Source organism: Arvicanthis niloticus, chromosome 28, assembly GCF_011762505.2.
Source record: "Arvicanthis niloticus isolate mArvNil1 chromosome 28, mArvNil1.pat.X, whole genome shotgun sequence".
In the NCBI taxonomy this organism is placed as follows: Eukaryota; Metazoa; Chordata; class Mammalia; order Rodentia; family Muridae; genus Arvicanthis; species Arvicanthis niloticus.
The window spans coordinates 1730733-1864489 of NC_133436.1; the positions used below are offsets into that span (position 1 = coordinate 1730733).

General features: G+C 41.8%; 4 protein-coding genes and 1 long non-coding RNA gene across 7 annotated transcripts; 3 read left to right on the forward strand and 2 right to left on the reverse strand.

Annotated features, from left to right (window-relative positions):
* The first annotated feature begins 19010 nt into the window (after nt 1–19010).
* Prdm9 (PR/SET domain 9) lies at nt 19011–38313 on the forward strand. The gene is made up of 11 exons (XM_076926543.1): nt 19011–19358; nt 20260–20370; nt 20665–20788; nt 21040–21147; nt 23882–23931; nt 25570–25726; nt 26620–26721; nt 26933–27204; nt 27541–27608; nt 29257–29450; nt 36121–38313. Exons 2-11 carry the CDS (start codon nt 20290–20292, stop codon nt 37356–37358), a joined length of 2394 nt encoding a protein of 797 aa, XP_076782658.1. The 5' UTR covers nt 19011–19358; nt 20260–20289; the 3' UTR covers nt 37359–38313.
* LOC143439996 (uncharacterized) lies at nt 27853–58768 on the reverse strand. Of its 2 annotated transcripts, XR_013107932.1 has the most exons (5): nt 58648–58768; nt 57007–57160; nt 56452–56630; nt 52297–52457; nt 27853–30464 (listed from the first exon to the last, which is right to left on the reverse strand). It is a non-coding gene; the product is annotated as an uncharacterized LOC143439996 (long non-coding RNA). The 2 variants fall into 2 exon arrangements; XR_013107933.1 differs by lacking the exons at nt 27853–30464; nt 52297–52457 and adding an exon at nt 54858–55108.
* A 50-nt stretch (nt 58769–58818) lies between these two features.
* Nucleotides 58819–65708, forward strand: Pdcd2 (programmed cell death 2). Of its 2 annotated transcripts, none has more exons than XM_076926544.1 (6): nt 58819–59151; nt 59545–59784; nt 61560–61691; nt 64268–64371; nt 65199–65312; nt 65445–65708. In XM_076926544.1, exons 1-6 carry the CDS (start codon nt 58869–58871, stop codon nt 65601–65603), a joined length of 1032 nt encoding a protein of 343 aa, XP_076782659.1. In that variant the 5' UTR covers nt 58819–58868; the 3' UTR covers nt 65604–65708. The 2 variants fall into 2 exon arrangements, with proteins under 2 accessions (XP_076782659.1, XP_076782660.1); XM_076926545.1 differs by having other exon boundaries at nt 59109–59249.
* A 3747-nt stretch (nt 65709–69455) lies between these two features.
* Tbp (TATA-box binding protein) lies at nt 69456–84326 on the reverse strand. Its single transcript, XM_076926546.1, has 8 exons — nt 84184–84326; nt 81112–81275; nt 79233–79612; nt 76379–76466; nt 73018–73109; nt 72247–72414; nt 70993–71087; nt 69456–70173 (listed from the first exon to the last, which is right to left on the reverse strand). The coding sequence occupies exons 2-8, from the start codon at nt 81163–81165 to the stop codon at nt 70094–70096; spliced, it is 957 nt and encodes a 318-aa protein (XP_076782661.1). The 5' UTR covers nt 81166–81275; nt 84184–84326; the 3' UTR covers nt 69456–70093.
* Nucleotides 84327–86929: 2603 nt separating this feature from the next.
* On the forward strand, nt 86930–105950 carry Psmb1 (proteasome 20S subunit beta 1). The gene is made up of 6 exons (XM_076926547.1): nt 86930–87109; nt 91122–91229; nt 91985–92066; nt 94416–94545; nt 104009–104115; nt 105455–105950. Exons 1-6 carry the CDS (start codon nt 87000–87002, stop codon nt 105638–105640), a joined length of 723 nt encoding a protein of 240 aa, XP_076782662.1. The 5' UTR covers nt 86930–86999; the 3' UTR covers nt 105641–105950.
* Nucleotides 105951–133757: the final 27807 nt, after the last annotated feature.

Below are 133757 nucleotides of genomic sequence, written 5' to 3' on the forward strand. Positions count from 1 at the left end.
TTGGATTACAATAGCCTACAACAACTGAGCACACTCTGATAACATCTTGCTTTGGATACCCAGGACTTTCCTTGGGTGTGTGAGATTAAAGGTGTGTGAGATTAAAGGTATGTGACTTAAGAGCGTGACTTAGAGATCAGATTTAGAGATAAGACCTAAGGGCATGGCTTAGAAGTGAGACATATAAAGGCGAGAGGCAGACAGAAGAGAGATGAGAGAGAATCAGACACTTTAGAGTACAACTTAGAGAACAATTTGGAGTAACAGAGATTCAGACACTAGGAGTAGGAGTAGACATTAGACACTCGGAAGAGAAGAAATTGAGTACAACTAGGAACTAGGAACTCAAGACTTGGGACTTAGACACTTGGAAGAGAGACTGAAGAATAAACGGGATTGAATCACACTGTCTAGTCTCCTCCATTCTTCGAGTCCATCCTCACTCTCTCTCTTGCTGAACCCCGACCCGCCGACCTGCGGACTGGAGCGGCAGCTTGGGCAGGGAAACAGTGGCCCAGCTTGGGCAGGGAAACAGTGGCCGCCAAGCGTGGAGTGGAGAGGCCCCAACATTTTTGGCGCCCGAACGTGGGACTACTGCGGTTCTCAACACACTGGCTTCTTTGACAACCAAAAGCAGATAGGATATAGAGGCCTGGATTTTCTCAGGATTCTTGATCAGCTGGACCCCAACACATTCCCACCGGCAGAATTTGACTGTTTGGTTCAATCTTCTTTCCTCTCTTCCCTGTTCCTTTCCTCTCCTCCTCTTCCTGGAATTGAACCTAAGGCTTCATGCATGCTAGGCAAACACTCCATCACTGGGTTATATCTTCAGCCCAATTCCTGCATTTTCTAGCACATTTATCCTTCCACAGAGAGCGTGGGGCCTCCGAGGCTGTGGCTAAAAGGTTGCCGTGTTGCTCACTGTGGAACTGTGATCCCATCTGTGACTTCAGAACACGGTCATCCTACCAGCACCTGGGGGAAGGAGGAAATGGGCAGAGGTAAATTCTCTATGTTCTGTGTTAGAACCAAGCCCTGGTTCAATCTTCTTCCGTCTGATAAGGTTTTCATCTCCCAGTTCTTAACTGATTAATTTTGGCATGAAGCATCATAAGATTCACCTTCTATAGATGAGTAGGATATGACACGTGGTGTGTTAATCAAGGGCGATGGGTAATTTGTTTTCAACTTGGTTTGGCCACGGAATCTAGGTAGTATGTCTTAAAATAATATTTTTATTATTTTTTGATAATTTAATATGTGCATACTGTGTATTTTTATTATCTTCACCCTCTACTCCTCACTCTAACTCCCCACTCTCATGCCTCTTCCTACCTTATGTCCTCTCTTTTTAATAGTCCATGGGTCCCACTTCTGATACTCAAGGGGGTGGGGCCATCCACTGGAACATGGTTGACATACCAGGGCCACACTTTTAAAGAAAACTGACTTTCCTTCCCCCAGAAACCACCAACTATCAATAGCTCCTCAGCTACACAAACCAGGCTTATTGTTTCTTTTGCAGATATTTGAAATGTGATTAGTTTTTGTTTTTGTTATTGTTTTGAGATGGGACCTTGCTGTGTCAACTAAGTTAGATTTAAACTCAAGATCCCCCGGCCTCAGCCTCCTGAGTTCTGGTATCATCGGGCACACCATCTTATCAGCAAGATTCAGTTTTGGTTTTGATATAGACTCAGGGTGCACAGTGTAATCTGACCTCAAACTCTTGGTGATCCTTCTGTTTCAGCCTCCCAAATGCTGAAAATATTATTATAAATGGCTCAAAGATGCATTTCCAAAAGCCTTTCTTCTACTGGGATGATTGACAATAACCTCAATATATTGAACTGACTGCAACTCACAGAAACAATCCCCCATAAAGTCCAAAATAAATGTATCTTTGAGTTAACTCTTTCTTACTAGATTCTGAAACTGCCATAGCTACTCCCGTGTCACTCTCCTGGAAGAGATATGCAAGTAATGCCATTATACAGTATGTGCAAGTTATATAGATAGAGAAAAATTCTGAATGGAAAGAGGTCTTAAGATAAAATATATTGGCCAGGCAGGGGTGGTGCACGCCTTTAATCCCTGCACTTGGAAGGCAGAGGCAGGTGGATTTCTGGGTTCAAGGCCAGCTTGATCTACAGAGTGAGTTCCAGGACAGCCAAGGGCTACACAGAGAAATCCTGTCTCAAAAACAAAACAACAGCAAAAAAAAAAAAAAAAAAAAAAAAAAAGATAAAATATATTAAGTTTTTGGATTGGATAAAATAGTCTTGTCATATGAAAATGGCTTTGGAAAAGTCTTGGGTAAATAAGAAACCCCTAACTGACTTCCACAACGATATAACATCTTTCCCTTGGCCCACTTAAAAAATTATTAAAAATTGTTTTAGGGAGCTAGAAAGATATCTCCGTGGTTTAGAGTACTTGAGCTCTTTCAGAGGACTCAGGTTCAATCCCAGTACACACATGACGACTTACAACCATCCATAACCACAGTTTCTAGGCATCAGGCACCCTCTCTAAGACTCTGAGGGCACAGGGCTTGCAACTGGTGCGTCTATTTACATGCAGGAAAAATATTCATAAAATAAAAACAGATAAATCTTTTAAAATAACTTTGTAACTTTTACTACAAATATAAATTTATTAATGTATTTTCATACTAATATAGTCAATTATGAGAATTTCCAAAATTAACTGTAAATATTTATATTGGGAGCTGTCCATGACTTACGACAAAGACTTCAGAGTGGTGTAATTGAACATTGCATATAATTTGGTTGTCATACAATGATAGCTCTTCATTTCAAAATGATCCTTCTTTTTCATCTCAAGAATGGCAGGTGAAAGCGACAGAAAAATGGAGACTGGACTTGGTGGTGTGCACCTTTAATCCCCGCACCCACAAGGCAGAAGCAAGAGGATATCTTGTGAGTTTGAGGCCAGTTTGGACTACATAGTGAGTTTCAGGCTAGTTGAGGATTCAGGGTGAGATTCTGTCTGAAAAGATAAAAAGTAAAGCTGCATATGGATCTCCTCAAAAGAATTCGCTTCAGAAAACAAATACACAGAATTGAGTCATTCGTAGTTAGAACTGGTCTCAAAGTAAAGTTACCATTGACTTCCAGGTGGCAATTTCATGGATAAAATGCCAATAAAATGTGATTAGCATGCACTTGTCCCAGTGACAGTGACAGTGACGCTGCCTGTGTGTTGTCAAAGGAATGATCATCTTAATCTATGACTCCGTTTCCTAGGGCTTCGAGGTTGATTGAAATGGGTACTTCTGAGATCAGGGTTTATCTATGCTTCCTTTGCTCATTAAAATGGCTACCATTGTTTCTAAACTCTCACTGTAAGACAGGGCCGGGCACGGCTGACGCGGCATGGGACCCACAAGGATAACAAGTCAGGTTCCACTCTGCTTTCGTTGTTCCTTTAGGAACAACGAAACAGTTCCGGTGGGACTAAAGATGCCCCCTACTGAGCCAGTTCTTTGGCACCATCTTACTTGTTCTAGAGAAGGTTTATACATGGCTATGAATCGGTGCCTGCAGCAGGCTGATGTGTTCTGCTGCTCCCAAACTTTGCCTCTCAATATTAATTTCTCTACAATGATGGGATTGGTCATGTGGTAAGCAAGGCCTCTCAAGGGCTTACACATCCAAGGTACTTTTCTTGAAAACCTCCATATGGAAATCCAGAAATCACACTGTTAAAAAGTTCTGGATCCTATTGCTTGAGAGAAAATCCCTGTAGAACAGCTTGTGGTGTGAAAAATTGTATGAAGAGGGAGGTCACATGGAAGATAAAAAGTGTGCCAGTCAGTTTCTCCTTGTGAATGCATCCTTGTTGTTGCAGCCCTCTCCACTCCACGCTTGACGGCCACTGTTTCCCAGCCCAAGCTGCTGCTCTGGTCTGCGGGTCAGGGGAGAGAGAGAGAGAGAGAGAGAGAGAGAGAGAGAGAGAGAGAGAGAGAGAGAGAATATAAAGGGGAAGAGACTCGAAGAATGGAGACAGGACAGAGGTTCTGATTAAGTCTCAAGTCTCTTTATTGTGTGTCTCTCTCTTTTATTGTCTCTCTCATTGTCTCCCGTATTCTTCCTTGTCTCTGTATTGAAGGGAAATCTGGGGTATTTATAGGCTTTTGCCACGTGCCTGTAGGCTCGTGGATATCACGTGCCTTGCAGGTGTGGATATGACTTAAGCCTTACAGGCGTGTATAGTGTGGACAGCACGTGCACTGTGTGCCTTGCAGGCATGGATACCACGTGCCTTGCAGCTGGGGGCAGTAAACAGCAACACAAAATATGTGGGATATCAGAGTGTGCTTCAGCTGTTGTAGGCTGTTGAAAAACAAGTCTCACGTCAGGGTATATGGCTCGAGATGGCTGCAAAGCTGATAGCCGCTTTCTGCTAAAAGTCGGCTCCCAACACTTGTGAGCAATCCCACTTAAGACTACCTGGAAAAGAACCATCCAGTCGAACAGGAAAGTAAAAAAGTAACATGTCAATGTATTTTCAACCCAAAGCTTTAGTTATGCCAGTGAGAGGCCAAATCTTTTAAGTTTAGACTCCATTTTAGAGAACCTGACCTAAGTTTAAATTCAGGTAAAACTAACAGGCTGGTACCCGCGCCTATCTCCAGTCTCTAGGCTAATCCCCAACAAGACCAGTGTCTCCAGGTTATTCAGGTTATCCAACAAACCTGCACCCCCAGGTTACAAGCCCACCCTCTGCCTAACGACAACCAATGCAGAGGGGAGCAGAAATTACGTTTATGATATGACTCCAGCACCAACCAATTATGTTAAAGGCCACAGTAGCTTTCCAATTAGATGCTTGCACACACACACACACACACACACACACACACCTGCTGCTTACTATAAAACCTTGCCCTGATAGATATTTGGGGCTCCACCACCATCAAAACTGTTCTTTGTGATGGTGGTGTGTTGGGGGGAGGGGGGAGGTGAGCTAACTCAAATAGAATAAAAACCCTGCTGTGAGTTGCATCAGATTGGCTCCTGTCTGTGTTTTTTGGAAATCACTCACAGTTCCCTGGTACTACACAAGGTTCCAATAGATTATGGAAAGAGAAACACATTCATCACACCTTTCTTACCTCTACTGGTTGATAAATGCCATTTTCAAGACAGTTTTTTTTTTTTTTTTTTTTTTTTTTTTTTTTTCTGACAGGATTTCACTATGTAGCCCTGGCTGGACTTCAACTCACAGATAGCCACCTGCTTTTGCCTCCCAAATACTAGGATTAAAGGCATGTACTGATAGAGTGTCTCTCCTGTTAAGCTGGTTTCCTACAAGATTACAGACAATCTGAAATGTATGCTACAGTTGCAGCCACTTCTACCCCATAAAAGGTCACGGCCATTTCTTTCCACGGGTAGTCTCAAACAGCAAGGTGTGTCTTCATAGACTGAGTCGGGTCTATCAAAGATCAGGCCGCTGTCTCTTTTTCTGTCTTCTGTCTCTTTAAACTGCCTTAGAAATCTAATGTATGGTACCAAGACACAGGAAGGAAATTTGAACCCACTAGTCACCTACTTCTCTGGCTCTCATATGCTTGAGGATCCTGGGACAAGTGGGCTAGTAGGGCCACCATTTCTCTGAGGCAGCCATGTCTCTTTATTTTCCATTTCTTTCCAACTCTCACTTACCTCTGTAGAGTGAAAAATTATAAAGACCATTTTGTGAAAAATATGCAGGCTTTTTCTTTGTCCTTAGACCTGAGCAGAACGAGTGCAAGTTCCAGAACTCGGAACTGAAAATAGGATTTCAGGCCTTCAATGCCCCAGGACACATTCCAGGTGGAGGACATTATCCCTGAATCAGAGGACTCTTGCTGGATTACATTCCTCAAGCCTCAGGGAGTAGACCCACCTGTGGGTGGGAAAAGCCCAAAGCAGGAAGACACATTCCTGACCACAAAAAAGATACAAGTCATCTGGGTGGGGCTGTGACTGGAGAAAGTGAAAAATATTTAACCTGAAATAGTTGGTAATGACAGGGTAGGGCACAGTGACATGGTAAAACTACATTTTTTAGAAGAATGAGTGTGCAGAGTGATTTTCACGTGGCTCTAAATCATTTAGGGTGGGTTCCTCTAAAATGTTCCAATGTTCTTGGTTACCACCCCCCTTGAGGTTTTCCCAGTGTTACAGCCTACTGATGTTCAAAATTTGTAAAACAACCAATCATGTGTAACTGCGTGAAAATGCAATCAATCATGTGTAACTTCGAAAAAATTCCTTCCTTTCCCCACCCCATGCTATAAAAAAACAACAACAACAAAAAAAAAAAAAAAAAAAAAAAAAAAAAAAAAAACCAAAAAAAAACCTCAGCTTGGCTTGCTGGCCTTTTGTCAAAATTCTGTTCCTTCGTGGATGAGCAGTTTTGACCGTTGACTAGCCAACTCTCCCCAATAAACCTCTGCTGATTGCATCCAGGTATGGTTTCTTGTGATTTTTGGGTGGTCGTGATTTCCTGAGACTTGAGGAAGGGTCTCCCAAGTCTGGGGGGTCTTCACCTCAGTATAGCTCTGACACAGTCTGACCTTCTATGTGGGAGGCCACACTTCATTTCGCAGACCATGCATGCAACATAGTGAAAACACCAGGACAAGGTGACTGTACTGGCTGGTTCTGTGTGTTGACGAAAGCTGGAGTTACTGCAAAGAACGGAGACTCCTTTGAGGAAATGCCTCCATAAGATCCAGCTGTAAGGCATTTTCTCAATTAGTCATTGATGGGGAGGGCCCAGCTCATTGTTGGTGGTGCCATCCATGGGCTGGTGGTCATGTGTTCTATAAGAAAGCAAGCTGAGCAAGCCATGAGAAGCAAGCCAGTAAGCAGCACCCTCCATGGCCTCTGCATCAGCTCCCTGCTTCCTGCCCTGCATGAGTTCCAGTCCTGACTTCCTTTGGTGATGAACAACAATGTCTTGAGATTCAATGACATTCCAGTTCTGGTTTACAACCACACCCAGAACTAGAATGCCTGCTAAGTCTGGATAATTTTGCTCATCTCTTTACAATTCTTAACCAAGATAGGATAGGACTCTAAGCTTAAGCCTGAACACCAAGCCTGTACAGATCCAGGACATATCTTTATAAAGGAGGAGGATAAAAAAAAAAAAACCTGTACCACCAAGCCTGAACAGATCCAGGACATATCTTTATAAAGGAGGAGGATAAAAAAAAAAAAAAAAAAAAAAAAAAAAGCTTGTTCAGCTTTTCAAGTTGTCTACCCCTATCTGAAGACACACATGTAGGGAGACTCTCTTATGCACTGTGTAAGAACATCACCTATCAATAAAGAGCTGCATGGCTACAGCAAGGCAGGTGACAGTAAGCGTGGAACATCCACCAGAATTAGGAACTCTGGGATAGAGACATGTGGGAATATTCACCACCAACATGTGGAGGAAGTTTGTTGTATAAAACTGAGGAGAGGTAACCTCGTGGCAGACATAGAATAGTAAATGGTATTAAGGCCTAGGAATTAATTCATAAATAAATGTGCCTATGTGTCATTATTTAGGAACTGGGTTGAATATAGAAAAGCCCAAATAGTTAAACATACACACAAACTGGTTATAGATCATTGGATTTAGTCTTACAGAGATTCAAATGTATTCTGGGTATGGATAATAAACAAAACTTATACTGTCTGGTTTTGTGTCATCACAGAGAAAGGATCAGTTGAAGAAATGCCTTCATGAGACCCAGAAGTAAGGCATTTTCTCAATTAGTGATGGGGGTAGGGAGGACATCCCTTTGGAGGTGTGCCATCCCTGGGCTGGTAGTCCTGTGTTCTATAAGTAAACAGAATAAGAAAGCCTGGGAAAGCAAGCCAATAACCAGCCACCCCACCGCCCTTCCATGGCCTCTACATCAGCTCCTGCTTCCAGGTTGCTACCCTGCTTGAGTTCTAGTGAACAGCAATGTGGAAGTGTAAGCTGAATATACCCTTCCTCCCCAACTTGCTTATGGTCATAGTGTTTCATTGCAGCCATAGAAACCCTAACTAAGATGACCTTTTTAGGAAAATAGATGTTTTAAAAAGGGGTAGGGGGATGGGTGTGACTGATGGGCTCACTTTAAGAAAATTTCCATCTTGGCTGCTGACTTCATCAGAATGGAAGCAACCATGTGGTTAGCTGCCATATTTGCAGAAGAAGGTAAATGCCATGTGACTTCACTGCCATCTTAGTTAATGTGACCATATGGCATAAACCAATTTATAGTAGCAACTATAGAACTTCCTAGTCCTACTGACCCATCTGGTTATCATTCTCTCTCTCTCTCTCTCTCTCTCTCTCTCTCTCTCTCTCTCTCTCTCTCTCGTTATACTAAGGCCTCCTCCAAGATAGTTTATTTACCAAGCCTATATTTTCAATAATAATTTTTATATGATATTTTTTATATGATGGTTTTTGTCCAAAAGTGAAAAAAAAAATCTATACGGGCAAAACCATGAACAAGGTTTAAGGAAAATAGGATTTATGGATGACATATGCTTGCTGATTACGGTTTATAAATTCCTAAGGTTTTAAAGGTCTGTTCAAGGCTAACAGAAACTGACTTAAAGATGTCTATCTAAATGCTTATTTCTTTGTTAACTTTAGCTATTTGGATAAAATGAATCATATAAAAAACCACGATATCTTGTAAAAGTACACCATAAAAAGGTCAGGAAAATGAAGTTCCCAGTCTCTCTGTGGACTGTATTTATAGTTTAAAATTTATTTTTATACCAAAGCATCTTCAACTCAAAAAAATACCATTTTAAGCCTTAAACTTAACAGGGGTAAAATTATAACAGGGTAAGACAGTGCAAAAGTTCCTTGGTCTTGTATTTTTGCTGAGGCCATTTAAGGTTTAACTAGAATTTTATATCCTTGATAGAAAGTCCCATAGAAAGTTACCCAACTCTGTTCTAGGAACCCAAGGTCAGGATGTCCTAGCTAACTTCTGTCAAATTGCTTGCTTACAGGACGTGCCCCTCACCCTTCCTCAAAGCTACAGAACAAGATGCCAAGGTGTGGTTTCTGCCTTTAAAAACCCCTGTGTTCTGAATACTTGGGGCTACACCTAGGTCCCTGAATGCCTAGATGTAGTTACAACCAGATGGACTTACAACTGGCTAAAAATTCTGAGTGGTCATCTCTGGAAGATTCCTTATAGCAAAATCAAATCCTAATTTTATAGAAGTTAGTAACCTGCTAATTGGTGGTGGCACATTCCTTTAATCCTAATACTCAGGAGGCAGAAGCAGAAGAATCTCTGAGTTCTAGGCCAGGCTGGTCTACAGAATTCTGGGACAGTCAAGACTATACAGAGAAACCCTGTCTTAACCACCGCCGCCGCCACCACCACCACCACCACCCACAAAAAAAAAAAAAAAAAATCGGTTCAGCCATATCCACTGGAATCAGGGAGAGTCCTGAAGCCAGCACCACTGTTTGATACTCTTACACCAAGCTGAGTCAAAAGCTGCAATCACTGTCTTTCTGTCTCTCATTTTGGGGTTTCAGTCTCTGTGTGTTGCACTCCTGGGGATATTCTGCATTATGATTAGTTTTAATGTCTTTTCCTGAGAAAATTATGTCTGAGTCTTTCTAGGAAAATCCTAAAATTAACTTTATCTGGGCCTATTTGGAGTCTTCCTTATGCCCTGGAGAACCTTAAGCACAGAGCTAGGTGAGGCCATTACTCCAGGAATCTTGGGGCATCTGTCCCTGAGCTAACTCAAACAGTATACTTGGTGAAGGGTAAGCAGAGACAACTGACAAACTCTGACTGGTCAGGAGAATAGGTTACAGATTCAGGGCCTCCTTTTATTATATACTTAGACATCTCTGAAAATGTAGTTTAAAGAAAGGCAGTCGTACAGGGTACACCCCTGGAGGAATAGAATTCGGGAAATATGATAGATTGACTGAAATAAACTTTTCCTACTTTATTGCATAGGTGATGAAACATATAGCAAAAGACATTACATTAAAAAAAAGTTAGGTATTAGTATTTGCTATTCATAGAAAATTTGGTTCAGATATTTTCTGTTTGTCTGGAGTGCTTTCAAACTACAAACACTGCCAACCTAAAAGCAGGCTGTCATAAATGTGTTTGCTTTGGAGGAAACATTCTTTAGATTCTTTAAATTGGAGTTATAGGACTGATAATAAAAATAAAATCAGGTGCCTGGAGGTGGTGGTGCATGCCTTTAGTTCTAGCACATGGGAGGCAGAGGCAGGTGGATTTCTGACTTCGAGGCCAGCCTGGTCTACAGAGTGAGTTCCAGGACAGCCAGGGCTACACAGAGAAACCCTGTCTCGAAAAAACCAAAATAAATAAATAAATATAAAATAAAATCTGTTCTATTTGTAATTTCTAATTGTAACTGAACTTGTAACCCTGAACATATAATGTAAAATCAAACACATAATCTGTACTTCATGGATAATCATTAGTCTGTCTTTGTTTTGTGAAATCTGTATAAACAAAGAAGCACTTGATTGCCAGTCAGTCAGAGCTGGGAGATTGCCCAAATCACCTATTCCCTGCCGGACTCATTCCCTCCCCTGGCTGACTCATCTTTTTTAGGGGGAACCTGTTGATAAACAGCTAGAAATGGGGTTACTAACTTATTATAATCTGTTAAAGATAACTAAGACGTACAAGTTAATGGTTAGTCACCTTACAAATGATCAAATTCTTTAATGTGCTCAGAACTGTTTGTAGGCATGGTAAGTACTAATGAGCCATGAGCTATCCAACTCTTCCCCCCCCCCGTCCTTCTCCCCAGGAATGTAGGTCAACAATAGTATGATTCATCACAGCCAATCAAGTTAAAACTCTCCACCTGCTAAGTGGCCAGAGGACCCCTCTTCCACTGACCCAGAACTACCCACCTCCAGCAATGACATTCCTCAACAGGAAGCAGCTACAGAAGAATCTCCAACCCTGCCCCCAATTCCCTGTTCTTTTTATATCCCCTTAAGTTTGGAATAATGTAGTGTCTCCCCTATAAAACAGGGTTCCTACAAGATTACAAATAGTCTTGTTATCTGCTAAGACACCTGTCTAACCGCCAGCGGCTATGGATAACCAGGTTCACCTGAAAGGGAGGCTGGGAATGAAAAGGGAATGGAGGGCGAGAGAAAACATGGGGCCAAGACAACATATTCTGACCAAAGCCGGAAGTTTAATATTCTGCTTTCAAATATAAAGGGGAAACCCCACCCCCACCACCAGAATGCCTTCCCACTTCAGCTGGTGTGGGTGAGGGGATTGCAGCTCAGAGGTATCTCAAGGCAAGCTCAGCAGGCGGTCTACTCTTCTTAGCTCCTGTGGTAGACTGCAGGCCACCAAGCCTCCTGGGTCCTATAGTTTTGGTCTACCTTGGTAAACAACTCTTTCAGGCCTGCTCAACACTGGGGGAAGGGCATATCTAGACTTTGGCAACTCCAGAAGAGAGGGACTACAGGAAGACATGTAAGCAACAAGCTACAATCTTTTCCACCCCATTATTGATGCTGGCCATCTTTTTTGAAGGCTATCTCAATCTCCCACCACTCACTATATGTGCCAATAAACATGGTCCTGTCTATGGAAGACCATGCTGCTGTCTCTTTTTGCTGTCTTCCATCTCTTTAAGCTGCCTCAGATGGTGCACGTTATCTAACATGCACCATCACAAGAGTATTCCTGAGCCACACATGAGCCACACCCGAGTATTCCAATATAATTTAGGTTTAATGGAGTTAATTCCATCAGCATGACCTTGCTTCCAAATTAAAGTCACACCTAGCTTTGGGAAGGGAGACTGAAACTCAGAAAACACTTAGAATTTTGTCATAGCATTTACATATGGTATGCAGTTTATGAGGTAGCTGTCAATAATCCTCACTTCCTGGTTCTACCCCCTTTATGGGCTAAATTTGTGTACTAGATCTATGGGCTTTTCTCTGGGCATGAGATTTAGCAAAAGAGCTAAGATTACTTTGTCATAACCGTCTGTGATATCTACCTTCTGTTATTCAGGCGCCAAAAATGTTGTGGCCCTCTCCACTTCACGCTTGGCGGCAACTGTTTCCTGGCCCAAGCTGCCGCTCCGGTCTGCGGGTCAGGGTCTAGCAAGAGACAGAGAGAGAGAGAGAGAGAGAGAGAGAGAGAGAGAGAGAGAGAGAGAGGGGGGGGGATTAAGGGGAAGAGACAAGAAGAGGTTCTGATCAAGTCTCAAGTCTCATTTATTGAAGGGAAGTCTGGGGTATTTATATGCTTTTGCCACCTGCCTTGTAGGCGTGTGGATACCACGCGCCTTACAGGTGTTGATATGACGTAAGCCTTACAGGCGTCTATAGCGTGGATAGCACGTGCACCTTATAGGCATGTATGGTGTGGAGAGTACGTGAACTGCATGCCTTGCAGGCTTGGATACCACGTGCGCCTTGCAGCTGGGGGCAGTAAACAGCAAAACAAGATATGTGGGATATCAGAGTGTGCTTCAGCTGTTGTAGGCTGTTGAAAAACAAGTCTCACATCAGGGTATATGGCTCAAGATGGCTGCAAAGCTGATAGCCACTTTCTGCTAAAAGTCGGCTCCCAACATTCTGTGACATTTTTGGCTCTCCTTACTCTCTTGCTGTGATAAAGCAAGCTGTTTGGTTGTGAGCTACTCAGTGGTCATGATGGTACAATGTGGCTACTGGTCAGTGGAGCTCTGAGCCTTCATATCAAAAGCCTGCAAAGGACTAGATCCTGTCAGAAGTCACCAGAGTGAAATAACATGGGCTAAGAAGGAATCCTTATCCTCAGGTTACTTTTCTTTGACTTCGTTATCTGGAGACCTGTACTTTTCCATTAATTGTTCCATGTCTCTTACCACGTAGATGGGCAAGGGCACTTCTACAGACTATAAAACTGAAGAATGAAAACTTATAAAAATCATTTTTATAGAATATATACATATATAGATGCTTTTTAAAGTTCTTTTAGGGACATGGAAACTTTTCTCTGAAACAAGCCAGGCCAGTTTCAGGAACTGGCTGTAAAGAATGAAAGTCATTGGGGTGGTAAAACCACAATGACAGGGCTGTGGCTCTACGGCTGGAGCTAGTGAGAAATAGTTAATAAATAGTTGACAGGGTAGGGCAGTGATATGGTAAAACCACATTTTTGAGAAAAATGATTGTGCTGAGTAATTTCCATGGCTATTAACCTTTCAGGGTGGGTTTCTCTGTAATCTTTTGCTATTCTTATGTTATGTATCCTTGGCAACCCTACTCGAACTCTACTCCTGCGCGAGTATGTAGTCAGCCCGCTGGCTGCCTGCTCTCTTTCCTAAAAAACCTCTGCTGATTGCATCCAGGTATGGTTTCTTGTGATCTTTGGATGGTTGTGATTTCCTGAGACTTGAGGAAGGGTCTCCCGAGTATGGGAGTCTTCAAAACATGCCTCTTTGTTCCAAGACTTCTGGGCAGAAGTTATTTCTTGCCACCCTTAACTTTAAAAATAACTTCAGGGGCCTAGGGAGATGGCTCTGAGGTTAAGAGCACAGATTGCTCTTCCAAAGGTCTTGAGTTCAATTCCCAGCAACCATATGGTAGCTCACAACCATCTGTAATGGGATCCGATGCCCTCTTCTGGTGTGCCTGAAAACAGTGACAGTGTACTCACATAAACTAAATAATTCTTTTTTGTTTGTTTGTTTGTTTGTTTGTTTGTTTGTTTTTTGAGACAGGGTTTCTCTGTGTAGCCCTGGCTGTCCTGGAACTTACTCTGTAGACCAGGCTGGCCTCGAACTCAGAAATTCACCTGCCTCTGCCTCCCAAGTGCTGGGACTAAAGGCATGCACCTCCACTGCCTGGCAACTAAATAATTCTTTAAAAAAAAAAAAAAAAGAGTAGCTTTAGGCTTATCATTTCCCATATTGGGAAGCCAAAATGATAAAGTACCTGTGTCATTGTGATCCTGGTGTTAAGAATGAATAAAGATGATTCTCCCACTGAGCTGTTGAGTCAAAGGGTTTTTATAATGAACCAACCAACAAACAAACTTGGATGTGAATTGTGTTTTGTGTGAAATCTAGACTTCAATTCTGTTTTAGTTAGTGTTTTATTGCTGTGAAGAGTCACCATGATGAGGGCAACTCTTCTAAAGGAAAACATTTGGGGCTGACTTACAGTTTCAGAGGTTTAGTCCATCATCATCATGGCAGACATGGTGCTGGAGCAGGTGCTGAGAGTTCTTAGTCTTTAGGCAGCAGCAGGCAACTGTGTGCCACACTGGGTGTAGCTTGAGTATATAAGACCTCGAAGCTCACCCCATAGTGACACACTTCCTCCAACAAGGCCACATACAAACATTCCTTCTAATGCTGTGCTATTATAAACATTACAGCAATCTCACGTAAACAACCTTCTCACCAAATGGGAAGATGTTTGGTAGGGAATGCTATAGGCCACCATTGGGAAGCCTCTCTGGTGAATGTGCCTCAGGACCTAACCTGCATCTTCAGGGAAGTCCTTTGGCTGTGGCACGTGTTCCAGAAGATCCTTGAGAGTCTTGTGTGAGCTCTGACAAAGCAGGCATGTGTGAACTCAGCAGTGGTGCTGAGACCTCTAAAACTTTTGAGATGAAAGAGTTTCAGTTTCCCAGGGAAGCAAACAAGACTCCTCCGGAGAATCACAGACAATGGGTCTTTAATAAAGGATGGCCCTGACATTTGGCTGAAGGGGAGGAGAAACCCAGAGCTAAGTCCTGGAATTTCTTTAAGGTCTCACCAAAATGATAAAACTAGTATGTAAAACTAAGATAGCAACCAATCAGAAATGTGCTAACATAACTGCTGCTTACCTAGACAATCATGTTAGAGATTGCCCAACTCTTTCAGAAAATTTCCCTTCCTCTGAATAAAATGAATTTGCAAGCTCCTCTTGAGGTTGCCATTTTGTATAAATGGTTGATTCCCAGATAGTGTTCTTTCTGCAAAATAAACGCTCTTCACTTTTGCATACTATTTGAGACTGAGGGTCTTCCTTCAGCAATTCTTACACCTTTGCAGTGCCAGAAACTAAATGGTCATCAGAACCAGAGTCACAAAGTGGCCAGTCTCAGAGTTCCTTTGCCCTTGGAAATAAGCCAAGAGTTTGAGATGGAATGTTTTGGGAGCACAGCAGTGAGATCCTGGGGACAGCACCAAAGTTGGAGTTTTTGTATTGTTCCAGTAGGCATTCACATTGCACTATCAGGGCTCTCTGTCGCTACCCACGTCCGACCCTTGGAATAAGGCAACAGCAACCGTGTTCTTCTTCGAGCAGTTTATTCAGCTTGCTTCCTCTCTCTCTTCTCCTCCCTGTGCATCCCCTTAAAACCTTTTCCTTGTTCCAATCGGCGATTGCCACGATGTCACTACTAATTGGCCACTCTCAATGACTCGAGGTAAGGTGATCAGGTAACCACACCTCTCAGCACATACAACTCCATATATGGAGTTGTCTTTTCTCTCCAGAAATGCCTATGCCAAGCACCACCTTGTAACGGCGAGAGCGGAGCCGCTTCCCACAGTTCTCAGCTTAGGGTTGATTCATTAACGTATCACAACCTGCCTTAGGCTTGGCTCTTATAGGAGCTACCCTGTGATTGGCTCCTTATCACATCTTAGAAGCATTATATTATTCCAAGTCACACAAAATGACTTCATCTATCCTAACAACTTGGAACTCTTAGGGACAAGGAAAGCTCCTTAATGATGCTTGTCCATTGGCTAATGCTCAAGGCAGATGTGACCTTGAATAGAATGCTTTACTAACATATAAATAACTTAGGTGTTTGCATTTTACATATGTTGTCATCCTTAAGTTTCAGACAGTTGGGCTGGAGAGATGGCTCGGTGGTTAAGAGCACTGACTGCTCTTTCAGAGGCCCTGAGTTCAATTCCCAGCAACCACATGGTGGCTCACAACCATCTGTAATGGGATCTGATGCCCTCTTCTGGTATGTTTGAAGACAGCTATAATTGTATTCATATACATAAATAAAGAAATAAATCTTTTTTTAAAAAGTTTCAGACAGTTTACATTGTGAACAATTTGAATGGAGACAGGAGAACTCAAGTCTGGCCACTCGGGCAGATGGAAAATTTACACAGCTAAAATATTGTCAGGATTATTTCTTAAGTATATCAGTATTGTTCTTTTTCAAATAGTTGTTACCCAGGGTCATCTTGCTCACATAGCAGAATTATGTTTTTCTTAATAAGAGCATAGAGGACTTACTAGCAGACCAGAATGTAATGATGACTGTGAACCTTGAGCTGCCTGTTAGAACAGGTTCTTTGGGGGTGGGCCTAGTAGCTGGCAATCTTGGTGAACAAACATTCTAGCATTGTTAATTTTGTTTATCTTTAACACACCTGGATAGTGTTACTTATCTTTGGGTTGTTTTATTACCTCTCACTTTTGGGGGGGGGGAGTTTTTTGTTTTGTTTTGTTTTTGTGTTTATGTTTTCTAGACAGGGTTTCTCTGTATAGCCCTGGCTGTCCTGGAACTCACTCTGTAGACCAGGCTGGCCTCAAGCTCAGAAATCCGCCTGCCTCTACCTCCCAAGTGCTGGGATTAAAGGCATGTGCCAACACTGGCCGGCTAGTTCTCACTTTTTAAATCAGAAAAAGTAGAACTTTTTCTGATTTAATATCTCCTAAGCAAATCTATTAACAATTGCTTCATAAAATCAATTCTATTACATTGAGTTTCTTCTACACCAGTATGTGCTGATAGTTGTGTCTTTATGAGAGCAAGATTAATATGTATGGCATTAACTGAGGAATATTTTGGGGATCAACATGAAAAATGGGACGGCACAGATGAATTCTCCTGCTATGATGAATTCTCAGTGAATACTTTGGCTAACTCTACTTTCCAACCAGAACCTTAGTATACCTTTTCTTAGGATAGTAGACCTATTTCAGCAGAGAGTCCAATTTACTAGGATTTAGCTCTTTGTGTGTGTGGTACTAGGGATTGAACGTAGAGCTCCATGCATACTACCAACCCCTCTACCACTTAGCTACATTTCCAGCCTTCTTTCATTTTGAGACAGTCTCATTAAGTGGTACATAATGCCCTTGTATTTTCAAGCCCCTCCTTCTCTGACCTCCCAAGAAGCTGGCAGTACAGATATATACCACCAGTCCCAGCTGACCTTGCCTGTTTTGTTTTTTAAGATTTATTTATTATATATAATATTCTGCCTACATGTATACCTGCATGCCAGAAGAGGGCACCAGATCTCATTAATAGATGGTTATGAGCCACCATGTGGTTGCTGGGAATTGAGCTCAGGATCTCTGGAAGAGCAGTCAGTGCTCTTAACCTCTGAGCCATCTCTCTAACCCCTTGTCTACCCTAAAATGAATTTCAGAGCCCTATCTGTAGATTTGTCTCTCCACCGAAGGAAATCAGTCCTTCAAGTTTGCTTTTATTAACAATCTAACAATCAGTCTCAGATTTCTGTCTTTTGTGGGGCTTTATTTGAGTTTTAGGATTGCCTAGTTCCTGTTTATCTATCTGAACAGGCATTTACAAATTGTTAATCTGCTTCTTTCCGTTGCTATTCTCAGTTCATTGCCTGCTATGTTTTGGTAGAGAACGTGTGTGTGTGTGTGTGTGTGTGTGTGTGTGTTCTCCTGCATGCCACAGTGTGTATCTGGAGGTCAGAGGACAACTTTGTGCAGTCCACTTTCTCCTGTCACCATTATGTAGGTCATCAAGCTCCTAATTAGTTTAGATTTTACATCTACCATTATAGTTCTTTAAATAGATTTATCCCAGAGTCTCTGCAAATTTTAGACCAACAAATTATTGAGAGATGAACTAAGAAGTCAGTCATACATTTAAGCTGATGGTGTCTACATATTTCAAACTTATGGCAGCCAATACAGTGCATTCATAGCACTATCAAAAGTTCTTAAATCCCATGAACTATATATATTTTTAAAAGTCTAATATTGCTGAGGTAGCAGAATTAAAGGGAAAGTCAAACTAGAGCTGGGGAGTTGTACCCTGTGCTTGTTTATTTTTGCTCTAGCAGTGAGTAGTTCGTATTCTTATCATTAGAAATTTTAAATTAATTTCTTTTTAAAAGATCTACTTATTTCTGTGTATTTTCGTAGGTCTGAGTGTATGCAAGTGCACCACGTAAGTGTGGGTAGCTAAAAAGTGATGAAAAAGGCATCGGACCCCATGGAATTGGAGTTATGGGGAGAGGATTGTGAGCTGCCCCACGATGGTGCTGGAAAATTCCATGTCCTTTGCAAAAGCCGCAAGTACTCTTAACCACTGCTCCATCTCTCCACCCCTCTTGTAAACTAATTTTTTTTGTTTTGTTTTGTTTTGTTTGTTTGTTTGGTTGGGGTTTTTTTGGTTTTTTGAGACAAGGTTTCTCTGTGTATCCCTGGCTGTCCTGGAACTCACTCTGTAGACCAGGCTGGCCTCGAACTCAGAAATCCGCCTGCCTCTGCCTCCCAAGTGCTGGGATTAAAGGCGTGCGCCACCACCGCCCGGCTAAACTAATTTAACTAATAACGATTTATATTAATCAAGGCGCTCTTAGCACGTCACAAAAATTTTAGTAAACCTATGTGCCTATTTATTAAAGTTATTGTTAAATTAGAGGCTCTATAAATATTTTTAAAAACCCTTTCATAGCCTGATTTTTAGGTTCTTTTCCAGAGACCCATATTTGCTTTGATTTTGTCTATATATTTGATCTAGCTACTTATCTCAGGCTGGACTTGAGCTGGACTTCCGGTCCCATCCTCACCCCTCGGCTTCCCAGTGTCCAGCTCCAACTGGAGATTGAGTGAAACCCCACTCTAGAGCAGACCTAAGCACTTAAGGCTCTGCTCCATGGTTTTAAGACCTTTTGTAGACAGAACACAGGTCAGGGACAACAACCTGACAAAGGTAAAAAACGAGGAGCCCGGAGAAAAGGACGCCGCGCAGAGCACACGTGTGCGCCTGCGCGCTAGCCACCACCTGATTCGTGCGATGTCCTGGCCATCCCAGCGAGGGGAGGGGCAGCCTGAAGAAAGCCAGGGGCAGGAATTACACCGTGATTGACAGGCAGAGCTCCGCCCTCCGCCTTTCTTGTTCCCGCCCCTCTGCCAGCTGTCTGTCAATTGGTGGATTCTCCGGTCAGTCAGCCTCGGAGCTCCTCAGAGGGACGGACGGCGGCGGTGGCGCCAGAACCACAAGATTCTGGAGCATGAGTACAGCCGAGACTCTCAAGACCAGCGAGACTTTCTAGGCTCAGCCCGTGAGACCCCATATCCCCTAAATTAGATTCGAACCCCCTCAGCGTGACACACGCGCGCTCACACGCACACACCGCGTCACCTCAGCTTCTCGGGAACTCCAAATGCCTTTTGGCTTAGGTCCCAAAGGCACCAGTGCGGAATCAACCCACCCTCTGCCTGAGGAACCTTGGTCGCTCGCCTCAGGTTTCCACACAGGAAACCTGGACTGTCAGCGTAGAGACTCTCCTAAGCCCCAGAGACCCCAATCGCCCTCAGTCTCGAGGACCTGTCACTACTCCTTACGATAGGCTTCCAAGGTCCTAAATGCTCTCTCATCCGTCAGGACCCTAAATACTTTCGATGTGACAAACCCCAAATCTTGACACAATCGTCAAATCTCGTCAGTCTGCAAGTCTCCAAACCTTATTTCACAGCCTGAAAGACTTCTCTAGCCTACAAACCCAATTACCTCAATCTGACGAACTCCAATCCTCAGCCCGAGGTTCCCTAAATTAAAATCTCAGCCAGAGGGTCCCCAAATTTTCACCAGTGGAGCTTCAATCCCTTGTACTCAGGATTCCCAAATCAGTTTACCTGAAAACATCTCTCAGACCTAAGTGTTCTGCCCTGAGTGACTCCTTGGTCCAGAGGTAGAGCAAGTGGGGGCGGTGGAGGGGGGGAGTGGCGGGCGACCCCACTTGGCGGGACGAATCTTCCTTCACTTGCTGTCACAGGCCCTGACCCGGATGTGGGGTCAGTGCCTAGGTTTAGTGTTCAGTCCAGAATCATTGCGCCTGCCTAGTGTACTAGACCACGGAAGAAGCCGCTGTGTTGGCTGCATGGATTCCCAGCCTCCAGCTCCTTCCCATGTGCGGGTGGCATCCATGTTCGCTTATGACTTAGTTACTTATTCATCCATAGGACCATAGGACCCTGGATCTTTCCAGGGAAATGTCCTGCACCATGAACACCAACAAACCGGAAGAGAATAGTCCTGAAGGAGATGCAGGGAAACTCGAGTGGAAACACAAGGTAGAACAAAGTTATCCTAGAGTTAGGAGGATCGTGGGGTGGGCAGAGGCAGACAGCCTTGAGTTCCATAGACTCTTGGTCTATACTACCATATTGATCTTCCTATGACAAGATGGTGGGTCCGGCTATGTGAGAGAGGAAAGACTTATTAGCAAAGGCTTACTGCTCCGACAGCATGAACATCCAGTGTTTGCTTAAAGAGGCTTCTGGGAATGGGAGGAAAACCTTGGTCACTGAGACCACACTCGAGGGTCCCAAGCCCTGCCCAGCATGTTCCATTTTTTTTCCCTCCAGGTCAAAGATGAATTCAAAGACATTTCCATATACTTCTCCAAAGAAGAATGGGCAGAGATGGGAGAGTGGGAGAAAATTCGCTATAGAAATGTGAAAAGGAACTATAAAATGCTAATTTCCATAGGTAACAACAAGTCTTGGGTTGAACTAGCCTAGATAAAACACAAGTCTACAATTCCCATGTTATGTTAGTGTTCTCCCAGGTATCTAGAGTGATACGATTTCCAATGGAGACAAGTTTAGAGGAAACGTGTGTGTGTGTGTGTGTGTGTGTGTGTGTGTGTGTGTGTCTACCCAGCCTTGTGATACTTTGGTTCTGTCCTCTTGAGCCTTGAGCCTGCTTCCTTTTTAAGGGAACATTTTGCTTCTTTTCAGGTCTCAGAGCCCCTAGACCAGCTTTCATGTGTTACCAAAGGCAAGCAATCAAGCCCCAGATAAATGACAGTGAGGATTCTGATGAAGAATGGACACCTAAGCAACAAGGTGAGGAGGGGCTAGGAGAGTTTAGAAGCAAATCGAGGGGTCAGGAGGATCTAGAAGTACCCATCTGAAACCAACTCAGATTTAGGTTTTGAAAATGTCTCAGAATTAACTTCTGGAAACTGTTATTTTTTTTTCACCTAAGAATCAAAGGTCAGCAAACAAACAAGATGCAATGCAAAATACAGTAAGAAGCTATTCCTGTACATTTAAAAATATGTGAAAACTATATAATATTATAAATACAATAAATATGATATATACAAATCTGGGCATGAACAAGAAATATCAAACTCAAAGTAGTTAGCATAAGTGCCTTACCTAGTCTGTAGTCTGCTTGCTTATTATTAATAATGTAAATATGACCATGGATGTGCAAATGTCTTTTCAAGATCTTATTTTCACTTTTTATATGTACATAAAGAAATCTGAATCATAAAGTAATTCTATTTTAACTTTTGAGGGACTTACTATTTCTGGTAGCTGTACTATTTTATATTTTCACCAAAGGAGGTGGTCATTCAAGCATTCCAATTTGTTCTCATTCTTGTCATACTTCTTGTTATATATATATATATATATATATATATATATATATATATATATATATGATAATTAAATTTATCAAGCACCTTTCTCTATGCTTGTTGCTCACTTTAATATCAGAAGAAATGTGTGCTTATTGTATTAGATAGCTGAAGAGCTGTCAACAAAATATCAAACTATCAACAAAATATGTGCTAAGTTTGTAAGCAGAAATATATTTTTTACAATTCTGGAGGCTAGAAATCCAAGATGGGGGTGCTACCTTGTCAGGTTTCAACAATGGCTTCTTTGTGTGTTCACATGAATTATGTGTGTTCATGTGTAGAACGCACAGAGGTGTGTGTTCATTGGATCTCTACTTATGAAAGAACTAATTCAATTATGGGGCCACATTATTCAGGTGTTATCATGTCATAATTACCTTCCAATAACTTCATCTCCAAATATGTTAGGAAATAGGACTTGAATACAAACATATAAGTTGATTTGATAAAAAACACACTTGAGTCTAATCACCTATTTTTGACCTACTTTGTATTGATGTCGTGGTTGTTGAGTATTCTAGATACCAACCCCTTATTCTATATACACTTTGCAGATACTTTCTTCTGTTCTTTAGGTTACCCTTTTCATTCCGTTGTTTCATTTGATGTTTTTAGGATTAATGTAATCCTACTTCTCCGTTTTTGCTTAATTTTTTCATGTTATACCAAGAAAATTAATTATGTTTCCAATATTATGCAGATTTTAGTCTAGCTTTTGTCTAATGGTTTCATAGTTTCATGCCTTGGATGTAGTTCCTTAAAGCATGTTATCTTAGGCTTTTTCAAGGCTTTGTTCTTATTTCCTTAGGATCCCATATTAATCTTGATTTTTTTTTAATTCAGCAAAACACCACATTGGCATTTTGATAGGGAATAAATTTAATCTACAGGTCATTTGAGGTAATAAAACTTTTATAACATTGTCTTATAAACCATGAACACCAGCTATTTTTCCTTTCTTTGAGTCTTAACATTACTGAAAGAAGTATTGAAATTTTTGATGTTCAAATCTTTTGCATCCTTTACTTTCCTACTAAATATTTTATTATTTTAATCATTGCAGATGTGATTTTTTAACATTTCCTTCCTAGATTATTTATTGTGGTTGTATAAAAACACAACTGATTTTTAAACGCTCATTTTATATCCTGAAATTTTTAGTGGAATCTTAAGGGATTTCTGTATATAAGACAATGTAATTTGTAAAAAGAGATAATTTATTTCTTTATTTCCAAGTTAGATGACTTTTATATCTTTTTTGGCCTACTTATTCTAACCAGGACTTCTGGTATTATATTGAGTAGAAAGGGTAATAATGGGAATCCTTGCATGCCTGTTGTAATCCTAGAGGAAAGAATTCCAATTTTTCAATATTAAGACTGATATTTAAAATGACATTTTAGCTGGGCAGTGGTGGTGCACGCCTTTAATCCCAGCACTTGGGAGGCAGAGGCGGTGGATTTCTGAGTTCAAGGCCAGCCTGGTCTATAGAGTGAGTTCCAGGACAGCCAGGGGTACACAGAGAAACCCTGTCTCGAAAAGCCAAAAAAAAAAAAAAAAAAAAAAAAAAAAATCCCCAAAAAAACAAAACAGAAAAAACCCGACATTTTATCAAATGACCTTTTTGTGTGTATGTAATCTCTCCTTGTTCCTGGTTTATTCAGTTTTTTTCCTTGTCACAGGCTGACTGACTTAAAAGTAAATGCATTGGATATCTTATGAAAATGAATCAAAGAGAAGATGAGTTTTGTCTAATTGAATAAGTTTAAATAAAAACACCAATGCCCCCAATAGAATAATAGGATTAATAATATTTTAGAAATAATTTCTTTTTGTTTTTTGCGTTTGTTTGTTTGTTTGTTTGTTTGTTTTCTTGAGACAGGGTTTCTCTGTGTAGCCCTGGCTGTCCTGGAACTCACTCTGTAGACCAGGCTGGCCTTGAACTCAGAAATCCACCTTGCCTCTGCCTCCCAAGTGCTGGGATGAAAGGCGTGTACCACCACTGCTCAGCATGAAATAATTTTCATATCACCTTTGGGTAATCCTTGAAGTCTTCACTCAGTTATTCAGAAATCTCTGTTCCTGGTGAGAATCCCAAGTGTAAAACTATATACCAACTCAAACCCTGATTTCCCATGCCTTTTCAGTCAGTCCTCCTTGGGTGCCTTTCCGAGTGAAGCACAGTAAACAACAGAAGGTAAGTGTTTTCCAAATCCTACAGTCAAGGAAACCTTCACAAAGACTCCAAACACAGGTAAGGAAAGGAGAAGACTTGGAGTATCCTGGGACTGCTACCTTCCCAGTCTCTTCCACACAGTGTCTCTCATCCTCTCTGTCATTTGAATGAATAAGAATATCACTCACTTGCACTCAGTTTTTTCCTGCTATGTCACAGTGAGAAATACACTAATGTACTCTAAGGATACTTTATGAATTACAGAGGATTTTTACTTTGGATGGCACAGATAAAGGAGATATGATCCTCTGCCTCATAAAGACTCATTCTGATAAAAACAGCAGCCCTCATCCCTAAGCAGATTCAAATTTGATAGCAAGGGATCCACAAATGAGAAAACACCTTAATGAGGCATGGTAGTGCTTGCCTGTAATTACCTGGCAAGCAGAGTCCCAAGGAATACTGTGAGTTCAAGGCCAGCCTAGTCCACTTAAGGAGTTCCAGGTCTGCCATAGGTATACGACGATATAGTGAGTTTTGGAATGGGAAAGAGAGGATGTAAGATTTCATATAGGCAAACAATTTCCATTGAAAGATCATCTGTGGAAGAGTCTATGAGAGAAGCTAGTAATCTCACATTAATATTATATTCAATTGCACATGTTCTATTCAGTATCACAAAAAGTATTATGTGAGGGTGGTTGTAGAGAGGGCTCAGTGGTTAATAGCACTTCTTGTTCTTCCAGAGGTCCTGAGTTTGGTTTCTAGGTGTACAGTTCAAAACTGCCCTTTAACTCCAACTCCAAGAGATTGAATGCCCTTGTCTGACCCTGACAAAACATGTGCACCTCTCTCTCTCTCTCTCTCTCTCTCTCTCTCTCTCTCTCTCTCTCTCTCTCTCTCACACACACACACACACACACACACACACACACACACACAGAGAGAGAGAGAGAGAGAGAGAGAGAGAGAAATAAAAATAAATCTTTTAAAAATGAACAATTAGCATGTATATAAACTTATGAATGAAAAAATTAGTGAATTTTCTGAAAAATTAGTACAAGAATTAGTTAATCTAATTCCAGAATCATCCTAACCATTATGCTCAGATCTGTAATTCGAGTAGTTGAAGGGCTGAGGTAGGAGAAAACCTGTGAGTTCTAGGCCAGCCTCTATAATAAGACTCCATCTCAAATAAGCAACCTAATTCTAGAATCAACTATTTCCAAATTTACAATTTTATCGTCACTTTGTTAGTTGTAGAGGTATATTTCTGCCACCATCTCTTTATTTTTTGTCCCAGAGATACTGCTCTGCTCTCACTTCCTTTTACAGATGTGTTTTATCAACTTTGTTTTCTGCATTTCTCATCTGATCAATATTTCCTAGTTTATGGATATGTCCTCTTATCTTCTTCATTGCAAACTTTGTTGGCCTTCCAGTTAGCCTTCCCAAATATCCCTCCCTCAAGCCTGCAAGAAGTCTGAAGGGAGAAAGCCTAGCACATGGCCTTTGCCCTGGACTCATTTAAGTCCTTATTTGTCTTTTCTTTATTCAGACACTCTACACATTAACTAAAATCACAGGTGAAATTTTATAAAAAGGCTTAAAGAACTACAGAAATACCTATTGTCTTTTTATATGTGACTCTAAATAAAGGAATCACCTAGAATGCCATTGAGTGGCGAATCTAACGTGAAGAAAGCATCTGGAATAGAAAATTTGCTGAATCCAAGTGGCTCAGAACATGCCCAGAAACCAGTGTCTTCCCCTGAAGAAGGAAATACCTCTGAACAGCACTCTGGAAAAAAACTGAGTAAGAGTAAATAATTTGGGAACTTTAATTCCTCTAGGAATATTGATGAGAATGGTCTGGAATGGTCAGAACTTGATCTTGTCTAAGCTGTGGCATTGACAGTGGGCATGCTATTAAGCAGTATGCCAGAACACTGATTTTAAAGGCACACACTTGGATTGTTATTCACATGGAGATACTGGGACTTTGACAATCTTAAAAACTCTGTGACCTTGTGAACATTAATATGTGAGGATAAGGATATGGTAGCTCTTATGTTGCTTTCAAACAGCAAGTGAAGCATAAAGTAACTGATCCAATACATCTCTGTGGCAGTAGGAACCAAATACTCTCAATGCTGTTTGTCCAGGCTTTTGTTCAATGCCTAATTGCAGTGTACCCTTAACTAATATTTTATAAATGACTCAACAGGGGAATGAACCATTTTTAAATAGAAAATGTGGGCAAGTAGAAATTAAACCTGCAGAGTCAGAAATTAAAGTTAGATTAGACATCTGTTGTCAGTTGAATATGAGATCTTAGCTTCTTTAAACAAAAAAGTTAAAGGGGAGCATGTGGCAGTAAATTTCACATTTTCTTTTAAAACATTTTAAAATGAATTTAAGTTTTTTAAAGATTTATTTTTATATGCATATGAATGTCTGTCTCCATATATGTATGTGTACCATGTCTGCAGAGATGGGATGAGAGTATTTGATTACCTAGAACTGGAGTTACAGATGTTTGTAAGCCATGATGTGAGTGTTGGGAACCAAACCCAGATCTTCTATAAGAACAGCATGTGCTTTAACTGCTGAGCTATCTTCTCAGGCCCAGATTTTAGATTTTATGAAGAAACAGGGATACATGCTTGAGATTCATACACTTTAAGTCACCTTTGTTCTCTAATACAGAACTCAGGAAAAAGAATGTTGAAGTGAAGATGTACAGGCTGCGAGAGAGAAAGGGCCTTGCATATGAAGAGGTCAGCGAGCCCCAGGATGATGACTACCTCTGTAAGTGTCCACCAGGCCATCTTATGTAGAAGGCAGTTATGTCCTAGTCTAGTGATTCATCTGGTTACGTGGAGCTCAGACTATATCTATTCTAGTGACTTTGGGTGCAGATTGTGAGAGTGACAGGAGTGCTGTGCTCTTTCTGAAGACCTTTTGATCTGAGTGTGTTCACACATCTGGGGATGTCCAATCCCTGCTGTTCTTACCTTAGATTGTGAGAAGTGCCAGAATTTCTTCATCGACAGTTGTCCCAACCATGGGCCTCCTTTATTTGTAAAAGATAGTGTGGTCGACAGGGGGCATCCCAACCACTCAGTCCTCAGTTTGCCCCCTGGGCTGAGAATTGGTCCATCGGGCATCCCTGAAGCTGGACTTGGAGTATGGAATGAAGCATCTGATCTACCAGTGGGTCTGCACTTTGGCCCCTATGAAGGCCAGATCACAGAGGATGAAGAGTCAGCTAACAGTGGATACTCCTGGCTGGTGAGAAATGTCTCCTTTCCCTTCATCCTCTCCCCACATCCTTCCTGTGTTTCTGGTGTGACAAACTAGGATATGGACAGGGACAACATGACTAAATTTGTGTACTGAATGGTCTTTGTTCAACACGGAAATCCTGCTTCATGATCTGAAGGTGAGTAGGGGCGGAGTGGTAGAGAGACAAAGAAAACACATGTGTACATGATGCCTCAGAAGCCTCACGTGTGGTCACTGTGAGTGGCTGAGTCCAAAGCTCAGGGAGCACTGGTGACTGTGAGGTGACATGATTTCATTATTGTCATCCTGAAGCTTTAATGTATTTTTTTTTCTGAAACTCAGATTACCAAAGGAAGAAACTGCTATGAGTATGTGGATGGACAGGATGAGTCCCAGGCCAACTGGATGAGGTAAGGCTATTAGGTATCTGGGTTCTGAGAAAGACTGTCACTCATAAGACTTGTTCCTTCCTTTCTCATCATGACTCCTTCAATGGTTCCCATATAAAAGTACTTCTTTTATATTGTGGACATTAAGGAAAAATAAATTAATATTATCATTAACTTTTATCAAAGCACAAATCTACTCAGAAAAATTGGAATATTGAGGAAAACCTTAAGGAGCCTATATTCACTGAAAACACTGGGCTTACAATTTATTCAATATTTATGAAACATTTATTTTGAGTTCTAGTTCAGAAAATAGATTTCATTACTTGAGCAGGTCAGACAACTTGTGTCCTTACAAGAGGCATGTTACAAATGTTTTATTAAAAGAAATTCTTGTATATTTTGAGAAGTACAATGATGAAACAATCTACAACAGAGGACCTTTAGTCTGTGAGGGTAGGAAATTTCCTTAGCTTCAGAGACAATCATACTGGGTTCTGGAAGGATGTAAGTTTAGATGCTATGCACTCTAGCCATTTTCTGTGAGGATTAATGTCCTGTCCAGCAGGGCATTAAACAGGGGACTGGGGAGATCACTTGAAAGAGAAAGTGAGGGAAAAACAGGGTGACGCAAAGAATGGCGATCTGTCTATAGGCTGATCAAATGGCCAATTTTACTTTTTCACACTCAGGTTGTATACACAAAAAGGCAGGATGTGGGGGAAGGGGATGACGCAGGAGCGTAAGTGTTTTTAGGGGGAATACAGATATCTTCCAGAACAGAGTATCAGCTGGGTGAAGCTTCAGGGGACAGGTCACTCCGACTCCACCTATGATTCACTTGTCCCTATCTAAGTTAGGGATAATAATAACAATAATAATCCATCGAGGTTACTTATCTACAAGGTCTATGACTAGAGCCTGGTAACTGTCCACCAAAGCTGCTTGTTTACAATAGCTTCTAGCCGTCTGTTTCAAGGTTTTTACACAGAGACCCAAGACTTTGTGGTAGCAGGCTGACTATGGCTAGAAGGCTGATTCCAGGCCTTCAGTGCACAAGCAGAGATGCCCCTGCCAGATTAATTTAAATTTCTAATCCTCCTGATGTCATTTGTTGATTATAGGCGTGCACCACACCCAGTATTACATGGTGCTGGGGATGGAGCCCAGGCTTCTGCATATGTAGACGAGGTGCTCCAACGGAGCTATATCTTCAGCCCTATTTTCTGTGTTATCTTGCTAAGAAATCTCTTATGCTTTTCTGGTAGCCTGGGTAGGTAGTGAGGAGAACTTTCAAACAGATTTGGGATCAGTGTAGGATGAATCTAGAAGCAGAGTGTATGAAAAGTCCCAAGCTCTAAGGTATACATGGGAAGATTTAGAGTTTACTGAAGCAAGAAGTCATTGTTTTGTCACTAGTAGAGATAGATGGCTGAAGTAGAGCTTCAAAAACTGGGCTCCTGGGGAAAGGAAGGCCTCTGGGACAGATGAACAGGGCTTGGAGCTAGGATTCATGTAACATCAAAGGGATAGATGAGAACAGAAGGTTCTTTGAAATGTGGGAGGGGGTTGGAAACATCATAGCATAGGGGCACTGGACACCAGTAAGGAGCTAGTGCAAACATGGAGCTACCTACCCGATATTTGCCTCTCTTTCCTTCCACTCTAGGTATGTGAACTGTGCCCGGGACGATGAAGAGCAGAACCTGGTAGCCTTTCAATATCACAGGAAAATCTTCTATCGAACCTGCCGTGTTATCAGACCAGGTTGTGAGCTTCTGGTCTGGTATGGGGATGAGTACGGCCAGGAGCTGGGCATTAAGTGGGGAAGCAGAATGAAGAAAGGACTCGTAGAAGGAAGAGGTAGGTACTACTATGATTCTTCAAAAAAGAAAGAGCTCCTTGCGAATTTTCGTTTTCTAACTCCTTTTTAAAAATGATTTATGGTAAATAAAAATGTTTAAATTCATTAGGGAAAAATGAAAATTACAAGCGTTCCTATAGGAGGTACAGTGTCAAGTGCTAAAAGCTTACCATAAACCAACTGCATAAAAAACAGCAACTAGAACATTCAGAAATCACAATATTAATAGGGAAAAGAAAGAAAAATGAGAGTGGGGTTGAAGCAAGAAAATGAAGTGTGAGTGGGAACCCTCAAAGGCATTTTTAGAGATAGGATTTCACACCAAGGAACAGACACAATACTGGCCAGGAATGAGACCCTGGATGCAACAGAAAGCTACTCAGAAGTTGAGTAAATGAAAAACAAATCAAAACCTTAGATTGCTTAATCCAGATACTACTGCCCTCCCCATCCCACTCCAGATTTAGAATGAAGTGTGAGTCAAACACAGGTAAGAACTGTTGTGGTGGCTATTATTGGTTGTCAACTTGACTGTATCTGGAACAAACTACAATCCAGAAATGCAGGGCACATCTGTGAGATTTTTCTGCTTGGTTTGAAGTGAGTGAATTCACTTCTAATGCAGAAGTTTGAGTTAGAAAGATACAAACCTTTGATCCAGATCTCAAGGCTGGAAGACACAGGCCTTTAATTTGGATGTTGACATAGGAAGACATGTGTATGCCTTTAATCCAAATCTTGTAGAGGGAAGACATATCTTTAATATGGATGATATTTTTTGCTGGAAGTCTATGTAAGAACATAGAAGAAGGACGATTTTGTTCTTTGCTTCCTTGCTTGCTTGCTTGCTTGCACCTTGCTAGAACATTCATTCCCTCATTGGCATTGGAGTCAACTTCTTTAGGATTCTAGCATATACAGAAGACCAGCTGAGACACCCAGGCTTGTGGGGACTGAACAACTTCTAGATTCTTGAACTTTCCACTCACAGCCAGCCATTGTTGGATTGCAGCCTGTAAGTCATTCCAATAAATTCATATATGCATATGAATACATATAAATATACATACATATTTGTATAGGAGAGAGAGAAATTTATCCCATAAGTTCTGTGACTCTAGAGAAACCTGACTAATACAACTGAAGACTTTTAGAACTGTTTACCCTGGAAAGCCAATGTCAGGAAAATATTATTTTGTTCATATAATAGGCCTGTTGATATTAAAAGTAGTGTGTCAAAAGAGACCTTATGAAAGGTATATTTTCAAATGATCAGCAGAATTTCAGACTTCACAGCTTCCATGTGTTCTGACTTGGGGCAATTCTACCCAGAGGTTGTCAAGCTGCCCTGTTCTGTTCCTAACAATAAAACTGGTAGTTCTCTCAGTGCCTCTTTCTACAAATCTTAATGCTACAAACACTTCTGGGAAGATTCATTGAAAAATCTTCTTCCTTAAAAACCATTTAAAAGAAGAGATTCTGTCCATTCACAGTGAGAACATGTAGGACAGACAGGGTGAGTTGCCAGTGTGTGCAAGATCAGGTGGTGCCCTTCCTACTCTGCCTTGACTACCTCAGCATCAAGAGTTGCATCTCTACTTAGTGTGATGGTCTTTATGTAGGATGTGGTGAAAATGTGGATCAAGCAATCTCCAACTTTTGTCTACCCACCAACATAAAAACTTTATAAAGATATTAAAACTGGGTGAATTCAAGGCCAATCTGGCTAATTTAGCAAGACCGGCTCAAAATAAATTCAGGGTTAGGAGTATAGCTCAGTTGCCTGGCATGTGCAAGGCCCCCAGCCCTTACTCACAAAGAAAGAAAAAAAAATACAACTGGGCCAGAGATATAGTTCTGTGGTAGATAACTGCCTAGTATGTACAAGACCCTGACTTCCAGAATCACAAATTAAAGGGAAGACAAGAGAAAGAGAGGGAAAGATGAAAGTGGAAAGGAAATGGGGAGGGGATTCAGTGCTTACATATTTTAATAATATGTAAAGCCCAGAAAGATTTACCACAAACATATTGATTCTAGTCTATTGAACGGATGTTTAAAATTTTTCTAAACTGATAAGACCTTCTAAGAAATGGTGATATTAAAATAAGTTACACCAATCCACACAAATAAACACAAATACACTATAGATGAAAATCAGGCTGAGCAAGCCAAGGATAGTAAGCTATAAGCAACACTCTTCCTGATAGTCTCTGCATCAGCTCCTGCCTCTAGGTCCCTACCCTGACTTCCTTCAGTGATGGACTGTTACCTGGAAGTTTAAGTTGACATAAACTGTTTCCTCTCCAAGTTGTATGGAGAAGAGTTTCATCACAGTAACAGTAACCCTAACTAGGATACATGGTCAATCAAAAACCATGGACCACTTCTAAGTGAAAACTTCTTTGTAGTTCTCAGTGTGGAACCCTGTACCTCATGTATGGTTCATGAAGACTGAAGACTTTACCACTGAACCCCATCCTTCCTCTAGAGAACAACAACAAATTTTAAAAGCAGTTTAGGCATCAAAATGAATTCCTAATCCAGCATCAATTGCTTTATTTTGCATTCAAAGGGGTGTGTGTGTGAATGGTTATATTTATCCATAGGAATGTGAAAGATCAAACATACTCTAGAGGCTGGGTTCTCACAAACCATACTTGTTCAGCTTAAAATGTTCACCTGTCATGACATTAAGCTGTCAAGAGGAAGAAATTCAAAGACTGGTTACATAGCTGATAAGCCAGGGGGAAAGAGTCATCCCGATTCTGCCCTGCCAAACCCTTTCTGGACAACAATGAAACAGATCTTCATAGATGATGGATTGTACATAAAAGTACTGATCAGAATTAGGTTTGACATGGTAAATTAAAAGATTAATGATATCCTGTTAAAATTAGTGCTGGAAGTTAATACAGCAGCAATCACTCCTTAACCAACTTTTCCCAAAATAACCACACAGAGACCCATTAATATTTTAAAGCCTTAGGCCTTAGCTGGGTAGACTCTCAACTAGCTCATATAAGTTAACCCCATCCAGCCACCTGGCTAGCTACAGCTATACCTTACAAGTCCGCAGTCATGTTTGTCTTCTCTCATATCTCCTAGCAAAAGCTTTTCTCCTTCTTCTTTTCAGAGTTCCTTTCTCCGTCCCAGGAAGTCCCACCTTCCAGCTAATTGGCCATCAGATTTTTATTAAAGCTAGAGAATGCCTTAGGTAGGTGAGGAAGGACAGAGGCACAGTTTCACACAGCATACACCAACAGCTTACTATAAAGTTGGGCCATACTGTCCAATTGCCTGTTTATCTTGAAGTCTAGGAGCCAAGCTAGAATGTAACACCTCCTGTTCCAACACAGTCACTTGTACAATCGTTATGGAAGATGTGTTCTAAATGCATGGGCTCCTTCAGAATTTTAGAGCAGTGGGAGCAGTAGCGCAAGTGCTGCGTGGATATGGACCTAGGGCCTCTAGGTAGCCAGCTCCATGGCTGACCTGCTCCCAGAGGCTTTTTCCTCAAGCAGACCCTGGGCTGAACAATCCCCTTCGAGGACAGGTATGCTCAGGTAGTAGAACACCATTGTGTAGAGTTTCAGAGCCCTATAGACATCTTGTGTTTCAATTCTTATTTTTTTTTGGGGGGAGGGGGGTTCAAGACAGGGTTTCTCTGTGTAGTTCTGGCTGTCTTGGAACTCACTCTGTAGACCAGGCTGGCCTCGAACTCAGAAATCCGCCTACCTCTGCCTCCCAAGTGCTGGGATTAAAGACGTGCGCCACCACCGCCCGGCTTGTGTTTCAATTCTTTTTTTTTTTTTTTTTTTTTTTTTTTTTTTTTTTTTTTTCTGTGTAGTCCTGGCTATCCTGGAACTCACTCTGTAGACCAGGCTGGCCTCGAACTCTGAAATCCACCTGCCTCTGCCTCCCAAGTGCTGGGAGTATTTCAATTCTTAAGCTAAGTGAAATAGGCGGGCGGCGGTGGTGCACGCCTTTAATCCCAGCACTTGGGAGGCAGAGGTAGGCGGATTTCTGAGTTCCAGACCAGCCTGGTCTACAGAGTGAGTTCCAGGACAGCCAGGTCTACACAGAGAAACCCTGTCTTGAACCCCACCCCCCACCCCCCAAAAAGCTAAGTGAAATAAAATATAAACTCAGTACATTTTCAATAACTTCTGAAATTAAAGATCATTTTATGTGCTTTTAAGTGTTATAAAATTTTTATGTTTTTAAATATTCTAATTTTTAAAAGGATTGTTGTATTTATTTTGTATGTATGATTGTTTGCTTGCATGCATATATGTGTGTGCAGTGCCTGCTGAAGCCAGAAGACAGTGATGGATTTTCTGAAACTGGAGTTCCATGGAACTACCATGGTACCATGAGCTGCCATGTAGGTGCCAAAATCAAACCCAGGTCCTCTGTAAGAACAGCAAATACTCTTAACATCTGAACCATCTCTCTAGCCCTAAATTTATTTCAAGTACTTTATAAACAAAATATATAACAACATATAGTGCTATAAAGTTAGAGGCCAGAAAAAAAAAAAAAAAAAAAGAAAAAGAAAAAAAGTTTTCAAGTACCCATCAACTTTTTTACCAAAGTAGTTTACTCTGGTCCTTCCTTTTCTGGTTTCTTTTTAATTTCCTTCATATTTATAAATAATATAAATATGTCATCATGCATTATGTCAGTTAGTTGTCAGGTAGATTATAGCTCTGTGCCAGGAGAGGAAAATATATATATAAAATAAACAAAAATATTGAAATGCTTGCTCTTTAGCTGACTCATGGGCTAGGGAAGCATGCATACTTGTACAGACCTGTGCAGAGTCAGGAAGTGACTCTGGCTTTGAAAAAACTCAAAAAAAAAAAAAAAAAGTGTTTAGAGACCTGTGGAGTAGGAGTGAATATAAAGAATGTTGAAGGAAGCCGGGCAGTGGTGGCACACGCCTTTAATCCCAGTAATTGTGAGGCAGAGGCAGGCAGATTTCTGAGTTCGAGGCCAGCCTGGTCTACAGAGTGAGTTCCAGGATAGCCAGAGCTACACAGAGAAACCCTGTCTTGAAACACCCCCCCCCAAAAAAAAAAAAAAACGTAAAAAAAGAATGTTGAAGGAAGATAACATTTGAGAGGGGCAGACAGGTAGTTGAAGGGTCTTAGATAGAGGAAGTAGCTGTTGTAACTGTTTCAAGGCATGAAAGGTCTGCACCTTTGAGAACAGGTTGAAGTCATTTTATGGAAGGAAGCAGATGCCAGAGAAGTGCACGTGAGCCTGTGACTAGTCCCAGGACAGTGGAGAGTGAGGCAATTGTGGGGTTTCAGTTCTTTGTTCTACAATGATGCTTTGTCTAATTTTCAAAAATATAACGCAGTGTGCAACCCTGCTTCAGTTTCCAGAGGAAAGGATTGCATGCAGTGGACTAGGGGTCACAGAAAGAAGACATCTGATTAAGGATATGTTTTGAAACAGGATTTTTCTGTTATATTTGAAATGGGATAAATAAGAAATAAGCATGAATACTTGGTATGAAGAGAAAAACTTTCATTTTACAATTTGTGGATCATTGAGAAAGATATTTATTGCCAAGGTGTGGCCGCAGAAGCCAGGGACTTTTAGTCAGTAGGACACAGAACATCCTGCCTTCTTTAACCTAAAGGAGAACCCCCAACTGAATATGTCTTTTAGAATGAGAAGACAATTTCAAACTCATATATGCTGCTTTTATCTACAACTCTACCCAGGTACTCATAGTTGTTGATCTTCTAGCTAGATGGACTCCAGTTACATTTAACTTTCCGGTTTTTTTGTTTTTTTTTTTTTTTAGAAAAAGCCAATAAGGGAAATTCCACCTAAAGAAGTGTTGTTATGTCTCAATAGTATCAAATAGGTGCAGAGAGTGCATAGGAAAAGGTGATCAGGCATCTGAGTAAGTGGAACTGGGTGAGACAGGGTTGCTGGGTAAGGTAGGATATAAAAACCAAGAAGATACTTATAGTTGTAGAGCATGCTCACTATTGCACTGTTTACACCAGGAATAAGGTTTCCCCTGATCCTACCTGGAGGACTGGAATCTGGCTGCTATGTAGAAAAGGCCCCTAATGTAAGCTTTTATAGATTTTTGTAAAAGATGTAGTTAAATAAAAATAGAATAAAAACATTTGAAATGTAAATGAAGAAAATAGTCAATAGAAAATAGAATAGAATAATAAAAATTAAAGGTAGTGCACACCTTTAATTCCAGCACTTGGGAGGCAGAGGCAGAAGGATCTCTGTGAGTTCAAGGCCACTCTAGTCTACAAATCAAGTTCCAGGATAGCCAGGAATACACACAGAAACCATATCTCAAAAACAAAATGAAACAAAACAAAATAAAAACAAAACCCCAAACAAACGAAAATAACAACAATTAAAAAAAAAAAGGAGTGAGGGAATGCACTCACTGCACTTGACGGGAGACAGACAACTAGTGTTGGCTATTGCTTGTCTTGAGACAGAGTCTTAAGACAGAATCTTACCCCATTGACCAGATTGTTGTCCTTGAACCATCAAACCTAGATGAGTTCGTGTTAACTCATGAAGACTGAGTAGTGGGGTAGGCCTGACCACATAGAACATCCAATGCCTAGGCAATTTATTATATTCCATTTCACCAAAAACTTTATCTTTCCACAGAACTAAGGACAGAGATTCATCCTTGTCTTTTGTGCTCTTTGGCCTTCTCAAGTCAGAAATTCCTCACTCAACATGTGCAATGGAATCATCGTACTGAAATCTTCCCAGGAGCATCTGCAAGAATAAATCCCAAACCAGGAGATTCCTGTCCAGATCAGCTTCAGGAACAACATTTTGATTCACAGAACAAAAATGACAAGGCCAGCAATGAAATCAAAAGAAAATCCAAACCCAGGCATAAATGGACAAGACAGAGGATTTCAACAACCTTTCCCAGCACACTCAAAGAGCAAATGAGATCTGAGGAAAGTAAGAAAACTGTGGAAGAGGAACTCAGAACAAGCCAGACAACAAATATAAAGGACACAGTCAAATCATTTATTGCATCAGAAATCTCAAAAATTGAAAGACAATGTGGGCAATGTTTCAGTGATAAGTCAAATGTCAGTGAGCACCAGAGGACACACACAGGGGAGAAGCCCTATGTTTGCAGGGAGTGTGGGCGGGGCTTTACAGTGAAGTCAAACCTCATCCAGCACCAGAGGACACACACAGGGGAGAAGCCCTATGTTTGCAGGGAGTGTGGGCGGGGCTTTACACAGAAGTCAACCCTCATCCTGCACCAGAGGACACACACAGGGGAGAAGCCCTATGTTTGCAGGGAGTGTGGGCGGGGCTTTACAGTGAAGTCAACCCTCATCCAGCACCAGAGGACACACACAGGGGAGAAGCCCTATGTTTGCAGGGAGTGTGGGCGGGGCTTTACAGTGAAGTCAAACCTCATCCAGCACCAGAGGACACACACAGGGGAGAAGCCCTATGTTTGCAGGGAGTGTGGGCGGGGCTTTACACAGAAGTCAACCCTCATCCTGCACCAGAGGACACACACAGGGGAGAAGCCCTATGTTTGCAGGGAGTGTGGGCGGGGCTTTACACAGAAGTCAACCCTCATCCTGCACCAGAGGACACACACAGGGGAGAAGCCCTATGTTTGCAGGGAGTGTGGGCGGGGCTTTACACAGAAGTCAAAGCTCATCCTGCACCAGAGGACACACACAGGGGAGAAGCCCTATGTTTGCAGGGAGTGTGGGCGGGGCTTTACACAGAAGTCAACCCTCATCCTGCACCAGAGGACACACACAGGGGAGAAGCCCTATGTTTGCAGGGAGTGTGGGCGGGGCTTTACAGTGAAGTCAACCCTCATCCAGCACCAGAGGACACACACAGGGGAGAAGTAATATCTTTTCAAAAAAAATGAGAAAGCCGATAGCAATAAAACCACATCTCAACAATTACAGGAAGACAAATGTAGCTACTAAACATCTTCCCACCTGTTCTACTAAAACTTCTGAGGAGTCTACTGATTTTCAAAACTAGAGTATAGCGGGGCAGTGGTGGCGCACACCTTTAATCCCAGCACTTGGGAGGCAGAGGCAGGTGGATTTCTGAGTTCAAGGCCAGCCTGCTCTACAGAGTGAGTTCCAGGACAGCCAGAACTACACAGAAAAACCCTGTCTCGACAAACCAAAGGGAAAAAAAAAACCCAAAATCAAGATTAGAGTATAAAATGATTAGAAAAGGGAATTAAATTCCCTTCTTTCTCATTTCTTTTCCTTTTTTTAGATTTATTTATATTATGTATATGAATACACTGTAGCTATCTTCAGAAACATTAGAAGAGGGCATCAGATCCCATTACAGATGTTTGTGAGCCACCATGTGGTTGCTGGGACTTGAACTCAGGAACGCTGGAAGAGCAGTCAGTGCTCTTAACCACTGAGCCATCTCTCCAGCCCTCTTTTTCTTTTCTTTTTCATTTTTTAAAGACAGATTTCTCTGTGCAGCCTGGTTTTCCTGGCTGGCCTCAAAATCAGAATTGCTAGCTTCTGCCTCCGCAGTACTAGGAGTAAAATTGTGTGCTGAACGCCCCATTACAAAGTCTCATTTTCATGTGAGACCAGTCAGAAAACAAAAGAAACAACCACCCCAAAACAAAAACAAAACAAACAAAAGCAAACAAACAAAACAGAAGATGGTTCCTTGGGTACGCAAGGACATCTCTCAGATCTTTCTCCTACAAATCCCCTCTGTGCTTTTGTATTTATTTATTTATTTATTTAGCTTCATTATCTGAAAAGTTTGTCTCCTTATAAATCTGAAGCCCAGCCACTTCATTCTGCATTAATCACTTGAAGAGAGAAAATCAGGAGGCCCTTATAGAACTCATATTCTGAGCTCAGGTCTTTGTGGAATTTCAGTCCCTGGAAAGGTATAAATCTGAGGTCACTACAGTGAATAAAGTAGTAGCGACTCATAGCCAGACATGGTGATGCATACCTTTAAATGCAGCCGATGGGAGGCAGCAGAAGTAGGTGGATTTCTGTGAATTCAAGTTGAGCTTGTACGACATAGTGAACATCTAAGACATCTAGAGCTACATAGAACCGATTAAAAAAAAAAGAAAGAAAGAAAGAAAGAAAGAACAAGTCTGGAATCTCTGGAGAACTATCTGAGATTTAAGGCATAATTGGGTGTCTTAGTTATGGTTTCTATTGTGTGATAAGACACCATGACCAAAAGCAACTTGGCAAGAAAAGGGTTTATTTTATCATACACTTCCAGGTTATAGCCCATCATCGAAGGAAGTGATAGCAGAAACTCAAGCAGGGCAGGAATTTGAGAGTAGGAAGTAATTCAGAGGCCATAGAGAGTACTGCTTTACTGATTTGTTCCACATGGCTTACACAACCTGCTTTCTTAAAGCACCCAAGACCACCAGCCCAGATGTGGTACTACCCACAATGAGCTGGAACCTCCCACATTAATCCTTACTTGAGAAAATCACCATAGGCAAATCTAATGGGACATTTTATCAGTTGAGAGACCCTCTTCTAAAGGGACTGAAGTGCTTATAAAAAGATAAAGAGAGTATGTTCTGTGGGTGTGGAGAGAGGTATGGGGAAGGGGATGTCTCAGCGGGCCCACGCAGAGGCATCTCTTCCCCCTGAGGGACCAGTCACACACCGGTATAGTATAGAATAGAGTTTATTCAGGGCATGGGGAGGGGGGCCAGGAGGGCACTAGAGGCAGAGAGAGAGAGAGAGAGAGAGAGAGAGAGAGAGAGAGAGAGACCGGCTATGACCACAAGGAGAGGGGGGAAGGGAAGGAGGGAGGGGTGAGGGAACAGAGAAGCTAGAGGCAAGAGAGCAAGAGATTAAGTGAGTGTAAGAGAGAAAGAGGAGGGGGCAAGCAGCCCCTTTTATAGTGGGCCAGGCTTACCTGGCTGTTGCCAGGTAACTGTGGGGAGGAGTTTAGACAGAATACTAACAGGGGCTCTAGCTTCTATAAGTTTGACATAAAACTAGCCAGCACACTAGACCAGGGAAGAGAATTTCATAGTTACCCATTCTTTTCTCTATTCTCCTGCCAGTCTCCTTGGCTCTTGGCGTCTTCCAACCTCTGAAGACTCAGAGATGAAATCCAGACTGGGTTGTGCGTGCATATATATGAGTACATGTGTGGTTGTGTCTTATGTACCTTACATGCATGTATGAAAATGTTTATAAATGTGGCCTAGGTATGTGCATTATTGTGTGTCTGACAGTTATGTAGGGACACCTACACATATGTGTATACTTTATTTGTATGTGCATGTGTGGATGTGTTTATTTGGGGCTGCTAATCAGAGAAACAATGTATTCCATCCCTCTAGAGTAATCCTAGAGCCTCATCCATGTGTTTGTGTATGTGTGTGTATGTGTGTGTGCATAGACAAGTAGACTATAGATACATACACACATACATGCATGCATAAATAGATACATACAGAGAGAAAGAGAGAGAGAGATAATAGATAATTACTTAGCCATTAAGAACAGATGAACATCATTTCCAAGAAAACTGATACAATTAGATATGTTTAGCAAAATATACTAGACTCAGAAACACAAGTATGGGGGGCGGGGTGCTGGAGAGATGGCTCAGTGGTTAAGAGCACTGACTGCTCTTCCAGAGGTCCTGAGTTCGATTCCTAGCAACCACATAGTGGCTCACAACCATCTGTAATGGGATCTGACGCCCTCTTCTGGTGTGTCTGAAGACAGCTACAGTGTACATACAATAAATAAATTTTTTTAAAAAAGAAACACAAGTATTATAGGTTATCTCTCATTTGTGGAAATCTAAACAAACAAAAGACATAAATGTAGAAGGAGATCTATTGTAGAATAGGATTAGGGAATTAGTGAGCTGGAATGTGTGGATAATAGGGAAGATAAATACCTTACATAAAGGTGTGAAAATGTCACAATGCAACCCATTACATACACTAAGGTAGAAAAATACCACCTTTAGAAAAGACTATTGAAGCCAGGTGGCAGTAGCACATGCCTTCAATCTCAGCACACAGGAGGCAGATGCAGGTGGATCTCTATGAGTTTGAGGCCGGCCTGATCTACAAAGTGAGTTCCAGGACAGCCAGGACTCTTACACAGAGAAAGTCTGTCTCAGAAAAATGAATAAACAAAAAAGATTATTGAGGCACTGCCTCTACCACCCATACCTAGACTTCCCACATCATCCTCTAGGGTTCGGCCTGGTGACTTTCCACTACTCCTCCAACCCATGCAACTGGCCAGATCTAGCCTGGGTCCCACAGCCAGTGCTCCAGTCTAGGTTGGCCACCTGCATTTGCAGCAGCTGACCTCTGGGCTTCCTCAAGGTCCCATATGCTGTGTCTCCATGAGAGGACAGAGCTAGCCAGAACCAGGCTGACTCCATGACAGGCTGCAAACCAGCAGTTTAGGAGACTAGGCCTAAATTTACATTTCCCAGAACTGGAAAAGTCCAAAACGGTCAATTCCAGAAAGAAGCACCCCTCACAGGCAGCCAATCAGGAAGCTGCCCCACCACCTGGCCTGAGCCAACGTCATGGGGAGCCAATCAGGAGATGTAGAAGCTGCCTACCATATCTAGCTTGAGCCAAGATAGTTAATCAGCAAAATCCTCCAAATCCCCCAGAGCTTTAACCAATCACAAAGGCACCTATACCCCTGAGATAGAACCAACCAATCAAGGGAAAGAAAGGTAAAAGTCACCCACTGCTACCCTAGGACAGGCTTTACATTGACCCTGCAAAGTCCACACCTCTGTCTTTTATCCCAATCTATGGTGGACTCCTGCATGCAGGTTCTCTGCAGAACAAACACTTTTGCTGTTGCATACTCTTTGAGTCAGGGGTGTCATTCTGAGCAAATCACAGACCCTTACACCCAGACCTAGTCCCACCACCTCCTCCTAAGCCAGAGCCAACCTCTATGCATCTTCCAGGACAACCTTAAGTGCATCCAGCCACCAGACATTGTTCACTGCCTCCACCGGCCAACTCTATACCCAAATTTCTCACATCTTCCTCCAGAGTATAACCTGATGCATATCTCTGACTACCTCATTCGTGCCTTTTCCATAATCTACCAGATTTAGCTTGGGGTCCACAACCAGTGCTCCAGCCTAGTCTGACCTTTCTTGCTTACATTATGGAGGAACTATATAGGCTTGGGCCAGTAACCTCCCTACCTAGTCACCAAACTGCAGGGCTCTCCATATCATATCCAACCTACCTACTCAGAACAAAATCCCTTTGCCCACATGACTTTATTCCACTCAATATATTCTCAATTCCTAGACCTAACCCACCCCCACATCTTCTCCTTCCATTTAATCCATCCTCAACAAACTTTTAAGTAACAAAGGAAGTCCACATGGCCAAATCTCATTATAGAAATACCAACAATATGAAAGATCAAGCCAGTATCTTCTCTCTAAAATCTACCAGTTCTGTAGAAATGTTTGCCAATGAAAATCACCTAGATGAATTCCACAACACAGAAGTTAAAAGAACAATCACAAATCTCCTTAAAGAATTCAAGGAGTTTAAAAAAGACAGAAAGAAACAGCTCAACAAAATAAAGGAGAAAGAGCTTAAGGAGAATAAATGCCTGAACAATGCCAAGACAGCACAAACAGAAGGCTGATGGAAATGACAAAGACAGTCCAAGACCTGGAATGGAATTCAACAAAGAGATCAAAATATTGAAGAGTCAAGCTGAAATGAAAATGGGGTTGAAACCCAGTAACCCAATTAGGAAAGTCAAAAAAAAAAAAAAAAAATCCTTACAAGTAAAATGAATCAAGCAGGTCTCCAAGACCTCAAGCAGGTCTACATCAATTAACAAGGAAAATGAAGAGAATTTAAAATACAGGAAAGGAACACACAGGAAATGTGATACACCATAAAAAGTAAACCAAACTATGAAAGAAAATTTCCCCAAACTAAGGAAAGGCACGCCCATATAAATACAAGAAGCATACAGAACAGGAAATCGACAAGACTAGAAATGAAAATCTCTACAGTCTATCAAAGTTAAAACCCTAAGTATATGTTTAAGAGATACTATATTGAAAGTTTCAAGAGAAAAACTGTAACTTACATATGAGGAAAACCTGTTAGACTAATGGCTGAATTTTCAGTGGAAAATTTGAAAGCCAGAAGAGCCTGGAGCAGTGCATTTCAAGTCCCAAAGACTATAACAGCCAACCTAAAATAGTATATTCAACAAAACCATCTGCCATGATTGAAAGAGAAAGGGAAAAAAATTCCTTGACAAACAGCCTAGAAAAATTTAAATCCAACAAACCAAAACCTAAGAAAAATACAGGAAACATTTTTTTTAAGAGAGGAAAGAACATGGCAGAGAGACCATGGAAGGAAATATAAAGCCATAACTATTAAAACACAAAATTCTACTGAGAAAAACAATAACAACAAAAATCCACAAAATAATGATTACAACACACATATCTCAATAATTTTAACTATCAATAGCCTCAATTCTCTAATCAAAAGGCATGCACTGACTGAATGGCCCAAGAAACAAAAACCCATCTACCTGCTGCTTACCAGAAATACATATTAGTTTTAAAGATAGGCACTGCCTTAGAGTAAAAGGATAAACAAATGTTTATCCAGTCAAATAAGACCAGGAAGCAAGCAAGTGTCACTATCTGAATACCTGACAAAGTAATCTTCAATCTAAAACTACTGGAATTAAAAACACAGATTAACATCGATCCACTAATAGCAAGTGATTTGAAAACCTCACTTTCTCCAATAGACAGTTCATCTGGACAAAATTAAACAGGGAAACGTCAGAATTAATTGACATCATACATTAAATGTATTGAACAGATATATAAAGAACATTCTATCCAAACACCAAAGAATACGCATTCTACTTAGAACTATACAGAAGCTTTTCTAAAACAGGCCACATCTTGGTATATTAAATAAAATCTTTAAAAATTCAAAAAGATGGAAATTACTCCTTATGTCCTATCTGACCACAATGTAATTTAACAAAATTGACAGCAAAAAACACCTCTAGTAAATACGAAAACTTATGGAGATTAAACAACTCATTACTGAATAATGAATGAATCAAAAAAAAAAAAGAAATTAAAAAAAAAAACAAACTCCCTGGAACTAAATTAAGTGGAAAATACAACAAAACTCCTAAGACACACTGAAAGCATTCCTACTGGAGAAATCTATTGCTCTAACTGTCTACATTGAAAATCAGAAAGAGCTCAAATAAGTGGCTTATGATGCAACTCAAAAAGTTGGGAAAACAAGAACAAAACAAATCCAAAGCCAGCCAACTGCAAGAAATAATAAAAATAAGAGCAGAAAGAGGGCAATGAAATAGATACAAAGAAAACAATACAAAGAATCAACATATCTGCCACTTGATTATTTGTTTGAGAAGGTAAACAAAATTGACAGACCCTTGTACCAGTTAACCAAAAGAAACAAAGAAAGAAAGAAAGTAAGGAAGAAAGAAAGAAAGAAAAAACAGAGACCAAATTAACAGATTCAGAAATGAACAGGGAAACATTACAACAGACACCAAATAAGCTCAGAATATTATAAGGTATATTTTAAAAACCTACTCTCTATTAGGCTGGAAAATCTAAAAGAAATGGAAAGAAAAAACTCCACGAGAGGACCCCAGCCTGGTGCCACACAGCCCAGGCTGGGTGTAGCACATCCAAGATGTGTCCTAAACTTTGCCATATGGCCCTGGTGGGTACAACAAGACTGAGACTACCCCTGTCTGGTACAATACTCCATGGGTGAGGCATAGCATTGGGGGTGAGGACTTGAGATGACCCTAGACATCCAGAGTCCCCAGGTGCCACTAAGATGAGCAAGTTAGTGGTAAAGAAATAGAAGGGAAAGAGGAGCAGAATGGTGTTTACATAATGAAGAGAGGCAGAACTGGACACCAGAGAGTAATGAGGAACAGCCTAATGTGAGTAGACAATGATGTCACCTAAGGCTATAGTGAGGTCCTAGCCCATGATGCTGCCAAGGTGCAAGTCTGGCTTCATGGCCCTGCAGCAATAGGGTGGGGGGGGGCATAGGAGGGGACACCATTCAGATGTCCCTGGTCTGTCACTTGGAGTCATGTTGATGTCTGAGGGCTGTGCAGAGCTGGCCCCATCCCTCACCAGCTGCAGCACTTGGGAGAGTTGGCCCTCCCTTGGCTTTGTGGTAGAGAGCATGAAAGCTGGAGAGCTGTCCCTGGCCCTCTCAGGCTTCAGCACTCTGGAGAGTACCCCTAAACCCTGCCCTGGCAACACAGTAGAGCTGGCCTGCCAGTGTGAACATTGGAGAGCTAGCACTGGAGAGCTAGCACTGCCCAGTCACTGGGTGTGTGTAGGAGGGAGTGGTTCTGATGCTTTGATTGAGAATCTGTGTTACTGACACAGAAAGTCCTAACCCCCAACTGGTTTTTAATCTATCAATAAAGATTCCATTGGCCAATGGCTGGGTAGAAAGAAAGAGTCAGGACTTCCAGGTTTCTGAAGGCTAAAAGAGAGGGAGAGAAACAGAACAGACTAGGAGCTACAGGGGAGATAAACAGATCAGATAAACAGGAGCTGCAGGGGAGATCTTCCAAAATGTAGGTAGAAAGGGAAAGTGGCCTATGGGCTTCACAGAAGGTAACTGGCCAACTAAGCTGAGGGCAGATAAATGGGACTAGGGAACATGATGTGAAATTCACAAAGAATCAATAAATAGCTTTAAAAAAAAAGTCTGGGCTAGACTCACAACAGAATTTTACCAGATATTCAAAGATCAACATCCAGTCATTCTTAAGCTATTAAAAAAAAAAAAAAAATAGAAACAGGTGAAGCACCTCCCAAACTACTCCTATGAAGACAATGTCATTCTAATACCCAAATCTTATAAAGACACAACAACAACAACAAAACTACAGGCCAATATCCCTGATGAACACAGATTCAAAAATACTCAATAAAATACTTGCAAACAAAATAGAGATATACATCAAAAAGATTAAGCACCAAGACCAAGTTGGCTTTATCCCTGAAATGGAAAGATGGTTCAACATATGCAAGTCAATAAATGTAATAAACCACACAAATTAACAAAAACCACATGATTATCTGAATAGATTCAGGAAAAGAAAGCCTTTAAAAAAATTCAACATGCCTTCATGACCAGTCTTAGAAAACCTAGGGTTAGAAGGAACACATATCAACATAATAAAAGCTATATGCAGTCAATACTCAACCAACACCATCCTAAATGGAGAAAAGCTTGAAGCAAGAACACTGAAGTCAGGAATGAGCCAGGGATGTCCATTTTCCATACTCCTTTCCAAAACTGTGCTCAAAGTACTCACTGGGGCAATAAGACAAGAGAAGGAAATTAAAGAGATACAAGTAGAGAATGAAGAAGTCAAACTATTCCTATTTGAAATGATACAATACTAGACATTAGAGATCTCCAAAACGCAACTAGATATCCTTTATCTATAAAGAATTAAAAATTTAGTAGTGTGGCATGATTCAGAATCAACTTAATCGCTGGGCAGTGGTGGCGCACGCCTTTAATCCCAGCACTTGGGAGGCAGGGGCAGGCGGATTTCTGAGTTCAAGGCCAGCCTGGTCTACAGAGTGAGTTCCAGGACAGCTAGGACTACACAGAGAAACCCTGTCTTGAAAAACGAAAAGCAAAAAACAAAAAACAAAAACAGAATCAACTTAATCAATCAATAGCTTTTCTATATACTAACAAGCTAGACATACAAACAAGGGGATCATGGACACACTTCCATTCACAATAACCTTAAATAAAATAAAGTATCTAGGAATAAATCTAACTAAGGGAGTGAGGACCTCTACAATGAAAAGTTTAAACCTCTGAGAGACAAAGACACTAGAAAATGAAAAGACACCGGGCGGTGGTGGCTCACACCTTTAATCCCAGCACATGGGAGGCAGAGGCAGGCAGATTTCTGAGTTCAAGGCTAGCCTGGTCTACAGAGTGAGTATTAGGACAGCCAGGACTACACAGAAAAACCCTGTCTTGGAAAAAAAAAAAAAAAGACACCATGGATCGGTAGAGTTAACATTGTGACCATTTTATCAAAAGCTATTTATAGATTCAATATAATCCCAATGAAAATCACCATTCCATTTTCCCCATAAGTAGAAAAAAACTATCCTACAATTCATACGGAACCACAAAAGGCTTCAGATAGCCAAAACAATCCTAAGAGGGGTGGGGTTGGACAATGCTGGATGGATTACAAGTCCAGATCTTAAGATATATTACAGAGCCATAGTGATAAAAACAATATGCTGTTGGCATAAAAAGACACATGTATAACAATAGAGCAAGATTGAAGACCAAAACATGAGCACACATGACTTCAGCCTCTTAACAGTTGACAAATGCCAAAATTATAAGCTGCAAAAAGAAAGCATTTTCAACAAACTGTGATGGGAATAGATGTTCACATGCAGATGAATTAAATTAGACCTGTATCTATCTCCTTGCACAAAATGAACTCCTGGAATATTGAAACTTAGAAGAAAATATAGGCAATTGTCTTAGTTAGGATTTGCATTGCTGTGAACAGACACCATGACCAAGGGAACTTTTATAAGGACAACATTTAATTGGCACTGGCTTACAGGTTCAGAGATTCAGTCCATTATCATCAAAGTGGGAACATGGCAGCATCCAGGCAGGCATGGTGCAGAAAGGGCTGAGAGTTCTATATTTTCATCTGAAGGCTGCTAGGAGAAAACTGACTACCATGTGGTTAGGAAGAGGGTCTCATTGCCTGCCCTCACAATGACACACTTCCTCCAACAAGGCCACACTTCCTCCAACAAGGCCACACCTTCTAATAGTGCATTCCTGGGTTAAGCATATTCAAACCACCACAACAGTATTCTCTTTATATGATGTACATGTAGGAAAGGACTTCATGAATTGGATTCAATTTGCCCAAGAATTAAGGCTAACAATTGACAAGTGGGAATTCATGAAACTAAAATTTTCTGCACAGCTAAAGAAACAGTCAACCAGGCGAATAGAAAGCCCACAGAATAGGAGAGATTTTTGCTGGCTATACATCTGAAAGAGGTTAAATATCCAGAATATACAAAAAATTAAAACAACAAAGAGTAAAAAAAAAAACCGAAAACTAGACTTGGGACCTGTTCTTTTGAGAGTTCTAAAAACAACAACAATAATGTCTAAGAAATGTCTCAAAATGTTCATCATACCTAGGGCTGATGTAAATCATTAGGAAATGCAAATCAAGACAACTTTTAAATTTACTCATGTCCTCATGGCAAAGATCAATAGCACAACCGACAATAAATGCTGGAGGGGGTACATGGGGAAAGGGAACCATCATTCATTGTTGGTGAGATTGTAAACTCGTGTAGCCACTATAGAAATCAGTGTGAAGAATTTTCAAAAAGCTAAAATTAAATCAACCATATGATCTAATGAAGAGGTCAGCTCAGGGCCTTTGGAAAATTCCACCAGCCCTCCCCCCCTCCCTTCCTGGAAATGAGAGGTCGTTGGAGGACATAGGCACTCATCCCTTCCAGGAGGGAGAGGCCGAGTACAATCCTCAGAAAAATTGCAGGGCTGACTGACTGTTGGCCACTGACAGATATGGAAAGCCCTTACTACCTCATTCCCTAAGGACCAATCAGTTTAAAAGTTACACTGTTCCACCAATCATATTGTGCCTAGTTGCCATTGCTCTATTCTACCCTTGGAAACTATATAAAAACTTGCCGGCATACGAGCTGCCCTGGGTCGCCTCTCCTTTGAATGCAAGATGACCCTAGTGCGCTGGAACAATAAACTCCTCTTGCTTTTGCATTGATCTCTGGCTCCATGTAGTTCACTTGGGGTGGGGGTATGGGTGGGGGTGGGCGTGTCCCTAGTAGCTAAGGCTCATTGGAGTGTTACACCAGCCATACTCTCTTTGGTGTGTGGCCAGGGGATCCCACAAAATACGCAGCCAGGTTTATTGCTGTTCTATTCATGCACAATAACAAGGAAATAGAAAGAACTTCAATGTCCTTTAATCAACGAATACATAATGAAAATGTGGTTACATCTACACGATGGAATACAAGACAGTGTGTGGAGAGCTTTTGGGGCTGCATCTAGAAACTTGGCAGGAATTCAACATTGGGCCAGGACAGGGAAGTAACTTAGGCAGGAATCTGACTTTGAGCTAGAACAAAGAATCGGGCTTTGAGTAGAAATTTGACTTTGGGCTAGGACTCAGAAGTAGGCTCAAGATGAATACAGCTGAGGAATGTGTTCTTTGTTTCTTGATGGGTCTTGTTAATACCCTGAATACAATAATCATGGGACCCTTCTGTCTATGCTTTGTTTGTTCCTTGACTACTCTGCTTATGACTTAGGACTGACCATATTCTTTGTATATACCTAGTATGATATAAAAGCAGACTGGAGAAAAGTAAACCTGCTGGGGTCATGCTACAGTGTTGTCTAATTGTCTTTTTTCTTTTTAATCTTCCCTTACTCCCTTCCTCCTTCCCTCCCTCCCTCCCTCCATCCATCCCTCCCTGGAGAACCCATTGACTGACTAAGCTGGCTTGGTCATCAGTGGTAAAGAAAAATGAAACCATGAACTTTGCAGGTAAATACATGGGAGCTAAAAAAAAAAATCATATTGCATGAGATAACCAGAAAGACAACTGTCGCACGTTCTCTCTCATTTGAGGTTCCTAGTTCTGAATCTTCAGATGCAAGTACATAGTCTATAGTAACTACAAAAACCAGGAAAGCAAAATGAACCATTGCCAGATTAGGGGGGTAGGGGGCAATAGATGGGGGGGAAATAGCAAGGTACAAGTAGTCTGATCAGGAAAATGGAGAAAAAGAGGCTTCTGCAGGAGAGGAAAGCAGATACAGATGAAGGTGGGGAGGACAAAGGGGAATAGAGGCATACCCATTATCTGATATCAGAAGTGGGAAAGAGACGGGCTCCTTTGGGAAGTAAGAGAGGTAAATACAAGAGGTTGGAAGTGGCGAAAAAAAACAATATGGGTGGCTGAAAAACTCACAGGAAATCATGTTGTTAATTAACTATTTACCTAAAAATATAATTAACATAATTTATTACACACGTACATTCACATAGTTTTAATAAACTTTTCTAATCTAGGCTGATGGTGTTTTCTGTAAGAGCCAAAAACCATCTGAGAAAAGAAAAAAAAAAAACAAAACAAAACAAACAAAACAAAAATAACCCACAACCAATAGCAGACATGGGAGGCTGTTTTTAGAGTTTTTGGCCAGGGACATTTAAGATATTCCCAAAACATACAGCCTACTGTTACCAGCAGCAGCTGCCACTGCCAGAGGTATAAAGTAAGTTCCTGTAGGCTTAGATTTTTCAAATCCTACTTAAACAAGGGTTCTTAAAAGCTTCGAACCCCTTCTAGCCCACCATCCAAAGGTAGGGAAGAAAAGACGGTAAACAGGACAAGGGGGTGTGGACCTGTTTAGAAGGAGTTCTTTGGGGCCAGTCCAATCTCTGTTTGTTAGGACACCAGCAGTCCAGTTCAGCAGTGTTAGAATATCAACAGTCTAGTTCAAAAGTGTGAGCAGCAGCACAATCCAGTAGAAACAGCCAGGCCTCCACCAAACTGGCACGAGTCAGCTGGAGTGACCAGGACAAGCCAGCATGCCAGGAGTTCTCTGCTGTGCCTCTTTTCTTTCTTTCTTTCTTTCTTTCTTTCTTTCTTTCTTTCTTTCTTTCTTTCTTTCTTCCTTCCTTCCTTCCTTCCTTCCTTCCTTCCTTCCTTTCTTTCTTTTTTTAAAGATTTATTTATTTTGTATATGTGAGTACACTGTTGCTGTCTTCAGATACACCAGAAGAGGGCATCAGATCCCATTACAGATGTTTGCCATTACATGTGGTTGCTGGGAACTGAACTCAGGACCTCTGGAAGAGCAGTCAGTGCTCTTAACCACTGAGTCATCTCTCCAGCCCAGCTGTGCCTCTTTCAATGAAGTAAAAACCAGTGAAGACAGACCTACAAAGCATTGCACAGCTAGATGCAAGCCCATCACTGTCCATTGAGTCCTACTTACCCCCTCTCCAAACATCACATGTCTTCTCACAGGACTTGCCTAAGCAAAACATCATATGAATCTGCTTCAGCAAAACATCACGTGAATCTGCATTACATGACACAACCAGAAATTTCCATTTCAAGTTCCTATTGCCAAAGATACCATACACTTCAGAAACAGGGCCCTGAGGCCTTTGAGCTGAAATAACTTGAATATCTTATCCCTGATGACTAGTTTTCATGGTATCATAAAGTACCATGCAAGCTTCCAAAGGAGGGAGGCAACCAATGGTCCTGTTCAACTATGATGCCTAGGAACCACATGAATGACCAGCATGGCGTAATAACCCTCCAGGTGCAGTAGTGGCACAAATACCTTGGTGATAAACAACTACTCTCTCTCTAACTGTACTTAAAACTCACTCAACAAGAGGAATTCCATGCCCGGTAATGGAAACTCAGTGCTAGTGAAGTCATGGTGACTGGAAGAGAATCTACAACCACTAATGTACCAGCAGAATCCCTGAGAACAATCTATTAACATCTCTCCTTATAACCACAGGAAAGTGTGGTCTTCACCACTCATCAAGGAAATTTCTTTTTGCAACTGATGGAGACCATTGCAAAAACACCTCTGCCAATCAAAATGCAGAATTGTTGAGCTCAGTCTCCATGGTTACAGCTACAAGACACTCCAACTCCTAGGATCAGGGTATATTGCAGAAGAGGGAGTGGAAATATTGTAAGAGCCAGGGGATCAAGAAGTTTGCTGAGAGATTATGTTTCCCAGTAACATCTGAAGCTACACTCATAAAGTCTCACAAACCTGGTCACCCAAACTGTGAGCTGAATGAAGGTGACATCGATGAACATGTGAAACTAGAGAGAGAAAAAGCTCAGGAGGCCTCAACCCTGCACAAAGAACTACAGGCAGCTGAGTAACAGAGTAACAGCAGCAGCAGGAGGAGTAGCAGGGGCTGCTGCCGGTCCTCTCTCAGGGCTCGAGCCTTTATATACCCTCCCAAGAGTCCCCAGGATTTCAAATGTAATACACTTGCAGAAAGTATCTGCGGCTGACAAAAATCATGCCCCTGCTAGAGGTGAATCATAGTTACTGTGGACAATCTGAAGCAGCCCCATATCCCATACCTGGGATTAAAACAAAACATATTCCCACAACAGTTCTGTGTTTTTAAAGGAACCAAAAATCCTCACTATAGTCAGTTACTGTAAAGACCATAGGGAATGGCACTATGTACAAAGAAGACAAACCCTACAGGCCTGAAGTCCTATGTGCTTGTCCCTCACCTTGTGTCTCTTGTGCCCAATTTAACAAACTGAAGTGCTGTGGCCATCTTTCCCGTGTGCTCTTATGGTAGACCATAAAACATAACCAAACGTTCCTCCTCCCTTCATTCACCTCTGCAACAAGTCCTTGAAACTCCCCAAAGAGCAGATCCTGTGTTTATTGGACCAACTGGCCAACTGCAGCACAACAAGAAAAAGCTTCTACATCAACAATGGAAGACGTATGGCCCACTTACTGCTTCCATGCTAATGCATATCAACAACCCAACAGTTATGAGAGCAGCTAACCATTCAGCCTCAGAAGCGAAACTTTATAAACAGCAAGCACAAGGGTGACATGCCAAGGCCACATACCCTGAGAGTGGTACATCTTGACAAGGAGTTGTAATGGAGCACAGTGAGTTCACAGTCTGTGTTTGCTGAGTGCAAAGTCAAAAATCATAGTCCATGCAAGAGTGAAGAATTGCATTGCCTCCAAGCAGGAACACATAGCTTTCAAAGATGGCATGCTCTCCCTGAACAAAGAAAGGACAAGAAATTTAGTTGGGGGGTGGGTGGGGCTGGAGAGTTGTCTCAGTGGTTAAGAGCACTGACTGCTCTTCCAGAGGTCCTGAGTTCAATTCCCGGCAACCACACTGTGGCTCACAACCATCCATAGTGGAATCACAGTGTACTTACATAAAACAAATCTTTTTTTTTAATTTTAATTGGGAAGCCTGTACATATTCATATGGGGGATGTTTAGGTTTGGTCTTTTGCTATCTATTGTAATGCAAAGTGCGTGCCCCCCAAGACTTAGTTGTCTGCACATACACCTTGGCCCTAAGTTATTTCTGACTGCCAATAGCTAGGTAGAAGAGACATAGCTGAGATTTAGGTTTCCTGGCCTTAGGGGTCAGAGAGAGAACCATGAGGAGGAGAAGGAGAGTGCAGGAAGAAGGGGAAGCTGCTATGGGTTAGGAGTCAAGAGAACATGGCCCTGAGGGCTGCCCAACTGGAGTTAAGAGCAGCCTAGATGAAACATAGCACGTAATAACTAACTTGTGGTTATCTATAGGAAAGTAGATTCTAACAACATAGAGAGTAGTGTCCACCCAGCTCTTGTGCTGATTAAGGCTTACTGTACTTATAAAGGTTGTGTGTGTCTTTCATTCAGGAATTTAAGTAGCAAAGGTGGCATAGAAACCTGGGTCTGGGAGTTAAATTTCTACAACATGGGGAAGGTATTTTGGGATGTGTACATAGCTGTAGATGTTCAATTTAAGATAAACACTTATGGGCATGCTCAAGTATACTCACTGTCCAAGAGGAAACTAGCAGAAAACACTGCCTATATAAATTGTGACAAAGTTGTAAAGACAAGGGGAAATGAAATTTCTGGGGTAATCAGCACACATCACAGACATTTAACAGTAGTGGGAACCTGCCAATTGCTTCCAGCCTTCATTATTAGTCTCGGACAACTACAGTAACAAGAAAACTGTAAAAGTCCCAGGAGACTAACCCCATTTCACTAGACCCCTCCCCTAGCCTCACAATTTCCTAGCAACTTGAGCCTACTTGATCTTCTTGTAAACAATCACAGTCCTTAAACTTTTAGATGTGACCTGAGAAGGCTAGGCTTCAAATGGGCAATTAAAGAGACTAGGTCTAAATCTCTGTTTCCAAGAACTGGGCAAGTCCAGGCCTCAGAAGCTGCCCCTCCATCTGGTCCAAGGCAATCACAATGGGTCAGCAGCAATTTCCAGACTTCTTCCTCAGCCAACAGTTTCCGAACCACCCCAGAAAATTTCCAGTCCCTACACCTTGGTAATGGAATGGCCGTAGAGATGGATCCAACAGATTAACATAGAGGTCACCTACCCTGGAATTCCCTAATGTGCTTTAAATCGGGCCTGTGAGCTTACTTGATTATCACTCTATCTTGGTAATGGGGAGACCTGACATGCTGGACTTCTGCAGAATAAAACATTCTTTGTGTTTATCTACTATTTGAGTTCGGGGTATTATTCTTTGGCGAATCATGGACCCTTATAACCAAAGAGAGAGCACCTTTGAAGAAGAGTTAACAACTGATTTGTTCCCAGATCCTTCAAACTTTTGTGGCTACTAACAGCACAGTGGTCATTAGCTTGCCTTCTTGGAGAGCCAAAGTTAGCCCAGACCAAAAGAATTCCCTGCTAAGTCCAGCCCAAATCCCCAACCTGAAGAATCACAAAATCATGTTTCTATTATGCTACTAAGAATTCGGATGGAAGCCCTGAGTGGTGGTGCCTGTATTTGATCTTAGCCCTTAGAAGGCAGAGGCTGGCTGATCTCGGTAAGTTCAAGGCCAGTCTGGACTATATTGAGTTCTAGGCCAGCCAGGGCTACAAAGTGAGACCCTGTCTCTAAAGCTTTGTGGGGTGGGGATTCAAGTTCTTTTGTTTTGCCTCTGGTCTGACACCTACAGGGGAACTGCTGCCAACATGCAGTTTCATTAAATATATAGGGAAGACCATCATGCTGGGGACTGAACCTTCAAACACTATAGAAAATATAAGGGCCAAGATGCTGGATAAAGAGTTCTTCCTAGTCAGTAAGCTGATCTTTGCTGTTAAGTAACTGGAAATGGATATACTTTGACTACAACATCCAAAAGGAGCTCACATGGTGGCAGCTGATGACGTAGGCTGCTGGCACTGAGTTGCTGAAGGCAGGGCAGGAGAGTGCCTAATGTATAGCACAAAGTCTCCTTTGTCTTCAGCTAAAATTTGAAGGTGTAAGCTGAGCATACCAGGAATTACACAGTCTAGAGAATCCTGATCAGGCCTATTTTCTCTGCCAGTAAAGAATTAAAAGGCAGGAAAAAAAATCTCAAGTGTGATGAATAACACTGCAGAAATCTCAAACACCACAAACAGTAGACAGAAGAATTGGCAGTTGAAGAGAGGCTTTTATTATGGGTGAGAAAACACACATGTACAGTAGGTACACAGAGAAAAAGACTGTTTTGTTTTGTTTTGTTTTTTGGTTTTTCGAGACAGGGATTCTCTGTGTAGTCCTGGCTGTCCTGGAACTCACTCTGTAGACCAGGCTGGCCTCGAACTCAGAAATCCACCTGCCTCTGCCTCCCAAGTGCTGGGATTAAAGGTGTGCGCCACCACTGCCCGTCGAGAAAAAGACTCTTAAAAAAGCAGAGAGGGGGACTTTAGGAACCAAACAACCCAGTCTCCTCTTCTTTTTCTTTTAAAAATTTATTTATTTTATGTATGTGAATACACTGTATCTGTCATCAGACACACCAGAAGAGGACATCAGATCCCATTACAAGATGGTTGTGAGGCACCAAGTGGTTGCTGGGACTTGAACTTGGGGTATCTGGAAGAGCAGTCAGTGCTCTTAACTTGCTGAGACATCTCTTGAGCCTCCAGTATCTTTTTGAAATCTGCTTCTCTCTCCCTCCCCCTCCCCCTGCCCATCTCTCTGTCCTTTGGAGTTTCCCCACACCCACAAACAATTCTTGTGTGGACTAATCTTGATCTGGCTTCAAATTTGTTAAACCAGCCCATCAGCAGGGAGCCTACTAGCAGGAGAAAAAAAAAAAAAAAAAAAAAAAAAAAAAAAAAAAAAACCACTTACAAAGCCTTTGCCAGGCTTTTGACTCAGATCAGGAGGGTGAAGCTGGCCATCTTGAAGTTTGATACCTTTATTGGCTAGCCACGCCCCCTCCCCATGTGTCTGCCTACCAGGGTGTTTGTCTAACTTGCAATCCCTCAGAAGATATCACTTTTTTTTTCTTTTTTTTGAGACAGGGTTTCTCTGTGTTGCCTGGCTGTCCTGGAACTCACTTTGAAGACCAGCTGGCTCTGAACTCAGATATCCACCCCGTCTGCCTCCTGAGTGCTGGCATTAAAGGTGTGCACCACCACACCTGTGCTCCAGGACTTTGAGCTGAGCATGGTTCCCCTCCCCTCCCAATGTGGCCAAATGCGTCTACCTTTTTAAAAAATTTATGTAAATAGGTGTTTCTGTCTGGATGCATGTTTGTATATTACTTGTGTGCCTGGTGCCCAAGGAGGCCAGAAGAGGGTGTTGCATCTCCTGGAACAAGTGAGAGGTTGTGAGCCACCACTCAGGTTCTGGGAATTGAACCTGGGTCCTTTAGAACAGCAGCCAGTGCTCTAAATTACTGAACCATCTCTTCAGCTCCTAGCTTTTCTTTTTAAAGAGAATGACCTTATTGTAGGGCATAGTGGCCATGTCTTTATGTCCTGTGTTTTGCTTCTATACTCTCTTATATTTTTGGTTGTGAGCCTAACCTTTAACAGCTGAGCCATCTCTCTAGCCCGCTTCTATACTCTATCACCAGAACAGCACCCTCTTGGCAAGAGACAATTACAAAATAACTGTTCTAACCTCACAGTTTCTGCTGCTGTAAATATGACTGCTCACGGGCCTTAGTCACGTAGGCTAAAATTCAAACCCATCTCTCCTCACCCATTGCCTTTAGTTACCGGCTAAACTCACCAATAACAGAGAAGGTAGAGAATGACGCTGGGCTAACTATAAATGTAAACTCTGCATCAGGGCTGCGCTCCTCAGAGCAGCCAGGTAGGCCTGCCAGCATAATAAAGACCAATTCTCCAACTCTCCCAGTGTGGTTTGCTCTCAAGGTCTGACTTATACAACACATGGAAACACTGTGCCTGAAAGAAAAAAGGGAGGAGGGGGGGGGGGGGGAAGAGGAGGAAGAAGAAGAGGAGGAGGGGGGTTTAAAGTTACCTTAAATTGAGCAAGATCACAAGTGTACTCTTCAACTGAGTATGTTTAGAAACAGGCTGAGCCCTCTGAATTCCTGGTAAATAAAGCCTCATACTCCACATGAATAAAATCTCCTTGATTCTGTTGTTCAGATAGACCACTGCTTCGGATATCAATCACTCCTGTGATCTCCTTGCTCACTGGAAGTAATTAATCTTTCTCATCTTGGGTATGCTTTTATTTGGCTCTGCACACACCAAGATGGGAACCCACTTCATTCAGTCACATTACTAATGCTGACGCACAAACTACAGCTCTCACCTCGTAAAAGTTTATTGGAAGCCAAATTTGAGTGACCATAGCCCAGGAACATATATTCAGGTCTTCCAACGTACAATGTTCCAATGTAGAAGCACTTTCATGGAGTTTTTGTAGTAACAAAGAAAATTTGAAATGAAGGTATTTTAACAATGCACTGGTGGAAACATTAAGTTACATCAGTTACAGAGGAATCTCACTTAAAGACCTCAGATACTATCTGATGCTGTTCTTAGCATACTGATTGGTGGAGAATAACATTTTGTTAATACAGTCCAGTAGTCTTTATCTGTTTATCAGGGTGTTAGGTCTGACACAAAGGTGGTCACTAAGGGCTCTTTTAGGGGCTAAAGACAACCCAAGAGAAATAGAATAATTCGAGGCCAGCCTGGTCTACAGAGTGAGTTCCAGGACAGCCAGGGCTACACAGAGAAACCCTGTCTCGAAAAAACAAAAAAACAAAACAAAACAAAACAAAAAAAACAAAAACAGAGAGAGAGAGAGAGAGAGAGAGAGAGAGAGAGAGAGAGAGAATAATTTAAGATTCTAAACACTTCAAAGTCAAAAAAGTTTTATTAGCTGACCAGTCTACACAAAGAGCTCCTTTCTAGGAATTCTTGTTTACCCCAGTCAATAAAACACTTTGTCTTTCCATTTTGCTGGAATCCTGTCTAAATCCAACACACAGGGCAGCGAGTATGGGGGCACCCCAACCGTGTGAAGCAGGGCTTTATGATTTATGTTTGTTTCTAATGGTCATCCTCAACGGTATCTGTTCAACTTTCTCTTCCACTCCAGTTCTGAACATCCCTTAAACTGCATGAGGACAAGTTTAACAATCTGTGTCAGTTTGCCCCCAGGCTCAATTCTTCCACAGGAGAGCAGATTCCTCCCTTTGAAAGAGAAGAGGAAAACAGCAAACTTTAACATTAATTGTGATTAGCGACACTACTTAGGATTATTCAGTTTCATAAAAATAAGATTAGCAGAATAAGAAACAATCTCTGGGGCTGGAGAGATGGCTCGGAGGTTAAGAGCAGTGGCCGCTCTTCCAGAGGTCCTGAGTTCAATTCCCAGCAACCACATGGTGGCTCACAGCCATCTGTAATGAGATTTGATGCCGTCTTCTGGTGTGTCTCAAGATAGCTACAGTGTAGTCATACAAATAAAATAAATAATCTTAAAAAAAGAAAGAAAGAAAGAAACGATCTCTAATCTGAGACAGTAAACTAAACTGCTAAATTCTGCTTTGGGAAGCTTACTTGCTCCTGTCTCTTCCAAAGGGAACATACATCTGTTCTTCCTTAAGAAGTGACCACCACCAATATCCACTTAGCAAGTTCCGTTTGCTAAAGATATAACTGTCCTAACAGAAATCTGAAAATTCAGCTTCTGTAAAACTTGCTCAGCTCCGGAAAAAAGTCTCTTTTGAAGCAGGGATTTCAAAAGACCGCCCTAAGATAATCACAAAGATTACGACAATACCTAACGTTATAAACTGTAAAATGTTTCCGATCCGGGCTGAGTCTCTTATCCAATAGCTAAAGGCTACAGCTGCGAACTAATTAATTTTTTTTCTTTTTGCCTCCGAGTGCTGAGAACGCCCCCACTCCCCTCACCAGCCTTAGGATCTAGAACCAACACCTTAAGCTCAGAGGTCTGAAAGAGCGTCGGGCCTTCGCGTCCCCGGAAACAGTGACAGGGCGGTGGAGGGATGAAGAGGGTGAGTCTTGCACACCAGCGTCCTTTATTCATTTCTGTTTCCTAGGTTACCTCCAGTCCTGTCCCAGCTCGAGATCCGACCCCGCCTTCCGCCTTCCGGTCTAGCCCTCTTCCGGTCTGGGGGCCTGACTCTCGGTGCGAGCATGGCTGCAGCCGCCCCTGTTCCGGTGGAGTTGGGCTTCGCCGAGGAGGCCCCGGCCTGGAGGCTGCGCAGCGAGCAGTTTCCCAGCAAAGTGGGCGGGCGGCCCGCGTGGTTGAGCCTGGCCGAGCTGCCGGGACCCGGGGCGCTGGGGTGCGCGCGCTGCGGCCGCCCGCTCGCCTTCCTGCTGCAGGTGTACGCGCCGCTGCCCGGCCGGGACGACGCCTTCCACCGCAGCCTCTTTCTCTTCTGCTGTCGCGAGCCGCCGTGCTGCGCCGGCCTGCGAGGTGAGCGGCCGCCGGGGCAGGACCCGGGCGAGGGCTGCCACGGGGGCTGAACCCCGAACGTAGGACGATGATCGGTCGGTGCGAGTGGTTGTATTCAGGTATCAGAATTGTCTTAGAATCGCGGTGCCCCTTTCATCTTTGGCACGGACTCTTTAGAGCCAGAAGTTACTGGTGTCAGATGGTTTTAAAAAGTCTTTAGCTTTCATTTTAATCCCTTCTCATACAAAAACTGTTCCCTGAAAGCGAAAACCGTAGTTTTCTTCCTTAAATGACATTTTATGGGGGTGAAGCACCAAAGACGGTTCAAATGTTTGAATTATTTTGCTTCACTGAAAAAAAAAAAAAAAAAAAAAAAAAAAAAACTCTGGCGTACCCCTTTCTCCTTCATTTCAGTTTTTCGTAATCAGCTACCAAGGAAAAACGCGTTTTACTCATATGAACCCCCTTCTGAAACGGGAGCTTCGGATACAGAATGTGTGTGCCTCCAGCTTAAGTCTGGAGCCCATCTCTGTAGGGTTTGTGGCTGCTTGGCCCCTATGACATGCTCTAGGTGCAAACGGGCACATTACTGCAGCAAGGAGCATCAGACGTTAGACTGGCGGCTCGGACACAAGCAGGCCTGTACACAATCAGGTAAGACATCCATGTTTTTCGTTTGGCTTCACTGCCTCTTATCAACTGAGATACTTCAGCTTCTGGTTAAAGTCGAAACTAGAAAACATACCTTAACTTTTAGGAACTGGTAACATGAATTACTTCGCTAAGTCTAAAACACAACCAGCTTTATTAACAGGGAAACAGTATTTCACAATGGTCATGCAAAAAGCTTCACTGTCTTTCGGTTGACAGCAGGTGCGTGCATTCCTAATCTGATAAGATAATGAATTGTTCGGTGACTTTGTAGACCGTATCTCTTCACTTTATTCATGCTTGTGCTGGTGTAAACACATCTGTAGTGTTAGTATAGGAAGTTATGTATCGTATCTAATACTTGAGAACAAGTAAGTCAACAGTTGGTGTATTTACTGTCTCTTAAATTTTACTGAGCATGTACTTACGTAGTGGTGGTACCTATCTATAGTCTTTGCACTCAAGTGCCAGCTGCAGGAGGGCTTGGAGTTTGAGGCCAATCTGTACAACATAGTGAGAGCCTGTCTCCTAACAATAAGCCATGCTACATATGCACCAGCTTCACACATTTAATGTCTACTACTTCATGTGATGGCTTGCATGAGGCTCCACAGTGATTTCCTCAACTGCAATCCCAGCTGACAACGTCGTGGCAGAGCACCCAGATGCCACATGGCAATGGCAGGAATGGATCTTGGCTGAGTTTATTTTGAACAGCACCAGGCAAGCATGGCCCCGCCCGGTATGGGGAATTTTCACTCAGTCTGGTTCTGAGGGGATACAGAGCTTTTGGATTGGAGATCCTTGGGCCCAGAGGTGGCCAGGGACTGACTGGTCTCAAGCCCTGGGCTCTCAGACGCTACTGAGAGGCCGCAGAAGGATGGAGACTGGGGGCATGTGGGCATGCAACTGGCCGGCCCACAGCCGAGAGAAATGTGGGGAGGAAGAGAAGAGAGAGGCCCTGGCAGCACCCCTTGGGAGAGACTTGGTTACTGTACTCGGTTAGCAGACTCGGCTGCCCGGCTAGCTTGCTTCCTTGCTTGAAGAGGCAATCCCCGTGGCTGGAACACAGAGATGCCTCTGTGTGCCTCCATGATGTCAGCACGATAGTTGAGACCTTTTCCACGATTACCCACAGTTATCAGTTTTTGTGGTTGTGTCAGCTGTGGGTAGTTGTGGCTGGAACGCAGAGGGTTCCTCCAGGCAGCTGTGGCTACAGTAGCTCGTTAGGCCTTCTCCACGGTTCTTCACGGCCCCAATGACACAAGAAAGTCCTTGAGTTTCCAAAACGGCTTTATTGGCATGATGGATGATAGTTGAATCTGGATGTGCACCCCACCCCCAAACTCAGGCAGACCTGAGTTAAATAGGGAGGGAGAGATGAGGAGGGGCTGGGGAAGAATGCTTAATTGGCACCACTCTCTGGCTTTCAGGCATCTCATTAGTATGTAAAACACTAGTGTCTAAGGCCTGTTCCTTGTGACTGATATTTATAGACCTCTCTGTGGGAGGGGTTGTGGAGGGCTGAAGCTAAATGAAAAGAACCAGGGCCTGGGAGCAGAGCCTTCGGGGTTCCAGGCTTATGCTCAACCAAACACCTAGCTGCTTCTCACAGCCCACCGCCCAATAGTGATTGTCCTGTACCTTAGCAGCTCTGATGTTCAAACTGGGATGACTTCATTCCACAACACAGATCTCAGAACTTATGCTTTAGAAATGGGAAATTTTAGGTCTTCAAAACTAAATGTTTATTAATGATGCTAATAACTTTCTTGTAGACCATTTAGACCATACGGTTCCAGACCACAATTTCCTGTTTCCAGAATTTGAAATTGTAACAGAAACAGAAGATGAGGTTTTGCCTGAGGTTGTGGAAACGGAGAATTATTCTGAAGTGATAGGAACCATGGGTAAGGAGTCTGTGCATCAATTTTACAATACTATGACCTTAGGGAAAACCAGCAGGGAGGAAAGGCACCATCACTGTTTGTCTGTGGTGAGGCAGAGAATGTCATGGTAGAAGACTGGAGATCCCAAGTCAGTGTAGAACGTATGACAAGAGGGGTCCTTTGTAATGGAGTCTTTTAGCTCTACTTTGAGATACACACTTTGGTTACTTTCTCTCAAGTTCATGTTCTAGGGCTGTGACCCACACAGTGCTGGTCATGCGTCCAGCATTCACCTTGCCCCAAGGCTGCTTGTGCATGGCCTCATTCAAACACCCAGCAACACACTTTGCCTCATGCTTCCAGTGAAGAAATTGAAGTTCTGGGTATCATGTGTTTGAACAAAGAGCTTAGTTTTTATAATTTGATTCTAGATCTTACTGACTCTAGAATCTGCCATAAAGTCAGGTTTATAGAACTAAATTACCCCAGTTTACTGGCTCATTTGCTGCAAGCATTACAAAAACGAGAGTTCTGTGGCCCAGTTCATGCTTCCTACCAGAAATACACATCAGGAAGAATGGTACCCAGTGGGGGGGTGGGGGCTAATCTCAGGAGGAAGCCCACAGAATGCTCAGTCAAGTAAAATGTCTTGTGACTGATAAAAGAATGAAGGGCTGGAGAGTCTTGCAGAGGACCCAGGTTTGGTCCCTAAAACCTACTTGGCAGTTTTCTAATTCCAGTTCCAGGTGATCCAGCGCCCTCTTTTGGCCCTGACATGCACATACATATCTACATACATATGGGCAAAATACTCTATAAAAACACATGTGCCATAGGAACTACCTGGATGTAACTACATGTCTACTCGTGCATGTACTGTTGCTCATGTTTTCACAAGTGGCAAGACATGAGAATGTTTTCCTTCAGAAAGGATGTTAACGGGAGGGCCAATGTACCTAAGAATTGACTATAGCACCTGACAATCATTTATATAAGTAATCATTATATAAGAAACAACCCTAAAAGTAAGTAGTTGAATTAGATGACCACTTAATCCAAGCCAGTGATCCCTACTAAAATATATTCCAAGAATGAAAAAAAAAAAGCTGAAAAAAATTTAAATGCACATTTTTCTTTGAGACAGATTCTCATAGAGGTCAAGCTGGCCTTGAACTATCTTTTGCCTCCACTTCCACAGTGCAAATATTACAAGAGTTAGTTAAATCATTTTACACCTGACTGCTGTTATTGAGTAAATTTATGTATTGGGAAAAATTTATGTCTGGGAAAAGAATAGTACAAATTTGCAAAAAGGTGAAAGTCTGAGTTTTTATTAGAAGATGCCAGCAACTTTAAGTACATTTATCTACAACAAAGATTTAGAAATAATGATCACCTTATTTGTAGTTGCCATTCCTATCTATAAAATGTTCTATTTAGAGAGGTGGTTGTCTCTAGAACTAGGGAGGAAATACTCAATTATAAAAGAAAGTGGTTACTGTAAGAAATTGAAGAAGTTAATAGTTAAGGATTCAGTTATCATGCTTTTAATCCCAGCACTAGGGAGGCAGGATCTCTGAGTTCAAGGCTAGCAGGTCTATAGAGTGAGTTCCAGGAAGGCTGTACACATTGAAACCCTGTCTCAAAAAATAAAAGAATTCTGTTATTAGAGGGTCTAGTGATAGATATATAATTTCAGCTACTCAGGAGGCTTAAGGCAGATTTGAAGTCCAGGGACTTCTAGGGCTACCAAATGAGTTCAAGGCAAGCCCGAACAAACGAGTGAGACCCTATCTAGAGGAATAAAAGCGATGGGGGTTGAACTCAGCATAGAGCATTTTGCCTAATGTGTACCAGGCCCTTGATTCAATTCCTGGTTCTGAAAAACAGAAATCACATTAATCATCAAAAACTTATTTGTAGATAAAAATGAAGTGACTTGGAGATCTTGAAATTTGTTATGAAGCTGATTCTTGGTACTTGACAGTTAAAATTTTCAAAATGCTTCCCTGAAGCTACTATGTTGTAGCTGAGAACTGGTTTGGGCTGCAAGGAAAAAGGTGGGGAGGGAGGACACGGGAAGTTTGTCTCTGGAAGTTTTGTAGGGTCCCCTAAATTATTAACACTTTGCTTTTACACTTGAGAGAACATCAATCTGAGGGAATTTACATTCTCCATGCATCCTGGCTCTTAAGTGCAGCTGGAGTCCCAAGCCATCATCCATATTTTAATTTGAAACTTTTTTTTTAAGATTTATTTATTCTATGTATTCACCATTGCTGTCTTCAGACACACCAAAAGAGGGCATCGGAACCTACTACAGATGGTTATGAACCACCATGTGGTTGCTGGGAACTGAACTTGGGACCTCTGGAAGAGCAGTCACTGCTCACAACCACTGAGCCATCTCTCCAGCCCAATTTGGAACCTTAAAGACTAGATTTATAATGATTACATAATGTTACCTAGAAATAAGCGCTAATGTTAACTTGAATAGAGAAAGCTATCTAATTAGAGCTAACTTCCCCATACATTTGAATTGTGAAATTGTGGGATTATCCCAGCATTCCATAATTATTGTGGTTTTTTTTTTTCAGGGGGAATACCTGAGGAAGAACTAAATTCCATGGCAAAGCATGAATCCAAGGAAGATCACATATTCCAAAAGTTTAAATCCAAAATAGCCCTTGAACCAGAGCAGGTAAAATGGTATTTATACTTCATTGTGTTTTCAAAATGATGGCCACACCTACTTTTAGCTTATAAAAAAAATCCATGATATGTTAATGACAAGTTTTCCCCACTAAGTTGCTTTATCATAAACAAAAATTACTAAAGGCAGCTTCCTAAAAACACTGGATCAATTAAGTGTCCAGGATAACGGGAAGCTTTGATCTAGTCATAACACTTAAGATGTTTTTTTGGAAATGGTGATAAGTCTTAGACAAAAGACAGGAAAAACACTCTTAAGCTGACTATACTGAATTTACTTTTTAAAACCCCATATTTGACTTCATACATATCCCTTTTTAAGCATTTAAGGATTCTGATTATATATGAAGACAAGTGCTAACTGGCTACCGTGGGCCACATTTTGTATACAGACTCTAGTAATGAGTTAGTACAATGTGGTGATAGAACTGACGTTTCAGTGTGGGGCCCGTGTCTGTGACTGCACTTGATAGCCTGAGTTTGATCCTTGGGACCCACATAGTGGAGAGGTTGACTTCCACAGGTTACCATCTGACCTTCATACTTAGACTTTCACATGAGTGCTGCCATGTGCATGTGTGTACATAATAATTTTTAATTGTTTTAGAAGATTTTGACATTTTAGGGAGGAACATCACTATTAAGGAAATCAGGTAAAATCGTGGCTTTTGAGGTTTAGGGGTGCTGGCAGTACATAGGAGTCCACGTGGATCTCTCCTCCAGATGATCCTCAAATCAGGCAGTCCGTGTGGATCTCCTCCAGATGACCCTCAAATCACGGTTCCATTGGAAATACTTAGATATGTTGATTTTTAGATTCTCAGGTATGGAAGAGGTATTAAACCCATCTGGATTTCCGGTGAAAATATTCCTCAAGAAAAAGATATTCCAGATTGCCCCTGTGGTGCCAAGAGAATATTTGAATTCCAGGTATTACCTTAATTACTATTTTAGAAAACTTGCTCTAGGTGGCTCAGCATGCCAGAACAGAGGGGCTATAAAGTCAGAACAGACAAAAGTGCCCTTCCTTGAAATACTATTCTTATGTTGTCCTCTTCCCAGGTCATGCCTCAGCTGTTGAACCACCTAAAGGCAGACAGACTGGGCAGAAGCGTGGACTGGGGCGTCCTGGCTGTCTTCACCTGTGCTGAGAGCTGTAGCCTGGGTATAGGCTACACAGAAGAATTTGTGTGGAAGCAGGATGTGACAGATTCACCTTAAAGGGGTTAAATCCTTAAAAATAAATGTTCCTTATGCCTCAGTACCTCACAATTCCATCTCTAGGATTTTATCCTAAGTAAACAGTAAACAGTTACCAAAGACAAATACGAAGATGTTGACTTACAATGTCTGTGCATTACTAAAACAAGTGTCCAGTGACAGGGAATTAAATGTGAGATGTAGTCACAGCAAAGGGCAATTGTGTTAATGCTTTAAATGTACACAGACACCAAGAGGGTGCTACACTAACATCAGGATACCATTATCGATGTTCATGGCATGCTAATTTTATAGAAATACTCAAGTGTGTAAAGAAAAAAAATCTGCTAGAGAGATGGCTCAGCTGTCTGTTATTGCTGTATTTTTAAGTATATTCATGTTTTGCCTGCACGTAAGGCACCACAAAGTGCCTGGTGCCTTCAGAGGCCAGATGATGACATTGGGTTCTGTGGGACTGGGTTAAGACATTTGTGAGCAGCTGGGTGAGTTCCAAGAATCAAAACCTGGGTCTTCTGCAAAAATAGCTAGGGTTGAGTTAATCTGAGCAGCTCTCCAGCTCCAGTTCAGCCATTAAGAGTGTTTGCTACTCTTCCAAAAGACCCAAGTTCATTTCCTAAAGCACGAACATCAAGAAATGCACAACTACCTGTAACACCAGCTCCAGGGGATCTGATGCCCCTTTCTTGCTCCTGTGAGCATGTATACATATGTGGCATAACTGTCTCATATACACAAAACATGCAGATAAACAAAATATAAAGTCTTCAGAGTATCTGGAAAAGGAAGCTTTCCACACATATTTCCTATAAGCCACCACATCCACAACATTCCCCACCTCTGATTTACAGTCTAGCTTTGTTAGACTACGGAGGATAAAGGAGAAGCCAGGAAAGTAGAACTAACAGGAGTGGTGGGGCCTGGATTTGAGGATTTAAGGCCCTACTTCAGAGCTGACCTTGAAAAGCCAGGGAACCTGCTTACAGAAGATTGACAGACAAGACTCTTGTCTTCCCTTTGCAGCCTGTCTTCACAAGTTGACAGAGGAAAGTGAATAGAGAAGAAACTGGCCCTGGAAGCAGTAACCCGAGTAAAGAGAGGGCCTGGGTCATCTTTCAGGTGTGAGGTATCCCATATAATACACTGCTAAACAATAGCCAAATCTCCAGATGTTAGTGGTGTTTCCAGTTGTCACTCAAAAGTGAATTCTCAGCATCAGAGATCCGCACTAAGACAAACCTAAAGAGAGCTGTTGTATCATGTTTCCTAGCATTCTTGTTCACTCTGAATTTCAATCTGTCAGCCCTCACAATTTTAAAAGGTCACATCACACTCTACCACCATTGACTTTCTGACTACAGCAAATTACACAGAGTCCTGGCCTATGAGTTCATACCATCTATGTGTACGTTAAGATATATGGGATCATTTAGAAATTCCTATGGGGAGCACTTGTTAATTACCAAGCTACTTCTAAGGGTGGAAATGCAGTTCATTTTAACCTGAAGCTAAATCAGTAAGAACCACAAAGAACTAGTAGAATAGTCCATAGCTGTGCAAGGAATTTGCATCAATTAGTGGCAAGCATGTAGAGACAGTGATTCAGGAAAAGCCTGGGACAGGAGTGTGATCTGGCTTCACATCCCACATTACCAGCAATGCTGTCTGCTCAGAATGTATTACAGAAAGTTCTAGATGCTAAGGGCTTTTAAAAGTAGATGCACTAAGGAATTTATAAGTGGCAAGGGCTATTCTTTGAACACATCCCTAGGCAGTGTGGACAGGAATGTACAAGGCCAAGCACTCACTTGAGTACATCTGGGTCAATCTTGGAAGTCACAGAGTCAAGGCTACCCTGGGCCACAAACTGAGTGCCTCATTAGCCTAGGCCAGTGGTAGTAAATCCCTTCTCACTAAAACCACTGTCTTCGTTGTTTTTTGTCAACTTGAACCAAACCTTTTTATGTCTATAAGTTGGAAGAGGGACTCTTGAGAACATGACTTCGTAAGATTGGCCTGTAAGCAAGTCTGGGGGGTATAATCTTGACTGATGTGGACAAGCCCAACTCAATGTGGGTGGTGCCACCCCTGGGCAGGTAGTCCTGGGTTGTATAAGAAAGCAGGCTGGGCAAGCCAGTAAGCAGCATTCTTTCATTGACTACAACTGTATGCTGAAATAAGACCTTTCCTCCACAAAAGCTGCTTTTGGTCATGGTATTTTATCACAACAAAAGAAACTAAGACAATCACATTCTCAAAAAGTCTGCTGCATATGTAATCTAGGTACACTACACATAACATTCCAGTACATGCTAAGGGTTCTACTCTGAGTGTGTGTCAGTTACAGAGGCCATTCCCTGCAAGCACGAGACTCTGTCTTCTATCCCCAGTAAGGATAAAAGGATATGCATAATACAGGACAAGTTAAATGAGGACCTTGGTGAGCTCCAGTGGCTTATAGTCCCAGCTATTTGAAAAAGGCAGAATCACTGACTTCATGGCCACCTGGGTTACACAACCCTAACCATGACACCCTGTCTCAAACAAAAAACAGAAAAAGAAAAAAAAAAAAAAAAAAAAAAGTACATTAAAGCCCCAGCCATTGAAATGTTGAAAATAAATACCAGAAGGAAAAAACAAAATCACAACTTATCGACTAACTATTACATGCCTAGAACTTAGGGCTCAAATTCAATGAACTCTTAGTAGTAGTAAAAGTTCAACAGACAGATTGGAAAACGATAAATATATATCATTTTCCCTTAAAATGTTACAAACAAAACAAGAAACCATGATGAAATAATTAGCTTTTATGAATTAGAAATGCCCCATATAAAAAGAATTATAAAACTTTAAAAGAAACACGGAGAATACCTGTTTACATAGGGAAATGATCTTAGAAATACTAGAATAATGCCTTTCCAAATAGTTCCTACAGTTACTGACATCACTAATGCCTGGGACCTGCAAGAAAAGGTACTTTATACACTTCTGGGGGCGGGGAGGGCTGAAATCTAGTATTGATCTGTCAAAATTTAAATCATATAAACCATCTAATACAGCAATTCCTCTTGTAAAAATGTACTGGAATCTGTATGTATTCACAACAACATACAAGAATACCTGGTCCAACACTGTACAACAGCGTGTACTACCATCACGAGGGGAATGGTTCAAATCAAGGTATCTAAGAAGACATTACACTGCATCTTGGAAGTATAGCTGATACACTGACTACAAAAAATTAAAGTCATAAGACTTTAATGTGCTTCAGTATTTTTTCCAAAAATGAAATGAAAAGCAGCCCACAGTCACTTACTAGTGTTCTCTCCCTGCCTGCTGCCACTATCGGGCATCTGAAGAGCTCAGGCATAATAGATGAAGAGTTACAAGACACCCACTGACTAATCTGGGAAAATAGGGAAGGCCAGTAAGAAAAAGACTTCCATCTGATTACACATACCTGGAAAGAATTAAAAAGGACAGAATTCCCTCCAAAATAACCCAAGGCTTTGTAAATGTTTACCTGATATTTCAAGAGAACACAGCCATGACAAGAATACTATACCAGAGAAGCAGCTACCTGTGGACAGGAAACCAACTCCTATACTTGAGTCACTGACTCAGAGCCCTGTGTCTCACTAGCTATGAAACCTTAGGCAAGACGTTGGCAAAGGCTGAAAAAGGAACAAAACAACCAATTTGGTGAAAATCTCAGGCACAGTGGACTATCTAGGAAACAGGGGTGTGTTCAATGGGGATCATAGAATCTGCAGCATGTCCATCCTCACTTCAACAGGCAATAAATGTTAATCAAAAAACCAAAAATCAAACACACAGACAAGCAAACAAAACAATGGTCTCAGGTGTTATATCTAAAATAAATTTCTTTGACAGTATGATCACATGACTTACAAGGTATCATAACAAAAATCTAACAATTTACAAGCTGTGTTTTTGGGCAGAGTACTCTGAAGAGAGAAAAGTATGTACATCCATTTGTTTTGATTAATACAACCATTCAGTCCTGCAATACTGGGAAGGCGGAATGTATCTGGCACAAAAATAACTCCTAAGAGTTACAAACTAGAAAAACAACACTTTTAAAAAAGATTTTTACTTTTCTGGTAGAAATATAAAAACTGGCTTGTGTGGGAAAGGTTAAAATAAAAAGTCCAATTGTACAGGTGGCTTGAACACTTAAAAGTTCTATCCCTTAAACCAACAATCACCAAGAGCAGTGTTTAAAATCTAAATATAAATAAATGGGCAGTGCTGCCCAAGTAGCAGCACAGAGCAAGCAACTCACAGTAATGCTGCAGGGTGATCTCAGTGCAGAGGAGGGAACCTTTCCAGTATCCTGCAGCAGGACACACGGTGTCACTTCATGCTGCCACCTCTAACAGTCCTCCCAACTGTACCATCAGTGGTACCAAAACTGACTGGTTTTAAAAAACACGTGGGTAGGAGAGGCAGGAGTACATGGCAGACAACTATGTGGTCTTCCTGAATCCCTTTAAGATGGGGTAGATGTTTTCAAATGCTTCATAAATCTCTGCTCTAACTTTAGCACCTACAAAGACATATTGGAACAGAAATAAGATGGTTAAGTAACATTTCTTAAAATAGAAAGTAACATCATTACCTTAAAACATAAGTACAGTTCTCTCCATACCCAGTTAAGACAAACAAATGGTGGTGTTCTCTTATCACAATCCTAGCTGCACCCCCGGCTGCACCCCCTTTTTTGAGACAGGGTTTCTCTATGTAGCTCTGGCTGTCTTGGAACTTGTGTAGATCAGGCTGGCCTGCCTCTGCCTCCCAATTACTAGGATTAAGGGCCATGCCCAGTTAGCTCTCCAGCTATGTTTTTACAGTTTTGTTAGCATTTTAAAAAGTGATATACCTAGTGACCTTTAAACACCCTAGACCATCATTTCCTTACTACAGAGTTGGTCCTAGGCCAGGATCCACACATCAGCAAGACCATATCTACTCCCTAGTCTAGTTCCTTCCCATACTTGGTCCTGAGTGACACGGTAGCTGACAAGCACCAAGGACAGAAACCTTATTCTCACAACTGTTGGTATTCAATTAAGCTTCTTCTCAGTCTTGCAATCCTTGAAGTGTACTCTACTAACCCCCAAGGAGCAGGGCCAACTGAAAACAGTGTTGCTTCCCTGCCTGCTGCCACAGTCAAGGTAATCTAGCTGACAGCAACATCAGCAGCAGGACTCTGCTGTTCTCATTCTTCCACCTTTCTCATGAAGCTTAGGATGGAATGCAAAACTTAAAAAGCATCCTTACAAGTGGCTAGACAACTGCCCCAACCCAGAAAATGCCATCCTAACATCCTTTGCAGTTTTAGTACACAACTTCCCTTCCAACTTACCTGTTAATACAACTTTTCCAGAAACAAAAATAAGGAGAACAATTCTGGGTTTGATCATTCGGTAGATTAATCCAGGAAATAATTCTGGCTCATAGCTAGAAAGAAAATGGGAATACAGTTTAGAAATCACCAGTTTTTTATGTGTTTCTAGATACAAAGAGGCTTTGTGTCAGAAAGTACTGAGTGAACAATGCAGTTGTACACACACAGGACACACAAGAAGAAAACCTTGACCAGTCAGGACATGTCGACCAACTACTGGCTACACGTCCTCCTATCACTTAATGCTGTCTTCAGACTCTAGATTTTCTGTGATAAAAACAAAAGCTGATACTCGCGGTCTGATCCCGACTTAGATTCACTTTAACCTAGTCTAGGCAGAGATAGCAGCTCATCCAAATCTCACCTTTCACTCCTAAGCTAAGAGAGACAGTCAGCCTTGTAATCATGTCACCTTTCTGAAGAGAACTATTCTGGAGCTGTCTGTTTTTCTAACAGATGACTTAGCCAGAGTAAGAAACCGGACATCTACCTGAATTGACATTAGTTAATGTACTTTAACATAGTGATTTCAGATTTCTTAGTTCAGTCTACAAAAGGATATGTCTTTCTTGTGAGTGATCTGGAGATAAATTCAGGACAGGTCTACATGAGAATAGCAACACGAGTGAACTCCTGAAACTCAAACAAAGTTTCTATGTTGAAAACTGTACTCAATATGCCAGGGTTAAAAGTGTCATGCGCAGAGGCCATGGAGTAAGAGGAAGCTGGTGAGTGTGAGGGACCTGGTAAGCTGATGCCGAGATACGAATGTGAGCAGGGATGCTAAGCAGATATTCAGGCAAACAAAGGATGGAAACATATGGACAGTCTACCTCTGCTGCTCATCTTTACACTGTGTTGGCATGGTGACAAAAACTGACTCAAACTAGGAGAAAAGTGATAGAAGAAACTACAGATTCATGTATTTACATCTATTTACTGATGAGCAAAATGGTGAGGCACACAGAGGTGAACTAAGTCATTCCAATGAAAGAGAGACTGGGTGTCATGTGACTGAGGAAATGGGGATTCTAAGGACAGTAGAGAGTGTAGTAGCAGAAGTAGCAATACCTTGTGTTTACAAGCACTTAACTTGCAATGACATCATACACGTTTAGAAACTGCACGTCATGTGATACTTCATCCTACAGGAGCCTGAGTAGATTATAAACGAGCTGTTGGAAAACTACTCCCCGTACTTCTTAGACCTACCTACTGAACTGCTGGTGGGTCAGCACAAGGCCTTCCAGCCGTATAGGAAACTTCACATCACAGCTCCCCACCATGTTCTGGATCTTGAAGTCCAAGAACTTAGCTGGGAAGCCCAACTTCTGCACAACTCTAGCGTATTTTCTTGCTGCTAGTCTGGATTGTTCTTCACTACAGAAAGAAAATCAGTGAGTTATGCACGGAAGCCAGATGGAATAATTTAGACAAATAACAGAGTCTAAATTAGGAAAGTAATTAAACTATCTCTGTGTCCTTAACAGAAACCATATATCTATCAAAACATCACCCTTCTGTCTGGCACATGACTGCCAAGCCCGAGGATTTAAAGGACTCGATGTAGCATGTGGTTCAATTAGCATGATCACTGTCGTTACCACACTCTGACCTATAAATCTCTACTGAAATGAAAACTTCATCTTTATTTAAAAAAAAAAAACTAGTAAAATTTATTATTGAGAAATACAAATTCTATCTTCCTTTACATCAAATCTCTATTCATTTTTAGAACATCACTAGTGGATAAAACTGATTTCCCACCTCTGAGTTTTCATCTGAACAGCACAACACAAATGGCACTGCTACAACAGAGCACAGGAGATCAGAGGCAACAAACTAGTGTGGGGCAGGAAGCTATGCAGAGTCGTTAGAGCAAACCATTCAAAATAAGGTGAGAAGTGCTAGCCTATAACACACAGATGGCAGAGCCTTTTCTCTCTCAGTCCATCCACCAGAAACGAAGCCTCCTTAAGGTACCTCTTGGCTCCTGTGCACACCATTTTTCCAGAACTGAAGATCAACGCAGTTGTTCGTGGCTCTCTTATTCTCATGATGACTGCAGCAAACCGCTAAAATGTTAGAAAGAAGCATAACACGGTGTGAATGGAAGAGTACAAGGAAAAGTTGCCTTCATGTTGACTGATAAAGAACCTGTGTGACTGAGGGAAGCTGTAGTGCTGTGGGGTCCTAGGTCAGACTCTCTCTGCTACATCAGAGATTCCTATCAATGAACTTAAAAAGTATCATTTAAAATGTTTTTTAAAATTCTTTTTCTTACATTTATCTACTTTTTGTATTTCTTTATAAATTTTTAAAATTTATTTTTAAAAAGCTTGACCTTTTTTTCTATTATTTTCTAAGCTTTTTCTTTCTTCTCTTTTGAACTTTCCAAGTTTGCCCAACTAAAGCAACCCATGAGAACTGAAGTCAGCACTGCAGAAAATACTTAAAGAAATGCTATACACAAAGGAAAAAAGATAGACATGAAAGCTCAGGAAAGAATAATAATCTTATGGGGAACAGATGAATAAGTGAGAACCAAGAAAGAATCAATCCTGTCAGACCCAGTAAACCAACTAACTCCTAATGAGGATAGGAGAGAAAGCCAACCAGAAAAATCAATCAATAAAATTTCAGGAATCAGATAATGTTTTCCAGTAATAGCTCTAAATGTAAATAGTCTTAACTATCTAACAAAAAGACAAAGACTAGGTTTTTTTTAATCCCACAATTTGCTGACTGTAAGAAACACACCTCAATGGTAAAGACATGCAAACTGAAAGTGAATGCAAAGGAAAATCATAAAGTAAGCAGAAACCGAAAACAAGCAGGGTAACTACACTCATATCTGACAAAGTAGGCTTCAAGCAAAAATTTGATGAGACTACTGCATCTTAATGAGGGTGAATGGTCCATCATGTAGATATGATGGTTGTCAATATTAGAAACAACAAAAGCTTGGTTACATAAGTGACTAGTGACCAAACTGATTCTTTATATTTAATCTCCCAATTAGCCTTATACTCAGTTATGAAACTGAACATGATATTGATCCCATATTCCCATATTCAAGACTATTCTTTCCCTCATTCTCTAGATACTACTATATTGCCAGGTTCAAGATGACACACAGCTAATGAGATCATAGTACAAAGCTGGGGAGAGTGACACACAGTTTTAATTCCAGCATTCAGAAGGCAGAGACAAAAGAATCTGAGTTTGAGGCCATAAAAAATAAAATCATAGTATAAAGTATATAACTCTATTACAGACAGAAACATAAGGCAGGCAATGTTTATACAGAACAGTTATACAACTTAGGACCCCACTTGGTTTGGGCTATGAATACATCCTTCTGCTGATAATGAACCTGGCAGCCCGAGACCCTTACCTTCGTGCACAATACACATACAGTCCTCTCCAAAGCCAGAAACCCAAGACTCACAAACCAGGACCTACACAGATATATATATATACACATATACATACACACACATACAGGACCTACACAGATATATATATATACACATATACATACACACACACATATATATATATACACATATACACACACACACATACAGGACCTACACAGATATATATATATATATACACATATACATACACACACATACAGGACCTACACACACACACATATATATATATATACACATATACACACACACACACATACAGGACCTACACAGATATATATATATACACATATACATACACACACATACAGGACCTACACAGATATATATATACACATATACATACACACACATACAGGACCTACACACACACACATATATATATATATACACATATACACACACACACATACAGGACCTACACAGATATATATATATATACACATATACATACACACACATACAGGACCTACACACACATATATATATATACACATATACATACACACACATACAGGACCTACACACACATATATATATATATACACATATACATACACACACATACAGGACACTTAGAAACAATGGAATAAGTTTCTCCTTCCTTTGATGATCGTCAAACACAGACCCCAAGATGATTAAAATGCCAGAGCCATGAGCTATCCGCTGAGGAAAGCTGCTAACAGGGAGTGGAGCCAGCCCAAAAAGGAAAGAACTGTGTTGCAGTCAACAAAGATGAAAAAGGAGATGGAGATCTGAAGACCTCTTTCACATCATGTCTAATGGAGATGCAGTTTGGAGTTTGTCCATCCTATTTCCTGTCTTGCTTTGGGATTACAGTTAAGTGATTGGATGAATTTCAGAAGCAGAAGCGATTTTGAAATTTGGATTTTTAACACTGTTGAGATTGCTATAGACTATGGGGACTTTTGAAGTTGGACTAAATGTATTTACATTATGCTATGTTTAGGTATGGTTCCCATAGACTCATATGTTTGGACAAGCCTATGGGGGCCAGGGAGTGGAATGTGATGGCTTGTATATGCTTGGCCCAGGAAGTAGCACTATTAGGTGTGGCCTTGTTGGAGTAGGTGTGTCACTGTGGGCATGGGCTTAAGACCCTCATCCTATCTGCCTGGAAGTCAGTCTTCCACTAGCCGCCTTCAGCTGAAGATGTGAAACTTCAGCTCCTCCTGCACCATGCTTGCCTGGATGCTGCCATGCTCCCATCTTGATGATAATGGACTGAATCTCTGAACCTGTAAGCCAGCCCCAAATATATGTTATCCTTTATAAGACTCGCCTGATCATGGTGTCTGTTCACAGCAATAAAACCCTAAGACAATCTTTTCTATCAAAAAAAAAAAAAAAACTTAAAAGTTATAGCCAACAATTATTACTGACTAATATTTTACCACCCATATAATCTATGCCCAACTCCTTCACAGGACTATTGAAGTAGACACAAGTTCGTCACCACATATGCTTCAGGATCTAAATGGAATATTCTGTTTTCCAACTTTCATGCAGGATGCCCATTACAATGTGAGCATATATAAACTTAGTTTACTGTATGAATTTCTACATTTAGAGGGCCACATATATAGTAGGTATTTAATAAAATACAAGTTAAAGAACTAAGGACACAGCCTAGTGGAGAGCACTTCCCTAGTGTGGTTACAGTCCCAGGTTGAAACTCCAATACTGCAAAAACAGGAAAACCAAACAAAATGAAAACATTTCAGAATGAACTTTTCCTATGCACTTAACATTCAAAATAAGCATGATACATACTTATTTTTCTGATATCAAGAAACAAGCACAATACAAGTTTTCTCACCAACATTTAGGAAGAATGTTTTGTTTATCTCATACAGTATGAAACACATGAAAACGGGTCTGACCTTGGGATTATATTCAGCATTTCTGGCACGAAGTGCAATGGTCTTTAGGTCAAGTTTACAGCCAAGATTCACGGTGGATACAATATTTCTGCAAGAAATTTGAAAACATGATTACTGAAAACACATAACTTTTAAACAATGAGGGCAATGTCTTTAGGTAAAGTTTACAACCAAGATTTTCTATGAATATAATATTTCTGCAAGAAATTTGAAAAGAAAACACGATTAATTGATGACTGTTTTCACCAAGCTTTAATTTAAAATACATTAACAAAACCCTGCTGACTTTAAATGTTTAAAAAGTGCTCCATACCAGATAGTCTCACTTAGCACTCAGAATACACTATAAGGTGGTAACTATCACTCCCACATTCAGACAAACCAGTGGAGCCTCTAGGGAATGTACTATCTTTGGCTTGGGATGCATATGACTAGCCAGCTTGGCCAAACCAGCAAATTTCATGCTAGTGACAAATCCTATCTTAAAAACCAGGGTGGGTGGTGTACTGAGATTCTCCAACATACAGAGGAAGCACATGCACACAGGCACAAACATCATCATTATCCACCCAGGTCTAAAGGACTGTTTCATGCCACTGGATCCCATTCTTCAAGTATTCTAGGAAATACTTTTTTTTTTTCATCTTGAGACAGGGTTCTTTGTGTGCCCCTGGCTATCCTCGAACTGGCTCAGTAGACTAGGTTGTCCTCAAATACATAGTGCTGGGATTAAAGGCATGTGCTTCCACCACCTGGCCTAGAACTTTTAATAAAAACCGAAACATAGCAAACCACTTTTTCTGTAGTTTTCTAGGTCTTTCAAAGTGGACAGACATGAAATGAACAATGTCATCAAATGCAATTAATAGACCATCAACTGTCACACAAGGAGCACCACCATACTAAGAGCTCTTGAGTCCAGACAACAAGCTCTAGTCAACTGTCACAGTAGGAGCACTGCCATCGTTAGAATGCTTTCCAGACAACCAGCTCTAGTTCACTGCTGTTCCCAGCTCTCTTCTCACTCTCTACAAAGAAGACTCTTGAAATCTAGTGACTCAAAGTCTTGCTGAAAGGCAAGGCAACAGGGGGCATATCTGCAAGCCAGCATGTGGGAGGCTTAGGCAGGAGTATTATCAAGAATTCAAAGCTAGCTTGTATTCTATAGAGAGCACCAGGTTTATCAAGTGAGACAGTTTTCAAAAATACCCCCCAACATTTAACTTAAAAATTAAATTTTATTAGACTGGTTTTCTCTAGTACATAAAGCCAGGTAGACCAAATGTTTTCACTTATTTTCCCCAACCCAGGAAATACTAAGAAAAAGATTCTTGTTTTACTTAAAAATGAGTTTGACTCAGCATGCACATACATGAACTAAATTTTCAGGTTCATTTTGGTGTACCTGTTATAAATTTAGTCATATAAATGATAAATGTATTTTTATTTTAGAAAGTTAAATCTTGGGAGGGAGGAAACATTGAATGTAGATAATAAAATAATACATTTTCCAAAAAAAAAAGAAAGATATTTAGCTGAATTTTTTTTTCCCCCCCTGAGACAGGCTGTTCTGGAACGCACTCTGTAGACCAGGCTGGCCTTGAACTCAGAAATCTGCCTGCCTCTGCCTCCCAAGTGCTGGGATTAAAGGTGTGCACCACCACTGCCTGGCCAGCTAAATTCTTTATAAGGCTACTAAACTGACACCTAATAAGGAATATTACATATAATGGAAACAGTAATATGGCTGATTGCATGCTCTGTGGATATAGAAATACGTGTATGTCCTAAGCTGGCTCTCAAAAATGATTTTAATCAGAAGTACAAACCTGAATGCCCGTGGATGTCAAATAGGCACAAAGAAAGAGTTTAGAGCAGTTCAGACAAAAGGAGTGCTTACAGGGCTTATCTCTTTAAATTCAAAAGTAATAGTTAAAAATAGTTACTCAAAAGTAAAAGTTAAAAGTAACTTAAAATTGTATACAGGCAAGGCAGAGTCAGGTTATGCCACTTAGCTAAAAAAAAAAAAAAAAAAAAAAAAAAAAAATGAGCTGGCATTGCTTGCATATAAATGACAATATATACGGGGAAAACTAAATCTAAATAGGAAACATGGCTCAAAGTAGGAAGATGCAGTTATTAAACACAAAAACCTAAAAGTGTTGTCTACAAAGAACCCTGTAATCAGCAATTAAGCTTTCTTAAAGTAAAGCTAACTTCTTGTTACTAAGTGGTATCTGGAAAGTTTGGGCTGTTTTAGGAAGAAGCCTGAATTTCCCACCTTTTTTACATGTTGGAAATACTTCACTTATGCAGAAAAATTCATCAAAATAAGAACTGCTATCTTTACTCTGAGAGTGACATAGATCTCCAAAGATATAAATATAGCCCTCATGGCTAAAACTCAAGAAAATCCTGGACCCCTAAGACCTGTGCTGACACTATGGCCAATGCTGTTATACAAATGGCCTGTGATTCAGCCAATTAGTTACAAGGAAATGTCCACAGTATCAATGAAGTTTAGTTTGCATTTCAGTGGCCCAAATACATACACACAAGTAACTCCATTTCTAAGGGAAAGTCTCTGCTGAGAGCACTGACCCACTCTGTAGCTTTAATTCCTTGTCAAGAACAGATGAAGTCTCATTATAACAGAATTACCACAGGGTCACTTCCTTAAGTAAATCCATTGTCTGAAAGCAAATAGTGTAATAACACTGAGCGCCTCCTTTGGTACAGAGACAGGACCGGGAACATAAACAGAAAAACCATGACTACATCCACACACACACACACACTCCCTGTTATGCACAGGGGTTGGGAGGTGGTGTGCACATAAGTGAGAGGTACTCACTGAAGCTGTGGTACAATCCCAGAGCTCTCAGAGGCTGGTGTGGCAGGAGTGATAGGGGTCATAGGCGTCATTGGAGAAGGGTACAAGGGGGTGGTGCCTGGCAATGGTGCAGTGGTCAGAGTTTGAGAATGGAAGAGTTGTGGGGTCTGGCCTGAGGCACCCTGCGTGGGTTGCTGAGATGTTGATTGCTGTACGGAGGCTGCTGCAGTTGCTACTGCCTGCTGTTGTTGCTGCTGCTGCTGTTGCTGCTGCTGCTGCTGCTGTCTTTGCTGCTCTTCCAAAATTGATAAACTATTGGTGTTCTGAATAGGCTGTGGAGTAAGTCCTGTGCCATAAGGCATCATTGGACTAAAGATGGGAATTCCAGGAGTCATGGCACCCTGTGGAAAGCAAAGAGAGCAATGATTAAGATACTGATGTTGGGCAATTTAGGTTTTTTCCTAGTAGAACCCAAGTGAAGTATAAAGATTGATGTTTTCTGAATATAATATGTCATCGAATACTAGGGAAGAATTTGTATCCTGAGATGCATCACTATCTTCTGTGGTATTGAACACAGCAGGAGAGCACTTAGGATTTGAACTCTGGATGTTATTTTATGATATGTAAGAAAGATGCTTAGTCTACACAGGGAAACCCTGTCTCGAAAAACCAAAAAAAAAAAAAAAAAAAAAAAGAAAAAAGAAAAAAGAAAAAAGAAAAAAGAAAAAGAAAAAAAGATGCTTAGCCTCTCAAGCATATTTAGACCATAAAGAAAAAGCCTATGTCCCTATTTAAAGTACTACTCAGTATCCAGGTGTGAAGGCACACGTCTTTAATTCTAGCTCTGGAGGCAGAGACAAGTGGATCTCTGTGAATTTGAAGCTAGCCTGGTTTACAATGCAAGTTTCAGGGCTGCTGTTACATAGAGAAACCGTGTCTCAAAAGACCAACCCCTCACCCAAGGTACTATTCAGTATATGACAGTTATCCACTAACTAAGCATGTATTAGTTTTAGATGATGGATCACATGGATGATAGATGAAAGGCCCATGGACGCCTCTATCATACTATTCTAAAAAGTAATTTATTCTACCAAAAATCAAAAAAGGCTGTACAATATTTTCAACTGCCTTTTCTATAATGCTTCTATGTTTTACAAAGATAGATTTAATTATAATATAATTAAAATTTTCATTTATAAAATTTTATTTATAAAAATAAAGTAGATTTAATTATTTATGTGGAGGTAGAAAAACAATGGAGATAGTGAAATTTATACTGAATTGCTTACAATCTAGGTCTAATTCTATTGCAAACACACGCAAACACACACACACACACACACACACACACACACACACACACACATGTGCACATTTTTTTTTTCTTTTTTTCTTTTTTTTTGGTTTTTTCGAGACAGGGTTTCTCTGTGTAGCCCTGGCTGTCCTGGAACTCACTCTGACCAGGCTGGCCTCGAACTCAGAAATCTGCCTGCCTCTGCCTCCCAAGTGCTGGGATTAAAGGCGTGCACCACCACACCCAGCGTATGTGCACATTTTTAACATCAAAAACTAATGTTTAATTCTAAAACCAGATTTGGTAGTAATCAGGATAGGAAAGTAACTGTAACAGGAGCAAGAAGGAACCTTCTAGAGTAAATAAAATACATGTTCTACAGCTCATAGATGGAACAGGTCTTCTAAATAAATAAGGTTCTAAATAAACTTCCCAAACAAAAGAGCATCACGTCTATCTAAATCAGAAATTTTCACAAAGTAAAACAAGCTTGAAAAACTTACAAATCCACATTCAATACTGCATGGTAAATGTCACTTTCTTTTGCTTTCTCTTAAAGGGAATGTCAGACCTCTTTGCCCCTCCCTCTTGCTCTATTACCTGTGGGGAGGCCAAGCCCTGAGCATAAGGTGGAAGGCTGTTGTTCTGGTCCATGATTCTCACTTTCTTCAGTACTCAGATTTTCCCTACAGCATCCTCTGCATATCTCCTTAGAAACTTCTTCAATTTTCTGGGTTATCTTCACACCCCATCAAATAGTGATACTGCTTGGAAAAATGTTTTAAGTTTAATAGATGGACTCGGGTTTCATGTTCACACAAAAAAATAACACAGAACTATTTTGGAATGTATATGTAAATACACACACACACACCCCATATGAATATATGTATCTTTTATTCCCAAAGCCTAGTCCATGTTTCCTGTGACTCATGTAAAATTGCCAACAAAAACTAAGTTGCTGCATGCTTAAATATTCTAATAGTACTGAAAATTAAGGTGTCAAGATCAGTGATAAAAACTGTTGGAGAAAGGGCTGACAAGAAATGGTTCAGCAGGTAAAGGAATATGCTCCAATCCTAATAACCCGAGTTTACCCAAATGGCGAAAGGAGAGAACAGACTCTCACAAGCTGATTCCTCACATAAATGTAATTTATTTTATATGTGTGGGTATTTTGTCTACATGTATGCCTGTATATCACTTTCATGCCTTGGTGCCTGCAGAGGCCAGAAAAGAGGGTTAGATGCCCTGGAACTGAGCTACCATGGAATCATATATATACTTAAAATAAATATGGGTCTTTGGATATACAACTTGTAACTTTGAAACCTATGTGTTCTTTGTGAATTTAGACGATAAATGTTTAGATTAAGATCAAATTGTAGGGTGTGAGAGATGGCTCCAACTTGGTTCTCTGGAAAAGTAGGCAGTGCTCATAACCTCTGAGCCATCTCTTTAAGAACCAGCATCAGGGACCAGCCGTTTGTACAACCTCCACTCTCACCTCCCACCACCATCAAAGGAAAACTAATTCCTAAGCAAACTGTACTATAAGAAGAGATCACTTATTAGGCACTGTTTATATAGCCCTTTTAGGTCAATTCTGGTTTTTAAATATGCTGCTCAGTTTTATACCATTCACATACAATACCTCAAGCATAAAACGCCATAAATATTGAACTGAACACAATATGCTTTAGGTAACCATTGTTTTGTGTTCCAATTTTAATTAAAGGCAGTAAACAATAGATGAAACATTATCTCATTAGAACACATTAATGCAAACTATGCCTGGCACTGGGTTTCTTTAATCATCATCTCTTTAGTGGTCATGGACATGAAATATGAATATGGACTAAGAGACTAAATGTGCAGTTTTTCCTTTGTAGTGGTAGTAGTGATAGAACCCAGAGCCTCCTAAATGGTAGGCAAATAACCACCTTTAATTTTTTTAAGATACTTTTTTTTTTTTAAATCAGTTCAGTTCATGTAGACCAATAACTTGCTCAGAGATGCCACAGAATTGAATGGATCAACATTCCAGATACAATGATAAAAAGGATACAGCCCTTATCAAACAATATAGAAAATATGCAGAGAACTATAAATATTTAGCAAGCACTAAAATTGCAATCATTTACCAAGTAAGGCAAAATGTTGGAAGCTGAAACCATTCTACGATGTGTCTTCAAGACATCTGCACTTAGGACTGGACTTGGCATTGTGATCATGAGTGAGTGTTACGGAAAAAAGAATACAAACTAAAGTCAAGGGGCTGGAGAACTGTTTGGCAGTTAAGAGTACCGCTGCTCTTCAGAGGGACTAGGTTTGATTCTTAGCATACACATGGCTACTCACAACTAGCTGTAAATCCAGTCCCAGGGAAGCCAAAGCTCTCTTTTGTCTTCCATGGGCCCTGGGCATGCATGTGGTGCACATATAGACATATAAGCAAAACATTCACATATGTAAATCTTTTTAAAAGTTAAGAAAAACATAACTGAAGTCAAGTACCCTTATGAGGCCAGAGCTCTCACAATGGAGGGACAATCTAACACAGGTCTAGCAAGAGGAACAAAACCACACAAATCAGCACCATCGCAGTAAAAATCACAGAAGTGAAAGGCGGACAAAGCCTCGGAAGAACATTCAGTATGTGACAGGCTTAGTATGTAAAGATGACAAAGCAGCTGTTGGTGGGGTTGCATAATTCAGGGTGTAAAATGTCATTACACAGGCATGTAAAACTTAAAGAATTTTAAGGTGCAGTTTGAGTATCTCCTTTGTCAAAGAGCAGATAAATCTGAGAAGATTGAAGACTGAAAATACAATTTCAGAGATCATTGCTTTGGTTGAGTCAAAAAATTTTTGGTTTGATTTAATGTCCAAAGTATAACCAGAGATTTATCCAGATCACTTTCTGCAAATGAAGTTTATTGGACGTTTGCTTATATAAGACTGGGGAATCTGTAGCATGCTTTGCAGAGGTCATCTCACACCTGAAGACAATATAAACCACCTTTTCTCATCTGCATCTTAAAATCGCAATAATCGCTGCACCAACTTATTTTTAGATTGTTTTCAGCTTTTGGAAACTGGGCCATCAAACTGAGTATTTGGGAAACCAATTCTGCACAGTCTTCAAGCGTCTGCCTCATCCAGGGCAGCATCTTTTCCCAGAAAAGCCTACACGGACTTTTGGAAAACAACGTTAACCTGAGCCTAAAAACCGACAGCGTGTAAATAAAGTAGCACGTTTTTATGTTAATTTCAACTGAGCTTGAATCTCAGGCTTCTGACGAGATGTTGCATCTCAAGATGCAACCGCTTCCTAACAAAATTATTCTTACTGGAGATAATACGAGCAGCCGTAGGCCCTGGGTAAAACTGTCTTCCACCGGGGGAAGTAGCTGAGACGGGCAGTGAGCGGGGCTGTGCGGTGCCAGCCCCTCGGAGACGCTCACACTTGGCACTGTATTTCATGACCCCGCCGAGGCGGTGATCCAGAGACTGGTACTCGCGGAGCCGCTGCAGCCCGCGCGGAGGACCGTTCCCCTCCTGGCCGCGCGCCCATCCCGCTTTTCCTCCGGCAAACTCCAGGGACCCGCTGCAGAAGCCGCCTTTGTTAAGGCCTCCAAGCAGAAAAAAAAAGGATGAAAGGACCGTTACCTGGGCACTGCGGAGAAAATGACGCGACCGCAGAAACCTAGCCAAACCGCCAGCAGATACCCGCCACCGCTACTGGACTCGACCCCACCGAACGCCTGACGCACATTTGATGCCGTCACTTCCGCCAGTTGCGCTCTCGACAGGAGCCGGGTTGGTAGTGCTTAAGCTGTGAGACACACGCGAAGGAAACGAAGGGGCGGGTTGCTAGCAGTTCCGGGGCGGGGCCTTTGATGGCCCTTTCTAGCTGTGCAAGAGACGAGTAGAGTGTGGAACGGAACTGTTGGGGATGTGGCAATGGGGATCAAGCTCGAGCAAGCGTTTTATCACTGAACTACATCTTCAGTCTTCCATGTTTTTGTTTTTTTTGAAAAAGAGTTTCTCTGTGTATCCCTGGCTGTCTTGGGACTTGTTAGTATTCTGTCTAAACTCCACCTCCACAGTTACCTGGCAACAGCCGGGTATGCTCCTCCCACAGTTACCTGGCAACCGCCAGGTAGGCCTGATCCACTATAAAAGGGGCTGCTTGCCCGCTCCTCAGTCTCTTACTCTCTTACCCTCTTTCTCTTATCTTCTTGCCTCTCTGTCCCCTCCCCCCTTCCACTCTCTCCACGTGGTCATGGCCGGCCTCTACTTCTCTCTTACCTTTCCACCTCCTTCTCCCCACCTTTGCCCTATCTCCTGAATAAACCTCCTCCCCCTTGGAACCCTGTGGTCTGGAGTGGTCTGTTCTGAACTGCGGTCGTTCTTAAAACAACTAACAGGACTCACTCTGTAGAACAGGCTGGCCTCCAACTCAGAGATCACTTGGGAAGGTCACTGGCTCCTCCACTTTGTTTAGTAGATTTGAATGATTGTAGTAGCTGCCTCTTAGAGATTTGTGAGATGGATAAGTAGATGCTCCTCATCATGTTCTCAGTGAATGTTAATGAAAGATATAGAAAACTTATGAAAAATATAGAAAGTTTTTATGACCGCTAGACCTGAGAATGCAGGTTTACTAGTCCCAAGGAAGCCGGACTGAATGTAAGATTTTGGGTCTTCACTGCTCTGGGATACATTCTGGGAGGACTACATTATCCCTGAGTCAGAGGACACTTGCTGGATTAACATTTCTCAGACCTCAGGGAAGAGGTCTGTGGGTGGGGAAGGTCCAAAGCAGGAAGACATATTCCTGACCACAAAGAAAGATGCAAGTCATCTGGGTGGTCCCAGGAACTGGCTGACCACAAGATAAATGGTTGGGCATGGTTACATCTTTACAAAAGATAAGTGTATAAGATGTTTTCCCGCATGACCCTGACTAAATTTGGGTTGGGACTGTTTAAGACTTCCTATTGTTTTTATGTTATGTTTCCTTTGTTACCCCCTCACTCCTCCCCCCCTTGGTTTGTGGTTCTTCCTATATAAACCCTCCACTTCTAGCCAACAACAGGGTCAATTCCTCTGCCCTGTGTGGGCTACGAATTGCCCATCAGTCGACCGATCCTGAAATATACTTCATGCTGCTGCATCAAGAATGGTGTCTTGTGAGTTATTGGATGGCTGCGAATTCCTGAGGCTTGAGGGAGGTTCTCCCTTGGGGGGGGGGGGGCGGGTCTTACATTAACTTTTGTCCAAAGAAGAACAACAAAACAAGCGGCTTTGTGGTTCATTCTATTTTTACCTCTGTTATACCAACTCTCTTCCTTGCTGTCACAAGAAAACGTCAACTGTTTCTTAGACTGGTTCTTAATACTTGATTCCAACATATCTTAATTTTTTTTCCTTCTCTGGCTATTCTAGGCATATACATGTGTTGTTCTGCTTTCTTTCTCTTATACTTTGTACTGTCAACAAGGTAATGAGCGCCTTAGGTTAGCGCCCCTCCGTGTGTGTGTGTGTGTGTGTGTGTGTGTGTGTGTGTGTGTGTGAGATAAACAGTATCTGTGTGTGTTATGTGTGTAGATGTTGTATTGGTTGTCTATTATGCATAGACCTATGTACTATTATATGTATCTATTTTTTTCCTAGAGGAAACATTTTCTCTTAGAAGTACAGGAAACCTCAGAAGATCGGGGAATTGTGAAAATGTAACAAAGGCTTGACAAGAGGCAATTTAGGGGAGGTTTTATTTTGGCTTACTGCTTGAGGGAATACAACCCTGGGGGGAAGCATGGCACCTGGATTGCATCCTCAGACCGGAAGCATAAATAAATAATAAATAAATGTTAGTTCTTTTTTTCTTTATTTAGTCCCAAAATCCAGGCAATGTAGTGGTGCCGCTTATATTTTGGTTGGGTCTTCCCTCAATTAAACCTTCTTGAAACACCCGCATAGATATGCCCAAGAGTTTTTCCTACGTGATGCTAAATTCTGTGGAGTTAACAATATTAACCACCAGATTCTGGCTACAGAAACCTAATATTGCTTCCTGGGTCTCGTGGCTGCATACACCACGCAGTTGACTATGCATCCTGATTGCCTTGAATGCAGCATGAACTACTAACCCTTCTCAAACGCTGTGCCACTTCACCAATGTGATATCCGAGTTATCGTTGCTCTGTAATTGGGTTAATTTTTTTTAGTATAATCGGACCTTTAACTTTCTATCCGCCATGAGTAAATCCAAATGTTTTCTTGGGGTTATAAAACATGTCTCTGTTGGTGGAATTGGCTAGATCCAGCTTGTGCGATAGCCAGACGCAGGTGTAGACCTCCAAGAGCAACGAGATCTGGCTAGTTCTGGCTAGAGGAGCCCGGTGGGGGCGGGGCGAGGGAAGCGGAAGTGAACCGGCCCCGGTGGCCATTTTACCGTGAGACAGCAGGAGTTAGGAGAGATGCTCTCCACAGCAGCTTACCGGGACCGGGACCAAGAGCTGGGAATGGGGCCTCACGGTTCCGCCGGCCCTGTGCAGCTGCGTTTCTCGCCTTATGCTTTCAACGGAGGGTAAAAGCCCGGGTCTGCTGCGCTCACCTTGCTCGAGCGGGCGGTGTGGGAATGGCGGGGATGTAGCCTGCGGCCCAGCACTCAAGAGATGTGCATGGACGCCTTTGGTGCCGTTTACTCCGGCAAGACGGGCTCCCACTGTAACCTTCCCCTCTATGGGTTGTCGTTTCGTAGGGCTTGAACAGGTTTCTAAACTCAACGGGTGAACATGAAGTTATGATTCGTCTTGGTTGTTCGACGAGTAGCTGTTTCTGTCGCTGAGCTGTCTGCTCATTCATTATTTTAAAAAGGAAAATAGCCTGATTAACCAGACTTAATTTCACGGATGGAAAGTGAAGGTTGTTTTCTGTTTTTCAGACGTAGCCCGCTGGGCAAGTTCTACTGAGCTGCATTCCCCAGCCTTAGACAGTCGGACCCTTCTGTGTGTTTATTCTTACTCTCAAATTACTTGTGCATTTTAATCATCCGCTCAATTCGAAGGGATGTTTTTCCTTCATATTTAGGACCTTTGACAATACAGGGGTATTTTATACATTGAAACAGTCAGGAAGTCTTTTTAAGAAAAGCAAAACCAGCTAGGTGGTGATGTAGCACACCTTGAATGCCCACAAAGTCAGGTAGTTCGTGGCCAGTCTGGTCTACAGAAAAAGTTCCAGGAGAGCCTGGGCTACACGGAGAATCCCTGTCTCAAGAAAGAAAAGCAGAAAGGTTAAATACGTCTTTAAGCGTGTTGGGTGTTGGTCATACTGAGAGTGAAAGGTTGATTTTAGCCTTGGTCGTGCCTTTTGAAGAGCAAATCTGAATGCATGTACTATGCAGGTTCCTTTCAGTTACTTGAGCTACTTTATAGGTTGGGGGAGACTCAAGGTGGTTACATTTTTTGTAAACTTCAAGCAGTTAAGTGAGTATTTCATAATCTTAGTTCTTGGCTTTTGGCATTTAAACAGCTCTGGTCATAGAGCTGGTGTGAATTAGAACCGGTTTTAAGTTCATCGTGTTCTCAGCCTTGTCCAGTTTCGGTTTGCTTTTCCAGTGTGCTGTTTAACTCTGCAGGTGAACACTAAGTAGTTGGTAAGGTGTGGTAATAATTTCAGGGAGTTCCGAACGCAGTTCTCACGATTCACTTTTTAACCTTTAGTTCTTCTTACCCATCACTTTGTTCATAGTTACTTACACCTGTCTTATCACCTTTCTCCTTTGTACCTTTAGCACTTATTGCAACTAGCCCTGCAAGCAGTCTCTGATTCTACAACATGATATTAATTTCTCTTGGTAGCTTTTGTAGTTTTGTCATTTCAGACCTTTTCATGCCTGATCCCTGGGAACATACTTCCCAAGTCTTCTTTTTCTGTAACTTTATTTCTCAAAAGTCCTCTCAATTCTGGCCTTTGGGAAACTGTATCTAACTGCATTTTCTGTTCTCACCATGACGCATGTTAGTAAACAAAACAAGCAGGGTCATTGTTCCTTACAGTTATTGCTGCTCCTTGAAAATACCCCTTTTGATGATGTCATCACCCTGCTTATCTCAGTTTGGGGGGAGGGTGTTTTCCTCACCAAACACATCTAAGGAGTTGTAAAACCTTGGTTCCATACATTGGTGTTGTATTTGAATTTGTCCTTCTTCCCCCTGTCATCCATCCTGTCTGTCTTCTGTTACACCACTCTTACTGGAGCAGTATTTATGCCCCATTCCACATACTGTATTATTGTCAGAATTGTCTTAAAGCCTCACTTTGCAATGGAATCTTCTCATTCTTGTTCTGTGTAACCTTCAGGGCTCCTTGCTAGACTCTTTTTTTTTTTTTTTTTTTTTTGGTTTTTTTTCGAGACAGGGTTTCTCTGTGTAGCCCTGGCTGTCCTGGAACTCACTCTGTAGACCAGGCTGGCCTCGAACTCAGAAATCTGCCTGCCTCTGCCTCCCAAGTGCTGGGACTAAAGGCGTGCGCCACCACCACCCGGCTCTTGCTAGACCTCTAAACTCTAGCTTGGCACTTGGAGTCTTCTAAGCAGTCCGTCACACGAGGAGTGTGTATATCTCTGGTAACATAACAGTGACTACCTTAACTAAGTTGCTTGAGTGGACAGTATTGATATTTTTTCCCTTCTGTTGCTGTTCATGGTATTTGGAATGCCATTCTTTTTTGCTTTGGAGTTTTAGTTCAAAACTTGCCTCAGTAAAAATAGTAGGTAATGTTTTCTGGATGTTTATTTCCTACAAGGAACTATGTTAGGTACTTTATGTGAATTACGTGTTTAATTCTCACACTCTGTAACACAACAGGTACTGTAATTACCATCAATTTGAACATGAAGAATTTATCTAAAGTCACACAACTAATAAGTGGCATGAGTAATTCCAGTGCCAGGCTGCTTAGTCTTCATATAGTGCCGTCCTACTGTATTTTTCAGTGGTTATTGTTCACTTACTAGAAGAACAGGCAAATGTCAGGTGGACTTTATAGTTAACTCATTTAATCCTTATATATAGCATACAAATTATGGGATAGTTACTGTTTAGTAATCTCATATATTTTAAAGAGATTGAAGTTTTTAGAAGTTGTTTGCGTGAGAAAGCAACAGTAGTATCTAGGTTCTACTTTTGTGGTTTTTCTCTGGGGCTCTTCAGTAAGTTCAGAAATTGTACAGAAAGAAAAAAGCTTTCTTTTTTGACTATGGTATGACAGCTTTTGTGCACATGTGCGTGCACATACACACACACACACATACAAACCTGCTTTGTGATTGGATAAAGTTTAACTTGGAGAACCAATGGATATTTATTTATTTATTTATTTATTTTTCAGATTTATCTATTTATTTTATGTATATGAGTACACTGTAGTTGTCTTCAGAGACACCAGAAGAGGGCATCAGATCTCATTATAGATGGTTGTGAGCCACCATGTGGTTACTAGGAATTGAACTCGGGACCTGTGAAAGAGCAGTCAGTGCTCTTAACCACTGAGCCATCTCTCCAGCCCTGAATTTTTATTGGGTATGACAGGAGTATGGGTCAGGAGATACTTAAAGAAGCAAGGATGACCCAGAATCAACTGTATCATAAAAAAGTTTCCTCCAGTACAATTGACAACTTATAAACGCTGTGGCTCTGGATTTTTGTACAACTTGTAGGTAGCTCATGAGTTGGAAAATCTCTTCTTACAGTTTGGCTGGTCAGAGTCTCCTCCCCTAGTGGCTAAGACAGTGTCTTACTATGTAACCTTAGCTGGCCTAGAACTCAAAGAGCCTGCCTTTCCCTCTCAAATGCTGGAATTGAAGGTGTGCATAGGTGTGTGTTGTGGAGTGGGGGGTGGGGGGGGAGGGGCAGCTCCGAGAATCTCATGAGTTTGCCCTGGATATAACTCAGTTTCCCTCGAGTATTTACCTTAGGAGTCTCACTAGTCTCCTGCCCAACAAGGGATGTTTCAGTTCAGAGGAGAGACTGCTCTAGACACCGACTGTTCATCTGTTGATGTTATCTAGCAGCTCTCCTGTAAGGAAATAGAGATCTTCTTTTCTGAACTCAACTTGCTTGTAGGACTGTTATCTATACCTGGTCTTCAAGACTAGAAACAGGTTGCTTTGTAATACCACTGTTTGCTATACATGAATATTTGTAATACCACTGTTTGCTGTACATGAATATTTTTGTTCCTTAATGATGAAGATGTCATTCAGTGTCTTTACCGCTTTTTAGTGAGGTACTGGAACAGTATGTCCCGTTTTACATTCTGTGTAACATAGCTGAGAAAATTGAGGCCTTCAGAGGTTTATTTGCCCACTGGCTTATAACTGCTTAATGGGGAGGGCTCCATTAGGCTCTAGGTTAGGGATCTTCCAGGATGACATGTAGTCAGGAGTCCTTTCCTCCAGTCATTTGTCTTTTGTTTGAATTCCACTTTTATGTCAGTAAATTTACCCAGATAGGGCCTTTAGGACACACTGCTATTTAAAGGGACAGAATTGTCACCCTAAAGAATTAATGTTCGTTCTTTCTTTAATTCATCAGTACTGTATTGGCAATTGCTGGAGAAGATTTTTCCATTGTTGCTTCAGACACTCGGTTGAGTGAAGGATTTTCAATTCATACCCGAGATAGCCCCAAATGTTACAAACTGTAAGTCTTTTTTTTTTTTTTTTTTAAGATTTATTTTAAGTATATGTTTGTTTTGTTTGTATATATGTTTGCATATCATGTGGATACTGGAAATTGGACCCACCTAGGTCCTTTGGAAGACCAGCCAGTGCTCTTAACCATTGAGCTATCTCTCCAGCTCATAAGTAAATATTCATAAAGACATTTCCGTGGCAGTTGGGAAGATTGTAGCTAACCACAAAACTGTGTTATACTAGAATTGAAGTGGAAATGGAACCAGCAAGGCTTGAGTTCTTTGCGTAGAAGTTTAAGGTGATAAGGAATAGAAAATAAGGAAGGCAGCTTTGCCATGTGTCGGTCCTAGGCATGGCCCATATCTACCATAAGAAGCGGTGAAGTCTTGTCTTCCTAGTTCCTGGCTACCCAGTTTTTCTAACTCATTAGCTGTTCTTTCATAAGGAAATTAGAGTTAGACTTCATTAGTCATATGTTCATATTTTTTTAACTTCATACTGTTTTCTGTAGAAATAGTCAAATTTATGAACTTGTGTATGACCCTTGGGTGACATCATACTTCACCTTCTCTAGCTCTGGATTGTAAAATAGTAACCCTTATTTTCTTTAGCCTAATCATGCTATATCTTTGGCCCACCTAAAATTAATTTGGTGTAAGGAGGTGTTGGTATGTCTACTCCCATGCCTCAAAAGCACTGGCTAGTTGTCAGTTTGTGAGCCTTGCTTTATCAACTCATTGTCCTGAAATTGGCTTTTTACAGAACAGACAAAACAGTAATTGGCTGCAGTGGTTTTCATGGAGATTGTCTCACTTTGACAAAGATTATTGAAGCAAGATTAAAGGTAGGTGCTTTTGAACATGTCGGCTCTGTGGAAACAATTCACAGCACAGCAGCATTTAGAGAGACAGCAAGTTAGCAGGTGGAGTTAGCATATCCTAGAAATAAAGCAGTACCAACACTGGCTGTTGAGGTCATTCAAGTAACAGGAAACTACAGCGCAGTTTAGAGGTCTGCTAAAACCTCTGTGTCATGTCAGGGCTATCTACCTTATAGATGGCTGTTCTTCTGAAGCTTCTCCTCTGAAGTGTGTCATGTCTGGCTGTGGCAGAAGGTAGCCTGGGCAGCTGATAGATAGGAGCATGGTCTGGAACTGTGTGCTGACCTTCCTTCCCTCCTTCACAGCATTCCACTCTAGACAGCACAAACGGAAAATAAGTCTGGAGCACAATGAAGGGCGGCAGCCCATCCGTCACCTGGCAGCTTCAGGAGTAGGGATGGTGTCTTAGGGTTGTTTTGGAGGGTGGGCGTGACCACGTTCTCCGTTCTTGGTCACTTAAGGGGATACATCATATAGTCATGAAATGTTTACTTACACTTGCTGTGGGGCTGTGTAGAAATTATTTCACAGTATTTTAGAACATTTAGTATTGAAAGCTTCAGAAATTTATATTTATTAGCAGATAAATCATGCCTTCTAAATCATTTACTATATCTTATCTTAGAAATTATTCTGTATTTGTCTCCTTCTAGTCATATAGCTTTTGTAATTGTTCAGTGTTCTGACCTTGACTTACAGTACTTAGGCTTTACTTCAGAAATGCTTGTCATGGGACTAAAAAAATTCAACCAGGTGTGCTAGTGCACACTTTTAATCCCCATCAAGAGACAGGAAGGCAGATCTCTCTGAGTTTGAGGCCAGCCTGGTCTACAAAGTGAGTTCTAGTGCAGCCAGGAGGGTTATTACACAGAGAAACCCTGCCTCAAAAAACAAACAACAAAAATGGTAAACTTAGTTCATTTTATGCTTACAATTTTTAAGGAAATTCTTAGCCTAATTATTTAATTCCATTTATCTTATATGTATGGGGGTTTGGTCTACACATGTTTGTATACCGTGGGTATGTCTGGTACTCGGAGGTTAGAAAATGTTTCCAGATTACTTGGAATAGTCTATAAATGATTGTAAGCTGCCATGGAGGTGCTAAGAACCAGGCCTAGGTCTTAACTCTGCTGAGCCATCTCTCCAGTCCCTGTGGTCATGTTTTTGATACCATTTCCTTGGTAGACAATTTGAGAAGTAAGACTGCTGAGCCTCGATGATGTGTTCGTCCAAGAGGGGCACTCCAAATGATGCAGTCAGCTGGTTTCTGCTTATAAAATACCAGATTATAAATACTTTAAAACTCAAAGGCCATTTTATTTCTGTCACAGCTGACCAGTTAGATTAAGAAGGCAGCCTAAACAGCATGGCTATAATCGAGGAAAATTTTATTTGTAGCAGCAGGTAGCAGGTTAAGCTCCTGGTGCTGATTCCATTGGGGTGCATAGTATAGGAAGAGATACAGTTGGAACACCTTCCCCAGGCTCACCTTACATGCCCTGCGTGTTATATTGTTGAATTAGTAGTGCCTGAAAGGAAGAGGGGAGAGTAAAAAAGCTCTTTAAACTAATCTTCTGGACATTCTTCCTCTTAAAAATCTTTTTGGTTGTTTGTTTTGAGACAGGGTCTCTCTGTAGTCATGGCTGTCCTGGAGTTTGATGTGTAGACCAGGCTAGTCACAAACTCATTTCTTGAATGCTGGGACAACTGCATTAATCTATTCGCTTAAGATAGGGAACCACTACAGACCAGAGTAACGACTCAACAAACAGTGAGTTCATTGGTTATTTGGAGGAGCATGAGCACCTGAACGCAAACTGCATCACCATCCACCCATCCAGCATAGACGACACTTCAGGAAGGCTGCTTCCCCTGAAGCCCCTCCCTTCAACATACAGGCAGCTGAGTGATAGTTTTCTTCTTCTCAGCAATTGTTAACTGTTTGTATAACCCTGAGGAAGGCCCTTGTGAATCTTGTTGGTTCCAGCTTTCCTGGCACATGTCAGGTTTATTCCCATCCCCAATCTTGCTCTTTTTTTTTTTTCCGGGAAATGTTTCTGATCTGGAAAAAAAAACTTACTACTGACCATCGCAAGTATATGTAATAAACTATTATTTTATGTTAGTAACATTGTCTTATTTGGTCATGAAAGAAACAAGCTTTTATGTTTTACTAAGGAATGCTTATAGTGTGTATTGGTTGTTTTTGAAGCCTGAATCTGTCTCTACTGAATCTCTCCGTTGTCTCTCTGTTTCATGTCCCCCACCCCCACCCCTCCCCCTATTCTACTAAAAAACAATGCATGAAAGATGTACAAGCACTCCAATAACAAGGCCATGACAACTGGGGCAATTGCTGCAATGCTGTCTACCATCCTGTACTCAAGGCGCTTCTTCCCTTACTATGTTTACAACATCATTGGAGGACTTGATGAAGAAGGTAACATCTTGCTTTCTGTCAAAATGCGAAAGTGTTATTTCATAAATGTGTGTGCTTCTGCCTGGAGTTGAGCCATTAGTCCAGCAGCTTTGTTCTTTGATCATGAAAGTCGAACAAACTGAAGCTAAAAGATAAATGCCATTCAGAGACACACAGCAAGTACTGTATATGGTACCTGGTGACCTGTTAGTTAGTTATTTGTTTTCTCAGTATATGGTATTTGTTGATAGCTGTTATCTTTCATCTTACAGCTTACATAGCATAATTAATTCAAATAGTTCTTTTTTAAAAGATTTTATTTTTATTTTATGTTCATTGGTGTTTAGCTAGCCTGCGTGCATGCCTGTGGGGGTGTGAGATTCCCTGGAGATAGAGTTAGAGGCAGTTGTGGGCTGCCAAGTGGGTTCTGGGAATTGTACTCAAGTCCTCTGGAAGAAGAGTAGCCACTGCTCTTAACTGCCAAGTCATCTTTCCAGCCCCTCAAATAGTTCTTGAAAAGGAATTTCTGGGGCTGGAAGAACTCATGGTTAAGAGCAATTGTTGCTCCTGCACAAGACCTGAATTTAGTTTCCAGCACCAACATGGTGGCTTACAACCATTTGTAACTCCAGTTCCAGGGGATCTGATGCCCTCTGGGGATATTAGGTGTACATGTGGTACTCATACTGCTGTGTAACAGACTTTTCCTGGGGAGATGTAACACACACACATCTACTCACCCACAAAGGTAGCCCACAACAGACCAAAGTACAGATAACACCAAGTCCAACCTGGTGAACCAGTGAGTTGTATTGGGGTTACTTATAGGAACAGAGATGACTCAAAGGCAGCTGCATCACCAAAGCGGGAAACCTGAAGCACAGTTAGAGCTTGCAGGTAGTTCAATAGATTGGAGAATGTTCCTTCTAGGTAGATGAGCGACACAGTTTAATTGGGCGACACAGTTCCCAGGCAGCTTAGCTAATGTCTGCTTCTTTTCTGTAGCTTGGCTTTTCATGAAAGTGACTGTCAACAGTATTTATTGTTTACTCTTAAAGTGGGGGGAGGGAAGGCTTATAAATCTGATTTGTTTCAGGGACTTCCTGAAGCAGTTGTAAGTTGCTTACCTTTTGTCTTAGCTTCCCTGCAGGATGAAATGTTTTAATCAGGAAGGAAACTGCTACACAACACATTCATACATTCAGGCAAAAGATGCATACTCATAAAATAGAAATAAATCTGTTTTGGGAGGGTTTGTTTGTTTGTTTGTTTTAAACATAATATGGTAGTACATGTCTATAACCCCAGCACTTGGCAGCTGAAACAGAAGGATTGTATTCTTCGTGGACTATTCAAGACCTTGTCTCCAAAAACAAAGGTGATTTGGGTTAGTTAGTACCTGTAGTGCTCTCAGAGTACATATCTTTTTTTATTTCTTTCTGTCAGAGTAAGATAGGATATATTTTGTAAGACTTAGGCTGGATCTGGTAGCACATGGAATCACAGCACTTAGAGAGGCAGAAGAGTCTCTGGGTCTGAGGCTAGCCTGGTCTACATAGCAAGTTCCAGAACAGTTAGGACTATGTAGAGAGATCCTGTCTCAAAAAAACAACAACAAAAGATTTTTGTGAGTCTGAGTGTATTTGCTCCCCCGCCTCATGTTTTATTAGTTCCTGGAGAATTCTGTGCAGTGTATTTTGATCATAGTCACCTACCTTCCCATTCCTCCCAGATATACCACTCCCTAATTTCCTTACCACCCAACTTCGGATCCTGTCTGTTTTCATCTTTAAACCATCAAGTACAGTTCTCATTACTCATACTCTTGGATGTGTGGCCTTCCACTAGAATGTGGTCAGCCTGCTAGGGGACTCACCCTTAAAATTGACTCCCTCTACCAACAGCTGTCAGTTGCCAAAAGCTCCTTGGCTAGGATGGTACTTCTTGTCCACTTCCTTCTTCATGCTGGGATGTTTGTCTGGCTTGAGCTTGTCAGGTCTTGCATACAAATCACAACTGCTGTGAATTCCTGTGTGCAAGTGCCCTTCAGTGTCCAGAAAACAGTTTCTTTGTTCACCTCCCACCTCCAGCAATCTTTTCATCCACATAAATATACATAAGGAAAATGAAATCTTAAGAAACCATTGTAGAAGATTGACTTTTTTCATTGTGTGTGGAGGTGTGATATGCATGTAAGTGCAGGTGCCTTCGAAGTCCAGCTGTGTCAGAGCTGCTGTTTATTAGAAGCTGTGGCGAGCTACCCAGCAGGTGCTAAGAATCCTAGCTTCCATCCTTTGAAGAGCGCTAAGTACACAGTCTTAACCACTGAGCCATCTCTCCAGCCCAGATACTTGTTTTAAGATTGGAGCTAAGACTTAAGAAAAAAAAAAATCAGTCTTTGGGAGTGGTGGTATAAAAACAACGTGTTATATGTATGTATAAAATTGTCAAAGAAGTAATTTAATTTATAAACATTATACAGCCAGTATCTACAATAATCTTTTAAAATAGCAACTTTAAAGAGAAATCAGGCTGTGTAACTGATCTGTCTTTTGCTGCCTGGATCACAGCAAAGGGCTCTGGTGTTGGAATGTAGGTGAAACTGAGGACTTTAGCTCAGGGTTAATAAATACATTTCACCCCTGCCTTTCCTCTCTCCAGGGTAGATGGGTCCTCTGAGCCTGATACATGGAGTCTCCCTGGATTGTTTCTGACCATCACAAAGAAGCCTTGCCCCTTGCTTGAGTCCATTTTTTATGCTTTTTTTTGTGTCTTCTTTGGTGGTGTGTGTCTTTCCCCTGATCTGATGGAGGTGTTGAGTACTATTTTGGATCTTTGCTGGGTTCTTGTGCTTGGTTCTGACGCTTCACAGTGGCCCTCCAGGTTGATCCTCTTTACTGTTTCCTCATCGTCTTCACCTGTCCTGATTTTCTCCACAACTGCACCTTATTGGTTCCTCATTCTTGTTGCCTATGGATAGTCTATCTTTTTGTCTGTGTAAAAGTAACTTTTATTCTCTTGATGTCAGAGGCTTACTGCCTTCGTCTGCTAATCTAGGCTTAGTTCTGGAAGCTTCTATCCTAGGCCTAGAATGTTTTCAGCCTCTGAGACTTGTTGCTGAATAAGCTCACTCTTTTTAGTTCTTTCTGAACTCTGGCTGGCTGATTCATCTCAGCTGTTCTGGCTCAACACTCTTCTCCATGCTGACTGATTCAAACTGGCTTCTCTCAGCTTCTGACTGAATTGCTCTGCTTGGCCTCATAGTAACTTTGGCTATCTGTTCTAATCTTCTGGCTCCTCATTCTCTGGCTCGTTCTATCCTCACTTGTGTCTGCCTTTTTCTCTCTCTGCAACCTGTCTGTGTACAACTGTCCCAGTGAAACTGTCCTCTCTTTCTGCACTGCTCTCTCTTAAGTCACCTCTTTCCCCTCTGTTCTCATTCTCCTGCCGTTCTCATGAGAGTTGAAATATCCTACTCAGTCAAATCTCATTTGTCCCTTTTCTGCCACTCATTGACATCGTTTTCAAATATGGGTGCTTCCTTCTACAAACTAACTTTACGTTTATTGTTTAGGATTAAAGATGTGTGGTAAGGCTGAGCTACACTACAACTAGAAACAGGTTTTTCCAGTAAACAACACAATCCTGGGGTTTGCAGTGTGATCAGATTTCCTGCAACAGTCTTGTTCTGCTTTTTGAAAATTCCCTTGTTTATTTTTTAAATTCTGCTGTTACTTTTATTTCTAGTGTCTTAAAGTTTTTTAAAATTATACTTTTGTTACTTTATTAGGAGTTCTATGTTCTCTGTATTTTATATTGAGGCTCTTAATTATGATGGAGCGTTAATTTAGGGCTGTTCCTTCATCATGAAGAGGGATGCACCAGTTTGATTAGCAGTCCTAAGCAATATTGAAGTATACATTATTACTACTATAATTTTAAAAAATTCAGTTCTTTGATAATTTCATACATACATATAGTACATTACAGTTTTCATATACCGCAAGATGAGTGATCTTTAGTCTACTAGGCTTACAGCTGGAGCTTTCTATTGGTCAGTTTTCTATTTCTGTTTCATGCTTCTCTTCTTTCTGTCCACTCAACCTAGGTCACCAAGTCTGCTAAAATCTCCAAAGACTCGCTGGCTTTTAGGTAGTAGGATGGGTGTTAAGTATGTTTAGGGTTTGAAATAAGCCTTCCTGACTTTCAAAGTTTCAGTTGAATAATGCGATGTTTGTCTGGGTCTACCTGTTTCTCCCTTACCACTTTCAGTGTGCTCCCTTTGTTGTATATACTAGGTGGGCTTTGGTGTGATTTGTTTTTTTCCCCCTAAGACAGGGTTTCTCTGTGTATCCCTGGCTGTCCTGGAACTAGCTCTGTGTTGGCCTTGAACTTAGAGATCTACCTGCCTCTGCCTCCTGAGCATTGGGATCAAAGGTGTGTGCCACTACCACCTGTTGACTTTTTTTTTTTTTTTTAATTAATAATATGACAAGGAAAGTCTTTTTTTTTTTGTTTTGTTTTGTTTTGTTTTCTGATTTTGTCTGTTAGGTGTCTTAAATGCCTCTGGATTGGCATCTCTCTCCTCATTTTTTTGGTAGTAGGGTAGGGGGAGAACTTTGAGAAGATTTCTCTGTATCAATGGTTGTCCTGGCATTCCCTCTTTAGACCAGGCTGGCCTTGAACTCAGAGACCCACATGCCTCTGCCTCCCAAGCTCTGGGATTAAAGGTATGTGCTACCTGGTGTCTCTTCTTAACTCTGAGATTTTTCTCTTATGATTCTTTTAAACATGCTTTCTTTGCCACTAGAATAAGTTCTTCTGTGCCCCTGACTAGTTGATTTGGTCTTTTCACAGTGTCTTGGTTATGCCTTTGGTACTTTCTCACTATTTTATCTTTACTGAATTCTTCTGCCTTGTCTTCAAGCTCAGATGGTCTGTTCTCTCAGTCAGTGATCCATTCTGTGCTGAGACTTTCCACTGGTTTTAATTTTTTTAATTTATTTTTTATTTTTATGATTTTTTTTTATTAACTTACTGTGATTTGTTTCTGGTGTTTGATTCACATTAGTCTTTCTTCAGTATTTCTATCCTTTGAATTCCTCTTTGATGTAACCATCACTACCTACTTGATTTCTTTGTTAAGATTTATTTTATATGTGTGATTATCTGCATATATTTATATGTATCATATGTATGTCTGGTGGCTGTAGAGGCCATCAAATCCCCCAGAACTATATTTGTGATCCACTATGTGAGTGTTGGAAACCAAACTTAGAGTTTGCATTGAACTTCCTCTTCAACCAGAACCCCTTCCTGATTTATTCAGCTGTTTGTACCTTTGAACATATTATTTTGAATTTTCTGTTTGGGATTTTATCTAACTCTGGTTAGAAGTGACTGTTATAGGGTTAATAGTTTTTGGAGTTGTGTTGGTTTTTCTAGTTGAAATATTCAAGTGGAATGTGGGTGTGGTAGTCTTGAATTATAATTCAGAAAACAATTTCTTAGACCAGGACCTCTGGGTTCCTCATGCAAGCTCCATCTTCTTCCAAGAAGGATACTGCTTGGGGAGAGAAACTACAACAGTTTGATATTACTATAATGCAGTTGTGCTAGCCACTTAATAATGGTGTCCTTTTAGACTTCAGTAGCTGTTGGAGGGTAAATAACCAAGGGTAGTTAGTATATAGCATGTTTGTTGGATTTTAGTTAATAAGTTAGGAGTGGGAGAGAAGTAGGGTAGATAAGGATTAATATTAGGTTGCCTCAAAAGTCATTCATCATCAAGATGGATGAAGTGGCCAGGAGGGGAAAGCTGGGGTCCTGTTAAGGGCTGCAGATTTGAGAGATTGTTTAAGTTATGGAAATTTATAATTACATAAAGAGGGGAAAGATCAAGGACAGGAAGATGTAGGAATTAAAGGGGGAGGGTGTGTGAGGTGTGGCTAAAGAATAAAAAAATTGCCTTTGGGGCCAGCCTGATCTACAGAGGGACTTTGTGAACTGCTAGAACTAGACAGAAGAAACCCTGTCTTGAAAAACCCAAACAAACAAAAACCCCTAAGTTATGTACAAACAAAAGCAAAACCATTATGAAACATGCAAGAGTAGAAATTAAATAATAGAAAATAAGAGTTAAAGGGAATATTTGCAAAAGTAATTGCTGGCATGGGTTGGAGAGACAGCTCAGTGGTTAAGACCACTGACTGCTCTTCCAGAGGTCCTGAGTTCAATTCCCAACAACCACGCGGTGGCTCACAACCATCTGTAAATGGGGATCTGATGCCCTCTTCTGGTGTGTCTGAACACATCGACAGTGTAGTCACATAGGTTAAATAAATAAATCTAAAAAAATAAATAAAATAAAGAGAATATTTCAAAAAAATGTATTTTTTAAAAAGATTAATTGCTGGCACATTCATGCTGAATTGAAAGTGGAGTTCTCAAATTCCCCTGGTGTGCTGGAGGGGAGAGTGAGATACATTTTCCCCTGCAGTCTGTGTTCTTGGGGTTCTCTGGTGAAGCTAGAGGCCCGCTTCTGTGGTTGTCTCTGGTTTCCCCAGGGATCTGGTCCCCAGTACTATTATTTCTTAAGCCACAGCTTGTGAATGATCCATGATTTCTTGTGGTTTGGGTTTGAGAAAAAAATTTTTAATTTTTTAATTTTTTTAAGGTCTCAGTCTGTAGCCCAGGGTGACCTTGAGTTCTCCTCCTACCCTAGCTTCCCAACTGACAGGGTTACAGACAGCAGTCACCACACTTGGCTCCACAGTTGTTGTTAAAAGACCTCTTCTAGGGGCTGGAGAGATGGCTTAGCATGTGCTACTCTTTGAAAGAACCCAGGGGTTCAGTTCCCAGCACTCACATGGCATCTCACAAAGGTCTCTAACTTGGGCTTCAAGGGACTCCCACGCCCTCCTCTGGCCTCTTCAGGTACTGCACATGTCATGTACTTACAGGCATGCAGGCAAACACTCAGACACATTTCCTAAAAACTTCATCTAAAATTGTAGTGATGTGTTCTTTGATAATAATTTAAGCTATATATAAGCATATGGTACTTTCCAGTTTTTCTCAAAGGTAGAAAATTTTAAAGTTTGTTTTTAAGGTTAGTTCCCTGGGCGGGGTGTGTTTGCCATGGTGCAGATGTGAAAGTCAGAGGACAACTTTCCAAACAAAGTAGGTTCTGAGGATCACTTTCAAGTCAACAGGCTTTGCAGCAAGTGCCGTTACCACTTTTCTGGCCCTGGCCCCAGTCTTATGGAGCTTGAGTATATTAACCTTTTCAATAACTGAAGCCAGTTAGTTAACCACACAAGTTAGAGCAGGATGGAGCAGTTTGGCTCCAGGATTTGCTTTCTTTAGCTTTTAGACAGCAGTGTGTTTTTGAGTGAGTGCCAACTTTCTAATAACTTTTAAGGTGCCTATAATTCTTTGGTATTTTGAATATTGCAGACATATTTACTTATGTTAAAAATAAACAGTAACTTCGATGATTCACAAAGACTACACAAAGTCAAAGTATCTTGGCAAGGCAGTTGTGTTTGCAGAAGACCACTAGAATTCAAAACAGGCTGGCAACACACCAGGGTTATTATCCTGATTTTTTTTTTTTTAAATTTATGTATGTGTGTACACTTTAGCTGTCTTCAGACACACCAGAAGAGGGCATCAGATCCCATTACAGATGGTTGTGAGCCACCATGTAGTTGCTGGGAATTGAACTCGGGACCTCTGGGAGAGCAGTCAGTGCTCTTAACCTCTAAGCTGTCTCTCCAGCTCCCTATCCTGTTTTTGTTTTTTTTGTTTGTTTGTTTGTTTTTGTTTTTTTAAATATCCTTGGTGATAGTACCTCACCCCATTGGTGAGAACTCAGCGTCACTAACTGGTACAATGGCTAATGGGTGTGAATATTCAGGAAAAATGATTCCCTACCAGGCTGCTTTTGATTTAATTTTTTTCTTATACATATGTAAGAAATGAATATATTTACAATTATCTTTTAGGATAAATCCTGCTCTGCACATGAAATTATTGTGTTATAGGTATGAGCCTGTTTGCATTGGACAGTTACTGATGCCAAATTATTTCTCCAAAAGACATAATTTGATTTCAGTGGAGTCTCCAAGGACCACTGGTTTGCTGTATTGAGTTGTGTTTCTCTTACAGAAATAAAAGTTACTCTTGGCCTGGAGAGATGGTTTAGCATTTAGAGTACTTGATGTTCTCAGAGGACCTGTTTGGATTCCAACATACAGTTTGGGCAGCTTACAGTTGCCTGTGACTCAGTCCCAAGGAATCTCTTGGTCCTCATGGATACCTATACATATGATACAGACATTCACATAGGCATACACATAAATAAAAATAATCTCTGTTTTTTACGTTATTCCTTATTCCAGTAATTCAAAACAAGCTGTAACATTTTGGGCAAAGCAAAGCTGTTAACAGTACACACACATTTGTGTTTTGCTAAAACTCTTTATTAAGTATTTCCATTAAATAGGGTTTGGTGGTATTTGGCAGAGGTGGTTCTCACCGTGTACCTGAGTGTACCATGAATTTACTATTCTCCTGCCTTAGCCTAAAACATGGTGTCTTAGTTAGGGTTTCTATTGCTGCAATGAAACACCATGACTAAAAAGCAAGCTGGGAAGAAAGTTTATTTAGCTTACATTTTCATATTGTTGTTTATCATTGAATAAAGACAGGTTGGAACTCAAAACAGGAGGAACCTAGAAGCTGGAGCTGATGCAGAGTCCATGGAGGGGTGCTGCTTACTGGCTTGCTCCTCATAACTTGATCAGCCTGCTTTCTCATAAAACCCAGGACCACTGGCCCAGAAATAGCATCACCCACAGTGGCTGGACCCTCCTGCAGCCTGCAGCCCAGTCTTAGGGAGGCCATCAGTCACTGACTAAGAACATGTGCTGCAGGTTGGCTGCAGCCCAGTCTTAGGAGGCAGTTTCTCAGTTGAGGTTCTATCCTCTCTGATGACTCTAGTTTGTGTCAGGTCGACATGAAACTAGCTGACGCATGTGGTTTTTTACAATATATTGTTAAAGTGTATGTTTATTGAATACTAAAAAGGTATATACAATAAGTCTTTGGTATTACTTAGATTTAGCTCTAAGAAAAATTTAGAAACTGTTGGGCCTATGCTAAAACTATACAAGTTTATTTGTTAGAAATAGCATGAAAATTTTGGTTAGAACTTCAAGTAAGGCCTATGATCACTATTCAGTATGTCTGAATGACCTGCCTGCCCAGGGCCATGAGACGCGAGCTGACCACAGTGTTAGGTCACTAAGATGCGCTCCTCTTGTCTCTGACCTCATTCCATAAGGAATAGTGTGCTGGGCTCCACTGCACCACAGTAACTGTGTTCTGGTCTTTGTCAGAAGTTTAGCTAAGTCAATAGCACTCTGCATTGTGCTTCCACTTCCTTTTACAGTGTTACATGTACTCTTTCTTCTTTAAGGAAAAGGAGCTGTATACAGCTTTGACCCAGTGGGCTCTTACCAGAGAGACTCTTTCAAGGCTGGAGGCTCAGCAAGTGCTATGCTACAGCCTCTGCTCGACAACCAGGTAATGTCCTTGAGTCTCTGCCTGTGGCAACGTGGGCAGCTGTGGTAAGCTCCAGTTTCTCATTCTGCTGAGAGCTGCTGACATCTTCTGAAACCGCTTTTTTCTCTGCTCTGCCAGTGTCCCTTAGTCCTCACCTGCCCATGGCTTTATGGACTCTGTGTGCAGCTATTGGTCATGTCTTGTCTATCCCACACTGTCTTTTTGTGGTTGTTGTTTTGTTTTTTTGTTTGTTTGTTTTTCGAGACAGGGTTTCTCTGTGTATCTCTGGCTGTCCTGGAACTCACTCTGTAGACCAGGCTGACCTCGAACTCAGAAATCCACCTGCCTCTGCTTCCCAAGTGCTGGGATTAAAGGTGTGCACCACCACTGCCCGGCATATCCCACGCTGTCTTTACCTTACATCACACAATGCCTCCTTACTGTTCCTGGGTTATAGTCCATTTCCCAAACTTTTAATTTGTCCCTTTTTTTTTTGATACCATCTTGATCCAGACCTGCATTTATTGGGTTTTCGCAGAATACTTTCGGCCTCCAAGCTCAGTTAGCTAATCTGTGCTACTCATGATTCCTGTGCCTTGCTTTTTGCTGCTTGTGTGTTCATCTCACCTGTGCCACATTCTGCCTCTGCTTTTTCCTGCATGTCTTCTATCTGATCCTGCACTTTAGTTAGGAATGTTTGATGCTCTTCTATTTCAGTACCTTCTAGTTTTGATCCTATTGCCATTATAAAAGTACCATGACCAAAAGCAACTGAGGGAGAAAAGGGTTTATTTCAGCTTAACAGTTTGTACTCTATAATGGAGGGAAGTTGAGGCAGGAACTGAAGCAGAGACCATGGAGGAATGCTACTTACTTCCTTGTTCCCTATGGCTGCCTTAACCTGCTTCCTTATATATACAGCCTATGATCACCTGCCCACAGTGGGCTGGGCCTCCAACATTAGTCACTAACTGGAAAAGGTCCCACAGACTTGCTTATAGTCCAGACTGATGGAGACATTTTCTCAGCTGAAGCCCCCTCTTCCTAGATAAACCTGCCCAAACTTTTCTGAAGGAGCTGCCTACTAACAGGGGCTGTCTTTGTCTCCTCCCTCCATGCTGTATTTCTTACAGTATCTATATCTGCCTCCGTGTTTGTGCTTTTGAGAAATTGGGAGCTTTGCCCCATTTCTGTTGTGTTTAACTGGGGACGAGAATATCCTTAATCTGGAAGGCATACCTATATGACCTGATAAATACAGTTCAAATCCTGGGACATGGAGACTCATGCTGTAGGGAGGTTGGGGCCTTCTTTAGCTTTGGGGTTACATGATGCTCCATATGAGTTTCTGTCTCTCCAGGTCGGTTTCAAAAATATGCAGAATGTAGAGCACGTCCCCCTGACTCTGGACAGAGCCATGAGGCTGGTGAAAGACGTCTTCATCTCTGCAGCTGAGAGGGATGTATATACTGGAGATGCCCTCAGGATCTGCATTGTGACCAAAGAGGGCATCAGGGAGGAGACTGTTCCCCTGCGGAAAGACTGATGTGTGGGCCATGTATTGGAGCTGGGGCACAAGTGTGTTTCTTTGTATTAAAAAGAAATGTAAAGTACTCATTTTCTTACACTGTGTCTTCTCTAAGCATGACAAATTGGTAAGAATTTCTTTTGGGGTTGGAGAGATAACTCATCAGTTAAGAAAGTATGGCTCTTGCAGAAGACCTAAGTTTGATTCCCAGCACCCACCTGTAACTCCAGTTCCAGGGGATTCAGTGTCCTCTTCTGGTCTCAACAGGTATATGCACATGCCCACATACAAATAATGTAATGAAAAATAAAACCACTAATAATTTCTTCTTCTTTGTCTGGATATATTCATTTATTTTGAGATTTACTTTTCATTATGTGTGTGTTTTTGTGAACACGTGCCACATGTATGCAGGTGCCCAGAGAAGCCAGAAGCAGGCGTCAGTGCCCTGGAGCTGGAGTTAGGGTGACTATGAGCTGTCAAATGGGTCATTTAGAAGAGCCACACACTTAACTATTGAGCCATCTCTTCAGCTCTATAATTTTGTATTTTAAGAATAAGGAAAGTGGGGGCTGAGAGATGGCTTAGTGGTTAAGAGCACTGGCTGCTCTTCCAGAGGTCCCGAGTTCAATTCCCAGCAACCACATGGTGGCTCACAACCATCTGTAATGGAATCTGATGCCCTTTCCTACTATGTCTGAAGACAAGTGACAGTGTATTCACATATATACAATAAATAAGTCTTTAAGGAAAAAAAAGAATAAGGAAAGTGAGTCTAAGGAGGTGGCTCAGTGGGTGAAGTCGCTTGCCACCAAGACTGACAACCTGAGTTCTGTCCCTTGGATCTGTGTGGTGGAAAGAACTGAACTATGTAATTTGCTCTCTGGCTCATAATACACACATATTTTGTTTTCTTTTTTGAAGATTTGTGTGTGTGCATGCACACTCGCGTGAGCCAGAGGACAATGTTGAGGTGCTGGATTGGAGTCACAGACAGTTGTGAGGCACCCTGTGGATGTCATCCGCATTAGGGTCTTATCATGTTGTTCTGCGGGCATTAAGAGCAATGGCAGCACTGTGTACTGTTTGGGGGACCTCTGGGGCCTTCTTAAATAACTCATAGGAAGGCATCCCACACTGGGCACTGGGATTTGTTTAATAACCCACGGCTTCTGAGATCATCTGTCTATCCATGCAGCATACCTCCATTCAAACTTTTTTTTTTAATTCTATTTTTAATTAGCTTATCAAGTGGTTGGATTCTATATAGATATATGACTTATTCATATGCTCTGTTTTAATTAAGCCTTCTTCTACTTCTTTGTCACTATACCTCTGTCCCTATCCATGTTTAAGCCCTGCCAGCCCTTCATTTTCCCTCCCATTTTCATATCACGTGTTACACTATCTTCAACCACATTAAGCTTCCTTCCCTATATCCTGTTTTTAGTTTCCAAGTTTCTACAGACATTCCAAACTAAACACTCAAACCTAAAACTTCATAATACCTACAGTTCACATGAATGCACACATTACTGTTTGATTTTGGAATCTTGGATTATCTCAATATATTTTCCAATTTCATGTATTTTCCTGCAAATTTCCCAATTTAATTTTTATTTACAGTTGAATAAAATTCTACTTTGTACATGTACCATATTTTCATTACCAATTCTTCAGTTGGTGAACATCTAGCCTGCTACCATTTCCTCAACGCTGTGAATAAATGTGGACATGCAAGTATCTCTATTGGCATATAAATTTCTTCTGGTATATGTCCAGGAATTGGTATAGCTGGGTCCTATAAAAAGTATGTTTTTGCTTTTTTTTTTTTTTTTTTAAATTTTCATTCCAGCCGGGCAGTGGTGTCACACGCCTTTAATCCAGCACTTGGGAGGCAGAGACAGGCAGATTTCTGAGTTCAAGGCCAGCCTGGTCTACAGAGTGAGTTCCAGGAGAGCCAAGGCTAACAGAGAAACCCTGTCTTGAAACCCCCCCCCCCAAAAAATTTTTTTCATTCTGATCTCCATAGTGGCTGCCACTAGTTTACACTCACACCAACAATGTATAAGGGTCCCCTTTACCCAAATCAGTGTCAGTACTGCTCATTTGTGTTCTTGATAATTTTGTTTGTTTGGGTTTTTGAGACAGGGTTCCTCTGTGCAAGGACCTCCTGCTGTTCTGGAACTCAAAGCAGTAGACCAGGCTGGCCTCAAACCCAGGTCTGCTTGCCTCTGTCTCCTCAGTGCTGGGATTAGAGATATATGCCACCACTGCCTTTTATATTCTCAATGATGTTCATTCTGACGGTGGGAGACGGAATCTCAAAGTGGTTTTAATCTGTGTTTCTCTGAAGGCTAAGGATGCTGAATAATTTTTAAAGTGATTACTAGCTGTTTATGTTTCTTATGAGAAACTCTACTTACCTTTGCTGTCACATTGACAGCCTGGAGTAACATGGGAAGAGGAAACCATTATCACAGACCAGATCGGTCTTTATGCAACCAGATTGGTCTGAGGCCATATCTGTAAGAAATCATCTTGATTGATGATCAATAGAGGAGGGCCTAGCCTGCTGTGGACAGCACTATTCTTACGCAGATGGGGCTTGATCTGTATAAGAACGCTAGCTGGGCCTAGCAACAGCATATAACTCCAGTTCCAGTGGCTCCAACTTTTCCTGGCTTTCCTGGGAATCTGCACACACGTGGCACACAGAGGAACATGCATGCATACACAAGTTAAAAAAATTTTTTTTTGGAAAGTGCTTGCAGCAAAGGAAGGAAAAGAAAGCTAGCTGAGCATGAGTCATTGAGCAAGGCAGTAAGTGGAATTTTTCTAGGATTCTTGTCCCAGATTCCTGCCAGGAGTAGCTACCTGAACTTTCCTCAGTGATGCATTGTAACCTTGGAGTGTAAGCCAAAGGGTTCTTTTCTCTCCTGTGGTGCTTTTGGTAGTCGTGTTCTTCACAGCACTGGAATGAAAGTAGAACAGAGACTTGAACCAAGAGTGGGATTCTTGTGATGAGCCTGTGTCGATTTGGAAGAGTGGGGAAGTGTTTGGAACTTTGAGCTGGAAAAGAACATTGAGTCCTCAGAACTCAATGGGTTGTTCTGTGGGAGCTCGGAAGATAATGCTGTGGAAAACAGTAAAGGCTATGAAGACCTGGATTGTGATGCCTTCAAAGAAAGACTGTCAGGGCCAGTTGGATTAAGAGTCTGTGGTTGCTTTTTAGTTAAGGCTGAAGAATCAGCTGTGATTAACAAGATACCAGCACCCATTAGATGAAAACTTTCATTTATCAGGACATGGATTCTGGTCATCTGGGGTAGAAAATCAGCTGTGATTAATAAGAGGTTATCACTTAAATAAAGTCTGGAAAGTATTTACTAGGGATAAACACACAAAAACTGAGGTCTAGTGGGGTCAAGTCTGTATCTCAAGCTGTTAGCTGAATTTGGCAATATGTAAGAGTCACCCACCTGCTACTGGTTTTAAAGGCAAGAAAGGAAAGCTCTTGATTGAAGGGGTCATAAAGAGAAGCTGAGGCCTGGCACCGTGTGGCAGGGTTGGGGTACCTGCAGAGATGCCCAAGAGGCTATTGCAGCAGAAAACCTGGGATATTGGAGAAGCTAGGACCTGGGACATCTGCCAAGAACAGTGGCAAGCGAAAAATGAATCTGGCCTGAGCCTGCACAACCACCATGTGTGCCCGGGATGGTAGAGTCGGAGAGCCCTTTAGAACACAGAAGATTGTATCCTACAAGAGGACAATTGGACGTGTTAGACATTGATCTACACAGCTAGACTTTGGTTTTGCTTAAGTGTGTTGTTGGTTTAGGCCTTGTTTTTTCCCTTTTGGAATAAGAAAGTAATTTGTCTTTTTCCACAGGAGCCCACATTTAAGACTCTGGGTTTATGAATGAATGAATGAATGAATGAATGAATGATTTTTGAGACAGGTTTCTCTATGTAGCCTTAGTTGACCTGGAATTCACTATGTAGACCAGGCTGGGCTCAAACTCTCTGCCTCTTTAGTGTTGAGATTAAAGGTATGTGTCACCATGCCCAGCAAGACTAGATTTTAAAAGAGACCTTGTACTTTTTAAAGATTTAATTAATTAATTAATTAATTAATTAATGTTTTTATTTAATGTATATGAGTACACTGACACTGACTCACCAGAAGAGGGCATCAGATCCCATTACAGATAGCTGTGAACCACCATGTGGTTGCTGAGAACTAAACTCAGAACATCTGGAAGAGCAACCAGTGCTCTCAAGCCTGAGACCTTGGACTTTGAAAGCACTGGAATTTTTAAACTTCAGTTTTATTTTTAAGAGGGGGAGGAGGTGTATGCACATTCATACAGGTCGCCTTGGAGACTGGAGGCATCAGATTCCCTAGATCTGGAGTTACATCTGACATGTTTGCTAGGAATTGAACTCAGTTTCTCTGAACTCAGTTTCTCTGGAAATGCTCTTACTTGCTGAAGCATCTCAGTTGATTTTTTTTTTTTTTTTTTTTTTGGTTTTTCAAGACAGGATTTCTCTGTGTAGTCCTGGCTGTCCTGGAACTCACTCTGTAGACCAGGCTGGCCTCGAACTCAGAAATCCGCCTGCCTCTGCCTCCCAAGTGCTGGGACTAAAGGCGTGCACCACCACCGCCCGGCTCAGTTGAAATTTTTTTTTTTTTTTTTTTAGTTCTGGCTGTCCTGGAACTCACTCTGTAGACCAGGCTGGCCTCGAACTCAGAAATCCGCCTGTCTCTGCCTCTGCCTCCCAAGTGCTTCAGTTGAAATTTTTAAAGACAGTTTTTTAAAAACTGTATTTTATATTATACTAACTTGAAATTGATGACAAACAAAAAGCAAAAGGTTATGGTTTACCAGTGATTTGTTTGCATGCTAAGTTGGCAAGGAGTGAAGCATCCTGATTTGTCTTCTGGGAAGAGGGAATTGGCTTGATCACACTGGGCTGTGGCCATGTCGGTCAGAGATTGCTATGTAAGGGCCCAGCCCGCTGTGGGCAGCAGCATCCCTAGGTGTGCAGGCCTGAGCAATATAGGAAGCCTGATTATAAGGCCCCAAACAAGCCATAGAACAGATCAGTGTGCAGTTCTCCCCCATGATTCCTACCTTCAGGTTCCTGCCCTAACTTCTCTCAAGAGATGATGACCGGGAAGTGTAAGCCAGATAAATTCTTTCCTCCACAAGCCTTTGGTCATGGTGTTTATGAGATCAACAGAATGAAACAGAAACAGTCCCATAACCAACTTTTTAAAAATTAGGATATGGGGCTGGAGAGATGTTAAGAACGCTTATTTGCAGTTAACACTTATGTGCTTTTTCAGAAGACCCAAGTTTAGTTCTCAGCACCTGCATGGCAACTCTGGACCATCTCTAATCCAGATCCAGGGGATCTATACCACCTTTTGGGATATGTGGGCAATAGGCATGTATGTAGGGAAACACTCATACACATAAAAAAAAGTAAAAGTAAAAAATGGGTTATTTTTAAAAATTAATGAGTTTGTGTATACACACAGACACACGCACATACCTGCGCCATAGTGCAAATGTAGGGGTCAGAGAACAATATATCAGTTCTCTCTTTCCACTATATGGACTCTGGGGATGGAACTTGGGCAGTATTGTGTAGCTATTTCCTTATTAAAACATTCCACCCTGCAGGTAAGTGCTTTAAGACAGAAGGCAAACAACTTAAATGACCCGAAGGGAATCCCTGAAACTGACCAGATTCACTAGGACCCTCCCTCCATGATTACACGATACAGACTGTTGAGAGTTACTCTCAGACAAACCAAGCTACAAAGAAGACTCTGAGACTAGACCAGTTGCCTGGAAGCAGAAACCAGCAGATCTTCCTGGAAGAGGTTTAGACCTGAGACACCCAGAGAGGACACTTTCCACCTTGTTGAGCTGCCTGTAGGCTCTGCAATGTGATCCAGATTCCCAGCTTTTGTGAGCTGTCATCTTTGCTGGAGTGGGCTTTGGTTTTGCAGCTATCTTTGAGTCGTTTCTCCTCCTAGAAGTAACTCCTCACCCATATTGTAAATATCCTCAATAAAACTCACTGGTTCACCAAGTTGGACGTTGGTGGTGTCTATACTTTGGTCTATAGTGAGCTCACTTGTTGGGAGCCAACTTTAGCAGAAAGCGGCTAGATGATCTTTGCAGCCATCTGGAACCATATACCCTGATAGAGACTTGGTTTTCAATAGCCTACAACAGCTGAAGCACACTCTGACAAACATCTTGTTTATCCCACATAGCTTGTTTTGCTGTTTAGTAACTCCAGCTGTATGGTGCACGTGGTAAAGTGTCTTCACCTGTGTTCTCCTGCGTGTGCTTATAAATACCCAGGATTTCCTTTCACTAAAAGAGATGGGACGAGACTTAAGACCTGACCATGTACCCTGTCTTGTCTTGTCTCCATTCTTCGAGTCTCTTGCCCCTCCATCTCCGCCACTCTCTCTCTTGACCAGAGCACTTAGCCCCAAAGCGTGGGGCAGTGTGGACAGCAACATAGTAGCCCCAAAGTGTGGGCCAGCACAGGCCACAACACTCACTCTGGAAGGTGAGTAGATGGTATGTTGTCCCTCCCTAGGCAAAGTCTGCCACATAACAGTGGTCAGCACTTCCCCGTTTGTTCTCTTGGTGTGTTTTCATTGTCGCTGTTCTTTGTATGGTCTAGATAATAACCCTCTATCAAGTAGATAGCAGAGATTTTCTTCTGTGAGATTTTCTTCACTTGGTTGACTTTTCTTAGTTGTACAGAAACTTTTTATTTTCTCAAGCTCTCGTTTGTTAATTGTTAACTTTATTTCACATGCAACTGCAGTTCTATTCACAAAATTCTTATCTATGCCTATGTGGTGACATGTACTCTTTCTTTAAAAATATTTTATTTATTTATTTATTTATTTTGGCTTTTTGGTTTTTTCGAGACAGGGTTTCTCTGTGTAGCCCTGGCTGTCCTGGAACTCACTCTGTAGACCAGGCTGGCCTCGAACTCAGAAATCTGCCTGCCTCTGCCTCCCAAGTGCTGGGATTAAAGGCGTGCACCACCACTGCCCGGCATTTTATTTATTTTTATGTTTATGAGTATTTTGCCTGCATCTATGTCTGTGCACCATGGAAGCCAGAAGGCATCAGGCACTCTAGAACTTTACACAGATTGGGAGACACTTTCTGGATACTGGGATTCGAACACAGAGCCTCAGGGAGAGCAGGCTCTCCTGATCTTAACCACTGAATCATCACTCTATCCCCATACTCCCTACTTTTTGCTCTAAATGTTTTAGAGTTTCAGATTCTATGGCAGGGTGTTAGTTTTTGTGCAGGACGAGAGAGAGAATCAAGTTTCATTCTATATACTTTTCCCAGCAGCACTTGCTAAGGGATGGTCTTTTCTCCGATGCATATTTTTGGCAGCACTGTTGAAACCAGGTAGCTGAAGATGCATGGACTTACATTGCATCCTCTGTTCTGTTCATCTAGATGTCTGGTTTTGATTTTGAGCCAGGCCCATGCTCTTATTACTATGGCTCTCTGTAGCATAACTTGAAGTCAGGTATGGTGAGGCCATTGACAGTGTTCTTTCTGTTCAGGATTGTTTTGGAAATCTTTTGTGCTTCCATATTAATGTTAAGATTTTTGTTGTTGTTCTCTACATTTCTGAATAATGGTCTAGGATTTTTACTGAAATTGTATTGCATCTGTGTTTTAAGGTTTAGGTTAGGGTTTCTATTGCTGTGATGAAACACCATGACCGAAAAGCAAGTTGGGGAGGAAAGGGTTAATTCGGTTTGTGCTCCTACAGCACTGTTCGGTATTGAAGACAGTCAGGATAGGAACTCAAACAGGGCAGGAGCTGATGCAGAGGCTATATGGGAATGCTCATACTGACTTGCTCCTCAAGACTTGCTCAGCCTGCTTTCTTATAGAATCCAGGACCACCTACCCAGGAATGGAACCACCCACAAAGAGTCCTTCCCTAAGTCAATCACCCATTAAGAAAATGTCTGGGGCTGGGGAGATGGCTCCACAGTTAAGAGCACTGACTGTTCATGAGTTCAATTCCCAGCAACCACATGGTGGGTCACAACCATCTGTAATGGGATCTGAGGCCCTCTTCTGGTATGCATGAAGACAGTTAAAGTGTATGCACATACATAAAATAAATAAATTAAAAAAAAATCTTTAAAAAATGCCTTACAGCAGGATCTTATGGAAGCATTTCCTCAGCTAAGGCTCCTCCTTCCAGATAACTATTTTCTGTGTCAAGTTGACATATGATTAGCCAGCACACATCTGTATGTTGTGTTTTGTAAGATGGCCATTTTGACAATATTAAATTCTAATACATACACATAGAAGGTCTTTCCATCTTCTCATCTCTCCTTTAGTTTCTTTCTTCAGTGTTTTTATTTAAAGGTTTTCTTGTAGAAGTTTTTGTTTGTTTGTTTACTTGGTGTGATGGTTTGTATATGCTTGGCTCAGAGAGTGGCACTATTAGGAGGTGTGGCCTTGTTGAAGTAGGTGTGTCACTGTGGCTGTGGGCTATAAGACTCTACTCCTAACTACATGGAAATCGGTATTCTGCTAGCAGCCTTCAAATGACGATATAGAACTCTCAGCTCCTGCACCATGCCTGCCTGGATGCTACCATGCTCTTGCCTTGATGATAGTGGGCTGAACCTCTGAACCTGTAAGCCAGCCCCAATTAAATGTTCTTATAAGAGTTGCCTTGGTCATGGTATCTGTTCATAGCAATAAAACCCTAAGACACTCGGTTAAGTTTATTCCAACCAAGATAGTGTGAATGTGTGTGTCTGTGTGTCCGTGTTGTGAATGAGATTGTTTCCTGGACTTCTCAGCATGCTTGTCATTGGTGTGTAGAAGTTTCTGCTTCTTTTATGTGCTAATTTTGTAACCTAACAATTGAAAGTGTTTAATCAGCTCTAGGAGTTTTCTGTTGGGGTAGATAGTATCTCTTATATTAAAATCATTTCATCTGCAAACGGGAATTTTTTTACTTGTTTCCTATTTATATCTATTTTTTTCTTTAGTCTTACTTCTCTGAGACTTCAAGCACTATGTGAATAGGAACAGAGAAAGTTTTGTTTCTTATTTTAGTAAAAATGCTTCAAGTTTTTCTACTTTTAGCATAATGTTATTTGTGGGGTTGTTGTGTATTGACTTTATTGTGTTGTGAATTATGTCCCCTGTATCCTTAGAGTCTCTAACAAATTTTTCATGAAGATATACTGGATTTAGTCAAAGACCCTTTCTGAATCTATTTGGTTTCTGTCCTTGAGTCTACTTAGGTGACGAATTACACTTACTGATTTATATTTGTTGAATTTTCTTCCCCCCCCCCCCCATGAGACTTGGGCGGAGATGCATGGGACAAAGCGGGATTCGAACACAGAGACACACAGAGAGAGCAGAGGGCCCACACCCTCTGCAGGCGGCTGCCTTAGCTGCTGTGCCACCGCTGGTTCGCTTATAATTTTCTTAATGTTGTCTCTGCCTGGTTTTGGTATCAGTATGATATTGCCGCCCCCCCCCCCCAAAAAAAAAAGGTTGGAAGTTTCCCTTCCTTTTCTACTTTATAGGGTGATTTGCAAAATATTGGTCTACATTCCTCTGTGAAGGCTAGATAAAACTATGTAGCAAATACATCTGAACCCGGGGTTTTCTTCAGTTGGGAGATTTTTATGACTCAGTCTTGGTGCTCGATATAGGACCACTTAAGTAATTTTTCATCTTGATTTTATTTTGGTAGGTCATATGCCTACCAATTTCATCTGTTTCTTTTACATTTTTAAAATTTAATGGAATGTGGTGGAATGTAGGTTCAAAAATACGTTCTTATGATTTTCTGAATCTCGGTGGTATCTATTGTAATGTCTTCCTTTTTTATCTCTGATCTTACAAGTTTAGGTCTTCTCTGTCTTTTAGTTAATTTAGCTAAGGGTTTGTCAGTCTTTTTAAAGGATTTGTTTGCCTTTTTAAAGAAATAACTCTTAATTTCACTGATTCTTTGGGTTGTCTTTTATTTGTTTTTTTTCTGTTTCATGAATTTTTGCCCTTAAGTAGTTCTCCTAATTTACTGATTTGAGGTTTGATTTGTTCTGACTTTTCTAAGGTTTCAAGGTGCATCATTAAGTTATTTGAGTTTTCTTTTTTTTTTTTTTTTTTTTTTTTTTTGTTAATGTGGTTACTTAGAGATATACGCTTTCCTATTAGGACTGTAATTTGCGCTTGAGTGTCTCCTTAGAGCTTGTGAGTCACCTTTAGAATTTTTTTCTTCCATAACGGAAGTATTTAGAACTTGATATGGAGTATGGCTTGATGTCCGTAAGGCTGAGTGCTTGGTAAACACTGCTGTTTTGCATTGGGGGCCCCATTGTGACCTCAAGTAGACTGGTGATCTGATTCCTGCTTTGAGATGTGCTACAAAGATGACTGAGGCCTGCCAAAGGGTGGTGATGGCTGGTCTTCATTCATGAATGCCAGGCTCTGTGTCACTCTCCTGGAGGCCACCAGGTGGCACTGTGGATTTACCTCTGGTGCTCCCACTTTGCTGTACGCATTCCCCAGGATTGAGTTTAGTTTCTGTGGCAGGCAGGAAATAGAACTTGAGCCCAGTAGTAAATACTGTTCTTTCTTAATGTGGAAAAGGACATTTTGTGATGACTTGTACTCTCAACTCCTGTACATATTAAAATGCAAAGGACAGAAGAAGATAAACTGGTCATCACTGTATTCGATGCATGCTAGGTGTGTGTTTGATCTGGAGGGGAGAGAAGAAGACAGAGAAGGAGTAGGAGAAAGGGAACCGACTTTGACACCAAAAGACAAAAATCAGACACCAGATTTGTTTGGAGCTATGTACTTTTAAAAGATGGGTCTCACTATATAGATAGCCCCTGCTGACCTGGAACTTTCTATATAACAATTTCAAACTCACAGAGTTCTTCCTGCTTCTGCCTCCCCAAGTTCTGGGATCATCATGCCCTGTGATTGATTTTCTTTCCTTTTCTTTCCTTTTCTTTTCTTTTCTTTTCTTTTCTTTTCTTTTTTCTTTCTTTTCTTTTCTTTCTTTCTTTCTTTCTTTCTTTCTTTCTTTCTTTCTATCTATCTATTTTTTAGATTACCAAACACTTCTTTTTTGTCTTTTTTATTCTATATTTATTTACATTTCAGATGTCATTCCTTCCCCATTTCCCTCCCACTCCCATTAACACCCTATCCCATCCTCCCTCCTCCTTTTTTGATTTTATGCTGTTTAAATTACATGCAAGTAATAAGGTCAGTTCTAGGTTGAGGAGCTTTTATTTATTTTTATTTTAATTATTTCTAAAGCAATAGACAGGTCCTATTTTTTTCTACAATCACAACTCTCCTATTGGTATTGTACCTGCTTTTTAGACTAGATTGTTGAAAATCAATTGTAGCACCTAGAAGGTAAGGACATGCTGCTCTGTGGTAGTCTTACCAAATTTTCACCTCACGTAGAATATTAAGGACACGTATCTACAGAGCCCAAACATGGGCTAGCTCCATGTGGCAACTGTACCAGCCTGTTCCCTCTGCCCTTGGGGGTACAGCTTTCATAGTCTGGAATTTTCTCCCATCGTGGCAAAGCCTGCACAGGACGTGCCAGCATTCTGCACTTGGACTCCAGGTGGGACTCAAATGTTTTAGACTTAGTACAAAATTCCCTGGAAATTGTACTTTCTCTGTGAAACTTCTCATTAAGAATGTTTCCTGTTGCCGGGCAGTGGTGGCACATGCCTTTAATCCCAGCAATTGGGAGGCAGAGGCAGGCGGATTTCTGAGTTCCAGGCCAGCCTGGTCTACAGAGTGAGTTCCAGGACAGCCAGGACTACACAGAGAAACCTTGTCTCGGGAAAAAAAAAAAAAAAAAAAAAAAAAAAAAAAGAATGTTTCCTGTTTGCAGATTTAACTGGATTTAAATCATCACTAAGCACAAGGGGCTTTTCCTTTGAATTTCTCTTCATATTTTTCACCCCTGTCTTTTGTTATGGAACATATAAGATACATACAAATGACATAGACCAGCACAGTAACCCCCAGGTACCTTTCAGACGTCATTGACTATTCATAGCTAACCTTGGGTCATTGTCCACTGCATCCCCACCAGATTATTTTGAAACAAATCTCGGGATGCTTATGGTTTTATCTTGTAAACATTAGTGCCTCAAAAGATCATGACGGTATTTTATAATAACACCACAATATCATAATCACATCACCAAAATTAAATATAATTCCTCAGTATTGAATGTCCCACCTGTTAAAATTCCCTTGATTGTTTCATAAGTGTTTGTAACAAGTTTTTAGTTTGTAACTAAAAACTAGTTACAAACTAGTTTAGTTGTAAACTAGTTTGAAGCCCTGCCCCCACTCAGTCAGTCACTCACTTGAAATTTGCTTATTAAAGAAACAAGGTGGTTTTTCTTGCAAGGTGCCCATGTTCTCGTTATCACCAATTTTCATTCTCATAGTTTCTGTCCCTCTTTTCCTAAAGCTGTAGACTTGGGACTTTGATTACATTTGTTCTTTTTTTTTTTTTTTTCACCAACAGAACAACTTAAATTCATGTAAGTCTTACTGCTTAGGACAGCAGTTTAGTTAGACCCATTTCTGCTAGTTAGACAGTAATGTCATGGAATGAGAATCTTTAAAACGAGATTAGATGTATTTATTCTATGTGTTAAGAGTGCTTTTGCCTAAATGTATCAACCAGGGATCTGATCACATGTGGAACAAATATATACATTTGTGATGCATTTGATCATGAGATCATAAATGATTGCATGGTTGTGTTCCACCATGTGGGCGCTAAGAACTTAACCAGGGTGCTCAGAGATCTGCCTGCCTCTGCCACTGCAGGGATTAAAGGCATGCATCAACCACCACCAAAATCAGTATCAGAGTTATCATTTTGGTTTGTTTTAGTCAATATGAGATAAACTGCAGCTTCTAGGCACTTGTCCTGTTCTCTCACAGGGTCTTGCTGCCCGTCTGGAGGGTGGCCCCCAACCTCCTAGAGGAACTTTTGGTTTGAGAGCCCCTTGCATACACTCAGGCAGTTCTAGGTTGTACCTCATCTCAGCTTCTATAAGGAAATTTATTTTTCTTTTATTTTTCTACCTTGACATCTTACCTCAGTCTGTGTTAATATAAATATCACTCATATTCTCAAGAACAAGTTTTCCACACTTATTGGTTATGATGGTTAGGGTTTTTTTTTTTAAGATTTATTTTTGTTATTTTAGGGATTTTTTTTGGGGGGGCTTATATTTTTATTTATTTGGTAAAGGGTGACTGTGCCATGATACATGTGTGGAGATTAGCAGACAGCCTGTAGGAACTGGTCTTCTCTCGAACCATGTGTGTCCTAGGCGTAAGGTGTGTCCTGGCCATCAGGTGTGTCCCTGGCATCAGACTCAGGTTGCTAAGCTTGTAAACAGCTGTTTTACCTACTAAGCCATCCCATCAGCCTATTTTTATTACTTTTTTTTAGTTATGTGTCTATGTGCTCAAGCATGCCAAAAGAGTGTTAGATTACCTGGAACTTAGCCGTAGGCAGTTGCAAACCTCTGGATGTAGGTGCTGGGAACAGACTTGGGTATTCTGCAAGAGAAGTTTGTGCTCTTAACCTGCTAAACCATTTCTTGATGGTCATGATGGTTACTTTTGTCAACCTGTAGCAAGATGAAACCACTGGAGAAGGGCGTCTTAATGAGGGATTGTGGCTCATTTTGGTCTTTGGGTGTGTCCATAGGGAATATTTTGATTCCTTGGTTGGTATGAGAAGACCTGTTCTAAGTGTAGGCAGCACCATACCTTGGTTTGGCATGCTTGTCTGTGTAAAGCAGAGGAAACCAGCTGTGCCTTCTGCATGGATGCAGTTATTTCTCTCTGCTCTTCTTTTTTTTTTAGATTTATATGTTTGTTTTGTGGGTCTGGGGGATTGTGTGGAAGTCAGAGAATTTAACAGGAGTAGATTCTTTCCTACTATGTGGGTCCCTGGGGTAGAATTAGGATCATTTGGTTTGTCAGCAAGTGCCTTTACCTGTTTAGTTATTTCTCGGCTCTTACCTACGGGTGTGATAAAACCAGCTGCTTTAATTTCCTGCCACCTTGGGTTCTCTGAAATAATGGACTATACCCCAGAATTGTGAGTTAAAATAAACCCTTACTCTTATCTCTTATAAGTTGCTTTTGTCGGAACATTTTATCTCAGCAACAGAAGTGAAGCTCTTAGACCCTTGGTCTAACAACTTTCTTCAGTCCTGTTATTCCATTTACAGTTTAGCATCCTGTTTTCTGTGCTCTGAGAGCACAGAAGCTAGTAAGCTCTGAGTCACACATTTTATTCTGAGGGACAGCAGTCATGTGCTCTACCCACAGTCTCTTTACCACCTCTGCCATTATCTTTATTACTGCAGACTATTTCTGGATCGGGCCACAACAGCTGTAGGCTAGATTTAACTCACACAGCTGAGGCTCACACAGTTCACTTCATGCACACAGTCTTCCCTGGTACCAATAGCAGCAGCAGGGTCAAAGTGCATCGGGCATTTCTGGGAAGCTCGGGTGGTCCAGGTTCCCTTCTAGGAACCCGAGATTCAGGCTATGTATAGTGGTGACTCTTGCATACTGCTTGCCTGGCTAGATCCCTGCTGGCTTAGATCTCTGGAAGGTATGCCACACCAAGTCAGCATGCAGCAGGAGCCAGCAGCTTGTCCTGGAACATGAAGCCAAGGAAGCACAGCCAGGTGGGCTTAGGAGTCTGGAAGAGCTGAAGGTGTTGATATCAGACTGGAACACAACAAGGAAAGGCAACACTAAGTGAAACACATTCAGCCCTGTGGCTGGTGGTCTTGGCTAGGACCTTCTCTTTAAACTTGTGATCACCATGGCCAGGGGCAGAAGTGGCTCTGATATCCTCTTTGCTGACCGTTAGAGTACTATGTTTCTCCAGGTCATGGATACTGTTAAACTTAGATCATGTGACCCCCCGGTCACATTCTCTTTCCTCCTCTTCTGACCCAAATATACTCAGAGTCTATGGTGGCAGCATCTAGAATGTAATGTACATACAACTGGATGTTCATCTCCTCCTACCTGAGCTCTCTGCCTGTGATAAATGGTGGAGGACCCAAAGAGAAATATGGGAGAGGCCTTCTTGGGGCCAACATTTCAGTAGTTCTTGTGTGAATCAGTTGTTCTATGAAGTTGCACACACTATTTCAGCCCTCTCGTGAGACCACAGCCCACATCCCATCTGCCTGGAACTCAGAGTCACTTTCAAATGCTGGTGTCACTGTGCTTCTTTATGAAATTTTGACATCTCCCTGTCTTCCTTCTGCTTCTGTGCTGATCCCTAGACTCTGTGTCTACTCTATAATATTGTCCTTAGAATGCCAGGGCCCAAGCACTCTGCACTGGCGCCAACTCCATGCCTACTCTCTTTGCTTAATTAATTAATTAATTTAAATAATTAAGTTGGACATGGTGGCTCATATTCATAATTCCAACACAGGAAAAGTGAAGCAAAAGTATCCTCATGAATCTGAGGCCAACCTCGGCTATAGCAAGCTACTATATTATTATTAATAAAATAATACTAATTCAAATTTGTGGATGACTTAAACTAAGACTGATCATTATAAGATGTCTGATTCTTGAAGAGTGCTTTCTTTGTGGGAAAAGTCTTTTTAAATATATTACAGGACTGAGTTGAACAAACTGACTTTAGACAGTCTGTTGGCTAGTTTTATGTCAACTTGCATAGGCTGAAGTCATTGAAGGACACCTCAGTTAAGAAAATACCTCCATAAGGCATTTTCTTAATTAGTGACCAATAGAGAAGGGCTTAGTTCATTGTGGATGGTGCCACCCCTGGGCTAGTGATCCTGGGTTCTATAAAAAAGGCAGAGCATCCCATGAGGAGCAAGCCAGTAAGCAGCACCCCTCCATGCCCTCTGTATCCGCTCCGCCTCCAGGTTTCTGCTCTGTTTGTGTTCCTGTCCTGACTTCCTTTCATGATGAACAGCAATGTGAAAGTGTAAGCTAAATATATCCTTTCCTCCTGAGTTGCCTTGGTCATATTATTTCATCACAGCAGTAGAAACCCTAACTAAGAAGGGCAAGGGATTGTTCCTAATCTGTCCAGGCCCTCCTCCGGTAGACCCAGAGGACCAGAGAGGTGGATTCCCAAATAATGTATTATCAGGCACTTTTCCTGGACCAGCCCCATATCCAATTCTGTAAAACTTTAGCCATCAGTTCAGCCAGCCTGCTACCAGACGATAATCCAGTAGAGCTTCTCCAAGATAGCAGCCAAGTTAGGGTCCTCAGGCTCCACTGACCAGATGGGAGCATGGCAGGCTATGAGTTCATGGTGTTGCAGTGGATGCAGATGAGGTCCCCTGGCACTGACCCCATGAAGGGTGATTTGGTCTGGGTCCAGATGCTGTCTTGGTTGGGCTTCTCTGGCTCCAGTCCTTCCTGCTGCTCCCCTTGTTGCTGTGGCTGCTACACTCTCCACTCCTCTCCGGGACTGGTGGGCCAGGAGCCTCTGGCGTCTGCTCCACCTCCAGAGAAGTCAGCCCAAAATCCCTGAAGGTGATTGATTTGGTTCAGTCTGTCAGACCTGAAGAGGGACTGTAGGGGAGCAGCTTTGTACAAAATGAAATTAGGTATGCTGGGGCCACACTTGTCACCTTGGACAGGAAGGTATGGGCCCAGTCCTTGAGCCAAGGGGCTTCAGCACAAAGGGCTGAACTTCTGGGGTTAACTCAGGCACTTTGCTGGGGGAAGGGCAAAACCATCATTGTGTACATATGCATTTGTCATAGCACATGTCTGTTGTGCTCCACTAGAGCACCTATGGCTGCCAAGAGAGGAAGCCATTGCCTACTGCAAAGGCATAAAAAGGGAAGTCCTCAGAGGCTCAAGGAAACAGAGCAACAGACTTGGCTGCCCAGAAGGAGGTGCTAGAATCAAAGGGGCCTGTCCAGATCCTGGTTACCCTGTCTGAACCTGAATTGCTCCAGAGCTCAACCTATACACAAAGAAACCAAGTGGACAAAAAGAAGAAGCCAAACAGGAAGCAAGTGGATAGTGGTTCTTGTTGGACGAGAGGCCTGTATACTCCTTGCCATTATTGGGAGACAGATGGTAACTAAACTCTACCAGGACACCTCTCTGGAGGCAACTAAAGCTACTTAGTTACTCAGACTCTGATAGACCAGATTTAAAAAAAAAATCCTAGATTTGGGTTGATCTTTGTGAGGTCTGACAATGGTCTGTGCTTCATGGCTAAAGTTTTTCTAAATCTGGCAAAGATCCTTAATGTTGATTGGAAACTATGTTGTGCCTAGAAGCCGCAAAGCTCAGGACAGGTAAACTAAATGTGTCCTTGAGGCCAGCAAAATTGGGCCAACCTACTTTTTGTCCTCCTAAGGGCCAGGTATATCCCTCCTCAAGTCCTTATTGGTCCTGTAATAGTTCCAGAGCAGCAGTATTCATCAGATGGTTTGAGAGGCATGCCCTTGACTGTGTCTGAGCCTGCCTACAAGTTCCAGCCTTGTTGTAATAATTAATTTAAAAAGGGTCACCGGACAAGCTGACTGTCTAGGCTGCAGCATCTCTGCCTAGATCAGACGCCATGTTCCGAGGCTATGAGGCCACGTGCGTGCTGCAGCTAGAAACAGCCAGCCAGCCAGAAACACCAGCCCTGCCACCCACGAGATGCCAGCGTGGGAGATGGCTCTGCCAATCTTCCACACTGTCTCTACAAGGCTGGGCATTGCCCAGACTATCCCACCAACCACATGGGCCCAGTAAAAAAATGAGACTCTAATGCTTAAATTATCCAAAGGCTTATATATTTAGTAATGATCAATAACAAGATGCCCTTACAATCAGAGGTGTAACCCAATACCCAACCTAGATATACCAACTACTTTTGACTGCTACAGACAAGCGAACATCAGCCTCCATCTCCCCCCCCCCCAGCTCTCCTCTTCCTCCTCCTCTTCCTGTCTTTACTCCTCCCACCTTAGCTCCTCCTACACAGCCTGGCCACCTTGTATGGGTAAAGAGAATCCCAACCCAGAGCCCAGAGCCACCATGGCCCGTACTTTATGGTTCCTACCCCTACAGCCATGAAGGTTGTCAGTGTCACCCTGTGAAGTGGCAACTGCATTGCCAAAAGAGACTATAAACGTTAGGGAGGGACAAATGGGTTGTCATCAGGTCCTCCAATTCCCTAAAGATAAAACTGACATGGCCTCTATAATTATGGTTGTCTCATTTAGCCTTTTTTTGTCTCACCGTGGGAAAGACCCCAAGCCCCCATAGGCCAGAACCTTGAGTATAAAATTTAAGAAAGATAGAAACTGGGGGGCTTTTAGCCAATCCAAGACCCAACTCACCTTCCAGGTAGATTTCTGTAAAACATCCAGAGGCTTCTGGGAGATAGTTTACTTGAGGAGGAGCACTCTGGGGATGTTTGTCCACTAGTGAAGAGAAGGGGGTTCCGATCTATCCAGTACTATGCCTGCCCAGCTGACGGCCCCCTAAGCTGCCAGAAGCCAGATGAATATCATTATCCTCGGCGGGGGTTGTGAAACCAATTCATCTGGAGAGTACACTGATCCCTTCATAATCCTAAAATTGTGTACATTGGAGGAACACCCAGTCCTTTGTGTCTTTGAGCATGTTAACCACAGGTATTCATCTATAATGGAGAAGAGGGCAGGGGCAACCTTAACTGAGGTTCTGGGCCTCCCTGTGAGCTGCAAGCACTCCCATTCTCTGTCCCCTGTTGGTGGGAGCAGATAGAAGTGTGTTCTGCTGCAGTTGGATCTTGAAGTGAAGCCTTAATTGCGGGGAATAAAAACTTTAACGAGTTCAGTGCTCTAGCAGACACGGATTGGGTCATCTAGAAAAGGCTGCTTCTCATCTGGAAGTGCAGTTAGGTTCCTGAGGTTACTCTTCAGACTGAAGAGGGTGCTCCTCTATGGGAGAAGGAAGTCTTTGTACAGCACTGGCAAAAAGTTGTTGCTTCTGTGTCAGTCAGGAACAATATTTTTTTTTAAAAAAAAAAAGTTTATCCATGGTTAAAAAAATAGAGAGAGAGAGAGAGAGAGAGAGATCAAAATTCCAACAACTGGAACCAATCTTTGTTGTCCTAATCTCTCTGGTTAACTACTCATGGTCCTGGCTGGGCCATTAATTCTTTTGCTCATAGTTCTCACTATAGGACCCTGCTTTAGCAACTGTCTACTTAGCTATGCAAAACCAAGAATAAATTCCAGTGCTGATGGGATAGTACAACCCTTTGCCTATAGACCTAATAGGAAATGTTACAGGCATCTAGACCTTAGTACAGCTGACACTGTGATTGACGTATCAACCAGGTCTTGGAACCTAGCACATAAGCAGCAATACCTGTCAAAATACTAGAACAATGACCCAGACCTAATCCATCAAAGTTTATAGTTCTAGGAAAGTCCCTAAGTGCAGTAATTTTTTTTTTTTTTTTGGCTTCTATAGTTCTGTTTCTGGCTAACTGTTCATGCTAACTGAGATGTGCCAACCTGGGATGTGATTTTTGTGCTTAAACACTCACCATGAGAAAGGCTCAGGACTGCACTTGGGTTGTGAACATCCTGTGTAGTTGCTGACCAGCTAATAAAGACTTTTTATTGGCTTGAAACTGTGTCTGAGTGGTTTTCTCTGGTACATACGTCACAACATTCCTTCCCAGTGTGCAAGGGACTCTTCTTTTAATAAATGAATGAAGATATGACTAGCAGACTTATAGGTGGAAAATAGCCATAATAGGTATAGAATTTAAAGCATGGGTCCGAGTACATTCCAAGGAAGAGATGAATAGCAAAGATCCCGGGGAGACTGCAGAGGAGAGCTGGAATGGGGACATGGCACCTATACTGTGCTGTCGCCTCTGTGAAGCAGAAACTTCTGCTTTACTTGGAAAGTCAGTTATGTCACGTGATGTTTTTCTGAAGCACACAGGTGAAAGGATGTCTTGCTAAAACAGACACTTGAATGTTTTCCTGAAGCAGACACAGGTGAAAGTAAGTTTTGCTATAGCAAACACATGACAGGAAGCACGACGAAGGGGTAACTATGTAACTATGACTCCACAGACAGTTCGGAAGGGGCATTGGTTTGGTCGCTCTACCTTGGTATTCTTCACTAACACACATGTATTGGTTTGCCTTACATAGCGTTGTTGAGCTCCCCTAGTGGTAACATCACCATTGAAAGAACCTTGCCAAAGAATTTCTTGTGTAGTTCCTGTGGCTTCTTGCTGCTCCCCATGGCCTTGTGACCTCACCTTGGGTTGGTTGGAGAACCTTGTGCTTTCTTCAGGATTGAACTACAGCTGCTAGGTTGTGTGTGGTGTCTGCCTGCCTAGAGGATTGCTCTGCAGCTGCAGGTTCATATTTGGTATTTGCTATGGGACTGAACTGCTGACAAAGATTGAGCTCTCCTTCAAGGAACTATTGCTAAACAGATCCACATCCCCCACATCCTACTAACTTTTCTCTTCCACTGCCTCTGGTGGGTGGTGGGCAAGGGGAGAGGATGAATGTTGATTAAAATAGGCTGCCAAAAAAAATCTACACCTACAGCTCTATCTTAATCAGTGTTCCATTATTGCGAAGAAACACCATGACCAAGGCAACTCTTATGAAAGAAGTTATTTAATTGGGTTTGCTAACAGTTTCAGAAGCTTAGTGCATTATTATCATGGTAGGAAGCATGGCCACCCATGCAGACATGGTACTGGAGAAGAAGCTGAGAGTTCTACATCGAGGTCTGCAGGCGGCAGGAAGAAGGGACACTGGACCTGGTTTGAGCTTTTGAAACTCCAAAGGCCCACCTTCAGTGGCACACTTCTTCCACACCTCCTAATCACGCTCAAGTAGAGCCACTCCTTAAAGTCCAGGCATTCAAATATATAAATTAATGACGCCCATTCCTATTTCAACTACCACATTCCACTCCCTGACCCCCTACTCCCCCCCAGACTTCGTATTATAATGAAGAAATGCACTCAAGCCAACTTCAAAAGTCCTCTTAGTCTATTAACACTCTCAACATTGTTTAAAAGTCTAAAGTCTCTTCTGAGACTTATGGCAGTTTCTTAACTGTAATCCCCTATTAAAGTATGCGTGTATAATCGCACATACACACACAGACACACACACCAAAACAACCAAAAACGGATCACATACTTCAATACACAATGGCACAGAATATACCTTACCATTCTAAAATGGGGGGAAAGGAGCATACTGAGGAAATATTACACTGAAGCAAGACCAAAAACCAGCAGGGAAAACTCCAAATTCTGCATCTCCATGTCTGAGCTCTTCAGATCTCCAGTTCCCTTCAGGTTTGTTGGCTAAAATACACTTCTTTCTCTTGGACTTATTCCATATTCTGTTAGCAGCTTTCCTCAGCAGATATAACACAGCTTTGGCATCTTCAACATCCTGGGGTCTCCAACACAATCTGGACTTCATCTTTACAGTTTCATACAGTAGCCCTTCCATTCAGGGATACACCTGACCCATGCCTAGCCACAGTGGTGTTTCTTAGCCAAGGATGGAGATTCCACAACCCTTTCCTTTCATGTATCCTTGACTCTAAAGCAAGAACCTCGCGGCTAAAGCTGCTAAGTTCTTCAGCTTGATGGGGTTGGATCTTAGACCCCTTATCCAGCTTTCTGTTTTCCATGGTTTCCTTCACTCCTTAAACTTTTCTTTAATTCCTTACCACAAGTTGGAAGCTTAACTAGGTAGGGCTTTGCCTGGAGGTTGTCACTTCCTTTATTGTGTTTAGCATCAGGCTTTTCTTTAATCTGATTATCTTCTTGAGTATAGGACTTAGCTCTATTATACTTCCTGGTGCCCCTGTTCTCTGCAAACTGTACATTTTATATTTCTCCTTGCTCAGCTTCCTAGCTTCCTTCTTTTCATCATAGATATACAAATGAGTGACTATTAATAACCACATAAAAGACTCAATTTTAGGATGTCTTGAAATCTCCTCTGCCAAACTCTTGAATATAGACTCAGGCAGAGTTTTTGGGAGGCAAGGGCGGAACGTATATTCTTTACCTGAATATAACAAGAGTGGTCTCCAGGCCACTTACTAATCTTCCTCTCCTCTCAAAGCTCTCACTGAGCAGGGCTGTCATTATGCACATTGCTCTCAGCACCACGGCCTTCCATTTTCTTACTAGTCTGGCTCATTTAGCCCTTGCCGTAAACTTGTTTCCTAATCTAAATTCCCAAAGTCCACGTTCTGCCAACAGGCAGCCTGTCAAGGCCAGTCACAGCGATACTCCACTCTCTGGTACCAACTTCTACCTTAGTCAGTGTTCTATTACTGTGAAGAGACACCATTTAATTTAAGAACAAAGGAGTCCAGGTTCTGGAAAAAGTCTTGTGCCTCTTTCCTATTTCCTGAAGGAGACATAGGCTGCCCTTCAGCTTGGTGCTGTTGGGGCCTAGCTTAAGCTACCATCTCTTCTTTCAATAGAATCATTACATCTACCGAGTGATCGATCAACACCACAAGCCTCCTACCTCTGCTTTGAACTTGCAATGTGCAATTCTTAAATTAAAAAAAAATATTTTTTTTGGCTGGCTTACAGTTTCTGAGGTTTAATTCATTATCATCATGGCAGGAAACATGGCCACATGCAGGCAGACACGGTGCTGTAGAAATAGCTGAGGGTTCGACATCCAGATCTGCAGATAGCAGGAAGACGGAGACTGTAGGCCTGTCTTAACACCTCAAAACCCATTCCTGATGATACAGTTCCTTCAGCAAGGCCATAGCAAGGCCATACGTCCTAGTCCTTTAAAATGGTACAACTCCCTTGTAACTAAGCATTAAAATATATGAGTCTACGGGGACCATTTTTATTCAAACCACCACACCTTACAATAGTACATGTGCCCTATATGTGGGCAGCTGAGGTCTACTTTCTATAGGAAGTTTGGTGGAAGGGAAGGAGTAGAGCCTCAGACTGTATCCTAAGAGTCAGGAAGCTGACAGACATTGCAAGTGCAAAGCAGAGGTAGGAGCTTGGTGGTTTTGATTGATCACTCAGTAGATGCAATGATTCTATTGGAAGAAGAGACCATAGCTAAAGCTAGGCCCCAAATCAAGATGAAGGGCAGCCCATGTCTCCTTCAGGAGATAGGAAAGAGGCACAAGGCTTTCTCCACAACTTGGATTCCTTTGTTCCTGGAGGGTGGTCATGACTGTGGTGCTCCTGGGCCCAGTATGGTGGAATTGCATACATGTCAGAAAGTCTGCTCTGTGCCCATGATCTCTGACAAAGATTTCACAGCACTCTTTTAAAGTAAGCTTGCCATTTATTACTCTTTAAATGAAGTTAAAAAGACCTGAAACTCATTCTTTCAGATCTTTTAGACTCCTGCACTGAACATTCGTTGCTGTCCATGGTGGTACATGCAACTTCTCTGAGCAGGAAGAATGCATGGCTTCCACATCCGCAAGAATCACGGGCCCTATATGTGGAAAGAATAAGATCAAGGCTATTCAGATACATAGTAGGTCTTGTCTGGAACTGATGAGTGACCTGCATTTGCCTCACCTTTGACCCAGCAAGTGTCCCCCAAGGAGGACATTTTCCCACTCTGTGATCAACAGCAGTTAAATGACATCAAAGACAGCTGAGAGCCACAGCAGCTCAGATCACAATTCTAAGTAGGAGCCTGGGTCCGACTCAAGTAGGTCTCACTGTTTTCTAAACATCAGAGAGTTGAACTAGAGCAGAGCAGATTCTGTCAGGCTTGGGTTCCTATGTCAGTCTACACACCTCCGAACAAATACAAAGCCACTGAAGTGCATACGTGTGAGTCGTTAAACACCAGCTACAGTGAGTCTTTGCGCCATTATATGAATGTTTCTTGTCCTTAGAGCTCTAAGAGAGAACCGACGGGTGGACTATGTGCCACTATAGGTTCCGTTTTGCAGTCACTTGGGGTGGGCAGGTAGCAGCATCAGCATCTTTTATGTGGGATTTCCAGTTATGCTGAGTCTCTAGCCGGTAGACAGGAAAAGTGAAGCTGCCATAGCAAGTTACTGCAGCTGGACAGCTTAAACCACAGGAATTTATTCTCTCCCAGATAGAGAGGCTGGAGGTCTAAGATGAGGATTCCATCTGTGTCACTTGCACTGAAGCGCTTTTTGAGATGCTTCTGCTTTTATGTTCTCTTGGTCTCCTCTTGGTTTATCTTTATGCAACGAGGTCACTTTCCCTCTTACGAGCCTCAGGCAGGTGACCCCACATGCCTTTGTCTCAGATCAGGAGGGGTGAAGAAACAGCCAGCCATTTTTGCATGTTCAGCACCTTCATTATCCAGTCATGGTCCCTTTCCTTATCTGTCTATCAGAAAACCATAACTCTTAGCCGTGTTGCTTTTTGGATGTGGGTTTCAGGCCTCTGTAGCCAAAAGTTACCCGGAAGCTATTTGTTTAAGAAAAGCAATTTAAAAGCCAAAGCAGAAGCTCCCACAACCAAGCTAGAGCTGTAGACAGAACAAAGGCCAAGTTTTTTTTTTTTTTTTTTGAATTATTACTTTAAAATAGTGTCTATCCCAAACTAGTAGAAAGAACTAGCAACACATCATTTGAAAAGTTCCAGGTAAATTATTAGTTGACAGTAAAAAAAGCCACAGGATTTGGTCTGTCATGAATCAGATCATTTACTCAGTAAGAAAAAGTTATCAGAGGGTACAGGGGTAGACCCTGGGGAGCCAGGTACCTGCCCCTAGCCTCTGGGTCATTTCAGAGACTAACCAGAGTGATCACACTTTCACTTCAAAGCTACTTGCTCAAGTAGTTGCTCTGCTGGCTCTTACCAAAACAAAGACAACTCACTGAGAAAAGTCCAGGAGAAAACGGCTGTCTGAGAAGATCCATGTTTTCCAACCCAGCTCCTGGTTTAAGATTTTTCACACACAGATTTCGACCACATTCTCCTCTCTTATTGATTGATTGTCCTAGCTTTCTCTAGTAAGAAGGCTCTGCACATCAGCCCCAGCTGCAAGCTCTGCTAGGGGCAGTGGCTGGAGGATGTCAAGTGGGGAGCACGGTGGGACCTCCAAGACTCCCATACCCCACAAGGGCCACTTTGAGGAAAACAGGATTCCTGGGAAATTAGCTCTCCCCAAACCAGCCCGCCTGGTGGTGGCTACCAGCACCTCCCCCTTCTTCACCCCCTTTTAGGGATGCCTCAGCTACACCACCCTCCACACCTGGGCAGTTGTGAGTTCCTTAGGGCTGTGTGAGAACAGGGCTAGCTTTTGATCTCCTCCACAGGGCTGTTTGTAAGCAGAGGTAAAAAAAGGAGGTGAGGCAGCCCTACTTCTCAGGCATTCGTGAATGGTTTAATTTTATCAGACCCTTGAATTCACAAAGGGGCTTGAAGGTCCAGGTGGGTCCCTGGAGCTGTTCTTGGAAGTAAGAATTAAGCATAGAAACCTAACAGCTCTGTCCAGGAGGAGATAGACATGAGAAAGAATCCAAAATGCATGGCTTTCTGTAGGAATGGCTTCCTCTTTACAGGCTCATGTTGGATTTCCCTGCAGAATGTCTAAGAAATTTCAGTGTTTACTATGACTTCATACTCCTATTTGATGGGCCTAGAGACATGCGTTTTTCTGGCTTTCTTTGCACTACACCAACAAGACATTGGGTTGTTAGACATTTCACCAAGACTGAGCATCCTAGAAGTTAGGGAATGTTCTTTTGACTCATGTGGCAGTTTCTGGTTTTGGTCCTTCTGTAGGCGACATTTGAAATACAGGAGAGCAGAGGTGTGTGTGTGTGTGTGTGTGTGTGTGTAGCAGAATGTACCCTGCCTCCTGAATTGAGAAATGCGTTCTTCTATCAGAGCAATATAGTGTCTGCACAGAACATTCCAGGCAGGCACTTGCTCCATGGGCTCATCTTAACACCACTCCCTGGCACTTATATTCCAAATAGGTCTGTCCATGATAAGCACAGGCCTCTCTCTAGGCAACATGATTTCTGGTTTGTTTGAAGAGTAGGTATTCTAGAGCACACAGCCTTCTAGCCCTGCCCATCATACCCTTTCTGGACCATGCCAGGAAGACCTTCTCCGGGTCCCAGAAGAGACCCTAAGGTTAGACAGTGCATGCTGTCTGTTTAGACTGAAAGGCCATGAGGTATGTCCAGGACATAGATCTTACATTGCCCTTCCCATTTGCAACAGTTATTACTTTTTCAAACCTACATGCTCCCATCTCAAAGGGAACCTTGGCTCCAAAGGCCACCACAAATGACCCCAAACTCATGGCTGCTTAAGGAAGTTTCAGCTGATCCAGAATTTACTTCAGCATGAGATGATGGGGGAAAAGCCACTGCCTTCTAGACCAGAGTGGCTACTTGCCTGCCCACATCCTCTGCTTTGCAGACACCCAGGCTTTGGGCTGCTGACCAAGCATTGCGCTTGACCCATGCCTTCATCAACTTTCTTAAAAGGGTCCCAGGTGCCTCCCAAATCCACACTGCTGTGTTTTAGAAAAAGATAAAGGAGAGAAAGGAATATGTTTGGTGGAGGTGCAATAAGGTGTAGGGGAAGGGGGTGCCTCTGCTGGCCCATGCTGAGGCATCCCTTCCCCCTGAGGGACCAGCCATATGATGGTATAGTATAGAGTTTATTCAGGGCATGGGGAGAGGAGTTGAGAGGGTAGTAGAGGCAAAAAAAGGCAGAGAGAGAGAGAGAGAGAGAGAGAGAGAGAGAGAGAGAGAGAGAGGAGAAGAAGGAGAAGGAGGAGGAGGAGGAGGAGAAGGAGGAGGAGGAGGAGGAGAGGGGAGAGAAATGGGGAGATGGGGGAACAGGAGCAAGAAAGCAGGAGAGAGAGGAGTGAGCAAGCAGCCCCTTTTATAGTGAGTCAGGCACACCTGGCTGTTGCCAGGTAACTGTGGGGAGCAGCCTAGACAAAATGCTAACACACTTAACTGCCTGGTCCAGGGTGACAAGACCCTCGTAGAGACAGATTCTTTCTCCTAGTCCCATCAACCCTCAATGAAGCCCTGGAGGTGACTGCCTTCAGTTAGAATTATGAAAGAATCGGCCTGCTATTGATGTTCAGATTACTTGGGTTTTGGTGGATACTGGAGTCAAGTTTATCATAATGTATAGCAGCCCAGAGAGTACTTGGGCCAATGGGCAGCTATGATGCATATGGGGATAAAAATGACCAAGCTTGTCTTAAGGGTGGACACTTCTACCGTTGTTAGCATTTCTTCTAGGCTCCACCCAACAACTGCCATGTATGAGCAGGCTTGCTATAAAAGGACTGTTTGGTCTCTCTCTCTCTCTCTCTCTCTCTCTCTCTTCTTACTCTCTCTCTCTTCTTACTCTCTCTATCCTCTATCTCCTTCTTTCTCTATCCTCTCTCTTTCTGTCTCTCTCTGTCCCCTTTCTTTCTCTGCCTCTACTCCTTTTTCAACCCCCATTCTCATGCCCCCAGATAAGCTTCATTTTATACTAGACCCCTCATATGGCTGGTACCTCGGGAGGGGGTACCTTAACATGGGCCTGCTAAGGCCTTCCCTCCCACCGCATCATGCCACCACATTACATAACATATCAACCATAAAGTATACAGTGTACATTTCTCCATTGTAAAGAGCATTCTGGAAATGCACTGCTAGAGTACACCTGAGTGAGAGCCGTTCCCCACCCCCCAGCCCCCGAGGGCTTGAACTCTAAAGGTAACGGTTGAACAAAATGAAAGCCTGTAAAATTGCCTGAGTAGGTAGTGAAAATACCAAACAGTACAGAGGCTATGATGAAACCACTGAAGAGCTAGAAAAGGTAGAGATTATTTACCCAGCCAAAGGCCCTTTCAAAATCCTAGTATGGTTTGTGAAGAAGCCAGGAGGCTCTTGGAGAATAACCATGGATTATGGAGAGCTCAGTCAAGCCGATCTATCATTTTTATCACTGTGCT

Excerpts from the sequence above, each read along its gene's own strand:
- Prdm9 (XM_076926543.1), top strand. The coding sequence starts at position 20,290 with ATGTCCTGCACCATGAACACCAACAAACCGGAAGAGAATAGTCCTGAA. Across the intron at positions 20,371-20,664 it reads AACTCGAGTGGAAACACAAG|GTCAAAGATGAATTCAAAGA; the intron begins GTAGAACAAAGT and ends TTTTCCCTCCAG. Across the intron at positions 29,451-36,120 it reads AGGACTCGTAGAAGGAAGAG|AACTAAGGACAGAGATTCAT; the intron begins GTAGGTACTACT and ends ATCTTTCCACAG.
- Pdcd2 (XM_076926544.1), top strand. The coding sequence starts at position 58,869 with ATGGCTGCAGCCGCCCCTGTTCCGGTGGAGTTGGGCTTCGCCGAGGAG. Across the intron at positions 59,785-61,559 it reads GCAGGCCTGTACACAATCAG|ACCATTTAGACCATACGGTT; the intron begins GTAAGACATCCA and ends ACTTTCTTGTAG. Across the intron at positions 64,372-65,198 it reads TAGCCCTTGAACCAGAGCAG|ATTCTCAGGTATGGAAGAGG; the intron begins GTAAAATGGTAT and ends GTTGATTTTTAG.
- Tbp (XM_076926546.1), bottom strand. The coding sequence starts at position 81,165 with ATGGACCAGAACAACAGCCTTCCACCTTATGCTCAGGGCTTGGCCTCC. Across the intron at positions 73,110-76,378 it reads ATGCTGAATATAATCCCAAG|CGGTTTGCTGCAGTCATCAT; the intron begins GTCAGACCCGTT and ends CTAACATTTTAG. Across the intron at positions 70,174-70,992 it reads TGGAAAAGTTGTATTAACAG|GTGCTAAAGTTAGAGCAGAG; the intron begins GTAAGTTGGAAG and ends ATGTCTTTGTAG.
- Psmb1 (XM_076926547.1), top strand. The coding sequence starts at position 87,000 with ATGCTCTCCACAGCAGCTTACCGGGACCGGGACCAAGAGCTGGGAATG. Across the intron at positions 92,067-94,415 it reads TTATTGAAGCAAGATTAAAG|ATGTACAAGCACTCCAATAA; the intron begins GTAGGTGCTTTT and ends AATGCATGAAAG. Across the intron at positions 104,116-105,454 it reads AGCCTCTGCTCGACAACCAG|GTCGGTTTCAAAAATATGCA; the intron begins GTAATGTCCTTG and ends CTGTCTCTCCAG.